This window comes from Saccoglossus kowalevskii, chromosome 12 (genome assembly GCF_978046115.1).
Source record: "Saccoglossus kowalevskii chromosome 12, keSacKowa6.1, whole genome shotgun sequence".
NCBI classification, from domain to species: domain Eukaryota; kingdom Metazoa; phylum Hemichordata; class Enteropneusta; family Harrimaniidae; genus Saccoglossus; species Saccoglossus kowalevskii.
The window spans coordinates 24436638-24569899 of NC_140652.1; the positions used below are offsets into that span (position 1 = coordinate 24436638).

At 35.1% G+C, this 133262-nt stretch overlaps 5 protein-coding genes and 1 long non-coding RNA gene across 8 annotated transcripts; 4 read left to right on the forward strand and 2 right to left on the reverse strand.

Moving 5' to 3' along the window:
* Positions 1–16585: 16585 nt before the first annotated feature.
* Positions 16586–33229, forward strand: LOC100378218 (26S proteasome non-ATPase regulatory subunit 13-like). Its single transcript, XM_002734469.4, has 11 exons — positions 16586–16749; positions 17909–17987; positions 18615–18705; positions 22577–22620; positions 23327–23413; positions 24902–25073; positions 29036–29115; positions 29401–29526; positions 30038–30181; positions 31036–31152; positions 32507–33229. The coding sequence occupies exons 1-11, from the start codon at positions 16652–16654 to the stop codon at positions 32600–32602; spliced, it is 1134 nt and encodes a 377-aa protein (XP_002734515.2). The 5' UTR covers positions 16586–16651; the 3' UTR covers positions 32603–33229.
* Positions 33230–35388: 2159 nt separating this feature from the next.
* LOC102804282 (uncharacterized) lies at positions 35389–38679 on the reverse strand. Its single transcript, XM_085506519.1, has 4 exons — positions 38202–38679; positions 36679–37024; positions 36289–36496; positions 35389–35697 (listed from the first exon to the last, which is right to left on the reverse strand). The coding sequence occupies exons 1-4, from the start codon at positions 38435–38437 to the stop codon at positions 35474–35476; spliced, it is 1014 nt and encodes a 337-aa protein (XP_085362645.1). The 5' UTR covers positions 38438–38679; the 3' UTR covers positions 35389–35473.
* A 266-nt stretch (positions 38680–38945) lies between these two features.
* Positions 38946–58858, forward strand: LOC102800752 (transmembrane protein 19-like). The gene is made up of 6 exons (XM_085506194.1): positions 38946–39199; positions 48950–49063; positions 53500–53637; positions 55872–56126; positions 56849–57064; positions 57731–58858. Exons 1-6 carry the CDS (start codon positions 39094–39096, stop codon positions 57889–57891), a joined length of 990 nt encoding a protein of 329 aa, XP_085362320.1. The 5' UTR covers positions 38946–39093; the 3' UTR covers positions 57892–58858.
* Positions 39373–40257, forward strand: LOC146735661 (uncharacterized). The gene is made up of 2 exons (XR_014931175.1): positions 39373–39730; positions 39982–40257. It is a non-coding gene; the product is annotated as an uncharacterized LOC146735661 (long non-coding RNA).
* A 3546-nt stretch (positions 58859–62404) lies between the features above and the next one.
* Positions 62405–87826, reverse strand: LOC100366454 (uncharacterized). Of its 2 annotated transcripts, none has more exons than XM_085506521.1 (6): positions 87612–87826; positions 86654–86922; positions 70578–70752; positions 69148–69483; positions 67753–67876; positions 62405–67507 (listed from the first exon to the last, which is right to left on the reverse strand). In XM_085506521.1, exons 2-6 carry the CDS (start codon positions 86900–86902, stop codon positions 66145–66147), a joined length of 2247 nt encoding a protein of 748 aa, XP_085362647.1. In that variant the 5' UTR covers positions 86903–86922; positions 87612–87826; the 3' UTR covers positions 62405–66144. The 2 variants fall into 2 exon arrangements, with proteins under 2 accessions (XP_085362647.1, XP_085362646.1); XM_085506520.1 differs by having other exon boundaries at positions 87393–87826.
* A 7426-nt stretch (positions 87827–95252) lies between these two features.
* On the forward strand, positions 95253–129905 carry LOC100366602 (YEATS domain-containing protein 2-like). 2 transcript variants are annotated; one of them, XM_085506522.1, is made up of 18 exons: positions 95253–95381; positions 101344–101441; positions 104597–104694; positions 106085–106177; positions 106392–106586; positions 107716–107831; positions 108627–108705; positions 113760–113842; positions 115420–115531; positions 116042–116086; positions 116502–118561; positions 119281–119357; positions 121896–122114; positions 122888–123112; positions 123941–124176; positions 124465–124539; positions 125161–125234; positions 129715–129905. In XM_085506522.1, exons 2-18 carry the CDS (start codon positions 101351–101353, stop codon positions 129842–129844), a joined length of 4008 nt encoding a protein of 1335 aa, XP_085362648.1. In that variant the 5' UTR covers positions 95253–95381; positions 101344–101350; the 3' UTR covers positions 129845–129905. The 2 variants fall into 2 exon arrangements, with proteins under 2 accessions (XP_085362648.1, XP_002734523.1); XM_002734477.4 differs by having other exon boundaries at positions 106395–106586.
* Positions 129906–133262: the final 3357 nt, after the last annotated feature.

The following is a 133262-nucleotide window of genomic DNA, read 5'->3' on the forward strand; positions in this document are numbered from 1 at the left end:
CCTTACAGATAAATCAAGACATTCAGTTTGTAATATTCAAATGTCAAATCTTAAATAGTTATGCCTGTGCTGCTTATTTATATTATATCTACCGTATTTGAAATGAGTATACTCACATGTTATCCTGAATTCAATCAAATTTATCTAAAAATGAGCGTATTCCTCAGAAATGACTCTATGATGTAATCTCGTCGTCTCGCGTATACACGTACAATCGCCTCACCATTTTGGCACCCCTAAGTTAGTGTAATGTTTTGGAGGGTATTTAAAGATTCGATATGGATGAAAACATACATTACGTATTATACCTCATAGCCTTATCAGCCAATCAGGTTCGCGCATTAGGCGTGCGATATTTTCGCATGTTGAATTCACAGTAAAATGCGGTGATATTCGTCTGTTCAGACGTTATGATACATCTAAGTCAAAGAAAGTTTAGAAAGAAATCCCATGGGCTAAGGGTATTTGATGCATAATGTACAAATACGGAATACTGTATTTACTATATTAGAAGCACATCATGAAGCAATAATTGTATTTATTTCATGCAAAATTATTGAAGTATGTCTTATCTTGACCACAGTCCTGCCTTTGTCATTTACATTTGAGTAGATGTGCTTCTAATAGAAAAAATACGGCTTTTAAAAATACAACTTCAAGCAATGATCAGGGTGGTTCAAGGTGGCTATTGTATAAGCAATTATAAATAATTAATGAAATCATTACTTTATATGATGACATGATAATTTTTTTATTTTGTCCAACAACACAATTATTGGTTATTAGGAGTACCACATTAATGCATACAGCGGTGGACTTACAGTTCTAGTGTATTATGAGCAGTGAGAATAACACTTATAATTGCAGTATATCAAATATATATACATACAACTTGATACGACTGAAACAACTGTAAACAAAGAAGCTGCTAATTAAATGGTCTGACTGTTACGTGTTATGTGTCAATCATGTATGATCTTTTAAGTAGTTCGGTAAGTAATCATCCTCGATTCAGAATATGTACACACAACAGAAACCTCATCTGTACAGGAGGACCAAGTCGTTACTGAGCTAGTTGATATGATGAAGCCATTCATCACAATAGTAATTTAGCGATCATGTTTAGATAACATCAGTTGCATGGTGCTTTGAAAGTCATAACCCACAATTGTATCGGCAATTGATGTGTCATGTGCAACTGTAAAATTTAGAAGAGAGCACGCCATATCATGCAATGTATTCACCGACAGCAACGCCAGTTATAGATGGTCATTTAACCAATATGTGAAATCAGCTAATTAATTGGGGTTACTGTTACCCAATCGACAATATCTTACTTTAAGTCATTAGTCAAAAGTAAACATAAATTTGGGTTTGCACATAATGAGTAGAACGCAGATCGCAATATACGAGACACAAGAATACCAATTAAATGTCATACAATGGTATAAATGAATTAATCAACAAAAATCTTTAGTCAAAGATAAGTAACTATCTCGCCTTCACAATACAATCAACGAATGTATAATATATTGTTATATTCTCACACAAAAAAATCAGTATTTTGATGTATTGCCTCTGTATATTCACAGCTATTGTATGTTATTATTCGTCCTTAAATATACACCAAACATAATGATTTGTGCACTTATGAATGTATCTCCACAAATTGAAACATGTTTTCATATCCAGATTACATTATTTTGTTTACTTGTTAGACAATTCAAAAAATACATGCAGACTTGTCTCTAGATTATGAGTATAAGTTCAATTATATACAACAAACTATTGTTGCAATCAGTATGAGTAATATGTATTGCAATGTCACGTGTTCAAATGATTACCTTTCTAAAAGGTTTCAAGATCAAGATTTAGTTTATAATAAAATACTAAAGCAGAACGCAATTCAAGAAATGACAAATATATGTCACATATGCAAGATATGTGTTCTCATGATTGAACACATACATCTTCCAATATTTCTCTGATATAAGATGCCAAGTGTTTCCCTCTCTCTCTAGTAATGGCATTGGTGTAGTATACAAGACTCCAAAATAGTTGGCCATTGAAGGTTACAATATTATTTCCAAAACACGGCCCTTTTATATATCCGGCACGAGCAGAATACAATTCTGCAATTCTGAAAACTTCTCCATTACAATTATCTAATGCCTTAGCATACCCTAAATTTGAAACATTAAAAATAGCGACTGGGCATTCACATTTGTTTTTAGGGTTGTCACTTTTTTTGTTTATTTCCATCACTTCATTAATCTTAACTGTATTTGTGATTGGTTCTTTATAATTAATTCGGTGGTGAATGTTACGTGTTAGCCGTGTTGCCAGTTGTTCCCAGAAGGCATTAGCACTAGATGTGTCTTCAGGAACAATAATAGAAAGAGTCAAAAATGAAATACGATTTCCAAAATGAGCTTCATCTTTTAACAAATCTTCTTGTTTGACAATATATCGCCGAAGGTTAACATCTAGAGTTGACATCACGGTCTGTGGCCTTCTGACTTTTCCTCTCTGTATAATTCTTGCAGCAGCTATAGCAGTAGCAGCAGTCACCGCTCCATGTACAGTGCAATGATTCTTTCGACACATGCTGATTAACCGAGATGTAAATGACTTAGAAAATGACATAGGAATAATACCTGTACGTGGCAATTCATCTACACCAAGGTTTGCTTCAGAGGCGAACCACTTTATCAGTTTATTTTCAGTTGTAAAAACCTTTACCAAATCGTTCTCATCTGTATATCTTTGTAGAAACTTATTAAGGATTGGTGTGAAGTAATTCATCCACCAACTTTGTTCTTTGAAAAGATGTCGCCGATCAGGTGGGAATGATATCAGTTTGGGTTCTCCTTCAAAACATCTCTCATCCACAACTAGCTGATTCAAAATATTCAGCAGCTGACTCGAAAATTTTATCATTGAGGTTCCATCCATAATACAATGATGATATGTAAAAATTATGCATGTTTCATAGTTATCCTGCTCACGCAAATATGTGCTTCTTAGCATCTTTATTCTCCACAAATATGTTTTGTGTGAATCAAAATTTATGTTGAGCTCTTTAGACACAATATCACCCCATTCAACTGTATCTATAAATACAACTTCAGGACAGCCTCCAATATCTTGGAAGGCCAATTGATTTCCCGTCAAGGAAGATACTACAATAATTTTAGATCTAAGAATGATGTGCCTTCGAGAAAGAACTGCCACTGCCTTCTGTAATAATGCCGTGGTGAGAATAACTCTGCAACGGAGAACCATAACCTTTGTTACCATGGATATACCAGCAATATTTGCTTTTTCAAATGAGACTTGCTGTTCATCCAGTATTTTATATTGATGCATTTCTTCTAATTGTGACTGGTAGCTGTTGATTCCATTCATTCTCATCCATCGTTTCAACAATGAGACCAGCACAATACAACTAACTATTGCTGCAATCAGTAAGACTTCATAATACGTATCCATATTGTCTTTCACGAACATGTAGTTCGACTAATGAGAAATGAAACGGGTATTATAATGTATTATAACTGTTTGACAATTTCTAAAAGAGTGTCCACATACTTCTCAAGTTTTACCTGCAATATATCATACTGGTTCATTCTGTGATTTTGTTCTGTCATTATATCTGCTTAAAACACCTTTTAAAAGTTGGCACTTTGCCTCCTGGATTTATTCTTTTCGGTACAGGTAGGTAAAATCCGATGTAGGTGTGGGCTCCAATTTGTATTGTTATTTTTTCAGATTTATATATTTTTATTATTTTTGTTTATTTCTAAATATTTGTTTGGTTTTTACTTGATGTTATCAGTTTCTAATATATTGTCCCTCAGTCGCTTTCACTGCCGAGATACATTATACAAAAAACTTAATAACAGCAGGTAAACCCAAACAAATATTCATAAATAAACAAAAATAAAATTGAAAAAATATACAGATTTGGAAAACAATTGTAGCCTATATCCCTACTTCGGATTGTAATCAGATTTGTCATAAACAAATTCATAGTCAGTGTGGACTAATAATGACAATATGTTTTTGAATACTTGTATTTGTAGAAGATGGGGATTGTATCTACCATAGACAGGATGTAGTGTGATTTTATTGTTGGAAATTTGATATTTAAATTCAAATATTTATAAATTTATGTATGAAACATACTGAAATAAAATTGAATATCCTGATCGTCTATCACGAGTTATTTTCATGTCTAAATGATAGTGGCAAAAATGTAGTGCATTTTTGTCACAGAAACCACATTCCATGTTTAAGACTAGGTAACAGATTAAGTGACACACTTTGTATCATAATGGCATTATAGTAATTTAATGTGAAATCTCGAGCCCATTACTTATTAAACGCATCAGCAGTTAATGTTATCCCATAATATGACCCTCGACGATAAATGTGATTTATTTGCAATACATTTCGTAATGGTCGCATGGCAACGATGCAGTAATTATTCACAATTCAGATTAGATCATCATGTATGGCAGTGTCAGTTTTGAGGGGGAATACAAAAAAAATCACAATTTTCAGGAAAAAATAAAAAAAAAAATAGGGATTTCAGGGTTACATTATCAACATAGGAATAATGGTTGCAGAATATATATATATATATATATATCAGTTCTTTTTATTTAGATCATGGCAATTTTTTGGTCAGAGCGCCCTCTAGTTTTGTGGAGAATCATGTTCATTTGGAATGCTCTGATTGGATGGAAGTTCAAGCCTAGCAAGGTGTGATAGAATTGGCCTGTTATGTTCAGATTCAAATAAGCATGAACCACTAATTTGACAGGGAAGTGATACTTATAATGCAGCAAGCTGTTCTAATTGCTGTTGTGGTAGAGTTTTTCTATTTTCCTGTCAAATGCATTTATTGGTCCACTGAAAAATGAAAATAATGTTCCCTGTAACTTAGACTCTTATTGATCAAGGCATTTTAAAAATCATGGGTGTTAACTCCCCTCAAGTTATGACCCGTTGTCCCCTACAGAATAATGGTTGCATCTAATATTAAAATAAAGATGGCGGAGTATAGCGTTGATTCATCTCGTTCTACTCTGGATTACTTGGAGTCAATAAAGATCCTAGAAAGTTAGTATTTATATGCCTGTGTGTTTTTTGTTTGTTTGTTTTTTCACTGTCTTTGACTTTCCCAGTATGTTTGTTGCTGTTGACAACAATTCAGTCCTCTGCCAGGCTTCAGTCAATGTTTTTCTTCACTACCTACCCAACTCCTCGTCGGGCACTATGTAGCTGGTGTGGTATATTTATCACAGACAGTAGGGCAATTGTCACATTTAGTGCTCCAAGAAAATATTCTCTGTCCATGTGTATTTATATAAATAGATGCAGTTTCTTTGGCTTGAATAACGATCACTGGCTTCGTACATACAGGTATACTGGTTTACCTGTTTCTAGTTGAAATATAGCCAATCTTATTAACCAAGACAGTTGGACATTTGCCACATGTCACAACACTCATTTCCAAGTGCCATAGCTTGAAACAAGTAGTCAAATCTGATATTGGCTGGAGCTTTAGTTTATATGGACATGGTAAATGGCAAACTAGATGGTCAGAAAGTAATAAAAATAATCACAGCTTTACTCCACCCACCCCACTATGAAGTAAAAGGCTGTTTATAAGGCCATGTATGATGGTTTCATTTTTCTTATGGAAAACAATTTTAATTAAAAACTTCTATGCTCCTGTACCCAACCGTGGGGGTTCATCACACTAAACAACAGGTGTCACTATTACTAAGATAAATGTACTTTTTTTTCATTAAAATTACTGATATATATATATATATATATATATATATATATATTACTGAACGCTCGTTGCATTCACCTTCTCTGCATGAAAGCATACAAGCCTTACAGATAAATCAAGACATTCAGTTTGTAATATTCAAATGTCAAATCTTAAATAGTTATGCCTGTGCTGCTTATTTATATTATATCTACCGTATTTGAAATGAGTATACTCACATGTTATCCTGAATTCAATCAAATTTATCTAAAAATGAGCGTATTCCTCAGAAATGACTCTATGATGTAATCTCGTCGTCTCGCGTATACACGTACAATCGCCTCACCATTTTGGCACCCCTAAGTTAGTGTAATGTTTTGGAGGGTATTTAAAGATTCGATATGCATGAAAACATACATTACGTATTATACCTCATAGCCTTATCAGCCAATCAGGTTCGCGCATTAGGCGTGCGATATTTTCGCATGTTGAATTCACAGTAAAATGCGGTGATATTCGTCTGTTCAGACGTTATGATACATCTAAGTCAAAGAAAGTTTAGAAAGAAATCCCATGGGCTAAGGGTATTTGATGCATAATGTACAAATACGGAATACTGTATTTACTATATTAGAAGCACATCATGAAGCAATAATTGTATTTATTTCATGCAAAATTATTGAAGTATGTCTTATCTTGACCACAGTCCTGCCTTTGTCATTTACATTTGAGTAGATGTGCTTCTAATAGAAAAAATACGGCTTTTAAAAATACAACTTCAAGCAATGATCAGGGTGGTTCAAGGTGGCTATTGTATAAGCAATTATAAATAATTAATGAAATCATTACTTTATATGATGACATGATAATTTTTTTATTTTGTCCAACAACACAATTATTGGTTATTAGGAGTACCACATTAATGCATACAGCAGTGGACTTACAGTTCTAGTGTATTATGAGCAGTGAGAATAACACTTATAATTGCAGTATATCAAATATATATACATACAACTTGATACGACTGAAACAACTGTAAACAAAGAAGCTGCTAATTAAATGGTCTGACTGTTACGTGTTATGTGTCAATCATGTATGATCTTTTAAGTAGTTCGGTAAGTAATCATCCTCGATTCAGAATATGTACACACAACAGAAACCTCATCTGTACAGGAGGACCAAGTCGTTACTGAGCTAGTTGATATGATGAAGCCATTCATCACAATAGTAATTTAGCGATCATGTTTAGATAACATCAGTTGCATGGTGCTTTGAAAGTCATAACCCACAATTGTATCGGCAATTGATGTGTCATGTGCAACTGTAAAATTTAGAAGAGAGCACGCCATATCATGCAATGTATTCACCGACAGCAACGCCAGTTATAGATGGTCATTTAACCAATATGTGAAATCAGCTAATTAATTGGGGTTACTGTTACCCAATCGACAATATCTTACTTTAAGTCATTAGTCAAAAGTAAACATAAATTTGGGTTTGCACATAATGAGTAGAACGCAGATCGCAATATACGAGACACAAGAATACCAATTAAATGTCATACAATGGTATAAATGAATTAATCAACAAAAATCTTTAGTCAAAGATAAGTAACTATCTCGCCTTCACAATACAATCAACGAATGTATAATATATTGTTATATTCTCACACAAAAAAATCAGTATTTTGATGTATTGCCTCTGTATATTCACAGCTATTGTATGTTATTATTCGTCCTTAAATATACACCAAACATAATGATTTGTGCACTTATGAATGTATCTCCACAAATTGAAACATGTTTTCATATCCAGATTACATTATTTTGTTTACTTGTTAGACAATTCAAAAAATACATGCAGACTTGTCTCTAGATTATGAGTATAAGTTCAATTATATACAACAAACTATTGTTGCAATCAGTATGAGTAATATGTATTGCAATGTCACGTGTTCAAATGATTACCTTTCTAAAAGGTTTCAAGATCAAGATTTAGTTTATAATAAAATACTAAAGCAGAACGCAATTCAAGAAATGACAAATATATGTCACATATGCAAGATATGTGTTCTCATGATTGAACACATACATCTTCCAATATTTCTCTGATATAAGATGCCAAGTGTTTCCCTCTCTCTCTAGTAATGGCATTGGTGTAGTATACAAGACTCCAAAATAGTTGGCCATTGAAGGTTACAATATTATTTCCAAAACACGGCCCTTTTATATATCCGGCACGAGCAGAATACAATTCTGCAATTCTGAAAACTTCTCCATTACAATTATCTAATGCCTTAGCATACCCTAAATTTGAAACATTAAAAATAGCGACTGGGCATTCACATTTGTTTTTAGGGTTGTCACTTTTTTTGTTTATTTCCATCACTTCATTAATCTTAACTGTATTTGTGATTGGTTCTTTATAATTAATTCGGTGGTGAATGTTACGTGTTAGCCGTGTTGCCAGTTGTTCCCAGAAGGCATTAGCACTAGATGTGTCTTCAGGAACAATAATAGAAAGAGTCAAAAATGAAATACGATTTCCAAAATGAGCTTCATCTTTTAACAAATCTTCTTGTTTGACAATATATCGCCGAAGGTTAACATCTAGAGTTGACATCACGGTCTGTGGCCTTCTGACTTTTCCTCTCTGTATAATTCTTGCAGCAGCTATAGCAGTAGCAGCAGTCACCGCTCCATGTACAGTGCAATGATTCTTTCGACACATGCTGATTAACCGAGATGTAAATGACTTAGAAAATGACATAGGAATAATACCTGTACGTGGCAATTCATCTACACCAAGGTTTGCTTCAGAGGCGAACCACTTTATCAGTTTATTTTCAGTTGTAAAAACCTTTACCAAATCGTTCTCATCTGTATATCTTTGTAGAAACTTATTAAGGATTGGTGTGAAGTAATTCATCCACCAACTTTGTTCTTTGAAAAGATGTCGCCGATCAGGTGGGAATGATATCAGTTTGGGTTCTCCTTCAAAACATCTCTCATCCACAACTAGCTGATTCAAAATATTCAGCAGCTGACTCGAAAATTTTATCATTGAGGTTCCATCCATAATACAATGATGATATGTAAAAATTATGCATGTTTCATAGTTATCCTGCTCACGCAAATATGTGCTTCTTAGCATCTTTATTCTCCACAAATATGTTTTGTGTGAATCAAAATTTATGTTGAGCTCTTTAGACACAATATCACCCCATTCAACTGTATCTATAAATACAACTTCAGGACAGCCTCCAATATCTTGGAAGGCCAATTGATTTCCCGTCAAGGAAGATACTACAATAATTTTAGATCTAAGAATGATGTGCCTTCGAGAAAGAACTGCCACTGCCTTCTGTAATAATGCCGTGGTGAGAATAACTCTGCAACGGAGAACCATAACCTTTGTTACCATGGATATACCAGCAATATTTGCTTTTTCAAATGAGACTTGCTGTTCATCCAGTATTTTATATTGATGCATTTCTTCTAATTGTGACTGGTAGCTGTTGATTCCATTCATTCTCATCCATCGTTTCAACAATGAGACCAGCACAATACAACTAACTATTGCTGCAATCAGTAAGACTTCATAATACGTATCCATATTGTCTTTCACGAACATGTAGTTCGACTAATGAGAAATGAAACGGGTATTATAATGTATTATAACTGTTTGACAATTTTCTAAAAGAGTGTCCACATACTTCTCAAGTTTTACCTGCAATATATCATACTGGTTCATTCTGTGATTTTGTTCTGTCATTATATCTGCTTAAAACACCTTTTAAAAGTTGGCACTTTGCCTCCTGGATTTATTCTTTTCGGTACAGGTAGGTAAAATCCGATGTAGGTGTGGGCTCCAATTTGTATTGTTATTTTTTCAGATTTATATATTTTTATTATTTTTGTTTATTTCTAAATATTTGTTTGGTTTTACTTGATGTTATCAGGTTTCTAATATATTGTCCCTCAGTCGCTTTCACTGCCGAGATACATTATACAAAAAACTTAATAACAGCAGGTAAACCCAAACAAATATTCATAAATAAACAAAAATAAAATTGAAAAAATATACAGATTTGGAAAACAATTGTAGCCTATATCCCTACTTCGGATTGTAATCAGATTTGTCATAAACAAATTCATAGTCAGTGTGGACTAATAATGACAATATGTTTTTGAATACTTGTATTTGTAGAAGATGGGGATTGTATCTACCATAGACAGGATGTAGTGTGATTTTATTGTTGGAAATTTGATATTTAAATTCAAATATTTATAAATTTATGTATGAAACATACTGAAATAAAATTGAATATCCTGATCGTCTGTCACGAGTTATTTTCATGTCTAAATGATAGTGGCAAAAATGTAGTGCATTTTTGTCACAGAAACCACATTCCATGTTTAAGACTAGGTAACAGATTAAGTGACACACTTTGTATCATAATGGCATTATAGTAATTTAATGCGAAATCTCGAGCCCATTACTTATTAAACGCATCAGCAGTTAATGTTATCCCATAATATGACCCTCGACGATAAATGTGATTTATTTGCAATACATTTCGTAATGGTCGCATGGCAACGATGCAGTAATTATTCACAATTCAGATTAGGTCATCATGTATGGCAGTGTCAGTTTTGAGGGGGAATACAAAAAAAATCACAATTTTCAGGAAAAAATAGAAAAAAAATAGGGATTTCAGGGTTACATTATCAACATAGGAATAATGGTTGCAGAATATATATATATTTTACTGAACGCTCATTGCATTCACCTTCTCTGCATGAAAGCATACAAGCCTTACAGATAAATCAAGACATTCAGTTTGTAATATTCAAATGTAAAATCTTAAATAGTTATGCCTGTGCTGCTTATTTATATTATATCTACCGTATTTGAAATGAGTATACTCACATGTTATCCTGAATTCAATCAAATTTATCTAAAAATTAGCGAATTCCTCAGAAATGACTCTATGATGTAATCTCGTCGTCGTATACACGTACAATCGCCTCGCCATTTTGGCACCCCTAAGTTAGTGTAATGTTTTGGAGGGTATTTAAAGATTCGATATGGATGAAAACATACATTACGTATTATACCTCATAGCCTTATCAGCCAATCAGGTTCGCGCATTAGGCGTGCGATATTTTCGCATGTTGAATTCTCAGTAAAATGCGGTGATATTCGTCTGTTCAGACGTTATGATACATCTAAGTCAAAGAAAGTTTAGAAAGAAATCCCATGGGCTAAGGGTATTTGATGCATAATGTACAAATACGGAATACTGTATTTACTATATTAGAAGCACATCATGAAGCAATAATTGTATTTATTTCATGCAAAATTATTGAAGTATGTCTTATCTTGACCACAGTCCTGCCTTTGTCATTTACATTTGAGTAGATGTGCTTCTAATAGAAAAAATACGGCTTTTAAAAATACAACTTCAAGCAATGATCAGGGTGGTTCAAGGTGGCTATTGTATAAGCAATTATAAATAATTAATGAAATCATTACTTTATATGATGACATGATAATTTTTTTATTTTGTCCAACAACACAATTATTGGTTATTAGGAGTACCACATTAATGCATACAGCGGTGGACTTACAGTTCTAGTGTATTATGAGCAGTGAGAATAACACTTATAATTGCAGTATATCAAATATATATACATACAACTTGATACGACTGAAACAACTGTAAACAAAGAAGCTGCTAATTAAATGGTCTGACTGTTACGTGTTATGTGTCAATCATGTATGATCTTTTAAGTAGTTCGGTAAGTAATCATCCTCGATTCAGAATATGTACACACAACAGAAACCTCATCTGTACAGGAGGACCAAGTCGTTACTGAGCTAGTTGATATGATGAAGCCATTCATCACAATAGTAATTTAGCGATCATGTTTAGATAACATCAGTTGCATGGCGCTTTGAAAGTCATAACCCACAATTGTATCGGCAATTGATGTGTCATGTGCAACTGTAAAATTTAGAAGAGAGCACGCCATATGATGCAATGTATTCACCGACAGCAACGCCAGTTATAGATGGTCATTTACCCAATATGTGAAATCAGCTAATTAATTGGGGTTACTGTTACCCAATCGACAATATCTTACTTTAAGTCATTAGTCAAAAGTAAACATAAATTTAGGTTTGCACATAATGAGTAGAACGCAGATCGCAATATACGAGACACAAGAATACCAATTAAATGTCATACAATGGTATGAATGAATTAATCAACAAAAATCTTTAGTCAAAGATAAGTAACTATCTCAACCTTCACAATACAATCAACGAATACATAATATATTGTTATATTCTCACACAAAAAAATCAGTATTTTGATGTATATATTTTAATTATGCCTCTGTATATTCACAGCTATTGTATGTTATTATTCGTCCTTAAATATACACCAAACATAATGATTTGGGCACTTATGAATGTATCTCCACAAATAGACCATTTTCCGTTCACTGCGAGAATCACGCGTTATGCGTGAAATCGAACGTAAAAACAGGACAAACAAAGGTCATAGCGTCGTAGTCGCGTCAAACATCGCGTGGGATTCGACAAACGCGAAGTACTTTGGGGGACATTTCCATGCTTAATAATGTGCTGTCCACATTTGATGATAGGTAATTTTGATTAAGTAAATCAAATCGTTCGATTTTTGCGGCAGACGTTCGACGCGCGTTTTTCATACATCTCGCGAGATCTCGCAATTGTACGGAAAATCCCCGATTGAAACATGTTTTCATATCCAGATTACATTATTTTGTTTACTTGTTAGACAATTCAAAAAATACATGCAGACTTGTCTCTAGATTATGAGTATAAGTTCAATTATATACAACAAACTATTGTTGCAATCAGTACGAGTAATATGTATTGCAATGTCACGTGTTCAAATGATTACCTTTCTAAAAGGTTTCAAGATCAAGATTTAGTTTATAATAAAATACTAAAGCAGAACGCAATTCAAGAAATGACAAATATATGTCACATATATAAGATATGTGTTCTCATGTTTGAACACATACATCCTCTAATATTTCTCTGATATAAGATGCCAAGTGTTTCCCTCTCTCTCTAGTAATGGCATTGGTGTAGTATACAAGACTCCAAAATAGTTGGCCATTGAAGTTACAATATTATTTCCAAAACACGGCCCTTTTATATATCTGGCACGAGCAGAATACAATTCTGCAATTCTGAAAACTTCTCCATTACAATTATCTAATGTCTTAGCGTACCCTAAATTTGAAACATTAAAAATAGCAACTGGGCATTCATATTTTTCTTTGGGGTTGTCACTTTTCTTGTTTATTTCCATCACCTCAATAATCTTAACTGCATTTGTGATTAGCCAATCTTTATAATTAATTCTGTGGTGAATGTTACGTGTTAGCCGTGTTGCCAGTTCCCAGAAAGCATTAGGACTAGATGACTCTCCAGGCACAATAATAGAAAGGGTCAAGAATGAAATACGATTTCCAAAATGAGCTTCATCTTTTAACAAGTCTTCTTGTTTGACAATATATCGCCGAAGGTTAACATCTAGAGTTGACATCACGGTCTGTAGCCTTCTGACTTTTCCTCCCTGTATGATTCTCTAGAGTTCTCAGTAAAATGCGGTGATATGCGTCTGTCCAGACGTTATTATAGATCCAAGTCAAAGAAAGTTTTGAGAGAAATCCCGTGTGCTAAGGGTATTTGAGCCATGAAGTACAAATAAGGCATACTGTATTTACTATTTTAGAAGCACACCAGCACACCATAAAGTAAAAATTGTATTTATTTCATGCAAAATTATTGAAGTATGTCTTATTTTGACCTCAGACCTGCCTTTGACATTTACATTTGAGCAGATGTGCTAAAAGAGCATTTAAAAATACAACTTCAACCAGTGATCAGGGTGGTTCAAGGTGACTATTATAAATAACCAATGAAATCATTTCCATATATCATGACGTGATATTTCATATATCTTGTCCGATCTGAAACAGTCACGTGACCAAGTATATCTGCTCGTATATCGTTTTTCTTGTGCCCTCATTATGGCACTGGTTTCAAGTCACTATTTGCAGCAGTGATTACAGTTTTGCATAATAATTAGGTCACATGACCACCAATGGTAATCTGATATGTTAGTAATATCTCTTTTATGATGGCTTCGATATAGCACCCCCGACTGTAACGGTGTCTGTGATATTACATTCATGCATATTAATTAAGTCGCATGACCATATATTGACATGTGGTATGTTATTCATATCTCTTGTCTTTCCTCTATTATAGCACTTGTTGCATGTTATTAACTAAAGCAATGCTAAATAAATTACAGTTATGCATATTAATTAGGTCGTATGACCATCTGGTATGTTAGTCGTATCTCTTGTTGCATGTCCTTATCTGCAAATGTGCTTGAGATATTACATTTATGCATAGTAACGAGGTCACATGAACCTATTAATATAAGGTAGATAATTAATACGCATGGTTTTCAACCTTGAAATAATCATATCTGTGGATTATCCGAATACATCTGTGTACTCAAGCTATTCCTGTTACACATAAATTGGATAATTTATGCAAATTAGGTAATTATTAGCACATAATTAAATCTTAAGCTAAACATCTATATGGCTTATCCAGAGCACGCATGTACCAAGTTTCATTGAATCCCATGAGTGATTGAGATATTGATGGAAAAGCTAAAAATTAGCTAATCATTGAAAACTAATAAGTTCTGCGCATTATTCCAGGGTGTATATGTACCAATTGTCATTGAAATATGTTAAATGCTACTTGAAAATCAAGTGAAAATGTTTAAAATTGGCTAACTAATATGCAAATTGGGTAATTAATATTCAAAAATTGCAACCAAAAACTAATCAGGTCTGTGCATTACCCCCAGCCCATCTGTGTAAGTTTCATTGAATTCTGTTGAATGGTACATGAGAAACAATTGAAAGAACTTAAAATTAAATAATGCTAAATAATTTGCATATTAGGTTATATTATGCATGGTTTCAATCAAAAACTAGTCAAGACTGCGCATTATCTCAATCATTGGTATACAGCAACCGAGGAGGGTGATGGCTTTTCGACAAGTGTCAAGACTTCGTGAACGTTGTCATATTAAAAAACATTTGATATGCCATTATTACAAATTTGCTCCATAAAACCTCATTACTGGCATTTATTGATCTATAAGATTAAAGCGGGAGAGTCGCCACATACGCATGCGTCAGGTGTCCATAACGTGTCATTGTTTACAAACAAGCATCTATCCATGAGACTTTTCGTTTTTTAGCGTGTGTTGTTGTCATCGCATGGGATTCCCGCGCATGCTCAGGTGACGACCCTCCCGCTTTAATGTTTACAGTGATTGATTCGATTTCTCATTAATCAAGTCGAATCGTTAAGCATGGATGTGAAGATGAAGACTTATCTGTGTATCACGTCGCAGCGGTAGGCATGCGTGAAGCCACAACCGACGATAACAACATATGCTAAAAAACGCAAAGGCGTATGGGTAGACGCTTGTTTGAAAACAACGACACGCTATGCGCGTGCGCAGGAGACGACCCTCCCGCTTCAATCGAAAATCATAAATCCAAATTTAATAGGACATTTGCACCTCTGACATTCTGACAAGATTTCCTGTTGTTTGACCGTACAAGACCATGAATATTCCGTTAGTTTCATGCAAACTAGATGTTTAGAGGATATTTTAGTCAAATGCAAAAATAATCCGTTATCCCATTGATCACCGTCTAGTCTAAAGCCCCAATTCCATGGTTTCTGAATCGCAAAACAATCGATAACATAAAATCGTCGTTTTGTTTTCGTTTATTATTCTCTTTATTTTAAAACGAAATTAACTCAAAGAAATCCTCATGGTCGAGTCACATGGATAGATAAAATGTACTTTTACATATATATAATTGTCTTGTGTTTTCGTGTTTCTATTGCAGGCATAAACCTTGAAAATCATCAACAAATTTTGTCTGATTCATAAAAAATGATGCCCAAAAAATTCAAACCCTTATTAATGTGCCGGAAAACGACTTGACTATCGTATTTTATATGCTGAAATATCCGTCTAACCATGGAGGTAATAAGATTAATAAGGTAATTATTACCCCCATGGTCTAACCATGGTCTAGTCTGAGGTCTAACATACTACAACCCCAAAAGCTTAGGGACGACGTCAAAAGATCGATGTCGGATAAAAAACCTAATTCCTTTAGTTTTTTTCCAAACCCCCTTAACCCCCACTGAAACTTAATTGATAAATATTGGTCATGGCGTCAGACTACATTCACCATTAAATACAAATTGATAATCGGACAGTAGTATTGCATAGCAGTTGGTTGTCGGGTGGGTGTAAACAGATTTTACAAATGCACCTCATTTGACGCACAGATTTACACTTGAACCAAACCATTTTTTTGTTTTTTTTCCTTTTCGGTTATTTCTGTCCATGATCTGATAGAAAAAAAACGAACTACAAATACTCCAAGATTTTTTTGACTTCATTAAAAAATAAAATCGTTTTTGTAGGATGGAAACTTTTTGAGGTCAAAACCCCCCACCCCCAAACTAAAGGAAATAAGTTTTTTATCCGACATCGATCTTTTGACGTCGTCCCTTACCGAGACCATCTTAGCGTAACCAGTAACAACAGCGCCACCAACAACTGAATTCATCAAAAGCTCAAACCTTTTGTTTATTTCTCGCAAACCCACACCAATTGCGAGACTTCGACGTGATTTCATCCGCCATTTTGAAAAAATATTCACAACGTGAGTTGCCAAAATGAAAGACGTCTCCGGTTTTTTAAGCGAACAGCAAAGTAGTTCGAGTCCGGAGGTAGCCGCCGAATGGGCTAAGCTTGAAGAACTGTATAACAAAAAGTGAGTGGTATTTAAGAATGTTTATGCATAAGTTCTCGATTCTCTATTTTACGTTGTCTGGCCCAAACACAATCTCCATAGAGAATATGTTAGTCTTGGTACATCACTGTTTTGAAAACAGAATCTCCAAAAAGCCGACTGGTAAGTAATTACTTTTTTGTGAGGATATCCAATTGTTTTAGGCAAATATGAGAGTTAAAACTTAGACTAAAATAATCTATTCTGTTCGTGTAAGTAGTTTCTATTTATATTTATCATTGATTCATTATTCAATTGAATTTTGAATTCTTTTTAAATCAATTTTTACATTTCATGTACTTTTATTATTTACTTTATTAATCTGAAAACCTAAATAGAAATGTTAACTCTTTTTCTTGACGGTATTAGTAAAGCATTATTCTATTTTATTCAATTACATTATCAAAATTAAATGGGTGAGTATGACTTCTGTTTATGACTCAATACTGAAAAAGATATTTGTGGTAAAGTTAAAGAAATACGTGTTTTGCTCTTATCAACCATAATCCTAATGCCAAGAAAGTGGAAACACAAAATTTCAAATATTATTTTTGGAATTGCCAGTTTAGATCGCTTTGATGAAAGCTAAAATAAACATTTCAGAATTTTTGCACAATAATTTTTTGAATAAATAATCCAAAACCTGCTACCATGGAAATGTTAGATTGTTCTGTATTATAACCAGTAAATAACTTTCAGAATACTAAAATTTATATAAAATTTATATTAATAAATATAAATTTATATTAATATATTATTTGTGAATTTGATGTCAGTAATGTCATCGAGTATATCGGTAATTTTCAAATGACCTGAACATCTTCCAATCGGCAACCAGATTAGCACTTAAGGAGCAGTACAAAAAAGAATTCCAATAAACAATCTCAATCTCTCGTTTGAATTTGAATCTACACTAATAAATTTAATATTCTCTGAAAAGACTTTTTGAGTGTTTTGTATGAAATTTGTTTTTCATTGATTTTTGATGTGTTGGATATGAAGTACAGGATAAAAAGGTATATTCGCTGGATTTTATTTTCAGTGATTCATCCCTTTTAATAGCCAAAATAAGTTCCAACTAAAAAAAAAGTATTTTAGAGTATAGTGAACTTGGTGAATTATTTTTGTTTTTTCTTTGCAGACTTTGGCATCAGCTGACATTACATCTTCTCGTCTTTGTCAAAAATCCATGTTTTGATCAAGGTGATGGATTATTACAGGTATGGTACCGTAGTTGTCAGAGTATAACCCCAAAATTATAGCATTTTACAAGTCATTTATCTGATTATAACAATTGTGAAACACAGCATGACTAGATTGCGCATCGGGATCATTTGCTGCTACGCAATGAAGTTGTGTTTGTTTTTATTTAAAACTTCGTTTAGAATTTACTTTTGTTACCCCAAAACGTACAGACCAATATTCATGTGAAACGCAGGGTCGAATGCTGTTCCACTTAGTAAACACACACCCAAGAGTGATTAGTGACCCCGGGGCCTAACAACCGATCCTCAAGTTAATTTGGACGGCGCTAATCGATGAAGACACTTGTGTACACACGCTGAGTTGTTGAATTAGCATAAATTATTGCTCAGGAGAAGTTTTAACTTTTATCAGTTTTTAAGCTCCCCCCCCCTAATTTCAGTCAATTTGCCCTTTTATTGGGGTTTATACTTGGACAACTATGGTACATTGTATTTGCAGAATGGAATCAGGGAATGAAGGTTGTCCACCATACTTGAACTGCACTGGTGCAAACACTGGATAATATAGACTCAGTAAATACAATAATATCATATTTTATACCACTAACAAACACTCTTGTGTATGTACTTGTTATTTCACAGTTGTATGAACATTTCCTTTCCGACTTTGAACATCGGATAAATGCTCTATCGCTTACAGAGTTGGTAGTTATCATCATCAAACAAATTAAAGGTGGGTGTGACATTAAATTGAAAAGTAGATAGCATCGTCGTCATAATCTTATTATTATACAAGAGTTGATACAATCGGGATACCAGAAATAAAAACAAATGGGATCATTGGATGATTTTAAGGTAGAGATGCAGTTTATTTGGCTTGCTTTTTAATTGAGTAATTAGACAATGAAGATGGTATTATATATCCAACATGTTATATATTTTCTGAAAGCTTATTATACAAACTTTGTAAAACTTGTCTTTATTTTAAATATCCAGAATGCGTTTTTGATTTTGGGTCAAAAATATGCTTTTTTGGACAAAAGTGGTTTAAAAAAAATTAGCTTAAAAACTTCAAGTCCGTTTGTGGGTAAAATTACATCACTGGATACCTTGGTATACTACTAATTCAAATGCGTCCACTCATCTCTCTAACGACTTTCAAAGTCGCACAGCATGACCTCAAAGTTCACTCTTTTCTATTTTTGCATAATTTATATATCCATGTTAATTGCGGACTTGTTATTTTTGTTCCACTCGCCGTAATAAACTGTCCGGACGCATTTTGAAGGGGGAACACCTTGTCAATAATGTGTGAAAATTTCGAGGCAAATGGTCAAAGCGTCTATCAGCTATTTTAATTTAAAACCCAAGAATTCACCAAAAATAGAAGACGAGAAAAAGGCTAATTTGCATATTTGCGCGTTAAACCGGGAATTACTGCTTTGTCATACTTTGTCATACTTTCTAGACTATTGAAATTGAAAGTTAACGTATAGACATAGACATTTTATGTAAAATCGTTGGAACAGAACAACTGCTCTTGAATATATAAATCAGAAACACGTCATTCATACCAGTGTTTTGATGGGGTCGGTAAAAACACGTGGCAATGCCCAGTAAATATGACGTCATCTCATGAATTATTAAACAGGGGGCGGTCCCAGGAAGGTGACCTTTTATCATGATCAAAACATCATGGCTTCTCTTCGGTGTATTTTCAATAAAAAATCTACGAGTATTTCAGAGCCTATGGTTTACCGTGAAGAGTACAAAGTGGGATATTAAATTATTTATCCTTGATGATTTTTATGTAGTATTGAGAACCAACTCCAGGAAGCGAACGCACAATAATGAATAATCGCGTAATCCTAGAATCGAAACGCGAGGCACAGAAGTTTTGTTTATCGTTTCCAATCCATTTTCCCCACTGCAACATATTTGTTAAAAGAAATATTTGAATTCTGGTCGTTTTTAAGGAGGCATTTTTTTATTTTTTCCGATTTTGGCAACGCCTTATTCAGGGATTTTCTAAGACAGTCGCAGACAATCAGCGCACGGATGTACGTACAAAACATGCTGTTGTACTACCGGCGACGGTCGCCTGCAAGAAGAGAGCTCCAGCTCCTAACGTAAAAGTTTTAAAATTTCGACCGGTTTTAAATAATTAGTGTTGGAAATCTGACATGTTTTAAGAGTGCAAAATTAAGGTGCATTTTCGAGCGGTCGAAATTTTTCTGAATAGAAATCGGCAAATGAAAAAAATTGGAGTGCTAAACAGTGTGCTTCGTTAGTTTAAAAAAATGGAATGTCCGTCAAATTGACGTAAACTTCCCCATTTTTCACGGAAAAAGCAAAGGTCGTGGCCGAGTTGCAGGCTAAAAAACTCAAAAATCAAAACAAAATCATCAATCAGTAAGTATTATGACAAGGAAAACAAAACATCAGACGCGGAGAAGCAGTCAGCGCATCAAAAGAGTTGTTACCGTAATGTATCAAGTTACCTTTTCATTGAAATTATTTGGTTGTTTTCAATTAATTTTAGCGTACATCTGCAATTTATTTTAGCATTGTCAGTTGTTTGCTTCATTGAATTAAACGGAGTTCGTCCGGTTGCAAACAAAGCTGTCTCGCACCACCTAGCAAAACTTGCGAATGATCGAAGTACAGGTACCCATTGGACAAAAGATACACAAAAGTTTGTATCTCCCCGACCCAGTGCAATATATCCGGTTAGAATCAAAGCTCACGTGTCCCTTATTTGAGGGACCAGATTCTGCCGTAAATTCGGGATGGGATTTCGAAAAAAAATAAAATGGGACTTTTAAGGTGTATTTTGGCGTCATTTTCGAACATTTCAATCATTCCTGATGCCTAAAATAGAGTATAAGTTTTACCGTAGTCATTGACGCCTATTCAAGAGTATGATGTTTATTGTGACTAGCGTGAATGGGTTAGCTTCGTTTCGACAATGAGCTGTTATCACTGTAAACAATGTTAAATTATTCCTCACATGCTCAGTTTATTTTTTGAGAACAATTATTTAAAAATAAAATCTCTCAGTCAATCAGAAACTCAGATTCATGCCTTCAGGGAAAGTCATTTTTGGACGCTCACATCGATTTTGTTTTTCGTTCGGTGGGCTGATGCCTTCAGTGTAGCTTTTGCCTCTTCCGACATAGAAATCATTTGAATCTTCTTTCTACCTCTCTTTCTTTTCACACCACGCATAATGTAATGATAAAAATTAGGAAAAAACGCTGAGGAAATATAATGTTTGGTTTGCTAGCGAGCGAGAACTGATTTGAGAATAATTGCACATGCGCGTGAATTAAATGAACTATGACCCGTACAATCTCGATTTGCATATTGTCAATCAAAGATCCGGTTATTTGGTTACTCATGCAAATTAGGCAATTGGACATAAACATTGCCACGTGTGAGTGTTTTTTATTTTTAACCAGAAAATAAACAGCAATTTTAACGGTGTTCCAATAAGAATTCATTGGTCAAATTTTCACAGAATGTTCTTTAGATAAAAATCTATATAAAAAACGAAAAAAAATATTTTTGATTGAAATTCACAAATAAACTGCATCTCTACCTTAACAAGATATAAGAGTTCAAATGTCATAGAAAATGGTGAGAGTTTGCATTTTACACTAATTTTAATGGATTATTTATTCATATCTCAAAATTTATGTGGTAGTTGCTTCATCTGTTTTACATAAATTTTAAAAATTCCCCATAAATGTAATATATAAGCTAAATTTACATGAACACTGAAAAGAAGGACAATACTAGTAGTGGTGAACACCTTTGCCAGCAATCACCACTGTCTTTATTTGTCTCTGCAAGGGTGGCACTTCAATTCATTTATTGTGAAGTATATCATCTATTTATAAATAAAGTAATTTCATAATAACAGTTCGTCTTCATTCAGTAGGTAGAAAAGTACTCCCATAAAAAAAAACCTTGTTTGTGTTTTAGAGATTTTAGGTATACCAAACTTGCCTTGATTTTTAGCACATCGTTTCTGATGCTGTTATATAATATTATTATACATCTGTCACCGTTACGCTATAGATTGCCATAATTTTGCAGTATTTCGGGTGTATTTTCATCCTACCATATTAGGAAATGCGAATTTCAAATATGGAATGATTACACACGTAAGCGTCCTCTAATAATAAAAACAAATGTGGCTGCCACCAGGGTTTGACTGGACTCCACACAAAGGAGTTCGCTGATACGTTATGGATTTCGGTATTCCCATGATGTATCGTTTGAAAGGAAAAGATGTATAATAATACGGTTATTACAAGGATACCTCAAAGTATGCACTAAGACAGTACACCGTCACGCCGACCTCTGCTGCTCGTCGGTCAATGCTTCCGTTGTACTCTCTTCGTGCAAACTTTGAGGTATTCTCGTAATAACCTCATATTATTGTAACTATCCATGGAGGCCTATATCAGGCGATGTGTTACTGTTTTACATAGTCACATGTACTCTGGTTTCTCGTCTGAAGATTAGTGTGGTGAGAACACTTCTGATATTTTTCTCGATATGTCAGTTCACTGAATTTTGTATTGTATTACTTACAGATCCTGATGAATCAGTTGCATTCCTTGAAAAAATAAAAGAGAAGGTAAATGATTGCTAAATTGCACTCTGAGATCATTCCTGTAGTTTTATTAGGGTCTTATACGTATATGTAATATTTGATGATCGGAACTTGAATTATTGACTAATTTTTAGCGATTTTCAGTGCATAAAAATGTTGGCAATCATTTGATGTACAATTTTGATTGATTGTTCAAAATCCATTTGCTAAATTTTGTTTATATTATTCCAAATCTGGCCTGCAGTAATTTGAAATATTGGCAAATATTTTCAGCAATTTGTGCATATTCATCGCATCTAATACTTCACCTAATTACACCCCAATAAAACAAATCTTTATTGTAAACTCTCTTGTTTAACTTCAAAATGCATTCAAGTGAAAAATGTCTTTTTAGCGAATTTAGCGAGAGAACTAATTCGCTAATTTAAGATGTCGCTAATGACTTCATTATAAATTCAAAATGGCGGACCAACGTCTTTTTCTCCACATACACACTTTGTAAACAACACAGAAAACATAATCTGGAGGGCTTCCTCATTACACTTGACATTTTTTTTTTGCGCATTTGTTTTGGCAGGCGACAGACAAGTATTATGAAAACAGGAAATCAACAAAGAGAGATTCGCTAAATCAACATTTCGCTATTGTGCCATTTTACCACTATTTGCTAAAATAGTATGTCGCTTTTTCAACATGTTTTCCAGTATTTACTTTGATTTGAATTTTATAGGTCAAGGCAAATGAAGAAGCAGTTATATTATGCATGACAGCCATGGCTATTATTAAGCTGCGGACTGGGAAATTAGAGGAATGCAAGGTCAGTGTTACATGTGTGTAGGTCTTGCATTTGTACAGTATATACAACTGAGATGGTGACCGCTTTTATAGGACCACATTGCCATAGTGACCACATTGCCATAGTGACCACATTGCCATAGTGACCACATTCAGAGATGACTAGCATTTGATGGTGACAGAATGACAATCTTATTCAAATTGTTGATCATCTACTTATATTCAAAACTAAAGTTGTCAGCGAATTAGAGATGATACGGAGATGGGTAGCTGAAGTATTTTCTTGGATGTAAATTCTTATAGGATTCACATGTGATTACAAACATTTATGTTGTGTTATGTTTGAATATTACTAGTAATATAATGTTAAAATGTCTGTGTAATAAATTATGAGTGCTCTATAAACTAGTAAATTGTGAATAAATTTGACACATCTTTGCATCTCAGTCCACTATAACTGATATCTTTATCAGTCCCCGTTCGTACGAAGTCCGAAAACAGGGACTTATAATTCGGTCTCCGTCCGGAGTCATATTTCAGAATCCTTTGGACCGATTCCGTTCATTCTTTGCATGTGCATGTGCCTAGTACTTTATGTGGGACATATGCACATGCAGTGGTTTAGCGATTCGATTTAAAATGGCCGACTGGCAGCCATCTTGTTTTTTTGAAAATGTTGTTTTTTGGACATGCTTTGTCAGTTTTCATTCAAACTTGGTACATAAATTATACCATGTCCATGACAATTTCTTTCACAATTGGATCAAAGATGGCCGACTGGCAGGCATCTGACCCTTTGGCCTTACTACTATATTTTTAGGATTTATGTACAATTTTCATTCGTATTTGGTACATACATCATACATGTCACTTTGTTTCATAATCAGATCAAAGATGGCCGAATAATGGCTGTTTTTATTTGTGGCCATATTACTATATCTCTGTCACCCATGTATCATTTTCTTTGATATTTAGTATGTCATAAATGGATACATGTACATGTCAATTCAATTTGCAATTTTTATCAAATTTTGCCGACTGGCGTCCATCTTTTTTGTTTAAAATGTGATAACTTGGACATGATTTCATGTGCGATCTATGTTTTTCTTTGCTATGTCCCAAACCGGAGGGGTCGTCACGCAACACATGTTCGAACTTGATGTAAATAATCTGTTGTATACGCCACTTGGGACTCAAGTTTCAAGGATATGTTTGGACAACCCCTCCACTTTAATATGACGAGCACAAAGAGAACTTTCAAAAATTTAATGGGGACTGTGTCATTTTCAATGCCTTGTTTATTCATATTTCAAACAAAAATCCAAATATAAAATTGATCACATTTCAAACAAAAACTCAAATATAAATGATACATCTTTTTTTATTAATAACATTTTAAACAAGCACATGTCTATGCATTTGTGTATTTAATTAACAGTAGTACCTAAACTAATTGGTAGTGAACATATGTGTTTTTCATAACATGTTATTTAATTTTCTATACCTCTAGGTAATTGTATTAGAAGCAGGTAAATTACTTGAGAACATTGATGGCGTAACAACTGTACACAGTAGATATTATGATGTCACTAGTAATTGTCATAAACTAATGGGTTCCCATGCAGACTACTATCGTGAAGCTTTACGATATCTAGGATGTATAAAAGTTGAGGATATACCTTGTAAGTAGATGATGTGATAATGTCTGTCTATGATTGTATTGATTACTAATGATATAATGATTACTGTAAAATCTGTATTAGAAACTGCGGCTTCTATTAAAATGGTACAATCCAATAGAGGGGGTGCAGCTTCTATTAGAGCATCTACACATATGAGAAATGATGATTTTTTGGTTCCCAATTGTTTAAAAAGAATGGGTGCGACTTCTATTAGGGATGCGGCTTCTAATACAGATTTTACGGTATATCTTGTAAAATATTAATGTTTTGCTGCTAGATTAATTCACAATTTTGAGAACACTCTGACAACATTTTGTTCTGAAGAACACCAGTGATAAGTAAACTGCAGTTCCCATCCTTGTGGACAGTGTTTCCCCTAGAAGTATGAGAATAATAGCCAAGTGGCTATTGCAACCTCCAAAACATTAGCCAAAAATAATTTTCTATAGCCAGTTCCTGTCACATAGAAGCTGACAAATGAAAACCAGGCTTTTCCACACAAAAAAACTAATTTAACTATAAAAAAAAAAGTGGGACCCTAGAAAGGAGTAAAATTTAAGCATGAAATATAATGCTTATATGAAACACACAACTTTGTGATGTAACTGACTTTTATTAACATGTTCAAGTAATAAAAGTGAACATTAGTATAACAATGTAGTATAACAATATTCTGCAATACAGAAAAAACAAACATTCATTTTCACAATGCAATGTTTAATTAACACCATATAATTCTGATTCACTTAACTTTCAGTGTCTGACACTTGGTCTAGACAATCAGAACTATAGTCTAGTTGCTCATTAATTTCACTTAGAGTGTGTTGTAATTGTCTTACATTGGTGGCCATACTCTGCACATTATTGAACACCTCAGTTGTTGGGACACTACTATGAATTCTTCTTTGTTTCTGACTGTACCAAACAGCATAAGCAGAATGGAAATCAAAATTTGTAAGTGCTGGACCATTTAGTCTAATGTTCATTAAAACACTTACATTTTCCACATTGAGCCTATTTCTAAGCTTAGTTATGCACATATTATATGCACTGTAGCCCTGTTCACATTCAGCAGTTGACTTTGGAATGGTTAGACAATCTGCACCAATTTTGCAAGGTTTGGATAAATTTTTTTATAATATATGAGCAAATACTTTCCAAATTGTTCAAAGTTCATGCCTTTACAGCCAGGTAATAAAGTCCTTAGATTGATCCAATCATTCCTTGTATCTACTGGATGAATTAGTGGGGCAAAAACAGTACCAGATTGCAATACCTTCTCAGTACCATAATGCTCTACTAATATATCAATTTCAGAAAAACCAAAATCTAAAAGTTTCTCCTTATTGTTAGGGAGAGTATCTGGTTCAAAAATACTGAATGCTTTAAGAAAAACCAGTATCTGGAAACCTAGTGGCAATATTATCTGCCAATTTCACAATAAATTGGGTTCGTACTGAATTAAAATCATTTCTCTGTTTCTTACTGTCTTGAATTGTACGACTCTTATAAAGAAATGAATCACCCTCACTTGTTGTTGGAATTGCCTCAAATAAAGTTTTCAAATTACTTCCATCAATAGACTTCATTGCAACAACAGAATCTATAGTTGACTGTATATCGCTTGAAACTGATGAAAATGTAACATTTCTGCTCTGAGATAAAAGCTTGATAAAATACAGTGCATCGGAAAGAAAACAAGATGTGGCTAGAAATTTGCAGTTAGACACTGACTTTAAAAGACCTGATGCACATGGATCACCCTTTTCACTCTGTTCTATAAAGCATGTTATCAGTGAATCAAAACATCACTATAGCATCAACAGCCCCACTAAATAAACGCCAACGTGTATCAAATACTTGCTTAAACCTTCTTTTGGCATCACCCAGTATGTGCTGTATTTTCTTTAGTTTGCTATGTGGTTAGGCATTTATTATTTCTTGGTATTTTTTAAGGTATGGTATAGATTTTGTAGCTTGGGATGCAGCCAAGGCTAAGTGATGGGCTACACAATGTACAGACACTATAAAAGGATTTTGCTCTTTTACTCGTGCAGCAACTCCAGACTTTTTGCCTGTAAACACTGATGCACCATCACTACCTAGTGAAGTAAAATGTTCAAATCCTTTCATTTTAATGATTTCCAAAAGTTTCTCTGTTATTGTTTCAGCATCACCACTGTCTAACTCAACAACTGTTAAAAAGTTAGTTATCAACAAAACGTATATAAACAATCAGGGTTTTATCAACAGAAACATCTGTAGACTCATCAGACAAAATAGCATAAAACTCAGCCTCCTTAACATCTTCTCCCATCTTGTTATTTATTACATCAGCAATAGATGCTTGAAAACCTTCTATACTGCTGGAGTGCTCATATGTTGTTCGATCATCACACTTCAAATTCTGGATGGATTCAAATCCCTAAAAAATTCAAGTTTAATAAAAAAAATCATTTTAGTTTTGTTTTAAAATTGACAAATTATCAACAAAAAATTACTAAATAAACTAGGTAATGGCAAGTGAAGAGATAAAACATTCTTAGTAATATATTACGTACCTGTTCCTTCAAAAACTGATTCATAGATGTCAATTTTACATTGGCGATATTTTCCTTGGCGAACCAGTACACGCTGCGTAGAGCTGCCAATACAGCAGGCTCCGCTTTGGCAAACAAATTTTTCATTGCATGCTTCATATCTCGTGATGAAAATTTATCTTGCATTGCTTGTTTATGATCCCTTGTCGATGCATGTTTCTTCATTGTCAAGTTTCAGTTTATCACATCCATTAGTAAAGATATTTCGTTTACTTGTTTCTTTACAAAATTTACAAAACATCAAGTTCTTCGTGTAATCAAGTTCTAGCCACGGGTATGATTTAACCCAGTCATCACGCATACCTCGGTTGACGCGACTTCCCATTTTCCTGCTACTTTCAGGACCTTGATTTTTCTTAGGTTTATCGTCCGTTGCGACATTTATTTGAACTTTGTTATCAGACTTGTCTTTTTTTGAAGGAGGTGGTTTTACTTGTCCTTCTACGAAAGTGTCAAGCGTACCCTGATAAATTCATTTGCTACAAGCGGAGCCTTGCATATTGGCAGCCATTTTAAAAGAATGTTATGATGACGTCATTCATATAATACAGCGCACGCTATTGAATAACAAACGGAATGAAGTCACAGGATACCCAATTGGAAACAGCCTTACAAAATAGAGTTGTTTTATGATAATTAGTGTTTACGTGTTTCGTTTTTTTTCACGTGGAAATCTTTCTGGGCAGGCAAACAGAAAAAGTTCACACATTTTTGTTATAATTTTAGCAATCGCCAAATGACGAATTGGGGAAACTTTTCATTAGCCATTCTGATTTTTTTTTCGCCACTTGGCGATCGGTAGCAGAAACACTGCTTGTGGACAGGATTTATACAATGCAGTGTCATTGACGGGAATCCTCGTCAGAAAATTATTTCAGAGGTTGAAGCCAGAGATTGCGCATATACTGCTTCCCTTACCCTCCAATATTAAAAAAGTACCTTCACCAGAGTACAAAAAGGGGTCCCATTTGTACACAGAATACATTGCGAGTTCCAGGTCATTTTCTCATCTGGACTTACTACAATGCTAGCACAATTCCTGCTGGGAGCCCTATGCTCCGTGTCTAGGTCCCTAGTTTTACTTGTAATTGAACTCACTTTACTTCCTACACACTTCATTACTGCAACATTTGCTTTTGAAAGCTCATCTTCGTGCTTCTGTTTACAAGATCCATTTACATCCTCAGTGTCATCACAACTGTACTCCCATCTGAATTGTATTCTCCATATTCCATTCTGATTTCTCCTGTCTTGACTTCCTTGTTAAATTGTCGCAGCCAGGGGGCTTTTCTGGCTTCCGGATTTCACACCTCATTTCTATGCTTTTAGATACTGTAATAACACTGTTGTTTTGTTTTTCAGCTGATGAACAGAAAGATAGAGCTTTCAATCTTGGGCTAGCAGCATTATTAGGAGATGGTGTATATAATTTTGGAGAACTTGTGAGTTTTTAATTTATGCATGCCTAGTTGTCTTGTGTTGTACCAAATAGAAATTAACAATACCTCTATAAAGCACAAGCTCTAACCTTGTCTTAGTATCAAAGTATGAAAACGGAAACTTATAACTAAACTTCTAATCATCCACATCTATATCTCAGCAAAACTAAAAACTTATCAGCTACATTTAAATTATAATTAATATTAGTACTTTAACAGTGTATCTATAATAATATAAACACTAAACTCAAATGAACTCTCTATATATTTATTTTCTGTTATTTTCAGTTGGCTCATCCTGTCTTGGACTCGTTGAAAGAGACTGACAAAATCTGGCTGGTTGACTTGCTGTTTGCTTTTAATAGTGGTAACTTAGAAAGATACGAGTCTCTCAAACCACAGTGGAAACAACAGGTAAGTGCCCTAATAGCCATACATGCATCTTTTATATTTCACTATCAATGTCTTTATTCATGCCTTGTACATGTATACTGGGACTGATACGTAGCCCTGGAAAATAGTGTTTAAGAATAATTTAATTAAGAAATATAATTTATTTTGCTTTCCAAATATCCAACTGTCCATAGTGGCTACATGTGATATGCTATGTAAAGAACTCCTGGACGAATAGAGCCACAGAGCATTCTATCCAAACAAGCTACAGGGTATAGCCCCCTCTAGTGGTATATAAGGCCTCATTTGTTCCACTGTATTTTTTGGTTGTATACAAATAATATAGAATTAAGAAATTTGAGTGAATGGAAAGAAAATTTTCACTTCCAAGTTGTCAAAAAGGTAACTTTACCTACTGGATTACATGTATGTGACAAGTTGCAACTGTGTTCCCCTCTCAAAATAGGAGTCATATTACTCCATTCTGTTATGGTGACCAATGTATTTACCACTTGCTCTATTTTCTTCCAAGCCTGATCTTGCAGCTAGTGAGATGAATCTACGGCAAAAAATCTCCCTACTTTGCTTAATGGAGATGACTTTTACAAGACCAGCCAATCACAGAAATCTTGCTTTTGATGAAATTGCAAAGGAAGCTAGGTTGCCTGTTGGTGAGGTGAGTTTTCATAGGAAGTTAGGTTGCCTGTTAGTGAGGTGAGTTTTCATAGGAACTTAGGTAGCCTGTTAGTGAGGTGAGTTTTCATAAGAAGCTAGGTGGCCTGTTAGTAAGGTGAGTTTTTATAGCAAGTTAGGTTGCCTGTGTGTGAGGTGAGTTTTCATAAGAAGCTAGGTAGCCTGTTAGTGAGGTGAGTTTTCCTAGAACGCTAGGTTGCATCAATTGGGATGAGTTTTCCTAGGAAGTTAGGTTGTCTGTGTGTGAGGTGAGTTTTTATAGCAAGTTAGGTTGCCTGTGTGTGAGGTGAGTTTTCATAAGAAGCTAGGTAGCCTGTTAGTGAGGTGAGTTTTCCTAGAACGCTAGGTTGCATCAATTGGGATGAGTTTTCCTAGGAAGTTAGGTTGTCTGTGTGTGAGGTGAGTTTTTATAGCAAGTTAGGTTGCCTGTGTGTGAGGTGAGTTTTCATAAGAAGCTAGGTAGCCTGTTAGTGAGGTGAGTTTTCCTAGAACGCTAGGTTGCATCAATTGGGATGAGTTTTCCTAGGAAGTTAGGTTGTCTGTGTGTGAGGTGAGTTTTTATAGCAAGTTAGGTTGCCTGTGTGTGAGGTGAGTTTTCATAAGAAGCTAGGTACCCTGTTAGTGAGGTGAGTTTTCCTAGAAAGCTAGATTGCATCAATTGAGATGAGTTTTCCTAGTAAAGTTAATTTTGATAAGAAGCTAGGTAGCCTCAATTATTCAAGTGATTTTATTTTTGTAAAAAGCAACGTACAGCATACCATTGGATTTGACCAGAATATTTCTCATAATATACACAAGATCAGTGACTGTAAAAAGTTTTCTTCTTCATTTCCACAGGTTGAACATTTAGTCATGAAAGCGCTATCATTAGGTTTGGTTAAAGGTTCCATTGATGAGGTTGATAAAAAAGTGCACATGACATGGGTCCAGCCACGAGTACTAGATCTGCAACAGGTAAATATACTCTCCATTAGAAGTGAACCTTCAGTAGACATGTAGAAATATAGAAATCTTCTGCTAGATTGCTTGAATTTATGAACAACAATGATAAAGTACTTGAGTAATCGTTAGTTATTTAATACCCCCAAAACTGAACACTAGTATATCATTTAGCACATCCAATAAAAATGCTCCTGTTTAACACCAGAAAGTTTAAACACCAGAGGGTTGAATGAAATGTCTGTGGCATTTCTTTTGAATACCAACTCAACTACTGTAAAATACTTTATTTTCGCTTGGAATTAATCTTCGCTATTTTCGCTGAAGGGATGATTCAGTGAAAATAATATCCAGCGAATATATCTTTTTTCCTATACTGTAAAGTTACTAATTTTCACTGGGTTTAAATTTCACTGATTTACCATTTCAGGCATATTCAATGGGTTTTAAATTCACAGTTTTATCATTTAGATAATGTGTTCTATGCAAAATTTTACATATTCACTGGGTTTTAATTTAGCGCATTTTCCAGTCAGCGAAATAAGCTAAATTAAAACCCAGTGAATAATTAACCCCTTTACTAGTATTTTACATTTAACACGTCAAAAATCAGTGAAAATAAATTCCATACAATACACCTAAAGTCTTTTCAGCGAAAATTAATTCCAGCTAAAATAAAGTATTTTACAGTATTATATTTTGCTTTATCACTTACTGTAGAAGACTTCACATATCGATGAATGTGGCTAAATCCATGGTTTTAGGGAACGCATAAAATGCCATCAATTTTTGTTATTAGAATATACTTTTTGATATATTAACTATGTGAAAAATAACATATTTACTCTATTAGAAGTGTATATAGTGTATATAGAGTGCAAAATCTCATTTGTTGTATATTGATAAGATTCACTAAAATTTACTTATTTTAACACATTAATAATAGTATTGCTATTTTTAGATTAAATTTTACGATCACAGTAACTTATGATATAATGATAGATGTATAATAAATATGAGGTTATTATGAAAATATACCAAAACATTTTGCACAAGGGCATTTGGGTGATTGTATTAGCAGCTTTTCAAAGCCTGCACAATTTATATACTCAATTAAATTTCAGTATATTTTAATTTAAATATTTTCATACTGAATTCGTAAAACAAAAAATTCGGTGAAAATAAATTCCACACAAGACACCCAAAAAGTCTTTTTCAGCGACAATTAATTCCAGCTAAAATAAAGTATTTTACAGTAAATATATTCTAAATAGGGTAGACATTCAAACATGTCTGTACAGTGTTTTACGAACTAATGAATTATGTTTTTACTGCTATATGTATAATAATATTTAATAATTTATTATAGATTGCAGGTATGCAGCAGCGATTGCAGCATTGGTGTACAGACGTACAAAATATGGAAATGATGGTAGAGGTCAAAGCGCAAGATATACTTACGTAGTTTTTAACAACACTCTTCGTTCATTTAAAATAGTTCTATTTTGGTCCTAAGATTCTGTAACTTTATTGTGAGTTACAAATTGTGGAATTTATTGCATAAATTATGTTAACACACAATTGAAATAGGAAGACTGTCTGGGTTCTTGTTTTGGCAATGTTGTCATCATTGTTGTGTATCGCTTGTTTGTATTCCAGAGTAAACGTGTATTTTCTTCACGCAGATTATCCAAGACTGTTCATGTAACTATTACGTTCCTTTGACCCCTAATAACATACATTTAAATTGAATATTCTCGCCTGTGTATTATTACTCTGTTTATATTTAAATTGTTCTGATTGGTCTAAGGAATGTCAAGCCAGACCCAAGATAACAGCCTCACTCTGATTGGCCAAGATAAAACTAGACAGTAGCCATGTTTCAATTGGTCAGAAAGAATGCAAAGCTCTGCACTAGGTAGTAGTCCCATTCTGATTGGCTAAGAGAATTGACAAGACGTAGATAGTAATAAAACTGTTAACAGAAATATTTAAGTCATTTTTCTCTCCCATATACGTTTTTGTATTGTCACTTGGCATGATATTGATGTAATTCTTACAAAGTTCAATAAACTGTTATTTCTATTGCCTAGATTGCCTTGCTGTGAAATGAACGAGAAAGTAAGATTTTTTGTTGTCCTTATGCATCATGTGTGAATACATTGTTTAAAATTTGAAAAAGTCAGTTGGTATAAAGTTAATGGATTAATAAACATTGAAGTACACACAAACCCAATATGGAAATACACATCAGTCATTGCATCCCTGTACTACCTGATAACATACTTTGACAGTCACTAAAAACTGAATGGGAACTGCCATTTGTCATTGACAATGACTTGTTCATGTGTTGATTGCAGTCAATTTTGCCTTCATACATTGTTATAAAACTCCCAAGAATACAATTCACTTATCACTGTGTATGAAGTAAATGTCCATGCAAAGAATCTTGTAAATAACTCACTTTACCAAGGATCATTTGCAAAAATGCAACACAGTCTAATTCCTTCAACTATGTATTAATGAGTTTTTCCACTTGCATTGGGTAAACCTTTCACGGTCACCAACAAGTAATGTCAAAGAGTAGTTTGCTCGTTGACACCCCACCCCATTCAAGAGTCTCCATGGACACGATTATTCAGAAAAATAAAACTATGGTCAATGACCAGGCTTCACGATTTGACGATTAAGTTTTTGGTGTTTCAAAAACTTTTACTTGTAAGAAATATGAATTACTTCAGTATTGCAACACTGGGGTTCATCCTGAGTAAATAAAAGAATAGAAAAGATATAAACCACGTTCGCCCGTCATGCACTCTCTGAAATTGTTTTCTCGTAAAAGCAGGAACGAAACTACCGTACCAATCACAATTATTATGCAATGAAATACACTTTTTACCTGCATGCATTGTATTTTAATAAATGTCGTCGACACTCAGAAAAACACCCTGGGCCTATACTCGTTAAATGTCCAAAAACAGAGGGGTGATCCGGGCATGCTAAGATGGAAGTGTAAATGACCACACAACCACATAAATCTTGCCTGTTTCTTCCTTTGAAAAGACAAAATTAACACTAAAAAATAATTATGCATTCTTAATTTATTAAATATATAAACTGTATCAGAAAGAAAATAAAATCACTGGCACAATTTTGCAAAGATTTCTCCCCACTCAAATATTTTCTTAGAATATAAAAATATTGCCCTGATTATGTACACCATGGAAGACAAGAATGTGACTTGCATCTTCACTGTTTTAAGAACTGCTGTCAATGAACAGCATGCATGGGACTTATACCATGACATTGCAACAAGTGCCAACAAAAACAGTGTTTGAATTTACACTTAAAATCATTTTTAAATTTCAAGTTGCAATATTGGGGGGAGGGCTGTGTACAAATGTAGTTAAATTGGCAATTAAATATGTGAACATGTGTACAACTCCCTATGACCCCACTAAAAGTCATCGTAACTCCCTGCATCTCCAAAATAATATCAATAGTTGCTTCTGGTGATGATCATATACTCTAAAATGTTTGTGAAATATCACAACATAAAAATATTTTTCATTCATGATGAATAATTATAATTGATATTTATAAGTACATTGTAGCATATGAGGGACAAAGTCCAAAGATGTCTTTTAAATTTGTGAAAGTCTATGCAAAGCTACTTGCAAGATTATGTCACCTGACAGTCAGACCAATCAGAAAACAGCTTGTTTGTTGATAGGTATCAAATTTTGCAAAGCTACTTACAAGATTGTGTCTGATTGGCTATTCCACCCCATTACCTAACTGTCGAACCAATCAGAGAGCAGCTTGTTTGTTGATAGGTTTAAAATTTTCCGATGATCTGTGTTTTACAACCCCAGAATTTTGATAAGTTATCTGAATTGAATTGAAGCAGCACCAGTCATCGAAACATGTCTAATGTGTAAAAAAAGTGTTCACACAAAATTCACATATTACTGTTGTGTTTTAATATGGAGACTACTAGTATAGTAGCAAGCCTGAATTACAGAATGAATCTGAAATATAATTTTATGGTTTTAAAACATTTTGAAAACAATAGTAATAATTTTATAATAAATTATCATAACTACAATGAATACCATTGGAATTCATTGCACTCATGTAGATTGGCTAAAATTTACTACCCAATCAACAATCGGTCATTTTACTAATTCCATTATCTTGTTGGTAAAAAGTGATCTGAATGGCGAGAATTGAAATTCTATTCAGTAGCAGTTTTATACTGTTCATTGCACTGATGGTAAAAAGTAAGCTGGATTGGTGGAGAGCAAGCTACATTGCTCCAATCAGAAGGATTGTCTCATTTGTGCTTTCCCCAAATTGTAAGGTTATCTTGAAGTGCCTTTGTCTTGTATTTGACCTGTGACTGCGGCTCAGAAACAACAGAGTTCTTCTTGGATTTAGCTGATCTTGGCTTTCTACTTGTTTTGACACGACTAGATTTAGATTTCGGGACTTCAGTTGGTTGCCATGGTACTGGATTATAATAACTTGGTATTGGGTAAGCACCAGCATCATAGTAACCTGATGAGAAAGTATGATGAGATATTTCTTGTAAGATTTGGTCAGCTGACCTAAACACAGAGTTGGGTCAATCCATTAAAGAACTTTTATTATAGTGCCTTGCTTCAACAAACTGGAGTAAATGGTACAGGTAACTACCAGGAAAAAAAAATCTGTCTTATTTGCGCATGTTTGCCAAATAAGCATGGCATAATATCCAACAAAAATCTCTAATTTCAATCAAAATTAGTGTTTGTTTACAAATTCATCACATCCAACAACTCTGCCAAAGCCATGTGAGAAAAATAAAGGCCACCTCCTTGCATAATTTTCAAATTCCAAAGAACAAAAGAAAAACCTTAGTTTCTTTTTCGTAAAACAAAATCTTGCAATTAATTATGCTAATGTTTTTCTTGTTATTGAAAAATGTGTTTAAAAACCGTGTTAAAGAAGATTTCAAACATTTGTTTGGTTACATGTTTGTATCCAGTGAGCTGATATTTATATTCATGCCTGATGAATGAAGGAGAGCCCCACAAATGTCACCAGAGAGGGCATTATAGAACGAAAATGAGCAAATTAAAACTTCCAAACCTTGCTGGAACTAATTACCTGTTAATGTACCCATGGTGTAACCAAAACTACTCCTCTGTGGTTTTGGACGATTCTTTGCCTGATCTTTCCATTCATTGTATTTCTCCTCTGCTTTCAGTCTTCTTTCCTTCTCTTCCTCTTCTTTCTTTGCCTGTTTTTCCTTTTCCTTGCGCTTTCTTTCTTTTTCGGCCTCTTTCTTTTTCTCAGTCCACTCCTGGAATTTCTCCTGGAATATAAAATATACATCTTATATATTACTTAGTTGCCATGGTAAACTACTGCTCACAGTGTGACAGCAATTACTAGTACCGTAATACAAACTTTCCCAGACTGCCAAGTAGCATAGATGTTCCTATTTTCTGAATAATGCATCATATTTGCATGGGAGAGCAAAGACATCCAACTTACCGTAGCCTTTTCTTCAATTTTTCTTTTCTCTTCTTTCTGCATCTCCTCCTCAATTCGTTTTTTTCTCAGCTCATTCTTAGTCCGCACTTTCTGCTGAATAGTTTTCTGTTCCGACCACTCTTTATATTTTCCACTTGCTTTTTTTAATAATTCCTCTTTTTCTTTCTTTTTTTCCTCCTCCTGTCTTTGTTTCTCTTCCTCAATTTTCATTGCTTTCTTAACCTTTAGGCGATCTTCCTTCTCTTTTCTAACTAACCACTGTTCCCACGGTGATAACGTGTTTCCATGGTCACTGGATGAGATTGAGCTCTCTGGTGTCTGGATGTTTCTGGTTAAATTGGCTGGTCTGTTATTCAAAGTAAGAAAGATATACCTAGCTTATTAGATTGTTTTTCAGAGTGTACAAGTTGAAAGAACAGATTATACTGTACAACCAATTGATCTCCCTGGTTAACATTGCTTCTTTGCAATTTTCGAGTGCCCCTTGTGGTACTAAATAGAATAATATTTTTTTTTCGTTCTGCTGTTCAATTTACAACTTGGCAAAATTATTCGAGTAGTGCTGAAACTGAAATAAAACTAGGAAAGAACAATTGTTACACTTTCTAAACAAAACCCTGGAGAAAATATTACAACCACTGTCATTTTCAAGTGCGCATACTCATTTTCAGCCAATCAGGCGTGCCGTAACAGCGAGTATTTCCTTGATTTACCCAGAACTCTATGCGAATCCCCCTTGATTCTGGCTGCTGGCCATTTTTGTTCATGAAATCATCGGATATCATCAGAAAACGCGGGATTTGTGCAGTTTTGAATAAAACCAAGTTAGCAATTATGAACAATGGTTATTAACGTAACACCTGATCCTGTCTAAAATTTTTGTTTCGCATTTTAAGGTAAGAAATCGACATTTGAAACCGACAGGGTGTCGATTTACTCGGTGCCGTGTTTCACAACTTGTTTATTTCTATACGTATAGCGGATGATTTTTATTGAAAATTAGTATTTATTGATTTTCAGCCCCCAAGTGACTGTGGTGTGAACCTGTTCAAATTGTACACTGTTTAAAGCCACATTATGGGATCTTCCTGACCAGAAATTTTTTGTTGGAATATTGGCAAAAAATCAGTGCCGTATTCTTCTAGCAGGAATCCACTCATGCAGAATTATTTGTTGATTGGTGTTGATTGATAGAGTACCAATAATTTACACAGATATGGCAGTTACTCCAAAACTGGAAGCTTGCCAGATAACAATTGTGCTTCAGCGCAGCTTATGCTATCTCACATTGAATATTTCTGAAACATACCTCTACTCAACAAAAGTGGTTAATCAATATTTCTTAATTTTTTTTATTATTATTTTGAAAGCTCACTTCGAATCACCTTGACTTCAAGAGATGTTCTACTCACTGTCAGTTCAATGTGGCTTCTGGCTGGGCGAAGTCTAAATGTACAGATTATTATCGATGTTACACTTTTCAGTTTATAGGTATACACGGCGCATGTAGAATATATACATACCTGTCCGATTCGTTTTCATCATCCGTGATACTTCCTGTTGACAGACTTCCGACACTGCTGTGTGATAACACAGACAGTAACGATCTCGTCGAATCCCCTGTAGAATCAAGCGAATACGATCTGCGTGTAGATCTCCTCGATCCACCGCTTCTTTTCGGTGATTCGTCGGTTCGCATAAACCTTCGTGGGTTGGGAGTTGAGTGTGGACGAGTTTCGATATCCAAGCTTTCATCCATAATTTCTCGTTGTAGTGTAACGTCCGTTAGCAACGGTTAGCGTCCCTCGTTGCTCGATCAACGGTTTTGTCAATGAGGCAATTCTTCGACTAGGAGAGAAAGTTGGACGAATATGCAATAAAATCGACACCAAGCGATAAAATACGCTAGTAGGTTCGATAAAAATCTACGGTATCGCAATAGAATGTCGAAATTATGAAGTAAACAGTTTCTGTTTTTTTCCGGAACGTACGCCCATTTGGATCTTGGATCGAAATGTTTCAAAATGGCGCCTAAACCAAGATCTCACGAGAGATAGACGTGAGCGTGATTTCTTCCCACCAAATACTTGGCAGAGAGATAAAACGAATGTATTTAAAAATAAAAACACGTCCCTCGAACGTACAAGAATCAGAAAATGTTGGTATGCATCACATTTACTGCATTCTCTGGAAAGTATCGTCAGTTGAGATCATTTAATCAATCACGTGAGTATTTGACCTTTGACCCTCCAGGTGATTTCAAAACAACTTCCGCACTTTTCGTGGGACAGTGTGGCTGCTATCAGTGACAAACCAGGTGACCAGCACCAGAAAGATCAAACACAGTCACAAAACCGGTGACTGTGGTCCAAGTTACTTTTAGACCAAAACTGTGTTGAGTCGAGCCATGTGTTTATGATCAACTTAACAGAAACTATGATTTGGATAGTTCTACTGACGTTCCTTATTCCAGTATCTCTGACGTTTTGGGCGTTCAGTCTTCGTCTCAATACTTATTATGGTAAAGTGTTATTCTGTTTGTTATAGAAGTTCCGAGTTTAATAATAATATCACGAAACGTGCTCGCTGATTAATACAGCAATTCCACGCTGAAGTAGTGCTAGATGTTGATAACTTACTACAATAGGTTACACAGTTTGTTTTCAGAAGTTGTTACAAATAATGCAGACGGTAACAAGAGAAGTCGGCCAGCAGGAGAAGTCGGCCAGCAAAACAACGGAGAAGTCGGCCAGTGCGAGAAGTCGGCCAGTGAGCATCGGAGAAGTCGGCCAGTGAAACATCGGAGAAGTCGGTCATTACGTACATACTACGTTCACACATATTTACATTTTTTTTCTCGAAAAGTCGATCATTACTGGACATGGTACTTACTACGCTCGTACATATTGACTACAAATATGTTTTCGTGCGTCAAGTACAAAAGTGAGGAGTCGGCCATTTCGGTACAGACTTCGTTCGTACATAATGACTACAAACATTGTTTTTCATGTGTCAAGTACGAAAGTGAGAAGTTGGCCAGTACAGTATAGACGTAAGTCAGAAGTCGGTTTTTACAGTACAGATTGCGTTCGTACACTTTGATTACGGAAAATGTGTTTTCGTGCGTCACGTACTATTAAAAAAATGTGAGTAAGTGAGAAGTCAGCTATTACATTACAGACTAGGAATTCAATGTATTTAATTGTTATTTTAACCATATCCGTCTCCCAGGAGACGCGATTGTGTCTTGAATAAACTAAACTTAATTGACAGTTAGTGAATAATATGTCTTTCTATTTACAGAGTACTGAAGGGATTTCAGAGTGAATGCATCGGACTGAAAATGTTTTTCTTGTTTGTGTTTAATAAAGATTCAGTTGTGTTGTGTTTTTGACGAGCTTTAGCGGCAGTCCACTCTGACAGTAACCTGCGTCGTACCGCAAAGCACATTGTTCAACCATGGAGCTAAATAAATGAACATCCAATGTACATTGTATTGTAAAACCAAAGTCCGGTTCATACCCGTCTGATTTAGTCTGTTATTCTATTTAATAAAGATTGAGCAACATTTGAGCGCTATTATTTTGTGTATGCCAAGTACATGACCCCACAGGATGTATGTCAGCAAGCATCACACCGACCCGATTAACATCTATTGTCCAAGGTGATAACTGCCGATGTTTTTACAGACAAATTGCGTTTCTTTTATTATAAAAACACCGACAAAGATTACACTGCTATTGAAGGTGTACAAAGGCCACGGATAGTCGGACTATGCTTCGTATTTATTAACCACGGGGAAATCCATTTTTTGTATTTGATTGACTAATCGGTCTTTAAGGTACAGACTACATTCGTAGGCGTTGAGTATATACAAAATATTTATTGAACGTCAAGTATGGATTTCAAAATATAAATCTCCATGGTATATCTCTGTTCACCGCACATACATTTTTTCCCTAAATTGCCGACATTTCGTCGTACCATGGAGGTAGAAAAGAGAAGGACTCCTTCTCTTTTCTACCTCCATGGTCGTACATAAACTAAAATTATCAAGTGCGCTAAATTATAATTACCATGTTAGTACCGTAAGCACAGTTTATTTTGTCCTTTATGTAATGTTTATTTGAAGGCTTCATATTGAACGTCGATCAACCATACCTGATACATTCCCTGTGTAACTTACATATAGAACACTTTTCGAGATGTTTACAGCGTCTGCAGCGCAATGGTATACAGTCAAACCATGGAGGTAGAAAAGAGATACCTCCATGGTCAAACACAATAAAATGACAGGTTCAAATCCAGGTCTGTATGACGTCAGAGACGTGAATATTTATTCTAAGTGCCGGTGGTGGCGTAAAATCTGGACGTAAAATATATCTTATCCATAGGACTGGTTCGATCCTCCATTAACAGATCAAACAATAGTTGGATGTGTTTAAGTGTTTCATTATACCTCCAGAATTGTTGTAATTGTGACACCACTTAACCATTTTTCCATTGTACTAGCTGTTAATATTTGAACTTGCCGACTTGATAATGCGTTGCTCTTACGGCCATATCGTTTATCATCGCAACTCGATTACCTTTATGTTATGTACTTTTCATGTTTTAAAATAAACTTAAATGCTGACTAATAAATTTCTCTAGTGTTTTTTTTTTCAGCGCCGTTTACTTTCGTTTATCATCGCAACTCGATTACCTTTATGTTATGTACTTTTCATGTTTTAAAATAAACTTAAATGCTGACTAATAAATTTCTCTAGTGTTTTTTTTTTCAGCGCCGTTTACTTTCGTTTATCATCGCAACTCGATTACCTTTATGTTATGTACTTTTCATGTTTTAAAATAAACTTAAATGCTGACTAATAAATTTCTCTAGTGTTTTTTTTTTTCAGCGCCGTTTACTTTCGTTTATCATCGCGACTAATAAATTTCTCTACGTCTATGGTCTATGTTATATATCTTATCGAAATTCCATTAGCATTTATAATATGTAATGTGTATTTCAGGTTTTGACTATTTAGATTTTTGTTGTAATATCAGTTACGTTTACGTTATATATTTTTCGTTGTTCTAAATAAACTATTTTGAATAATTCTATCACTTTGAAACGTCTCTAGTTTTTTTATTGGCATTTTCTGGCAACGGAACTAGGCTACTTTTATGTGATGTATTTTTACTGTTTGGAAATAAACTATGGAATGCTTGACTTTAAAATGTTTCCAGTTTGATTTTATAAATAATTGTCATCCGACATCCGTAAAAAACAGAAATAAATAAGTATCTGTGATCCGTAGTCTAGACTCAAGCCAACGTCTCTCCATTTCCACATGATGTGTCAGTTGGCGGCGAGATGACTGTAAGTTCATATCACTTGTTTGGATGTAGTACCTAAGACAAAGCATTGTAATCCAGCAATAATCGCTTAACATTTTGGAAGAAAAATACATCTATTTTATGAAACACCGTACATGTACTTAGAAAATGTTGTTAGTTGCCATTTATTAAACCATGGATCTAAAAAATAGTTCCATGATTAAACGTACATTATACGTAACGAAGACGGCAAATACATTTTTTTGTTCACGTTAAAATGAATATAATTGATGTGTATAATAAATGGCAACAAATGACGTTTTCTAATGTACATCATTTCATAAAATCATACGGCAGTTCAAACAGTTGAGTTGACGTGAACTTACATAACAACTATGAAAGTAGCGCACATCACGGGTAGCAGTTCAAATACGCAGTTCAAGCACTTCCATTGTGATGCATAACTTCACACTTTCGCACCCTCGGCAAGTTCAAATATTAACAGTTTAGACAATGAGTATAGTTGTGATTAAACACGACATTATTTGTTCCTTTTAGATAAATCATTGTCATTGTTATGTATTCTGTGCAAAACGAAAAGACTTATATTTTATGCACAAAACATAATTAGTTCTTTCTGGCTAAATAACTATGACCTTACAGGTAATCTTCCCTCACTGAACTTCCGTTTTGCCATAAGGTTTTACTGAAAGAGAAAATCAAACATTGTTCTAGTAATCACCATGCACCGACACATTGCCACCCCCGTGAAAAGGGTGGTAAAGCCAGGCTATCCACGTAACAATATGGCCGCCGGCACGTTCTCTCAACTACAGGTTCGCATTGTTTATTATTCATGGCACACATGTGTGTCACTGCAAGATTTCGTTTTAAAAAAATGAAGATCCAATGATAACGTATGAGTAACAAATATCTGTCAAAAGTTTCTAATAAGTATTTCAATGCGATCACCATGAATGAGTCCCAAAACTGCCATGTATCGGCGAATGGTCAATATTTTTGCTTGTCGAATGCTGTGATGTAGGGGTCGCCTGGTACCCAACAGCCCTACATGCAGTGGTTGTACTATTATAGTAGGTAGCCTATATGAACTCAGCAATTTGCTCTGTAGCTTACGAACATAGATTTGTACAGTCTCCCTGCCTATTAGTAGAGTTGAAGTGGCCGACTTCTCCGCCCGGCCGACTTGGTGACTGGCCGACTTCTCCTGCAGGCCGACTTGGCGATTGGCCGACTTCTCTCGTATTCATGCAGACAGCATGTCTGCAATTTGAAGCGGTATCAGGACGATCCGGCTCTGGTCGGTTGCGGCCCTGGTGAAAAAAAAGACGATCCGGCCCTGGTTTGTACGTTCCGGCCCCAAAACAGTTTGGTCGATCCGGCCCTGGTATAAATTATATTCGATACGTGTTCATATCTAATGTTAATATATTAAATGCACAACAAATGATTGACTATCTTGTTTAACAACTTATTTTTCGCTTTGCAGGGAAGTTTTACGGTTTAACACCATATTTACACTGTGCAAGTGGACATTTGTGGCCCGCAGACAGATAACTAGAATACACATCTAATACAATCCGTTTCAGTCAGGGTTCAAATACACATTTGTGGTTTGTGCTTCTGGGTCTGCATTTTTGTTGTTCATTTGAATGTGTTTCCAAGGGGAATTACGTGAATGAATTAAAAACAGAAGTCGGAAAGTAACAATGTAGCAAGATGCCTCACTTTGTGGCCATGTTAAATGCACGACTTCTCGTACTTTATACGCAAAATTACAAACAATGACCTGTTGGTTGGCGGCAGATCATTGTTTAAAGAAAAAAATTCAAGGATAAAAGAAGGTGTTAACAACTTGAATGGAAGTGAGTACGTGACTGATGATACCGCCTGTACGTAAGTGGTCAATATTATGAACAATGAATATGTCGTTCACTCACACACTCATACCAGGGAGCAAAGCACAGTTCAGTCATTCTGATTCAGTCTAGCTATCAGTTAACTGCTAAGAATTCTATATCGCCTGCTCTCTGAGAATTTTATATTTCTACATCACGTTAAAATCGCTATATCAGTAACCACTTATAATAAAAAAAATCGTCACATGTTACGGTACGTAGCATTATATAAGTCCCACTGATAATACAAAAAATTGTTACTGTACGTCGCTTTATATAAGTCCCACTGATAATAAAACAATCACCCCATGTTACGGTACGTCGTGTTATATCAGTCCCATTGATAATTAAAAAAAATACAGCCAAAACAAGGTCAGCTTGGACGTTCAGTTGCGTGACATAACAAAAAAAACGCAGCCAGTGATACATTTTGAAAATAAAAATACAAAACAAATGCAATCAGAGGCGCCGACCACGTGTGTTGAAAATAAATAGAACGCGTTATGACACAGTCTCACCAGCCTCTTTCACTCACGCAATATAATTATGCTATTTCCCAACGCACTTATATTTAATACATTGACGAAAAAAACTACAAGAAAAATGTGAATCAGGCTTGTAATTACTAGTAACTCAACTTGAACGCAAAAATCGTCCCATGTTACAGTACTTCGCATTATACTAGTCCCACTGATAATAAAAAAAATCGTCCCATGTTACGGTACGTCGCGTTATATCAGTCCCGCTGATTATAAAAATAACTCAAACTAGGCAAGGAAATGTTACAAATGAATGCAATTGAAAACAACAGATTTAATGCTACATTGCATTTGCTGGATACTAATTACGTTGATTAGAAAAATGGTTCACTGCACTTGTTACTATTTAAATATTCGTGTGTGCTTTGACACCTTGTCGCTAGAGTCGAGTGACCTGTTTGCTACACTCCTCATTACCATTTTTAAATGATTGTGTGTACTTTGACACCATGCCCGAACGGAAGATGTGTATGGATGGCCCTTGCCTTGTGCTAAAATGTAAGTGTTAATTGGCTGCATTCTTTCCATGAACTCTGATAAGTGCTACAAAAGACGAAAAATAAGTTGTGAATAAGATAGTCATACATTCGTTGTTCATTTAATGTATTAATGTTCATTACGCGACAAACCACGAATGTGCATTCGAACCCTGACAAAAACAGATAGTATTAGATGTGATTCTAATGTCTGCGGTTCACGCAGGCTGCGGCGAATAAATGAACATACTTCTGTTGCTCTGTCAAACACGGTGTTAAATCGTGAAAAATGCCCTGCAAAAGACGAAAAATAAGTTGTTAAACAAGATAGTCAAACATTCATGCATTTAATATATTAACATTAGATACGAACACGTATCGAATATAATTTATACCATGGCCGGATCGACGAAACTGTTTTGCGGCCGGAACGTCCAAACCAGGGCCGGAGCGTCTTTTTTTTTTACCAGGGCCGGATCGTCTAGAAATCTTTGAAGCGCACCGAAAGAAAGCTCCGCCCATAAAAGTAGCGGTACATTAGTTTTGAATTTCTCCTCCAATAAACGATCGAGGCTCTCAACTTAGTTTCATACTTCATTTTGCGTCACATGTTATTTCAGTGAGAGGGGTGCATAATGTAAAGAACGTTATTTTACAGAACCAGCTGATCATGACAGAACTGTTGATCAAAGTGCATTATTCGTACTATGGAAATATCCGTATAACGCCGATGTATATAATTGAAAGTTGCCTGCAACAAATGTCCTATGAAGACTTCATCCAGTATATCAATAATGAAATTGAATACATAAGTAGAATGGATGTTATTCGATTATTAGTTCTCGACGATGAGAACCAAAAGATTGATATGCCACCAAATAATCGCTTTAAAAGCTTATCACTGGCAACACACACATCTGGGGAGGGTTGCCACCGTACATACACAAGTAGTTTTTGTCGAATTTCCCATCCATAAATGCGTGGTCGCAATGTTTTATAATATTAAACATAGTCTTTAACATTGTCAGTCGCTCTTACGCTTTCATGGCAGGATACTCTCGGTGGTAACAAACTGTTTGACAATATTATAAGCCGTCTGCTTTAAAACACCATTTTGATCTCTAATCTCAGCAAATGACAGTCCACAAAAATACAAATCGACAACTCTTGTTCTCACTTCAACTGGTGTTTCGACTCCTTGCTTCTCCATCGTGCTGTTTAAACAACTTGACGAATGCCGATTTGTAGACACGCAATCAACACGATGACTGACCAAAAGTGAATAAAAGACAGACGCGCCTCAGAGTCTAGGTGTACCTGACTTTGTAGCAAAAATAGAAAACATTATGCGCAATATCTGTCAATCATTTCTCTGATTTGCAGCCGATGTTTATATTTCTAGTTACAACTTCTGTAAATGTGAAAGTAAAGTGTGTAACCTATTGTAGTAAGTTATCAACATCTAGCACTACTTCAGTGTCAAATCAGTGCCTGGAATTAATACATACATCAATTCACCAGTATGCGTGTACTAAAATCGCTTGTGGTTTTAGCACAAAAGCAAAAATATTGTCATTTTATTTTTATTTCTACGTATTTGATATTATATTAATACAAATATGAAAATAATAAATTGAAAATATGAACTGTACTCAATTTGGGGAAATCGATCAATACAGTGAAAATAACATTTGTTGTATGGTGCAGGGCATTTTACCATTGTTTCTCTTTGGCAAGGATATATACCTATACAAAGTAATAATAATAATAATTTCATTTATTACACCATAATGAACAAATCATTTTAGGCTATTATGTAATACATAATATCAACATTTTGCCCTGTGAAATTAGAATATATAGTGTTCTACAGGGCAATTTTTGATGGCTAAATAGAACTAAAAAATTCACAATATTTTTGTAGGGTTTTTTATCAACAAGTGTATTTTTATTGAGTTCTATGAAAACTGCTTATTACTTGTCCATTTCACAGATAGACAGTGAACCAAAACAGTTCACATAATGTTGACTGGTACGAATAATTGTAGACAGAATTAGACACAAAATATTGTCACTGCAAAGAATCATGGGACCAATTATACAACTTCCTGTAATTGAAAAATATCATTTTGTGTATACTGTAGCTAATTTTCTCAAAATACACTTAGAAGCCGCATCCCCTCTGTTGCATTGTACCATTTTAATAGAAGCCGCTGCTTCTAATACAGATTTTACAGTAGTGTGTTACAGTAACTTTGATTTCTTATACACAAGAATTGCACCAAATTTCGCCGAGTTAGAAATTTAATTGAGATTTCTACATATAAATTACAGTATATTACTGGTATAGATAAGTTGTTGATTTATTTGCTTGGTTGAAACTGCACAATTACTCCTTTGTTCCACTCCTTGATATCCGATTCCATGGCAGTGTTTGAGTGGACAACTGAAGATAGATTGTAACTAGTGTCATAGGTCAAGGGTTATTACTTATTAAATTACAAGATTAGTTGTAAACCAGTGTTACGGTATACAAAGTTTCACAGCAAATTCACAAGGAAACAACAATTCAGTTTTTAACAACAGTGGTTATAATGTCATTGTCACACGCAAAGTAATATTACCGTAATTGGTATAGTACAGGTGTGATGGTTCAAATACCAAAATGGCAACAGTAACAGAAAGACTTCCCTGGCGGCGATGATAAAATACGAACACGGAGCCAACAGATGAGGTTTCAACTGGTACTGGTATTATTATACTCTGCAAACATCAAGTACAATAACGTGGTTAAACTCCACTACTCCAATAACTAGATACTTAAACTTCAATACAATTCAACGAGATCCCCGATCTGATCTCAGTGCTGAACAACTCCCCTATATATACCCACACTGTCTATAAATAGACCATTACATCAGCATACATAATGAGTCTGGAATTTACTATAAATTTCTAGAATGTTCCATTATCTTCTATTGCCTCCTACAGTGTTCTATTACCTATTCAACCAGTTTCTAAACAAAATCTAGAATATTCCACCCAGACACAGTACGGTTTTAGAACATTCTCAGTGACACGGGAGTGGTAAATAAGTCGTATGCAACAGTCATATAATGTCATACTGATGTCATTACCCACAATTCTTTGCTGGAGAATCAACATGCTGGACTACATAATAGTGATGAAGGTCTCATGCCACTAATCAACCAATGCCTTGCAAGAACCAATGAAATTTTTTAAATATTTTTTTTCTCAGGTGCTCCTTGTTTGAGTGCGTAATCACCTGGGTCAAAGGTGAGACCAACATGTGGTCTTTTGTTTACTACTTAGTGGCTGTGTACCTGTGGGTTTACTCTGTGTGTATTTGGATGTTCCAATCTTGGTATTTTTCCAGTGATTTCTCTAGGTGCAATCCAAATACAGTAGGTGTGTCTTGTTTACCTAAGATTTGTAAGAGTTTGAGCTAGCCAACATGTTAGTTTTTTTCATATGGTTGATTACTGGCATGTTGATTTCCCATTTTTGAGCCATGTTATCAACTTTCTTCATCATTTTCATATAGCAATCTCGTCATATGTTAAGATTGTCGTCTATGGAAATTTAATTAGTGGTATGAGCCCTGAAGAGTTGAATCTCCAGAGAATGCAAAATGATAATTGCATTCTCCTACCTTTGTGGAGCTCTTTCTTTTTGGATCATTATCTTGTTTCCTGGATTTGTCCTTTCAAAGGCGACAGTCGTCACACCACGTCCTGTTCGATATGGAACTCATAGCGATGTGTACAATGCGTGTAAAATACATTGTTTCTTTACATGAAATTCGAACACGCGCTGCACGACGACCACCACGCTTTAAACTAACCACAGTGGCCCGGTATCTGTGTGTGACTCTCCAGTAGCAGAAAAACATGCTTTACAAAACTATTTTGCATAATAATATGGTTAAAAAAAGGTCTAGGGATTGGATAATATTAATAATTTTGTAACAATCTTTTTTTTTTTTTTTTCACAGCATCGGTGCATCCTGTATCACCATGGCGATTTCTCTTTGCATTTCTATTACCAATTTACTTCACAAGAACTGGTCTGAACAAGAAAAGTTTAGATGTCAGTGGTGCCGTTGCCGGTAAGATTACGTAATTTGTATAATAACAGTGTTTAAAATTACTGCCCTCCGGAGGTATGTATGGGGGTCTAAAAACTAACTCTGCGACGCGATTGTGAGACTCGCCGAATGTTGATTATTGCACTCTGCGACAGGAATGCAGTGTCACTCTGCGAAGAGCACGATTCCCATTGGTTGGTTGGTCGAAAAGTGCGAATCTCAATGATTGATCGATGTAAGGGTACACAGCATGCCTTATAAAAATGTTCAGTTTTAAATGGTTATTTCGCCGACTGCTTGCGAACTACGGTAAACAAGTATTTGAAAGGGGATGAAAGGGGTTACAAAACACATGCACGTTGGTGTTGGCTGCCTTATTACGGTGTAACATCAGGGAGCTGGTAACATTAACGCCATCTTGAAGTTGTAAGGCCTCATCCGCAACTATGCTCATTAGCATAGGCGGCAGCTTTAAAGCGAGTAGAGCGCGAAGTATGTTTCACACGATGTTACGTTCTTTTTTTTTCATTAGGAAGTATAATTTGTCATGACTATATTCATCACTTTGAATTCCCAAATAAAGCGTGTAGCGGGTCAAACTGTTTCTAGGCAATCAATATCGTTTTATTAAGAATATTAAGAGAGAAAAAACGTAAAACTGTGTGAATGGATTGAAACTACTGCTGAAGATAGAAAACTAAAACGGCAGTGTCAATGGAAAATTAGATGGGTGCACGCTCTCTGCATAAACGGAAACGATGGCTTTGTTTATTTGGCCGATGTCGACGAGTAACATAGAAAACTAAAACGGCAGTGTCAACGGAAAATTAGATGGGTGCACGCTCTCTGCATAAACGGAAACGATGGCTTTGTTTAATTGGCCGATGTCGACGAGTAACATAGAAAACTAAAACGGCAGTGTCAACGGAAAATTAGATGGGTGCACGCTCTCTGCATAAACGGAAACGATGGCTTTGTTTATTTGGCCGATGTCAACACCCAACAGATTTCCTGTACTCACTACCTCGCCTGATCACTGGCCCTCAACGGTCTCGCGTATCGGTGTCGTCATCGGTTAAGTAGTTGAAACTCTTTCACGTTGATGCGAATATTTCAGCCTAATCGTCCCTTTCAAACCACTCGCGAGGTTGGTCATAATATGACCTAGACGTGCTTGCAGTCTGTTGCGATTCCGATGAAAAATTTTTGAAAAATAAATATAAATTGCGTAAACGAGGGGTGAACGCGAAAAGTCCTGTAATTTTTCATCGGAATCACAATAGGCTGCAGGCAAGTCTAAATTAGTAAATATGACCCTGAGTTGCAAATTTTTCTTTGCCTCATCTGTCATTGGCGTCTTTGCTTTCTTTTCATCGTCATTGCGTTAGTAAGATGGTGTTATTAAAATAGAATATAGACTTTAGAAAATAAAACTATTTCTCAGACGAAATCTTGACTGATAATAATACTGACAATGGGCGTTAGATAAATATGCATTGTTTGTGACTGGAAGCTTGTCACCCGTTCTATCAGAATCGTCAACAACATTGTATTAGTATTACCGGTAGTATACATATACATGTTATAAACATTATGCAAATATCAACGAAATGGTAGCAGTGTTAGCGTTTGAGCACTGGTCTTTCCAAAATTTTGAAAAGCTGGGTTGATGAATCAAAGTACAAAGTAACTGTTTTATCACTTATTAAAAAATCAAGAAAAAAAATAGAAAATTTCCCTTTCCGCTACATTAAGACCAATATGGACCACCGAAATTTGGCGTTCATTTAAAAAAATAAATCATAATTTTCAGTAATACTGACTTCGAAAATTATGATACAAAAATTATTACATTCATACTACAAACCAACACTGTTTTTGTTTACTTTTCACAACTGTTACAACTGTATTTCATTTCTGGTAGTTAAAATACCAGCTAATCGATCGTAGACCACAAGTTTGGAGTCTGTTTATGATCTAAAGGAAGGAAGACGATTGCAAACAACTGCTGTCATGACAAAACGTTGCACATCGTGAATGATTTTTTTTCACTGCATGCAAATTATTTTCCTTGATGCACTCAACAAAATCAGAGCAGACGTACAACATTCGTTGCAGAACGTGTGAAAAGTACTTCGCGTTCCACTCGCTTTGAAGCTGCCGCCTATGCTAATGAGCATAGTCGTCGGGACGAAGTCTTACAACTCCAAGATGGCGATAACATTACACCGTAAATAGGCAGTCAAAACCAATGTGCATGTTACACTACCGGGTATTTAATTTTTCTAGCCAGCGGTGTGATGTGTCTAATCACCGTTAACCTTGTGTCATTTGTTTGGTCCCAGAATTTGTCTTCCATGTGCTTGCCGATCACCGAACACTTTTTTTTACCGTACCATTTTCACCATTTAAAACTTTTTTTTCATAAAGCAGGCGGTGAACATCGACCATTGGGATTTGTGCTGTTCGAGCCACCAACCAATACGAATCGTGCTCTTCGCAGAGTGACACTGCGATCCTGTCGTAGAGTGCAATAATCGACATTTGGCAAGTAGCACAATCGCGTCGCAGAGTTAGTTTTTAGACCCCCATACATACATGCCCTCCCATACACTTGAGACAGGTAACTTATCTGTTGGGCTGGTAAAAATTAAAACGTGCTTGCATCGAAAATAGAAAAATAAAAACCCAGTGAATAATTAATGCATTCAAAGTATATAAAGTAATTTGGAATGGGAAGTTTTTGAAAATGATCTTTAATGCAGGATGGGTAATTTTCTGGCAGGGTTGGTAAAGTTTAAGGTTACCTGCCTTGGTATCTGGTACATAATTTTGAGAAATTTCAAACACTGATAAAAAACTCTGCTGCTCTGCTGTTGTAAAATAGTAGTATTCAGTAGTCTCATCAGAATGCCATTTTTAAACTACTATATTTATTTTTTCTGATCTGTTAGTGTCTCTTCTGGCTGGTTTACACACATCACAAACACTACGCAATTCGTTCACCCACAATATGGCAGCCACCCCTTGACCCAAAGCGTAGTTATAGTGGGTGATATATTCACATTTGATTGTTGGCACTTTTCGTCAATACCTAAGTACTATAAAGTGCGCCCTCTAGTGACAGGTTGCTTCTGGCACTTCATTGTAATACCGTACTCGACCGCGTTAGCGTCCAGGGGCTTCAACTCAGAAAAATATGATTTTGTTAGGGGTGGGCGCTTACCCGAGCATCCCCCATGAAAAACTGTGCAAATGAAAAATTTGATTCATCAAGTGACAGATTACCTCTTTGAGGGAAAATCAAATTACGAAATTAGTTGAGTCGTCATTGATTTTCACAATGAAGAAACAGAAATGATCACAAAAAATATGCACATTTTATTACAATATTAATTACGTACCACCAGAATTTACGAAATTAAAAACATTTGAGTCTGTTGGAACACAGTCAAAGTCAAAATTGTTGGATCGTACGCAAACTCTCGATGAAAATCACTTTCCGCCATGATGCATTTGCATTTGACCTGCAGCAGCGTCCTTTGACCTACTGAGTCAAGTTGGTTATTTACCAATCAGAATGCTGTGTTGTACTGACGCAATTCTTCGGAAATTCCCAAAGACTTTCCGGTAACGCAATGCGGAAGTGAATTATCGATGTCAAAGTACGTTCTGTTGGAATTGATTTATACGAATAAATGACATTGTTTTTCAAAAAAACTAGTAACTAGCCATTTTTGAGAGGTAAACTGGAATATGTCATGAAATATTTACGGCATTTTACTTGTATTAACAGGTCATTGTCGAAGCGTAGTTTATGCACCGTTACCGTGTTCCACGCATTCACAACATGTTCACAGCGGTCGATATCCACGCTGTATCATATAAAAACAATTACCAAGATTCGTTACGCAAGACCAAGTTTTAAATTAGTTTCATTTTGAAGGGGTGGGCGCTTTGCCGAATGTGACCCCAAATATAAAAATTGCGAAAAGTGGGGGGTGGGCGCTTGCCCGTGCATGGGCGCTAATGCGGTCGAGTACTGGTACATCATTCAAATCATCGACTATGTTCGGTTATATAGTGGTTCATCATTAAAAAATTTAGTAAACCTCTCAAAAACTTTAAGCGGGGAGTCATCACCTGCGCAAGCGTCAGATGGTTATAGCTAATCATTGTTTAAAAACGAGTGTCTACCCATGAGCCTTTGCATTTTTAGCGCGTTTTGTTATCGTCACTTGGGATTCAATTCCTGCATATGCGCAGATGACAACCTTTCCGCTTTTATTTTCATTGATGAACATAATACCAACACTTTGATCACCATCATTTACCTCACAGAAGCATGTCATAACTAGAGGGTGCAAGTTATAAGAAACGTGTATTGTTCAAGCTTACTGTTTCTGTTTTATCCATTTCAGGTCTGTTCATTTCTTATAATTGTGTTTTTTCCACAGCCTTGGTAGTGGGATTCGTGATGACTATAAGTAACTATTGTTTTTGTGCTGCTTTGATTGTCTTCTTTATAACTGGATCAAAGGTTACTAAGTTTAAAGCAGAGAGGAAAAGACAAATAGATCCTCAATACCAGGAAGGTAAGTTTTCCTTGTATATTATTAGCTTCATGGGAAGCACATATGGTTTAAATCCAGGTCCGAGCAGGTTAATATGGTTAACATCAAAGTAATACAGAGGGTATTATGGTAATTCTAGATCCTGGCAGGGTAATATGGTTAACATTCAGACTCTGGAAGGGTAATATGGTTAACATACATGATTTGGAATGGTAATATAGTTAACATACAGGTCCTAGGGGGGGGGGGGGGGGGGGTAATATGGTTAATATCTAAGTCCTGAGAAAATGATATGGTTAACATCCTGGTCCTGGGAGGGTAATTTGGTAAACATCCAGATCCTGGCAGGGTAATATGGTTAATAACATCCAGGTCCTGAGCGGGTTATAAAGTTAGGTTCTGAGAGGGTAATATGGTTAACATCCAGGTCCTTGGCAGTTAATATGGTTAATATCCATGCTTATGAAAATTGTTAGCTTACTGGTCCAACATAGTAAATTTGATAATGACTTCAAACAAATTTGAAGCCCAACTCGTTTATCGCTCGTGGTACGTACCATCTTGACGGGTGGCTTTAGAGGATGCACACATTTTTCTGTTGGATGATTTGCTCTTTGTCTCGTGTTCTTATGTAGCCAACCTGTTTGTAACTTGATGTCCCTTGCACTGTTGAAGATCTCACACAAAGACTCATGTATTAAAAGTTGATTCCAAAATCTTGCGACAAATCAGTGTTCCTAGAAATTCTCACGCTAATTATCAAATCTAAAAGAACTGATTAGTTCAGATTTCAGATTTTTAGCTCCGCTGTCGACTTTGTCAAGCGGAGCTTATCATATGAGTGATTGTCAGTCGTCGTCCGTCGTCGTCGTCCGTCGTCGTCGTCCGTGTCAATGTTTTACTTTTTCGACTTCTTCTTGAAAACTACAAGCCTGAATGCTTTGATACTTGGTGTATATGTACCTTGGGTAGACCTCTCTCAGATTTGTTCATTTCATGTTGATATCTTCAATTCTCTAATTTTGGTGAATATTTTTGTCATTTTTGGTAAAAAGTGATATTTTCGACTTCTTGTTAAAAACCGCAAGTGCAATTGCTTTGATATTGCATATATAGGTACTACATGTGGACCTCTCTCAGATTTGTTCATTTTGTAATGATATCTTTAATTCTCTAATTTTGGTGAATATTTTTGTCATTTTTGGTAAAAAGTGATATTTTCGACTTCTTGTTAAAAACCGCAAGTCCAATCGCTTTGATACTACATATATAGGTACTACATGTGGACCTCTCGCAGATTTGTTCATTTCGTGATGATATCTTCAATTCTCTAATTTTGGTGAATATTTTTGTCATTTTTGGTAAAAAGTGATATTTTCGACTTCTTGTTAAAAACCGCAAGTGCAATTGCTTTGATATTAGATATATAGGTACTACATGTGGACCTCTCTCAGATTTGTTCATTTTGTAATGATATCTTTAATTCTCTAATTTTGGTGAATATTTTTGTCATTTTTGGTAAAAAGTGATATTTTCGACTTCTTGTTAAAAACCGCAAGTCCAATTGCTTTGATACTACATATATAGGTACTACAAGTGGACCTCTCTCAGATTTGTTCATTTTGTAATGATATCTTTAATTCTCTAATTTTGGTGAATATTTTTGTCATTTTTGGTAAAAAGTGATATTTTCCACTTCTTGTTAAAAACCGCAAGTCCAATTGCTTTGATACTACATATATAGGTACTACAAGTGGACCTCTCTCAGATTTATTCATTTTGTAATGATATCTTTAATTCTCTAATTTTGGTGAATATTTTTGTAATTTTCGGTAAAAAGTAATATTTTCGACTTCTTGTTAAAAACTGTAAGTCCGATTGCTTTGATACTATACATATTGTTCATTTTCTAATGATGTCTCCAGTTCTTTAATTGAAATGTGCATTGCTAACAGCGGAGCTATCTCAGCCGATAGGCTGCTTGTTTTGATAATATCCTTGTTTATTTGCAAGGCAAATTTATACATGCATTTTGCATTTTTTAATCCAACAAAAAGCTCACTCATTTCAAAGTATCTACTGCATTCTGTAACTTTATTAATTACAATTTTTTTCAATTGAAATAGGATTTCTCTCATTTGCTTGCAAAGTGCAAAAGTTTAGTTTTCATGATGTCGCATACATGGTACGAGAGTTGCATACCTTTGTCTTATAAATCATTGACTTTAAAAATAACGTTTCTCTTCTCTACGTAGGTGGACAACGTAACTGGCAACAAGTAGTATGTAATGGTGGAATAGCCACTGAACTGGCAGTGATTTTCATGTTAGACAATGGAAGTCGTGAGCAGCTATTAGACTTCTCTCGACATTATAACAGTACATGGCTATGTCTATCGGTATTATCTGTTATTGCATGTAACTGCGGTGATACCTGGGCATCAGAAATTGGTAGTGTTATCGGGAATTCACAACCAAGGCATATATTAACTTTCAATAAAGTACCCATTGGTAAGACAACTACATCGTAATCTTCATTAATAATTTTCAAGATATGGTAATTAGTCAGGAAAATCACTATGAATTCTTTTCTGAAGATCACAACAAAATTTTGCAGTTTTCTGTGATTCATAAAATTTTTGTCTCCCACAAAAATTAATCTGTTTACAGTATATACTGTAAAACATGTTGAAAAAGCGACGTGCAATTTTAGCGAATTGTGGTAATGACGTAATAGCGAAATGTTGATTTAGCAAATCTCTCTTGTCATTGTTGATTTCTAGTTTTCACAATACTTGTCTGTCGCGTGCCAAAACATATGCGCAGTTATCACCTCCATAAAAACAAAGAAAAACTGTCAAGTGTAATTAGGAAGCGCCCCAGATTTTATGTTCCGGATTACTGTATACAAATCCCCCAAGCCATGGCCATTTTTAACTTATAATAAAAATCATTAGCGACATCTTGAATTAGCGAATCGGTTCTCTCGCTAAATTCGCTAAAAAGACATGCTCGCGAAAAAGACATGTTTTACAGTATGCCTCGTATATATCCATAAATTACTGCATGCTGTAATTTATCGGTAGTGGTATTGCATGCGATTTCTGCATCCTACCATATTAAAAAATGCAAAAATCCCAAACATGGAAGATGCCTGAAGTTTTTGAAAAGTTTGTGGCTAGAAAGTTCCTGTTCCTGCGCCATTTACAGAATTTGTTCTGATTTGCTTGCAGGCACTAATGGTGGCATCTCATTGGCTGGTACTGTGTCTAGTTTTCTAGGTGGACTGATTGTTGGAGTTGCATATTACATAACACAACTTATGACCCATTCTGGGAGGGAGCTTGGATACGCACCGCCACAGTGGCCGATTGTCTTTGCTGGAGGGGTTGCTGGATTGGTCGGTAGTATGATTGATTCCTTATTAGGAGCTACTCTACAATACTCGGGTGAGTTGATTGCTATTGGTAGTAGTCATGACAACAGACGACATCATTATGATGATGACATAATCAATCACAATAATCATCATGATTCACTTGTAGTAGGATCTAATAAGTGGATGACCTCAATACGTCAACACGATTTATAATCTGTTTAAATAGCAAGCCCACGGTTCTATATGTACTTGTGTGTACGAATATTAAAGTATATGATAAAATTATGAATGTTTTGTGTTAAAATACCATAAATGTAGCATGATTTCATATCACTCATTAATTGCAAGCCGATCTTTCATCAAAATGAAATTCAGAACAACTGTGTGAAGAAAATGTTGTACACAAGATTTGTTCATTTTGTTTTTTTTCATGTCCATTTCTTTTGTCTGTGTTATACATTGACCCCTCGCTGATTCACGCCTCAGTCGCGAGTAACTGGATGAAAGAAAATATCTAATGATTTTGTGCTTCATGAGTTTAATCAGCTGTTAAAGAGCCAATGTGAAACATTGTTGCTGTTGTCGTTTTTTTCAAATCGTGTCATCGGCATTTAACACCAAATGCCCCTTGAATTACTTCCAACAGAAACGTGCACAAAACATGTTGACTCGATTCAAGGTGTCAACTCATGATTTAACTTGTTTCTCAAACTAATTTGCATAATTTTGTTTATAGGTATTATAGAGGACCGGGGTATGGTGACAGATGTTCCATCGTCAAGGACAACAAAAATAAGTGGAATACCTCTCCTGGATAATAATGGTGTTAATTTATTTTCTGCATTAATTACTGGACTAATTTTGCCAGATGTACTATTTTATTATTGGCCCCATTAGCGAATGCAAAATTGGAAGGAACCTGTAGTCTTCAATGGCAGTCCACTTTCGATTTCCATGGCGATAGGTTCATTTGATCAACTACATGTATGATCAGCAGGAAAGGCTGCCATATTATTATGAGCATTCAACATTTGTTGGATAAGTTGAGGATGCTCAATATGCAAATACTGTAATTACATCTACACTCTCCGATGAGCCTAGGGAGTTATGTACATTTGCATACATTTGTTTTACTGTCAAACTACGGTAGTCATTTTGAGCACATTCACCAAGCACACGTATATATCTGAACGTCAGAATAGATATTTATACATCTAATTTAATAATCAGTTGTTACAAAAGCTGTAAATAATCATATACAGTTAAAATCACAGATCCATGTTGTCACAGTTCACCCATCAAGCCCCTAAACAAGGAATTAAATAATTTTTTCTTATAATATTCAGGGAAATTACACTTGTAATAAAATCAAAATTATTTTTTTTACTGGTAATTAACAGTAACAATATGAATAATATTTTATATACGAATGATGTTTAACCATTATTGTTTCATAAAACTGATTATATGTCATCTTTTTCATGATTACAATATTATGGGTTATAATACAATTAGGTTACTTATAATGAATTACCCCCGGTAGTTGGAATCATTGGACACTTTTTTGGGGAAACTGAAATGCCATGGAAAATGGTCCAAATTAGAATTTTTGCACTGGGGTCTATGGTGAAATTAATTCTTTGTATCTGTGCTGGGTGACAAAGGGATGAAGAAGTCATTTATTATTGATATGAATCCTAATATTCGCTTCAATTGCCTTAACAACAAATAAGTTGTGGATGCCCTTTCAATATAAAATGAACATTTGCTGTTCAGTGGGTTTTTTAGTATTTCGTGAATTGTAATTTGAAGAACTTGATGTATATTTCAATATATTCTGAATTAAACTTCAATATACTATCAACACTACAAATCCATTCCCTTCATTTCATGAATATTCATATGGGAGGTTTAAATCAACTGTACCCCTTCTCAGGCTATACCCCGGTAGTTCTTGTTTTACATGGGAGATGAATTATATTTTTCTGCTACAATTAATAATTTTTTTAGTCATATAGAGATAGTAAACTCACACTTCTGTTCATATGGAGATTGTAAACCACTTACTTCTGTTCATGTGGAGATTGTAAACCACACACTTCTGTTCATATGGAGATTGTAAACCACACACTTCTGTTCATATGGAGATTGTAAACCACACACTTCTGTTGATGTGGAGATTGTAAAACACACACTTCTATGCATATGGAAATTGCAAACCACACACTTCTATTCATATGGAGATTGTAAACCACACACTTCTGTTCATGTGGAGATTGTAAACCACACACTTTTGTTCATGTGGAGATTGTAAACCACACACTTCTGTTCATGTGGAGATTGTAAACCACACACTTCTGTTCATATGGAGATTGTAAACCACACACTTCTGTTCATATGGAGATTGTAAACCACACACTTCTGTTCATAGGGAGATTGTAAACCACACACTTCTGTTCGTGTGGAGATTGTAAACCACACTTCTGTTCGTGTGGAGATTGTAAACCACACACTTCTGTTCATATGGAGATTGTAAACCACACACTTCTGTTCATATGAAGATTGTAAACCACACACTTTTGTTCGTGTGGAGATTGTAAACCACACACTTCTGTTCATATGGAGATTGTAAACCACACACTTCTGTTCATATGGAGATTGTAAACCACACGCTTCTGTTCATATGGAAATTGTGAACCACACACTTCTGTTCATATGGAGATTGTAAACCACACACACCTGTGTTCATATGGAGATTGTAAACCACACATACCTGTGTTCATATGGAGATTGTAAACCACACACACACACACCTGTGTTCATATGGAGATTGTAAACCACACACTTCTGTTCATATGGAGATTGTAAACCACACACTTCTGTTGATGTGGTGATTGTAAACCAAACACTTCTGTTCATATGGAGAATGTAAACCACACACTTCTGTTCGTATGGAGATTGTAAACCACACACTTCTGTTCATATGGAGATTGTAAACCACACACACCTGTGTTCATATGGAGATTGTAAACCACACACACCTGTGTTCATATGGAGATTGTAAACCACACACTTCCGTTCATATGGAGATTGTAAACCACACACTTCTGTTCATGTGGAGATTGTAAACCACACACTTCTGTTCATATGGAAATTGTAAACCACACACTTCTGTTCATATGGAGATTGTAAACCACACACTTCTGTTCATATGGAGATTGTAAACCACACACTTCTGTTCATGTGGAGATTGTAAACCACACACACCTGTGTTCATATGGAGATTGTAAACCACACACTTCTGTTCATGTGGAGATTGTAAACCACACACACCTGTGTTCATGTGGAGATTGTAAACCACATACACACACACCTATGTTCATGTGGAAATTGTAAACCACACACACATCTGTGTTCATGTGGAAATTGCAAACCACACACTTCTGTTCGTGTGGAGATTGTAAACCACACACACCTGTATTCATGTGGAGATTGTAAACCACACACACCTGTATTCATGTGGAGATTGTAAACTACACACACATGTGTTCATGTGGAAATTGCACACACTTCTTTTCATATGGAGATTATAAACCATCCACTTCTGTTCATGTGGAGATTGTAAACCACACACACACCTGTGTTCATGTGGAGATTGTAAAACACACACACACCCATGTGTTCATGTGGAAATTGCAAACCACACACTTCTGTTCATATGGAGATTGTAAACCACACACACACCTGTGTTCATATGGACATTGCAAACCATGCACATCTATTCATGTGGAGATTGCAAACCATGCACTTGCATGTATGTGGAGGCCGTAAACCACATGCTTGTATACGTGTGGGAATTGTAAACCACATACTTGTATTCATATGGAGATTGTAATCCACACACTTAGATTGTGAACGCAAAACTACTTTTATATTCATATGATGAATGCAAACCCAAACAATTTTATTCATACAGATAGTAAACCAGATACTTGTATATATGTGGAGCTAGTATTCGTCACACTTATACTCAGGTATAGATTGTAAACCACATACTTGCATTCACATATAGATTTTTAACCACACACTTGTATCTCAAACCCTACACTAGAATTCGTACAGGAATTTTAATTACCAAATTTGGATTCATAAGCATATTGCAAACTTTCACACTTGTACTGATATGAAGAGCATAAACCATACACTTGTATTCATATGGAGTTTGCAAACTACATGTTACTTGTATAAGAGATTGTCAGCAGGCACTTATTATTTCACAGGTGAACCTTACACTTGCATTGAATTTGTAAACCACACACTTATTTGTATGGGGATTGTGAACTTCACACTAGTCTTCATATGGCAATTGTCTTCATATGGCGATTGAGAACTTCACACTAGTTTTCATATGGCAATTGTCTTCATATGGCGATTGAGAACTTCACACTAGTTTTCATATGGCGATTGTCTTCATATGGCGATTGAGAACTTCACACTAGTTTTCATATGGCAATTGTCTTCATATGGCGATTGTGAACCTCACACTAGTCTTCATATGGCAATTGTCTTCATATGGTGATTGTGAACTTCACACTAGTCTTCATATGGCAATTGTCTTTATATGGCGATTGTGAACTTCACACTAGTCTTCATATGGCGATTGTGAAGTGCCACATTTGTATTAATGTGTATATTGTGAATGGCCACTCTTCTATTCTTATCAAAGACCCATATTCATAGAGTGCTCATAAACCCACTTTTATTGTAATACCCACTGCCATACTGGAGATGGGTGAACCTTTCCCTCATTACCTGTATTCACACATATACATATTCCATGTCATAAGGGATTACCCAATCACAATCTGGGGGCTGGAGGGATTTGTTGCTGGCAAACATTTTACCAAATTTTCATATACTTCACATTATGATAATACAAGGTTATTACGAAGATACCTCAAAGTATGCTCGAAGACAGTACAGTGGCAGTAACGACCTCCGCTGCACGTCGGTCGATGCAACAGTGTACTGTTAGAGTGCATACATTGAGGTATCTTTGTAACAAACTCATTATAAATCTTTTCCTACCAAGGATACATCATGGAAATACCATTATTATAACAGAATTATAGAACAGATTATAACAGAATCTGCGAACTTCTTTGCATGGAGTCTGGTCAAACCGTAGTGGCAGCGATGTTTGTTTTTATTATTAGAGGTTAGAGGACGCTTATGCACGTAATCATTCTATATTTGGAATTCGCATTTCCTAATATGGTAGGATGAAAATTCCCCTCTAAAATACCGCGAAATTATGGCATGCTGTAACTTATGCCGTTACAGTGACAGATATATAATAATGCCATGTGACAACATTTTCTAAAACAAAAACAAAAAACTCTACACTGTATTCAGGGTATAATTATTTATTGCTTTGTAAACAAATGATGTACATCAACGACAAGCAACAAACAAACTCTTATAGACAACGCACATCACATAAAGATTCTCTGGCATGAAAAAGAACACTGTCAGTATTTGAGGCACTGAAGGAGTAATCCGAAGCAAATAACACAAAATATTAACAAAATAACTCCTGATACAATGCATACAAAACTCAAAAAAACTAGTTCTAAATTACTACAGATAACTCAAATGTGTTTGTTATTCACAGAAATAAACGAGTAATCAGTCATTTTAAAACTAGCAATAAATGGTAAACATGAATGTGCATATTCACGGTAAAGTTCAATCTTTGAACAAGATTTGTCATAACACTCTGAGTGACATGCATGGTGTTGTAACTCAAATAGACATTCACCCCCTCCCCCAATGTATGCACTTTTGGTATTTACATTGCAAGAAAGTTAGCCTAATTTGTCTCACAACTAACCAAATATAGTCACCTGACGTGGGTCAATCAATGAGATCTATTGTTTATAAACAGCAACCAATAAGAAGTTGGTTTAAATCAACCAATGAGAAGCTGGCTTAAATCAACCAATGAGAAGCTGGCTATGTATTGTTCTTTACAGTGCATCAGATTGCTAATGGGGTAAATAAAATATAACCGCTAGCAATAATTACTACAACTATGAAGAAAATCAACTACATACAAAAGAAACCTAATACTGATTATTAATGCATTGGAACAAGTAAATTTGTAAAATATAAAGAATTTATAAATAACACATAAATTAGCCCCAGAGAGGCAGGTCCCACTAGGGTTACCCCTTTTCACCACCAAACTTTCTCACCCAAAATTTGTCTGCACTTTTTGAGTCAATTTTTATTCAAAAAATTGGCTACTTTTGTCTCAATCTTCTGAAGGAAAAAAAAGCAAGACTATTTTGTGATAAAAAAGGAGTTTGTAATGTAAAGGTTAAAGGTGATTGTCAGATAACAAATCTGACAGTATGTGGACAAACTTTAGAAAATGACATTTTAACTGCAATCATATCGTTGGAACACAGATTAGTGGTTACCAACCTAAATGAACTAATGCTTATGAGGCACCCTAGGATGGTCAAAACAAAGAATAAAAAAAACTTTACTCCAAAAATATTTTTTACAAAAAGATGCCAATGCATACTATGCTGATGAAGGGGAATAACACAAACTCATTTAAATATACAAGAACATTTTATTGTATTTGATAACAAGGGGTGTTAACTAATCACCAATATGACTGAACTTGTGGAGTCTTAATAAGACCACCTAGTTAAGCCAACATTTCAATCTTCTTGGCTTAAAAAGCAAGGCACAGCAAAGTACAATGACCTGAAAATGTGTAAACTCAGTCCCTGCCAGCCCCCTCAGTTTGGTTCAACTCAAACATTTCCAGATATGGATTATTCCATTATAGGAGGAGGTGGGTAACAATAAAGCAAATGTTTAATAAATTAAGTGATGCCACGCAAGTAACAATCGTTTAAAATAGTAATGTCACCAACCAATTGGTTTAGTGTAACCATGTTATTTATTTTGAAAAATACATGCACTGACCAACCACCAAGACAACCTTGTAAAGTTTACGCAAAATGGTTGCTTATTCTGTTTATATTTTGTGGCAATTTGGAATGTTGTACAATAAATTCATTCATTGTCATATACCACAGTTAGTATGCGGAGAAAATTACCAGTAATTTTGGGAAGATTTAATTATTATCTCGCTAGTAAGCATCAGAAATACCCAGATGCGACCAATTCAGATTTTAATCGCCATCAGATCAGGGTAGTTTTATGAATATTTACAAGCCTTCTCCTTCCCTCCACACACAGTGTTTGTTAGTGTTCAAAATTACAATATCCTATTACATAACAATTCATGTTGTCATGCGTTTAAGATCGTAAAAGTGTAATACGTTAATTTCCATGGAAACGTTTTTCGCCAATACAAAAATTTGCTCCAACATGAATAATTTTTTATTATTCAATTTTGTTTTTATATCACAGTAAGACGAGGTAAACAAGCTAGTCACCAATCATAATTGTTATTGTAAACATCAACATACATTGATAAGAAATATTAAACACATCACTGACTTAGAAAAATCAGGACTCTGTCAACTAATATTTATAATTTCAGACAAAATCACAAAAAAAAAAATCTTCCAGCCAAAATTTCTGATGAAAGATTTTCTTAATCATTCCAGCTAAGAAAAGCAAGAATTGTGATTGAGGTGAAAGAATCGCTAATAAGAAAAGATTAACTTTATTAATTGAGTAGGACCTGTAATAATTTTATGAGTTATACTATTAAACAACACAGGGACGGTAGGATTCATAATTACGACATCAAACCTCACAACATACCTAAAACAGATACAGAACATCTCAACTGATATTTTTTTTTAAGTTTCTTTGTCATGTTTCCTTGACGCAGGAATACTAAGCTTGGCTGCAACCCTAACAAGGCACATTAAGTTCAACAAGACCCTGAGATTTTCTCAATTGAGGGATGCTCGACACTCATACATTCAAACACAATCAATCTGGTAAGCCTTCCCAGCCCAAACATACTTGCAGACCAAAATAGGAATATTAACAAGTCCCTGATAAAAATTCACAATCTTACTCTAACCACCTCCATTTAGAGAATAGAATGAGCAATAGTTGACCTATTTAGATTTATCAAATAAATCAATTCATTAACATTCCGCTGCAGAAGATCCCTCGACATACCCCTAATATTTCCACTACATTGGATGGTCACCATATACTGTAAATACATTATTCCGTGGTTTTTAATTTTGCTATTTTCGTAGATGAGTAAACTGTTCCAAGTGAACATGTAAAAGAACAGAATAGAACTTATTGTTTCCCTGCGAAGTTTGTGAACTCAAAAACTCAGTGAAATTCAAAATCAAAACAGTGAAACTAAATACCACTGAAATTAAAGGGTTTTACAGTGTATGTAGGTAGAAAAACATGGATGCATTTATTGTTAACAGAGGGAACACTGCAGAATGGTCAGGCGGTTAGTTTCTTAGTACTGATTGTAAGATTAAGATTTTGGCTCTATGTACTTTTTTTTGCAATCTGTTGACAACTTGCTCACTTACGTAGGAAAAGTAGTTTTTTTATTTCTTTTTAAAATGGACTATACCATTTTGGTATAAAAGAGGGGGAATAGGTCAACAGATCAGGACACAATATATTAAAATGGTTTCACTTTCATTTGAAAAAAAGTTTTCACTTTATAGTTTGGATGTAGGTAAGAAAATTACAAATATCTGAGTAATTGAAATGATAAAACAAGGGTAATAAATAAATAGACCGAGAATATCTCGTTTCTTACAAATTAGGCATATTAAATGGGGTCTATTTTACAAAATGTCTGGCAGTTCTATTTGTAAATTCAGCATTTTTTTTTTGTACCATCATTGTATATTGCACAAAAAATGCTGGGTTTTTGAATAACCATTGCTGTAGACTTCGGCCACTGTTTGGAACTGAAATAGTGAAAAAAACACACAAACTTATTGCACTTAAACATAACATAATATATAGAATATTTTTTTTTAAATAATAAAAAAAAAATTGTTTTTCTGTTGCCTCCCTCGTCTCATTGGTTATACCATTTCTCAACGAGTAGGTTATGTTGCATGTTTTTAGGATGTACCGGTACTATATTTATCAAGGAGTATTTTACGATACTTCTATCATTTCACAGCTCCCGCACATTGATCTCTGGCTACCTAAAGTTGCGCCTGTATCATCGATATCCATAATCTCCTGGTAATGGCAGTCTAAGGACTCCACAGACCCAGACGATCGCTGTAGTTTAGCGGCATGTCCATCTATTCTCATGAAATCACACTGAGTTGACATTGCAGAAGTCCATGCAGAAGTCTCCGAAAAGGAAAAACTTTCCCTAACTGAATGTTTTGTGCTTTTAGTTTGTGAGTCTTTGTGAACCACTGTGTCCACAGTGGATTTGTGGACTTTCACATTGTTCGCTTTTCTCGGCTTCTTCTTTTCTGTCACAGTGATGGCCTCAGCAGATCTGTCCATCTGCTGAGACCCTTTAGAGTTTTTTGACGCTTGACTACAATTGGTATTTGCAACGGTTTTCAAGAAGGCATTCTCAGAGTTGCTACAATCAGTATCTGCAACGGTTTTCAAAAAGTCATTCTCAGAGTTGCTACAAACAGTATCTGCAACGGTTTTAAAGAAGGCATTCTCAGAGTTGCTACTTCCACAATTTTCGTCAGGTTTAGTAGCAGGTTTGTGGGTCACAGAGTCGGCAACGTTTCCACACAACACCACTCCTGATTGGTCCCCTGTCAGTAACAGACTATTGCGGCCTGCGACAGAAATACTGCTGTCAGGTTTGTCCACGTCAATGTTTTTTACAGAAGCAGCATTCTTTTTCCTCAAGACAGCGTGAAAAGGATTATCATACTTAATTCCTGGGGAATTAACACTTAGGGATCCAGTCAAATCATGGACTTGCTGTAAAGAAACAGGACTCACAGGCTTACCGCTTGGTTTAGAGCAAATAGACACAGGTGGAGAGTCCTGCATGGGCGAGGACATTATACTATCAGGCGTGCTTGGACTTGGCAAATTGGGAACCGTCATACAGGTAAACTGTGGAGGTGGTGAAGAGTTCAAAAAAATTGGTCCCAATTGTGAAACAACATCTAATCCAGTTGGACGTTCTGGTGTTTTATGGAATGGGGAGGAAACAACATATGGGATCGCCGGAATGTCTCGTATTTTAACTCCGGGTGACACTTTTGAACGTTTCCGCTCCGTTGGATCATCATCAGTTTCAGATTGGTGTACTTTATCATGGAATAAGTAAGGTTTAGTTTCTCGGTAAGGACTTGGTGAACGTGGTTTTGGTGTGATGACGTCACCACACCCTGACGGGCGTGAATGTGGTTGGTCAGTGATGACATAATCAGGGCCTTGTTTGTCTTTTCTTAGTAACTTCTCATATTCCAGAAGCTGTCCCAAGAAATTGAAATTTGGCGATATTGTTGGCCTCTTATCTTTCACATACCTGTTGATAACAAAAATATGAAATAATTTTCAAAAACATCCTTTATTGTAATTTTTGTTAATTCTTTGCAAAAAAAATATACAAAATAAACAAATCAAATCTATTAGAATATATCAGCCAATAGAATTTTAAGAATCTCAACATGTGACTTCAATAAACCAAGCAAATCTATTAGAATATATCAGCCAATAGAATTTTTAAGAATCTCAACATGTGACTTCAATAAACCAATCAAATCTTCTTACCTGTAAGCATCATCTGATGACATATGAAGATACCTCATGACGTAAGCTATTGCCACAGTAGCTGATCTAGATACTCCAGCCAAACAATGAACAATGACTTTACCATTAGATGATTGAACTTTTTCTGTAGAAAAAAAATTAATTGGTTCGTTTGATTTTGGAAAGTGAGAATTGATCAAAACACTGACAGTTATCAGATACAAACAACCAGAGAATTTAGCACTATTTGGTGAACATGTAACAAGCCTAGTTTGCCGCCCTCTATGGTGTACCAGCAACAAGTTTGGTTTGCTGCCCTCTATGGTGTACCAGCAACAAGCTTGGTTTGCTGCCCTCTGTGGTGTACATAAGCAGTTTGGCTTGCTACCCTCTGTGTGCACTACTAACCAGACTTACTTGCTGTCCATTTATCCAAGAATTGACATATAAAATGGTGCTGGTATGTGTTTCACAGCTAAGTGACTGACAGTCATTGATAGCCAATTCTTAAAATAGTTATGCAGTATCAATTACTGAAATCAGGTGGACAGATCAATTCCACTCAGTTCTATATCGATTAACGGAAGTAAATAGGTGATAACATCGGAAGTGTTGGTTGGGAGTATGAGAGACCCACCATCTGTGTGTCTAGGAGGTGTGATATGGTCTACTATGTTACAATCTAGACACGGCCATATATTAGTACTGTCAAGAATTCCACAGAATTTGCTAGAATACATGACAGTTTGCAAAGTTTGCAGATTCAATAATTTATCAACAGAGGGTGCTGTGCAGTGATGAAACAAGTGGGGGGGGGGGGGTTTTGGCTTGAGTTATTTTTTTTTTTGGTGGTGCATTTTTTGTAATGTCTAAATAGTATGCATTCTGATTATAAAACATCACAACTATGTCGGTATGCCCTGCAACAGGACTAATTTTGTGGGTATCTCGATTCACAATGGAATTCCACAAATCAAGTTTGGTCACCTTGGAGACTGCTGATGGAGAAAAAAAAGATGTATGTGGACGTAGGGAGCTTCTGAAGTCACAAACTAAGCTGCCGTAGCATCTAATTTTCTTGGTTTTTATACCTATTTTGCTGAATTTCATTTTACCAAATTGCATATCTATAGTAAGTTGTTTTTGATAATCAATGTATGATATTCTGTACCATTAGGGCAAAAGAGAATGAGCATATATAACTATATGCGTCATGAAAAACTTTAGTGCGCAGTAATGCATTATATCGGCTTGAGGGATGTAATTCCCTATGTCAGGTCAGAATGGTGAAATGCTGGAAACATCACAGAACGTAAAAGGTTTCTCGCTGGCAGCTTTATGATACTGAGGTTATGTTGGTTGTTACGTTCATGCATACTAGGCAATATTCCCGTAATAATATCACATGATACGCACCTATAAATTCCATAGCTTGATCCATATATGGGATAATTTTTTCGGTATAATTGTCATTAACAGGTATCCGGCAGAAGTGTGCATCTGGTAGAAAGTCAGGCTGTGGGCATGTCTTGCTAATGTTCAGTACATACTCAATCCCACTCGTGTGCATGACTTCCTGATTCAGAACGTCTTTTTGCGAGCCGAGATAAAGAAACGCCAGTATTTTCGTTGGTCCCACATTGTTGATTGACATACATGGTTGGGATAACGGCGCCAAAGCTGAACATTTGGTGAAATTCCCCTGAGTTTCACATAGACTTGGAAAGCAAGACTGAAAAGCAGCAAAGCCACCTGTTGATAGAAACACATAAATACATTATATTATCTTCTTTACTGAACAAGTTTAACTTCTTTAAAAGCACAAAAGTCTACTTTTGTCATGTATTATGCAAATATACCCCCATAATTGTATCCAATTGTTCAAAAAAATGTAATCAAAAACCTGTTAGAAATGGTAAGTTACGCTGGTCAAAAAATAATGATTAAATTTTTGGAAAATGCATGCAACTTTGCAAAATGTGCGAGGAAAAATTATGGCACTCAAAGCTATATAAAGTAAAGTGGAGAAGTCAATACTGCAGTTGCATTAGTAGCTCTCGTATGTGGGTTTATTGCACCACTACAATGAAATACATGGTATCTTAAGTAGGCTCTTCTTCTAATACAGCAAATAATTTACGTATAAAATTATCCTATGCGTTTTTAATTAATTATTGATCAGTTTTATGCCCAGGATACAAACAGTATGATGGTTGGTGGTACCACAAGTGTTTTTTATTCATCAACACAGACATTATTATGACTACCACGGTGGTTTATTTCCACTGTGCCAATGCTGACTTTTTTAAATCATAACAATTGCTGAAAACTGAAAAACTCGTGCATAGTTGTGTCACTTGTGAGGCTGTAACAGTTTTACAAGTAAATAATTGTGTAAATTTGTGCAATTTCGTATTTTAATCAGTATGTTAATTATTGCAACCGCTCACTGGGAGCATAGTGGTTTTCGCTTCATACTCATGATCGGTAGACCCAAGTTCAAATCCTACCTTAGGCTGAACATCAAAGGGTCGACCCCTACCCTGGGTGAGTGTGCCACAGATGAAGGAAAGGCCAATTCCACTGGCCAAGATTCATTCACTAATGAATGCGACTTTGGGGGAACCTTGGTTAAGGTCCGCAGGTGCTTGTGTTCAACTGAGCCTGGTTGACGCCAGGATAGCGCATTAAAATTGCCATGTGACAGAGAGATGGCCACACATGAATACAACTTCTGTGGCAAAATTGACTATATGTCAGCACTAGCATTACAATTATGGTTTGACATTATTATGCAAATATCATGCAAATTAGTATATAAATTTCTACCACCACAATTCACTCACCTGTAAGAAGAGAAACACGCTGAAAAGTTCCTGATAATTTACCAAGTAAGACAGAGAGAAAATTTTCTGATTGGATTCCTGAGGCATCATGGGTACATTGATCATAAACTACCACTTCGCAATTATCATCGGTATCAACCTTACAAGAATTAGACAATAATTCACGAATAGTTACCTGCAATCAGAAAATAAAATATCGTACATTAATTCCCATAAAACAATAGATGAATTATTAATACCAATAACATTGCACTGAATTACTGTAAAAGGATTAATTATTCACTGGGTTTTAATTTTGCTTATTTCGCTGACTGGGAAATGCGCTAAATTAAAACCCAGTGAATATGTAAAATTTAGCATAGAACACATTATCTAAATGATAAAACCGGGGATTTACAACCCACTGAATGTGCCTGAAATGGTAAATCAGTGAAATTTAAACCCAGTAAAAATTAGTCATTTTACAGTATGTACAAAACAATTAATAAATTTATAAACATGTATCATGTCATATTATTTTCTATATTTATATATTTATTATAGGTAATAACCAAGTTGATATAGTCATCACCTTCGTATCTTTAAAACTCTTTAAAATGTTAGTAATTTAACATTAACTTTATTAGTCATCCATTTCCTGCTTCCAAGGCTAATAGTTATTTTCTTTGAAGCAGTATTTTAACTTCACTCTCTCAAATTCATGTTTATAAAAAAAAAAAGTGGTAACCACTCCTCTAGGTACATTTGATGCGATAACAAAATGGTCGATATTCTTCTTCATTAGGGTTGTACATCAAGTTTTCAATATTTGGTGGTACCGGTATTTATAATTGAAATAATTCAGATTGAGATGGCGACTTAACCTTTTAAGCGACAAAGTAAACTTCAGTCACCATCCACAAAAAACGTCTTTTTTATAGTCTGCCATGTTCCACAAAAAATGTTTTTGATCAAAAAGTAGAAGTAATGTCAAATTTTGTTTCTTTGGTTCAAAATTAAAATTGAATTTAGTGAAATTTTACAAAATGTGAACAAATTTACCCCAATTTGAACAAAAAAACAATTTTGCGCACAAAGGGTTAAATAATTGGCTATATTAAGCGAAACTGTCTTGCATTGAATGAGCACAGTGTTTATATGCTGACTCAATAAGATGCGTCAGAATGGACAAAGATTTTTTGGTTACGCTCATTCTCAGACACGTCATTGACAAAAAAGAAAATTCTACATTGAAAAATGTTACAGACATGTACAATCTTGTTTTCTTTATTGAATACCTCTCAGTAATCAACAACTGTGGAATACTTTTTTTTCGCTGGAATTAATTTTCGCTGAAAAGGCTTTTTGGGCATTTTGTATGGAATTTATTTTCATAAACTGATTTTTGATGAGTTTAAATGTGAAATATGAGGAAAAAAGTATATTCGCTGGATTTTATTTTCACAGAATCATCCCTTCAGCGAAAATAAGTTCCAAGCGAAAAAAAAGTATTCTACAGTACCCAAATTAAACCCTACCAATTCAGTCCTGCTACAGGGGCGTGCTTTGACTGAGACAAAGCTAACAAGGCATTGACACAAAAATTTCAACACTTAAAATAAATGATTAATGCAGAAAATATGTATTAATGTCATTATAAACATTTAATAACAACTATTATATCAGCCATACAATATTAATGCATATATACATGAATAAAACGTAATTGGTTTCAAAAACGAACCATAATGTAATGTCGTTAATTAACACCATGGAACATATAGTGAATATACTGTAAAATGATTAATTTTCACTGGGTTTTAATTTCGCTAATTTACCATTTCAGGCATATTCAGTGGGTTTGAAATTCACGGTTTTATCATTTAGATAATGTGTCCTATGCTAAATTTTACATATTCACTGGGTTTTAATTTAGCGCATTTTCCAGTCAGCGAAATAAGCAAAATCCAGGGCATAATTAAGCCCTTTTACAGTATAGAAGAAATATACACTAGATACTGTAAGTTTTTCATATTCACTGGTTTGTAAAGGAAACGGATACATTCTATTGTCAATTATGTATATTCACTGGGTTTTAATTTAACCAAACATCTAAGTATAAAACACTAATAAGTAAGCCCTTTACTCCACTTGACTTCACTTCACTTAAACACTGGAGGACGATTCTATAAACTGAACTACTTGTACAAGAAGAAAATGGAGACCACCAAACTGTGACAAAGAAATACAAAATTACTAAATGTTGCACCAAAATCCTGGCATTGAAGATTTAATGAATAATGGAATCAGCTTATTCAAGTTATTTACGTTTTTTGGGAGGTAGACAATTATTTTCATATAAAGTTATTACTTTTACATGTATTACAGTCTTTTTCCCTGCATCAAAGAACTAAACGAAACTCTTTCAGCTCAGATTTCTGTACATTTGACATCTTTTGACATCATAGAAATCAGAGTTCATAACCTTGGTTATTACTGTAGAATACTTTATTTTCGCTTGGAATTTATTTTCGCTATTTTCGCAAAAGGGATGATTCCGTGAAAATAAAATCCAGCGAATATACTTTTTTTCCTATATTTCACATTCAACTCATCAAAAATCAGTGAAAATAAATTCCATACAGAACGCCCAAAAAGTCTTTTCAGCGAAAATTAATTCCAGCGAAAATAAAGTATTCCACAGTATATCCTTCTACTGCATAAACCTAAACCACTTGGGTTATCAAGATATACATCATTTTTTTTTGAAAAATGACTTTTTTCTCAGCAGCTGCAAGTAAATTATGAAATATGACCTTGACCTTCAAAAGTCACATGATCATGAGTCACAGCCTCCTTAGCTTGGTAGAAAAGTTACATTTGGGATGGAAAAAAATCGCTACTTATAACTGTATGGGAGTTATGAGCACCCCGGTGGAGTTAATTTGCATATCAAGAATGAGATATGACTCATATTAGGCTATTGTTATTCAAATTAGCTACCTCAGAATGACTTGACAACAATGAACAAAGTATCTGATCATCATTACAATTGAAACATTCATTAATTTTATTTGACATGATGTCATCATTTCCTTGAGAGTTTATGCCCCGATTATTAATGGTTTCAACTTGCCACAGGCGTCATTATATTTCTCTGCCTTCTAAAAACCATAAAAATAGCTTTTACAGGAATATCACAGATTTTAGTTTCAATGTCATGATTAGTGAGCTTGCAGCTTTTTATTTCTGAAATCCAGATTAATTTCGTGCCAAACTAACTCATCCTTCATGTCATGGATACAAAGACTTGAAAGCTGAGAACGACAAGAACATTTTTAGTCTACCTACACTTTTTTATTCAAAAAAAAACCCGGAACTTTTAGTTTACTGTGATCTTTAAAGTCACAACGACTTTTATGGTGATTTCATCTTCACAAATTTCTTTAAATTATCCGATTGTAAAAATGAATAACTGGAAAATAAAATAATTTACAATATACCCCAAGACCTTATGGCAATAATTAACATGTTAGAAAATGCATTTACGAGAACAACACATTACATGATATTTCGGGCTGTGATCGCTCAGATTTTTCTAATTGAATTTTATTAGAATATAAATTATAACAATCTTTTGTATCTATTGAGTAATCGTTCTTGAACAATTAAACAGACAGGTTAAAAACTGCATTTTTCTAAAGTGAGATAATTTCTCAGGATGTATACAAAAATTCCTTTCAAAAATTCTTTTTAAAAATTAGATACACTTCAAAATTAGGTGAACTCAGAAGCAGAAGAAAACAGAATTTTTTCTTTTGATCTCGTCACGTAGGAAAGATGTGAATGCTATTGCAAGGAGCTATGCATTTCTAAGAGCTTTCATTTCTCCATGGGAACCCCTAACATATCCAGTCTCTTATTATTACAAGGAAACAGAGAGACACAAACATGGTTTGTAATTTCAAAAGCAGAAGTATTTTTTTTAAACATAAGCAAACATGCTTTTGTTGAATTTGTATTTGTACATTTTTTTTTTGCCATCATACATTTGAATGGCTTCGTTTTTAAAAAAACAAACACAGACACATTTCATCCCCAAAAATAGTTGTATTGAAATTATGTTTTTTGCAAGATTTTTTTAATGAGCACGAAATACAATTTTTATTGTGGGCCCATTATATTTACAAAAGTATGAATAAAACAAGATTTTCTTTTCAATTCTATCTGAACCTCTTTATTAATTAAAGCAAAGATAAGAATTTACATAAATTTGTGAAATTGCAACAAAAGTCATTCGTGTTCAAAGAGAACTTTTGACTTTTATTCAAATCGACAGATGTCAAGAAATTGTTCCAATTCTCAGGATACATCAATTGTGTAAACTACTGCAATCACTCACAAAACCATATTTTTTCTTATACAATGCATATTTTTCGCATTTCATTGTATAATTTGATTAAAATTCTGCATCAATGTAGTCCCAATTTGGATGAACACAATCAATTTAAAGAAAACTACTTAAGTTATCAAATTATAGGCACTCTGTGCTGTGCTCCGTAAATAGAAACATAGTATTATTACTATGTTGGTGATGTCATTGTTAACATATGCAAATTAGGAATGATGTCATTCTTTAGAGCCCCCTAACTTATCAACAATAGAATGTTCTGGTTAATGCTGGATCTGGGCAGAAATGTTGTTGTCAAAAATTATTCCTGATAAAAATTATTCAATTGTTTTGATGTTTTATAAGAAAGATATTTTTCATTTCGACTTGTAGTTGAAAATAATATATTTTATAATTTCTGAATGAGGTCACTACTCTACTACCAGCAAAAAATGTAAAATTGTACATTATTTTTACCATTTTATAGATGTTTATAGTAAGTACGTTAGCAATCTGAGCTAAAAATAGTTTTTAATGATTGTTCGATTTTTATAAATGTAACGTTTATGAGGATAAAATTTGTTATTAATAAGAAGACTATTTTTTCTATAAACCTTGCTCATCTTTATAAAATATACACAAATAAAAGTGAGAAAAAAAGTTCCAGGTTTGTGGTGGATACAGAAGGTCAACCTGTTTATTATTTCTGTCAAATTTCATCACAAAAATAGCACAGACTGCTTCAATTAATAGGGAAAATTAATGGTAACAATTTCTGAAAGCAAGGCGAGAACAGAAAAAGTTTCATGATTTTTTTTTTTTTCATGCAACTCTTTAAAATAATCAAATTGGGAATGCTTTTAGTGGCGAAAATTTGACAGCTTTTAACAATCCGATGAAATTTTTGATGAAAATTTGTTGAATTGAATGCCAATACTATTAAATATTTGCTGTGTGGTAGAATACAAAAATAGAAATAGACGACAACTGCAGTATCACAACTAAAGCCATCGCTATCTAGCAACTGTTGAACCATGTACAACATTTAGATATACTCATGATGATTGGTGAATATGTAAACAAATGACGTCATAGTATGCTGACCTATTGGCATTCAGTGTGGTATAGAACCACAATCTTTACATAACACATTCTAATTTTGAGTTAGCAACTCGTGAATTTGACATGTATTGAATACAGCACAGCACATAAGGTCGTTGTTGAACATGGTGCAACAATAAGCACTTTTAGAGTAGTCCAACATGGTAATACTGTAAAGGGTTAATTATTCACTGGGTTTTAATTTTGCTTATTTCGCTGACTGAAAAATGCGCTAAATTAAAACCCAGTGAATATGTAAAATTTTGCATAGAACACATTATCTAAATGATAAAACTTTGAATATAAAACCCACTGAATATGCCTGAAATGGTAAATCAGTGAAATTTAAACCCAGCGAAAATTAGTCATTTTACAGTACTATAAGTATCGATATCAGAGCCATATTAGACACATGAAACTTAATCTAATCGCAATAAAACTTTTCAAGTAAATAGAGTTACAAGACTTAAAAGTATAACATGTAGATGGAATTCTTATATACTTTCCATTTCATTACAGGCAAGGCAATAAACCACTAAATTATTTAAACTATATTTCCGTGATTCAATCACTCAAGCATGTTCACTGCTATTACTGTTTTTTTCATTCATTTTAGTTATCCACGATAGCTTTTAGCAAATGATGAGTTAGCAACAGTCAGCGAAATTACTAAGTGTAATGTTACAAATGAAATGTTACGAAACCTCATGAAATTAAACAGTCTACTATATATCATATCTTGAGCAAAGTTACAAGAAAAAATATGATTTTCCTACTAATTACAGACAAATATTTTTAAGCCCTATTTTGTTAGGTTATGTTCATACAGTCTATAATTGAACAAGTCAATGTTTTCTTTGTCAGCTAAGATCGGTTTATGAGGCCATTGCCTGGCCGCTAGAATCTGCCATATTCTAGTTAGTGAGCCGTATTTACTCGTGACAATTTGTCATTCAGTCATTATGTTTTATATCTTCCCCCATATGCTTGTAAGGCCACATTAATTGGATATCTGTTATTATTGGAGCTTTCCAACAGATATAAGTATTTCACCAAGGACAATTATGCAACCTCTTGGTAGAACAATGCAAGAGTTTGTTTACATCAGCAAGTCCACAAAACCATGAGATTCGGTCTTACACAAAGCATGTAGTGAAAGTTATTTACACAAGACTTGTATATTGTTATCCGTTGTGAATTTCAACAATCTATTTACAAATGAGTCATTGCAAAGACATGTATTGAACGCTGAGAATGTTTTTTTTACATTTTACTTCCAAAATAAACCAACAAGTATTCTATACAACGTTTCTCATCGAATATTTCAGGGAAACCAAATCGAGTTTTGAAAAGAAACCCTCAAAGCGCACACTCGCTACACTCATCCACTAATTTGTACAAGGAGTTTATCTTTTAGGACCAATATCGAATATCGAAATTGAAGTCTCGTTAATCAGTTAAACTTTATCACAGCATTCATGGTGAGGTCATCATCATTATAGTATTAGTGAATATAATTTATAAGAGCACCATTCTTTCGTTATTGCTCCATGCAGGGAGATGTCAATTTATATGAAATATATTCTTTAGAAATGTAAATGATTAATAGTTTTCATTGTAATTTTTAGACGATTATAGATGAAACGTTCAATACAATCATTTATCTTCAACCATATTTATTTCATATAAAGGCCATTTTTACACAAGGTAATTCACGAGGCAACACACCAAGCAATGCTTTAGGCAATGCTGGTCTCATTGTAAGATATAATCACATTGCCATTTTTTTCGGGCAGGTAGTCCCCATAGTAGCCTCATCTACATGTTATCGTTGTTCGTAAATGACGCATTGCCTCATGATTTTTTCGGTGCATTGCTTCATACATCACCTTTGTATAAAGACAGAGAATGTTGGCTTCTGGATGAATGCGAGATAATTGTCGGTTACATTAACCTTTTCACCACAAGACTTTTTTTCTCATATTCTTCAATATTACTGGGAATGAACCTTAATTTTGAAGCCAACAGACAAGATTTGAGTCAGTTTTTCAGTTTTTACTCCAAAAATTTGACTATTTTTGTCCCAATCTTCTGAAGGAAAGTGCAGACTATAAACAAGACTATTTTGTGAATTTGTGATGAAAAGAGGAAACTGGTGGTGAAAAAGTTAAGAACCATTGTAAGATGTACATGTATAGTTCTCCAGATATTTTTGATTCACTAAAAAAAAATGACGTAAAAAGCTAAAAAAGTTGTTATTCTAGTTATTTGTGTAAAAAAAAAACCACACTTTAAAATGTAAAGCTTTGCGAACTACGCTTTGAGGGCATTAAGCGAGACAAAATTCAGACAAAAATTGTAAAATCGCTTCTGCCTAAACAGTAAATGACTTATTATTGGTCTGATTAACTCCAATATACGGTACAGTGCTTGTACAAACTAAAGCGAAAATTGATCAAATTGGCGAATCATTTATTTATCTTGAACTGGATTAAGGAACAATTTCAACTATGCTGCCATGTGACTAATTGATATCCATGACTTGCAATATCAAGGCTGCTCTATTACCATAACTGTTTTTATAATATCTGGGGGGATAAGAAGCTGAATTTAGAATCAGACAGGAAGCAAGAGCATTTGAAGGTTAGTATTAGAATAGCTACATGGGTATTTCCCAGCCTTGTGTGCTGGGAAAAACCCGAACTCACACGCTGTACTATTATGCACTGAACCGTTTCAGCTTGAAGCACGGTACACATTATCAATCATGTTGACGATGATGATACTTCCATCTAAAACAAACAAATCTCCCTAACTGAGCGAGAAGTGCACCAAATATTAGATATATTAATATACATTTATATATACGTAAGACTTTTGATACTGTATAAACTTGTTACATGCAACCCTGTCTTCCCCGACTGAGAAATGGAACAATCCGGTAGCTCTTTGGAGACAAAGCCCAGCTATGAGTCATAGCAAGCTTAGCCTGACTGAAAAGACGCTATGCAAGACTTTTGTGAACGGAGGAGGGTAATATGAATGCTGTTATTTTAAGTACACATAAAGATACGTCTACAGAGACAAAGGAGAAAATACTGTGAGAAACAGATCACATGTGTATGAGAACAAGCTATATAAGAGACAGACATGGTTCAGAACTACTATTATACCAAGCTTGAATTTACAGTGTTCGTTGTTATTTCCCTAAAAAGAAATACTGAGAAAACGTACAGATAGCTTCGTTTTTTGAAGTTTAATTTTAAGAACACCTTAACTCAGCAGGCATCCAAATTCATAAAGGCGTCAGTCAGTCAAGGCAACTCAACTCTACCTGACTGCCTTGGTGCCCGTAACTTTTCACTACTCAAATTCAATGAGATCAATGTATTTTCAAAATGTTTTTTTTTTTCAAAAATGGTGTCCTCTTGATTCTGAAGTTTAAGCCCTGTATTAATCTGTATTCCAATAAACATAGATTCAAGCCTGTTTCGTTCAAATTACTCACGTTTATATTGATATTATTCACAGGTCAAACACTGGGTTAGTTTGGACAAAGGTTTACAACACATTTTATAAGGCAATTCTTCAAGATGGGAAGCCTGTAAAATAGATATAAAACTGAACTATAAATGTAAAATATCAACTCTCCATGACAACCTCATGACCAAAACATGTCTAACGTCTGATAAAAAAACTAATTTGTTTTATGTATTTTACCAATACGTGGCTTTTTGTAAGAAATAAACAATTAAGATCAAGTCAGTATTCTTTTCATGCGATGCCAAGCCAACATAAAAGGGTACTAAGAGTGTTTTATACCGGTGTCAAGAGTCTCGCATTCCTCACGAATGTATCACACACTATAATTATATACTGTAACTTACTCCTACATTTCACCTTCAAGTCACCAAAAATCAGAGTTATATCAGCCGAAATGTTTTTTTTTCAGTTTTTTTTACTTAAATTACTAAAATAATATATTTTGTAGTACCAGGTATGCTCACTTGACGTCTTTCCATGCCATACAAACTTTTATTTCCTTAAAAAATTCAAGCCAGGGTCCAACAAAATCAACCAAAATTATTTTCCACAAAGTTGAAAGGGAGAAGGTCTTGCAAAATTATATGAGAAGCTGGTCAGCTCTTTCTTACAGTAAATTTGACCTAAGGCACATATACTGTAAAATGACTGTAAATTTCGCTGATTTCAGGCATATTCAGTGGGTTTTAAATTCACAGTTTTATCATTTAGATAATATGTTCCATGCTAAATTTGACATATTCCCTGGGTCTTAATTTAGCGCATTTTCCAGTCAGCGAAATAAGCAAAATTAAAACCCAGTGAATAATTAACCCTTTTACAGTAGTAAAGTACTGAAAGCTCTTTTCTTTTTACCAGTGGCTGCAACAGCAAACTGTACCTTTTTGGAGTGTTGAAATGAGCCACTAACACGATATTGGTCATAGTGATGTTTAAATTACACACATAGAATTATGTGAAAAGATGCATGTATTATTCATCTACATATCGACTGAGTTGAATTTTCTACACGTGTAAAAGACAGATCAGAAACTCTTTACCACATGTATATGGTAACAAAGGTGATAATGAAATTTAAATTGAACAGAGAGAGAGAATACAAAATTTTAACTCGGCAGAAAGCTTTTTCTTACACTATGAACAAAGCAGTGAACAAGACTGAATACAATTCAAAAGGAAATCACGTCAGTTTCTGCTTATAGACAAAATACATGCAAGCTCGTGAATCGAAATGCCAACCTGTTGGAACAGGTATAAAACAGACAGTTAAATTACTGGAGAAAAGAAACATCAAACATTGCTTTTCCGCATGTCAAAAAGCTCCATTTCAGCCATTTTTTTTTTCATTTCTACTAAAATATGAATCATATCCACCTGACTTCATAACAAAGACAGTGTATTTATCACTATTATTCCAAAAGAACACATTTCAAAAGGCCACAAAATGGAGTTCAATTCCAAGCACAACTGATAATCACTAATTGCCATATACTATATACTCTTTTTCTTGAAAGCTTTTGGACCAAACCACTATAGAGAAAAGGGTGAAAAAAGGAGGGGCAGGAGCGCCATTTGTGGATGCTATTTTCATGAATATTTATTTTCATGAAATTCCATTTAGTCTTAAGCAAAGTCCCTAGATCTAGATTTCCACATCAGGTTCCATCGGTAACTTTGAAAATAAATATTCATTATTTTACGAAAAGCTTGTTTCAGTAAATTGAACACATCCTGCATTAGCGTGCGCCTCACATCAGTATATATTAACAACCTTTTTCAATTGGTCTATTCTACCTAATGATCGTAAAATAGGCACTTCAAACGAACTCCATATTCCTACAGGGCGACCAAAATTGAAAAGAAAGCATCAGGCGAACACCATCGTTACATTATTCAAACCACAACACCTCAGGGTCTCGTTTCACGAGCTCACTAATAAGTTATTATTTGTCAAAAACAAATCGGTATCATCAATCAATGAGATTATGATGTCATTTATACAAGGCGTAGTAGCGTTACAGTCGATTTTTCAGGTTTTTTTTTCACGAATCAACTAACACCAGGCTCATTAAACGTATAGTTAACAAAATCTTACTTTTATAAAATACGGAACACAGTTAAAACTAAATGGAAATATGCCAAAGCATTAGTTTGTTTTCCTATTGGTTTAAATAAAGCACTAGACATGAATAAATTTAAATGTGGTCAGACATTGAAAGATTTGATACAACATGAATTTGATAAACTACCCGGGCAGTATGAACGATTGGTTGATAAGTTTTAAACTTCTGTGCAAATAAATGTTGCCATTTTCAGTAAAACTAAGTAGTACCTTAGTAACAAATGTTTCTGGTTATCGTGTTTGTTGGTTAATTAGAAAAAAAAATCAGTTTTCATGAAAATTATTATAAAAACACAATAATGATGATTTGAAAAATGGAAATACAAAATCCACCCACACATGTTGAATTTTTTTTTTAGCCTTAGAAAAAAAAACATTTTAATTTAATTTAGTATTGAATTACAATTTCTATAGATCATCAATTGAAACATAGAATAAATAGTGTTATATTGTAATTTTCAACAATTATTGTGATTGTATACATGACCATACAGTGAAAGATGCAATCCAGATTTATAAGATAATTTTTTTTTTTTTTTCAGGAAAAGCTGTTCAATTGTCATTAATATAAAAAAAAGTCAGTACCTACAATCAACTCAACAAACCCATTCATCTTTTTTTATAAATATTTTATAAATTTCAAATGCAGTTAAATCCAACCAACCAATCACCGAGTGCTGTGTGCAATGACATAATTTAAAAATGTTTTATTCATCGACTACCCCGGTAATAGAAACCTCGCATTTCAGTTTGAATAATGAAATTTAACAAATATTTATCAATGGATTTCTTGTGTCGACAGTACTATCTGTATTTTTTTTTCTACAAGTTGAATGCCGATCACAAGTAAGTAATTTTAAAGACACATGTACATAAATACAATACAAGTTTTTTTTAATACCAACTAGCATAGATTGAGTTTCTAGGGGGTGGGGCTATTGTATCCCACAAAAATATTTGTGGTTGTTTGGCGAGTCACCCAAATTGCCTTAATGTACTGGTTAAAACATTAAAATTTGCATAATTTCTGTCAACTAGATGATTAATTATGGAGAGATGGCGCCCTAGGAATTTCTGATTATGAACTTTTGACGACATACACTGCAGTGTCTCGCAACATTGGAGTAATCACGAGAACCAGTCTGGATTCTGAACAATTTGTTGACCGAGGGGCTTTAACAATGATGACCGCAAACTAGTTCGACTTTACCCTCTCCATCACAAAATAAATACATACCGGTAACTTGTAGTATCTTATCAGATGAAGTTTGACCTGTTGAAGACTTGGTTAATATATATTATTTTTACCTTTTTATCTGATCTAATCTAGGCTCAGAGGTTTTGTTATTGTTATTCTATAGGACAAAGTGTGTTCCCCTTGCCATGGACACAGGTCGCAGTGTTGTCAGTCACCAAAAAATCAAATAGTCGTAGTGCTGTTATTACAAAAACATTTTTGTGTCCTACACACTAAAATTGACATACTAGTATACTGTTTTTTTAACAAATATACAGTTTTATTGATAAATAATATTATAAATCATGTTCAGACTGTTTGTTTTTCTTGTTTTTTGGATATATATTTATATAAATATCATTTTTTCCATTTTTTTCCATTTATTTACACTTTATTGTCCACTCACATCAATGTTCCAAAGTGGATTCGGTCGCAATAAACATATTATTATCGTACACAACAGTAAACAACACATCAGAGGGAGGATCAGTTCTGCCATTATATTTTGCATAATGTGATGACATCATTATTAAAAATAAAATTTGCATAACAATAACATTATTGTTATGCAAAATAACACATATTTGAGGGAGTTCCATTGCCATATGTCGGCACACTCCAGTTGGTTTATTTACCATATGTTGGATCACCAGCACTTGGGAGCTGTAAGTGTTTTTATAAATTTGGTTTCCAGTTCGCATAACACTTTGACGCACATTTACGCTTCCTAGAAGTTGCATGCGTCACATGGGACCCATGTCAAATACAATGCAAAGCGAAGACTGAAACTAAGTTTAATTGAGCATCAAAATTCCTGTTATATTGCTAGTCATTCAATAAAACTTACAGAATTTATTAATGTCCAGAATTAAAAATTAATTTACAAGTGCTAATTAATATTTTACATTTTACTGAAAGATCCTTTCATATTTCTCAACACTACAGCTGATTGGTGTATTCAGATATCGCAGAGAGTGTTGCAGCGTCGTCGAGAGCAAAAAAATGTTTACAGCAAAATTCTTTAAAATTCAAAAGCTAAAACCATGGCAACTCCACCTAGAAACATAATATACAAGCCCAAAGATGGAAAGACAAAGTTACGTCTTTTTGATGTTTGCCACCAATATCGTTGATTACAGGATCTTACTGAAAATAGAATTGACGTAGCAACAGAACATTGTACTGCTGCATGAATGCAAAGTGCAACGTAAGTCCCAAGAAGTTTATTGCATAAACTTAAGACTATATATGTTAAATTATTTCAACGCCACAACGATTAAATACCTAACGTCTACATGAATAATTTATCACATTACCTAATTACTAAGTCACTTGTGAATTATGATATTGGCAATAATTGACTTTATCACTCGCATGCGAATTAGCCACCAAATTGACACAAGAAAAGTACATGCAACAGCCTTGATATTAGACTGACAGATTGAATACCATTACTATGACTCATATGTAACACAAACCAGCTAGTTTTTTTGGTCACTGGAGAGGCTTTAGTTACGGAATTTCCTTCATTTAAAAGTTTAAAACGCCTAATTAGTTAAAAAGTCTGTTTTAAACAATTGAATACGCCAGGTATAAGGGGAGTCAATAACGGGGGTAGCTCTCATATATGCATGAAAGGTTTTATTCAATAATAAAATTTAAAAAAAAAATGAAAAAGACCTTTGTGTAACTTGGTTTTCAAATTCAATTTTTATTTTATTGAGCAAGGTCTAATTAGCAAAATTGCAGTTTTCACAGAAAACAGCAATTCTAAACAATGAAAAGAATCGTCTAAAGAGTATGCTAAACTGGTGGGAGGAGCAAAATAATATTAAGTAATTGTTCCCACAAATCCTTAGAAATCTATTGCATATAATGTCTTTATTTTCAGTGCGACACTAGTGACAAAGCAACGATAAATGTTAACTATACGATTACACAGCATTGACTGAAATGAAACGCAAGCGGAGATCAATTGTTAATAATTAGCTATCAAATTTATATGACAATAAATTATTTTAAAAAATATTGAAACAAATATGATGTCATACAGCATTACTCATTAGATCTACAAGTGTGATTCCTGTATGCCAGGTTAAGACGGAATATGAATGGGACGACGAAAGGAAATGGCTCATAAGGGGAGTTGACCCACCAATAATTGGATACAATGATTCAGCAAACCTGAGCAGTCGGTCAGGTGTAACTACACTGTGAATTGCACAAATTCTATTTTAAGGCATTCCCTTGTAGTGTAAACTTGATTACACATCACAAAGAAATCACCAGTAATTGTATTTGGTTAAGTTTACGTTGATGATTCAGACACACAAAAACTGCCACATCATAAGAATGACACCACATATCACAGTCAACATCAGGATTTCTCCCAAATGAACAGAATCTATTCATTTTACTTGACGAGAATTAGGGGAAGTAATATACAAGATATTTACAAGAACCAAGTTGGGGATCTAGACCAAGTTAACAAAACTCTTGCATGCACAAAATCTTATATGTAATGTTTCAGAGCTGCTTTAAAATACCATGAACCCCCACCCCACCTCAAAGAATAATAGCCAAACCCCGTTCAAAGTTTCGCAACATCTATTTTAGGGTATGAGCGTGAATCAAAATTATCGACTCATTATGATTTGAATTATTTTAAGCAACTGATTCATTTTCAACATTTAGGAATGAGCTTTGTTGGCTTTGTTGTTTGAGATGTTGAAGATTAGTGGTAGCTTTTGTGCTTTACATTGAGAAAATTGAACAGACAGTTGGGTAAATCTTGCCAAAAATGAGTTTTCAAATCCAACGCAAATTTCTTGACGACCTTCGAAATATAAAAAGCTCCAGTTGGTTCCCCTTATTTGATTCATACAAACACCCAAATCCTTGGCCGTTTCAGGGAGAAAAATTACCATCTGAATACAGTTGAGTAATGCTATACACAGATTCCACCTAGCAACAATGCCAGACTTCATACACAACTGGACAAAGGAACAAGGACGGAAATACAACTAAAAGATTCAAAAATACATGAAACAAATTACAATTATTGTTTTTCATAGTATCTATTCAGATAAATTAATTAATACGTAATTTTCTTTCCAAGAACAGTTCTTTTGTGAACATAAATAAAATGTATATAGATCCACGAGAAGCCAGAATTTGAGCAGAAATATAAACAAAATGTTGACCATGATTGCACTGAATACAGTACATAGAAGAAGATAGCTTCTGCTGGGGGTAACCTTCTCAGTGATGACATCATTGCTTTCAGTTCATTTAAATATTAATCCAAGGACAAACTTTTCAACTTTTGCATTTATATAATTCTGATAATGCATTCATGTATTATATATTTCTTAGATAATATCAGTAGTTTTCAAAATGTGAAAACGAAAAAAGGCAGAAATGATTAAAAGTCATCAATAGTATATACATAATCAACAAGTTTTTAACAAAAACAAATATTTCTTTTTCAATTATTATTCAGCACTATTTTTTTTAGTAAATTATAAACAAAAGAGGTTCGTCTTAAATTGAAATTTTGTTTAATCAAACACATTTATATTATTAGCATGAATTTCTTTTTAGGTAAAAATCAATGAAAACAGTTGTTTGTACTGTTTTCAATTGAATTTAAATAGATACATCAGACATAATAAATATAAATATTAAAAATATTTTATACATACCTTATCTTGTTGCAGTCTCCGCTTCACCAATTTTGAACACACAATATTCACTGAGTTTAGCACATGAGAAGTGTTATATTCGACAAACGATCTACTGTCGATCACCAATAACCTGTCCACGCTAGTACCGATCATCTCGGCTAGTTTCTCGGTGTCCAACATTCGTAGGTTCGGTGGCAGGTGCTTAGCCATTTTTCGCTTCAAGCTGAACAAACGTTCTGGCAAAGTAAACTGCAGCACTGCTTGCATCACTTCGAAGGCAGAATAATCTAAAGTGAACAGTTTATATAATAATACAATTATAAACTGGTACGAACGAATATCATAGGTCTGGTTACTTTGAGAATTTTTAACTTCTTGTTTTTTCTGGTCCACGAGTTATTTATTCCATCAAGATAAACACTATCAGTTTACTGGTTGGCGTTTTTCTGGAATGATGTATTGCTGAAAATATGTTCATGCGATAGAGTTACACGCAGATGTAAGCTTACTGATGCAGTGGGAGATCCAAGTTTGGAAACGTGTGCAGCGATATGATAGCTGACCTAGCAGCAAACAGGCTAAATAAAGCGTTCGGTCACTCAAAATATGCCAAAATTAAATATTGCGAATTTTAACACAGCACCGTGTAATAAAGCAGACCGTTGCACACCACCAATTTCATACGACCAAATAGTTTGGGGTTTTGTCCAAGAAACGTGGACCAGTTGGCTGTAATAAATAAGGATTCACGACGTACGCTGTGTGTAGCGCTGACACAACTCCAAAAATAAACTCCACAAGTTAGAGGGTACTCGTTGAAAAGCGACAAAAAATGACGATTTGTTGTAACGCTTGGTAATAAGTTCTGCAAGTCCTGGGTGTCCTTTGCGCTTGTGAGTACAGGTGAGACAGCCTGGCAACCTCGATATTCCGAAAATATGAAAATTAAAGCGTTTATAAAAATAAAGATCAATACCAACGGTTCTTCAAATGTGTGCGAGCTGGTAGTATTCGTAACTTCTCCGTCGAAATCTGGTCGTTTATCGATGTGTTAGACAGTCTCTGCATCCAAATTCGGGTCACAAGGCACCACATTCGTCTCACAAGTTCAGAAATATCAAAACAATACACGTAAAAGCGATTTTGGAGGCAAAAACAGGGACGACATAGTCAAACTCCAATCGGCCAGGCAGGTTTCATCTCGTAAAATATAGTGATGAGATCACTTTCCATTAATAGCAAACTACGTCATTTGTAACCAATCAGTAGCGAGGAAGCTGAAGAATCCATGACGTCATTATTAACCAATCACTGGTTCCCATGCAACCTGACTATTTCATGAATGGCGCCAGCTTCTCTTGCGTTCATTTTTCTGTCCCGACAAATTGAGGGACACTATACAAAATGCAAAATCAAAAATGAAAATTATTCCCTTTGTTTACAAAAACACACAATTTTGCAATGATTGCAGTTCTAGTATGTACATGGACCCTCTACATACAGCAAATTTATTTTATACCACCCCCTCATGTACAAGTTGAACACCCCTACAAATCGTCATTGTTTGGTTAAACCATGAACGTTGGACTTTTCGTGGTGATTTCTTGATGGGGCCGTCGGGGTGATTCAGTCTGCAAGGGTGAATCACAAATCGATCATGGCCTTGTGATCATGACCGCCGACAAACCGCCCTCATGTCCGTCTAAGCACATGCATTGTCGTGGCAGGTGCCTTAGTCACTGGATGACTCTTTTTTAATATGCCTTTAAAGTGCGGTGTCACCCATAGACTGTCACCAATTCTTCATTTGAAAAGTCACGCGTAATTGCTTGGTTCGTTTTTGTTATCTTTTCGGAAAAGAAATAAATGTTCATGTCAGAATTCATGATATCAGTAAGAGCGAACCGTAAAATGACTCATCATCGTGAAAATCGCAAGTTTCGACAAGTCGGCGCTAGTTTTATTGCTACTGCGCCACAGTAATAAACAACGGAGACAGAAATGAAGACGAATCGGCCTTGAAGCTATAGTCCTAGTTTCGGCTAAAACAACGAACAGTGTGTCTCGTGTTTCAGTTCGTTATCCCAATTAATTTTAGTAAAAGCGGACGGTACACATGGATTCTGTATCAGTTCATCTCTAAGCACACGGGGTTAGCCATTAGCACACGAAATCACATGAGAAGTGACAGAAACAACTTTAAAATAAAATAAAAAAATATTAATTTGAAGGGAAAATTATGTTGGCTTACAGTGACAATACATCATCCTAAAAATACATCTTTACCAAAACTGAATAAAGAAAAAGAGTTTCTAATTGTCATTAAAACAACCATCGCATCATCATGCTCCACATGGCGCTTGCCTGGTCAGATCGCAATAGTACCGAGCAACAAGGGAATGCTTTAATCTTACCGGGTGTAAAGGCATTAATGGGTTGTGTAAGATTATGATAGCAAAACAGTAAGTACGTACTGTAAAATGATAATTTTCACTGGGTTTAAATTTCGCTGATTTACCATTTCAGGTATATTCAGTGGATTTTACATTCACGGTTTTATCATTTAGATAATATGTTCTATGCTCAATTTTACATATTTACTGGGTTTTAATTTAGCGCATTTTCCAGTCAGCGAAATAAGCAACATTAAAACCCAGTCAATAATCAATCCTTTTACAGTATTTGTAATTGTAAATACTGAGTAACGTGCAACACCTTGGTCGATTTGAAATTCAAGGAGCCGCTATGTGTCACGTATTTATTATTTCAGGGATATACTGTTAATTTAATTAAATTCTAAATTTACTTTATTTTTTATTTTCTTCCGAATGCGAATAATGTTCTTTCTGAACGGATGTGAATAAGAGTTTCTATTTTATATGACGATATTAGAAATGTACGTACATTAATATAGAAACAAGAATGATTATGTACGTACATTAATAGTGAAACAAGAATTTATATTAATGATTTATGACGTCATATTGAAACTTGGCAAATATGTTTAGACTCAGATGTAATAATTGAATGAAATAAACAAGCATATATATATATATTGATTTCCACTTGTTGGTTTAATGCCATTCTTGTCAACACATTATAAATATATTTTTGCCTCCCCTTTCTTTATAAAGATGTCCAACTACGGCAAAATGTCAACGTTGATAGACTCAGTGATATCCATCATTTTTAAAGTACGTACTTCGTTATACAGTGTTTGTACCCAGCATATGTCAATTGAATCGTATAATGGACCCAGCGCAAATAAAGAGAAGAAGAAAATGCACCCATTCACTGACCAAAATGGAACTTTTCGAAGGTGTCTGTTTTTTCATCACACGAATGACAGAAAACTACTGAACTCAGAATATCGACTCATGTTTCATATGCGCCTCACTTTTGTTGAAAATCGTTTTGTTTTTGTTTTTATTCCGATCGCGATTGCGCTAAACTTTGTAATTTCCGGCGCTTTCAGTTAATCATTTTGAACGCGGCAAAAACCAGTGAGAAATCGAGACATTTCTAAATTAATTGGATCCAGGACCCAGATGACGAAAGCGCCGTCAGAAAGAAACATACATCACCCGGACTTCAACTAGTGTAATATGGCATGATGAGTATACAGGTTTCCTGATTGGCTATCAATATATCAGGTGTTCGGTTGCTACCATCTTATTTTATTTTTAATAATAATTTGACAATGACTGTGAATAAAATTCAGTAATTCAATCATTCGATCCCACATTTCACACAAAAATAATCCTAAAATTTGAATCAAAATCTGTAGCCAATTGCGACTATTTGGTTGAAAATCATCAACGAAATTATTATAAACAATTAAAATGTACAAAATTATAGAACAATTGTGGTTGCGACTAGTACTCAATGTACAAAATGTACTCAAATAACACGTAAAACACCGATTATGACAGTTTTGTCGTTCTCGTGATGTAAATCAATCATTTATTCGAATTGCTATTTTTAGAACATACACAATATTTCCGCCATTATTCTACAGATGTTATTCATTGCGACTAAATGAAATCATTCACCGTTATGATGTCATCCGTATATATTCAATGACTTGAGCTGATTTATGAAGATATCGAGGTTGCGGTGTGCTATGCAACAAGGAATGACCATTTGAGAGATACAGTGTCACGTTTTATTCTTGTCCCAGTACGTCATCAGGCCCACCATTTTGTTCATCGTTGTCACCGTGCGCCAAGTAACTTATAATACTGAATCTGGGTGAAACTTTTTTTTTGAATAATACATAGTGGATGTCAAGTAAAATCACAACTATATTTTATTGTTAGTAATAACCTTCAAAAAATATCAGTAAAATTAATATAAAATATAAAAATTGCCACTCCTATTCTGAATCGTAACCTTGAATTTTGAGGGACGAAGGAAAATATCAGTATACAAATTTCTATAAAATGTCCCCGTTATAGCTGTGGTTTCACAGACTGTAATACTGGACAACATATGCCCACTTCATCTTGGTGGGTACTAGTATCCATTTTCTCCGAAGTACCAAACCCGTGTATGACAGATCACAAAGTCAATTACAAGGAATAAGCTTGAGTTTGGGATTAGTGCCACGGAGAGGCGACCAAAGCTATTTTATTAATCTCTCGGGGTATCGTTGCCTATACAGCATATTTATATTATTATATTTTCGTCTGCGCACATTATTATTTTTTTCCACATTTGCCGGTAATATAACACAAAGGGCAGACGATATTCCGAATTTTGATACAAGTCGTATTTATATTTATGGTACAAGCGACTCTGACTGTGGTTTTAAACATGTTTCCGTCAGAGCTTTTGAGTCAATGCGAAGAAACTTACAATACTGTACCTGATTGGCTACCCTAATATCTAACAATCTGACCAATCAGAGAGTAGCTTTTTGTTTACAGTTTTTTTTTTTTCAACATGTGAAATTCTGCCTTGTATTCGAGTACGTGTGCTTCGACTCAGCTGCAGTGGAGCTGAAGACGCGCTCGATACTGAACTACTGTGAAATACTTTATTTTAGCTGGAATTAATTTTCGCTGAAAAGGCATTTTGGGTGTTTTATATGGAATTTATTTTCACTATTTTTTGACGAGTTGAATGTGAAATATAGGGAAAAAAGTATATTCGCTGGAATTTATTTTCACGGAATCATCCTTTCAGCGAAAATAGCGAAAATAAATTCCAAGCGAAAATAAAGTATTCCACAGTATACATTATTCAGGTATTATCATTTGTAAAGTACCAAAATGTCAAGGGTCATTGAGCTTAGAAACCTAATACACATGTCTGCTTTAAAAAAATCATCCAATTATCAAGAAGACGTGATATCATTACTGTAGAAAATGTCAAAACGAAGCGGTCGTCGTATTTATCAAGTGTAGCGTAAAACAAATCTATCTGGTATCTGCATCAATGTAATTGTATACCACAAACTAATTATCGAAAATAACTGTTGTCTATAAAGTTTGGCTAAAGACCAACAGTAATCTTGAATAAATATTGTAATAATCCTCGGAATCACCGTGTTTTGTTATTATTGTAATTATGAGTGTATGATCGATTATATAACATGCACCTATCGTAATGAGTCTGAACGTTGATGGCGTAGTGATTTATGGTCGTCAGTAAAACTTGAGTGAAAAGTAAATACTAAAAATGGTCACGTGTTATGCATAGTTACAACAAATTAAAATCAAATGTCAAGTAGTATAGCCCCTTTCCGGTCCCCTAGCAGCAACGCCACGATGCCCCGATACATATGTATCTCCGAAAAACGTCCGTTTTTTGCGCCACAGTCAGAATCTGAATATAGGTCTACCACAGTCAGCTGGCGCACGCGTGATAATAAAATAAATGCGATATTTACTATATGGGGCCGCCATCTTGAATGCAGCATAAAACTAAATAAGAGACAAGTTGTGAAACGCGTTTTTCAGATTCCTACAAATCAGGAATAAAATGCCAATCTTGAATACGAACACCTAATTACACGAAGAACATAGAACACTTTCCTGGGGGTATTTGAAACCAAAAAATTGTCATTCCAGCTCAGCAGCCAATCAGCGACGGCCTTACAGTTAGATGATAATTTCGGTGGGGCTCATACTATGAGTATATAAAACACCAAATAAAAACTATTGGATGACACCACGGAAAATCGTAAAAAAGTTGTTCGTTTCCGTATTTGTGCTGTGCGAAGCGGGGTATTTGGGGTCGGGGAAGATGTATACGTATACCTGCGTAGCATATCTACCGCCAACCACAATCCCTATATCATGCAGATAGAGGGACTGTGCGCTAACCCAGAAAAGTACATATACTCCACGAGAGACGGTGGTATACCACACTGGGAGGGCTCACTTGCAGTCCACTCATTCCTCTTTCCGTAATGACAACTACGCAACGTAGACTGGTTACTAAGGCGGGTGTTTGTTTATAGTGACTTCGACTGGGGGTAACGTAGTTTATGAAAGACCTGATTGTATACGTGTGAATTTTATAGTGACTCAGGCTCATTATCGTTCACCGTGCAATGAGAAATAGCTCGCACACGCATCGAATGGTATTAAAGGGCGGTGGTCGTCGCGCCTCGTCTTGTTCGACGTTTATAACGCGTGTAAAATACATTGTTTGTTCACATGAAATTCTAACACGCGCAGCGCGACGACCGCCGTCCTTTGAGTAAATTACTTCTATCACGATAAAGGGGATATGCGTCACAGTTTCGGATTATTGAAGTTTTCAACCGGGAATTAATATAAATAACAACGGCGAATGCCACGAGGACTGAATTCTCGACTGCACAGCTAGATTTCGTGGAACAGATGAACACTACCTTCGTTTTAGCATGTCAATACTTATATATATTTTTTTCTTTTATTAATTTGAACTATGATCTTCAGAGAGAAAGAGATAATTAAATATTATCACTGCTTACTGTGTTCTATACTGGTCGTGATCTATTCGGGGGTGATCAAGTTGTTTAGAATATAAATAAGTAAAAATATGATTTTTTTGGTTTTGGTGATGCTGTGACTATTTTCGACTTGGATATTTTTATTTTGACATTATCTAAATGATAAAACTGTGAATTTAAAACCTACTGAATATGCCTGAAATGCTACTAAATCAGTGAAATTTAACCCAGTGAAAATTAGTCATTTTACAGTATTATGGAAGATTAACGTTCATGGTGGGATTGCGCATACAGACTGACTGGATGAACTTGAATGAATGAATTAATCATTAATTAAAAATGTTGCGTTCGCAGGCCGAACAGTAGTACAATGTATTTGTTAGGTAAACAAATCAAAACCACCGATTATTATTGTACGTTTGACAATGTTATTGTTTCATAGAACAAACACTCAAATGTATGCTACAAAAAAGCGTATCATGATAAACCATAGACTAGTCAAGTATTTGTCAATATATACATCAAAAACATATTCTCATTAATTTTGAATTATTAAGAATTTTGATTAAGTTCAAGTGAAACCAATCATATCAACACAATTAAAAAATAAAACAAAACTATAAAAATCAAAATAAGGATCAAATAAAGGATTGAATATGAATAATGAGTATGTAAATTAGTTGCATGAGTATAAGTAAATACTGTAAATGCATTAATAAATCCACTGTTTTTAAGTTAACTATTTGTACTCATATGTAAATCCGCTAATTTAAAATAGATCCACATGAATATGTGAATATTAGAACTAGTTGTTTTCCTACCAAGTTCATCTCGAAATTACTTAAAGCATGAATAGAGTGAAATTAATTAAATGCCAATACGATGGTCTTACAGTATTGCATGGAAGGTACTGTATTCTCAAGATTACAGCTATTCTATGTGAAGTCGGAGTGAAAAATTGTAATTGTAAGTTATTTGAATTTTAGCCTGTAACGAGTTACCCAGACGCACCAATTGGGTCCATGCTTTGTTGCACTACAATTTTATCCCGTGTTGAAATGTCAAGGTCGGGAAACCATGCAAGTATACGGCGGTGTTTAATTAACCCTCGGTTACTAGTAACCGTGATTAACCTCGAAATAACGAAACTGGAGATGCAATATGGTCGAGAAAATGTATGTTTTTATTTTGTCGTTGGATATTGTATATCGATTACTACATTGGACTATGATTTATCATGACCTGAAAACACTGTTCTTGTGTCGATCGGAGGTTTCGTTAGATGATAGAACTGACGAAATATTAGCCAATATTCATAATACCGACAATAACTATCATTGCGCATGCGCATTAGTGGTTTTGATTTTCATCTAACGAATACTGTGCAATGTGTGTCCTGCAAACGCAATATAATTTGGTCTACAGTATGAAGTACTGAACAGCAATTTCAAAAATACGTTTTCATTCACGTAGTACATTTAAATTGATCGTACACAATTTCCCCGGTTCATTCCAAACACGGTTTATTGAAGCCATTCCATATAACCTTAGATAACTAATGTTACTAGTCTGAGGCATAACCCGAGACGAATGAAGGTTCCCAATGTATCGGTGGGTTGAATGGCCGATACGACGACAGTTTGCTCATACAGGAAGGCATGGCATTATTCACTTAGCTAGGGGGTTCGTAACCAATATGGCGACGTCCATAGAGTAGGTGTATTTCGTCTGAACGATTTGTTTATCATGACGATTTTAAAAGAATACTAAACGTTTTTAATCTATCGCAGCTGACCCTACTTGGTAAGTAACCCATGAAATTGCAAATTTTGGTTTTAATGCGTCAAGTTTGACTGCGTGCCAAGTGAAAACCGCACAAAATCAATGCATTCTTAAAAGTCTGCGTGCATGCTCATTTCGTCACAGAATTCAGTCGCTTTTGCGCATCCTTGGACTGGACTATGACTCATTCGTCGTCTGTTCCGGATAGCTGGTTTCATTTCCCGGATCCACGTAATTCCTTGCGGATTTCATTGCTTATAATTTGAGTGTAAAAAGTATTTATTGCTTCTTTTGTGTGGCGTGATCAAATTGCTTCCGCAGTGTTAATTTTGGTAGACTGAGATAAAACATACAATAAACACTTTCAAGCAGACTGCTGCGTCGTCTGCATACACACAGTCTTTCGAACACTATAACTCACCGAGTTAATAACATGTCCCTTTAAAATTTAAACTTATTCAAAATGTGATTTTGTTCTGTTTTTGTATGCTTTTTTTTCTTTTCTTTTCTTCTGTATAATATTTTTAAAAACGAAAGAAATTAAAATATGTTATTCACTTGTGTTTAAAAAAAAGGAAAAGAAAAAATGAATGTTTATTATAATGATCAGTGATTGCATGTGATATTATCTTCTCTGAACTTTCTCAGTGTTCAGTATTTGAATTATAAAATTAATACTAGTCTACATAAAAAAGCCAACCTCCACTAATATGGAAAAATACAATATAGCATTTTGTGAGGTAAACAAAACGTTCAGTAGCTATAAGCATTCCGGGATAGAGAAATTAATTCAATTATTGTCATTCTGAACACAGAATTGAACTTGAGAACTAACTCAATATATCAATACAGCACTTTTATTCAGAAAAACAATTTTTGCTTAATTTGATATCTTCATGGCATTTTTGAAAATAAAATTTTGCATGGAAATGGAAATTTGTCTCGCTCAAAATAAAAGCAGTTTACAATAAATCCTATTATCAGACAAGTAAATATACATGTACATGTAAAACTTTCCACAATCGTTGAAAATTGACCAATTGCTGTGTATGGAATCATAACCCTCTTTCAACCGTAATCCTGTGCAATTTCAATGTGAAATTTTCCATAAAATACAGATTAAAGATTCATGAATCAAAGTGACTATCTGAATTATAGTATTTATAGTTGGCCTTCCCACTAATTATTGTTATCACAATGAAATTAATAAAATTAGTTGGTATTGCAAGAAATCCTGAAATATTAGTGGCGTTCACATTACAGATCTTGACACGGGTTGAGAGTAGGGGCCGCGTGGGGACGTGCTGAAACATGTGTGTGGGGGTTGGGACCAAGTTGGCATATGCTGAAAAAAGCTTGATCTCTTTCCCAGTAGAGGGCCGGGCCGAAACTCGGCATGTGCCAAGATTTGCTGCGTAAAATTTGGAACAAACTGAAATGATGCCTTTGGTAGTGAACCAAAGAGAAAATATACTGATTCATATGACATGGCGGCAGAAGGAAGTGCAGCTATCTTGCTGAAAAAGATTTGATCCCTCTACAGGGAATGTGGTCTGATGCTGAAGTAATAAATGATTGAATGTCGAACTTTGTTGGTAACACATATTTATGGGCTGGTACTACCATTTTTTTTGCAATGCTACATCAACATGAAAAATGACTGTTCTTTGAATCCTTCTTTGCTGTTCATGTGCATGATGACTCATAACAAAAACCATTAAAGCAAATAGCATACAGACACACACATCCATATGCGTATCATCTGCCATGTTTGGATCAACTAACAGATTGACGAATAAGGGTGTGATTTTGGCACAAGCCTAGTGGGTTCTAAGTGGGTCCTGATGCAAGTCCCTACTAATGTGAATGCAACTGCTGTAATCTGTTTGCAAAGATCCTCTGACATGAACATAGCTAGGAAAGCAGTGAAGCTAGCCTGCACTGAAGGTCGTTGAGTCTAATCATCGAATCAAACAATAGCTCTTGTGTGTGTGTGTGTGTGTGTGTGTGTGTGTGTGTGTGTGTGAAGCACACAAGGGAGTTATTGAGTCTGTTATTTCTGTATGTGCAAGTGTGTATGTGTAAACAAACCCTCAAAAGGCAGATTGACCGGATTTTGAGCCAGTTTGTACCTAGATACTTTTGGGCAATGTACAAATATGATTAGTTGTGAGGCTAGGTATTTGTGTTTAAGTAGCTAATTTGCATATACATCACATTTCAGGCTGTGTAAACAAGATCAGTTTTTGATCAAATTTGGAATCTAGATACATTGGGGTAATGTGCAAATATGTGATTAGATTTAGGGCCACATTCGTGTCACCTTTTCTGACTGTTAAGTTCTCTGATTTTAACTATGATTTTTAATATTATAATCTTGCAAGGCCATTTGCTTGCATCTTTTCGATTTCAGGAATCTATTAGATACGATTTCTCATAAACTGTACAACATTAAGGTTTTCTATAGATCCTAACAAATAGGGAACATGTTGCATACAAACTGAACATGGGGATAAAAATGAAATTCATATATCACTCTGACTGTATCAAATTATACTAAACAAACTAAAGATTAGTTAAGGTTATTCACAGCTAATACTGGAGATAATTTTTACGAGAAGCAGTATATATTTTCCCGAGCATGTAGCATGCTTTAAGGTCTGAAGGGTGCTTGACTTGCTCAGAAAAGTTCAAGGTTAAAGGGTTACTTGACATTCTCATATAGGTTCAAGGGTTACTGGACATGCTCAGAAAGGGTCATGAGGTACTGGAACTGCTCAGATAGGTTGAAGGGTTACAGGACATGCTCAGAAAGGGTCAAGGGGGTATTGGAACTGCCCAGATAGGTTCAAGGGTTACTGGACATGCTCAGATAGGTTCAAGGGTTACTGGACATGCTCAGAAAGGGTCAAGGGGGTATTGGAACTGCCCAGATAGGTTCAAGGGTTACTGGACATGCTCAGTACTGGACATGCTTGACATGGACATGCTCAGATAGGTTCAAGGGTAACTTGACATTCTCATATAGATTCAAGGGTTACTGGACATGCCCAGAAAGGGTCAAGGGGGTATTGGAACTGCCCAGATAGGTTCAAGGATTACTGGACATGCTCAGTACTGGACATGCTTGACATGGACATGCTCAGATAGATTCAAGGGCTACTGGACATGCTCAGATAGGTTCAAGGGTTACTGGACATGCTCAGAAAGGGTTAATGGGTACTGGAACTGCTCAGATAGGTTCAAGGGTTACTGCTCTGATAGGTTCAAGGGTTACTGGACATGCTCAGTACTGGACATGCTTGAAATCGACATGTTCAGATAGGTTCAAGGGTTACTGGACATGCTCAGAAAGGGTCAAGAGATACTGCTCTGATAGGTTCAAGGGTTACTGGACATACTCAGAAAGCTTTAGGGGTAATGCACGTGCTCATAAAGGTTCAAGGTATACTAAATAGAGACATTATGTGTATTTGGAGAAAAATTAATACAGAAATTATCAAAAAAACATCAAATTGTGCGAAATGTTGCATCAAAATGTTGGCAGAGAATACGTCTTTCAAAGTGTTAATTTTAAGGAGTGTGTTGACAATTGTATTCTCCTTCAAGGTAGAAGCCCTTTTCATCATTTTTGAGAAAGTTGGTCATAAATCACATGACAATGTTCATTGGTTTATTATGTAAAATCATGAAGCTATTTTCCTATGTTACCATAAAATAGCATTCTTTTGTGAGTTACTAGTACTATGATGTATTTTGAGAAACTTTCCTAAAATTAAAAAAAAAATCGCTATCTCTAGAACAATTCATAGAACACAAAAATTGTGTATTTTGCCACATTTTGAATTTTGAAATAATTGAAAAAACAAAAAGTACCACATAACTCATATTATATAGTTTTTTCAGCTTATGTCACCAGCCTACAATTTAAGATATGACATTATTTTTGCATAGGAACCTATGGTAAAAGTGTTATAATAGTGACAAAATGGCCACTATCCACTAAAATGCAACCATCATTTCCTCAAAAATTAAGCTGGTGACCCCTAACTTGTTTTAAGTCAATATAGTTTCAATGCTCAGAAGTACAATTTATTGGAAAATGAATAAATTCTGCGTATTTGTAATCATGAGTAAGCTTCTACCTTGAGTCTGTTACAATGTAAACTAATCCCACAGCTGTGTTTCTTGTATATTACCACCCATTGCCAGATAATTACTTCCTCCCATCCTGGCTGGTATCCCTGTGGTTCCCCCAGCTAATTGCCCAAGTTTAAAGGCATCCATTGTTCTTGCTACACATTTTTTTCTCTTGGAAGCTGAATTCTATAATTCACAAGAATTTTAGCTCGGGAAAAAGTTTAAATATATATATTCTTTTCTGTATGTGTTTGTAAATTTCTGAAAAATTAAAAAGGTTAGACAAGCCACCCTTTTATTTTTCTGAAAAAGTTGGACTTGTTGACTCATTGTATAAAAGAGCCTGGCTTTTAAATGGTGCTTTGGCAACTGTACAGACATGTGACTGGCTTGCATCTGGCATGTGACTGACTTGCATCTGACATGTGACTGACTTGCATCTGGCATGTGACTGACTTGCATCTGACATGTGACTGACTTGCATCTGACATGCGACTGACTTGCATCTGGCATGCGACTGACTTGCATCTGACATGTGACTGACTTGCATCTGACATGTGACTGACTTGCATTTGACATGCGACTGACTTGCATCTGGCATGTGACTGACTTGCATCTGACATGTGACTTGACTTGCATCTGGCATGCGACTGACTTGCATCTGACATGTGACTAGAATAGTGAATCACATGCTATTTTAGTCACAAATACATATGGAGTAACATTCACTCACATATTTGCATTACTGATACGGGATACATACTGTAAACCGTTTTATTTTCGTTGCTAGTTTTTGCAACCAGAGAACTTATTTCACTGACATTTAATTTCACTATTTTGTGGCTTTGATCAATTTCACTGGGTTCATAAACCTGGCAGAAAAACAATGATTTCTATTTTTACATTTTCGCATGGATTTGATTTTACTTGTTTGCGAAAATAGCCAAAATTAAAAGGCAGTGGTCATCACACAGCATATAATCGAATTTCATGTAAATAAGCAATGTATTTTACACGCGTTGGCCATGAGTCCTATATTCAACACAACGCGGCGTGACGACCACCGCCTTTTGAAAACGAGCAAATAATTAATGCGTTTATAATATTTGTAAGGATGAGATTTTAAGAATTATTTCTTAACAACTTGTAAATGCCAAATTTGTCATATTTCACAATAATTATATGAACCTTCTGTGCATATTATTCTTATTAATGCCGTTTTGTTACCTTTCATAAAATACTTCTGTGTATAATAATTAAGCAATTTGCATACCATTTATACCTTTTGAATGCCAAAGTCAAATTTTGCCTCCTTTCACAAAATACTTTTGTAAACCTTCTGTACATATTAGTTAGGTAATTTGCATATCATTCCTATCAATGCCAAGTCAAATTTTGTTACCTTTCATAAAATACTTCTGTGTACATTAATTAGCTAATTTGTATATGCCAAGTCAAATTTTGCCATTTTTCACAAAAAGAAACATGTAAAATTTTGTCCTTATTTTTTTGACAAATTTGATCAAGGGTTTAACAAATTTGATCAATAAATAGTCCCATATTGTGCATTGTCAATATATTTAGGGGCTTTAACATAAGTATTCTCAGGTCACTCAATTTCGTGACCAACATTTCTTAAAATGTATTTAGTAGATTTTTCACTATTTTGAATGGCTTTGTAGAATTCTAAAAAATCTCCTCCATCTTGTTTCTATGTGAATTTCCTTCTTCCTCTTCCATATCCTGTTAATAGGAGGAGGGGTGGGGCCTCAACCCAGCTTCCAAAGATATACATGTACCCTCCATCCTCAAGTTCAATAACCATTTTCTTTTATCCCTATAGTACAATCATGGCGTCAAAACGTGGACACCAAGACCAAGACCCAGATTACCTTGATGATGCCGAACCCAGGAAGTTACAACGCAGGCTTGAGGAAGGAGGTATGAACTCACACACCCCTCTATTGAAATGGACTAGCCCACCCTAGGAGATTGATCTTTTGGTGTGTCAGCATGGCATGTCTCAGGAGTATATATTAGTCATACTAACTCATCTTGCTATTGTCTTATTCCAAGGTTACCTCATAACAGTAAACACTGTTTAGTTTGATCATTCAGTAAACGTACATTGTACAGAGAACAGCAACATGTATGGTTCACTGTGGAATAGTTGGGTGAAAATGTCAAACTTGAGATATGAAACATTAATTCCTTCCATAACATGCTATTTCGCTATTATCTACAATATTTACTTATATTTAATTCAATGAGATAAATAATTATACTGAAACACATATTAAATTGAGACAAGTCTATACTCCAAATGTCTTTTGTTGTATATATATTGTATATTTAGACTTTTTCATAAATTTATAAAAACTAGAAAGAGAATATCCATTGGGGATAATTTCAGCAAAACTGTGGTTAATTTTGCATATTGATAAAAACCCAGGAAATAATTAAGTTTTGAATAGAGAAAATGTGTATTCACTGTGTTTTTATTTTAACGCATTTATATATCTGATGTATAAGCGAAAAATAAAACCTAGTTAAAAATTAAGTCTTGTACAGTTAACCAAACAATTTGTTTGAGTTTAGACAGGTTTCATGGTCACCTGTCAACCTTTGTTTTGCATGGTAGCTTGTATTTTTCATTAAGTTTTCAGTTTTTTACCACTAGAGGGTGTACTTTAATTTTTACGTGGCAGCCTGAAATGTTTACAGTGTTTCTCATTTTAACCACTAGAGGGCGCACTATTATAAGGTTAAACCTATCAACATTTTGTATCCTCGGGGGGCGGAGCTACGTCACGGACGTTCTACGTTGCTAAGACGCGCACCACTGTACCACGTATTTCTATGGGCTTTGTGCGCGCTGCTGTGGAACGCCGGTGGAACCGGTGAAAATTCGAGAAAACAACACAAACTCAACTTTGAAGTAATCCTGAACAACCAAATTTATATATGTTACACACGTAAGGCTAATCTTGTTGCACTGTTCAGAGGAGTCTCAACAATCATCCCAAAGTACCGTTTTCTGCGAGTTTTGGGCCTTTGTTTTCACCGTCGCGGGTTGCCAGGCGGTGAAAATGCCCGGATGTCCGCCCGAGGATAGTTGCCTGAAATGTTTATTGTTTCTAGTCGAAGCAACTAGAGAGTGCAATAATAGCAGTTTGAACCCGTCAACTTTTTTTTATGGTAATCTGAAATGCTGGTGTTTCTAATTGTTCCATTAGAGGGTTCATTATTACCGGTATATAAGCTTGAAGTTGAAAAGTTTTTTCTATGAAGTCATTACTCTTTCATTGAAAAATAATGTAGTGAAAATAAGTCTTCCACAGTAATGTGGAGGATAGATAAGTAATTATAATTATCCACAAGTGAAAATAAGTCTTCAACAGTAATGTGGAGGATAGATAAGTGATTATAATTATCCACAAGTGATAATAAGTCTTCTACAGTAACGTGGAGGATAGATGAGTGATTATAATTATCCACAAGTGAAAATAAGTCTTCTACAGTAATGTGGAGGATAGATGAGTGATTATAATTGTTCACAAGTGAAAATAAGTCTTCTACAGTAATGTTGAGGATAGATGAGTAATTATAATTGTCCACAAGTGAAAATAAGTCTTCTACAGTAATGTTGAGGATAGATGAGTGATTATAGTTATCCACAAGTGAAAATAAGTCTTCTACAGTAACGTGGAGGATAGATGAGTGATTATAATTATCCACAAGTGAAAATAAGTCTTCTACAGTAACGTGGAGGATAGATAAGTGATTATAATTGTCCACAAGAGAAAATAAGTCTTCTACAGTAATGTTGAGGATAGATGAGTGATTATAATTATCCACAAGTGAAAATAAGTCTTCTACAGTAACGTGGAGGATAGATGAGTGATTATAATTATCCACAAGTGAAAATAAGTCTTCTACAGTAACGTGGAGGATAGATAAGTGATTATAATTGTCCACAAGAGAAAATAAGTCTTCTACAGTAATGTTGAGGATAGATGAGTGATTATAATTATCCACAAGTGAAAATAAGTCTTCTACAGTAACGTGGAGGATAGATGAGTGATTATAATTATCCACAAGTGAAAATAAGTCTTCTACAGTAATGTGGAGGATAGATGAGTGATTATAATTATCCACAAGTGAAAATAAGTCTTCTACAGTAAAGTGGAGGATAGATGAGTGATTATAATTATCCGCAAGTGAAAATAAGTCTTCTACAGTAACGTGGAGGATAGATAAGTGATTATAATTGTCCACAAGAGAAAATAAGTCTTCTACAGTAATGTTGAGGATAGATGAGTGATTATAATTATCCACAAGTGAAAATAAGTCTTCTACAGTAATGTGGAGAATAGATGAGTAATTATAATTGTTCACAAGTGAAAATAAGTCTTCGACAGTAATGTTGAGGATAGATGAGTAATTATAATTGTTCGCAAGTGAAAATAAGTCTTCTACAGTAATGTGGAGGATAGATGAGTGATTATAATTATCCACAAGTGAAAATAAGTCTTCTACAGTAATGTGGAGGATAGATGAGTGATTATAATTATCCACAAGTGAAAATAAGTCTTGTACAGTAATGTTGAGGATAGATGAGTGATTATAATTATCCACAAGTGAAAATAAGTCTTCTACAGTAATGTGGGGAATAGATAGTGATTATAATTATCCACAAGTGAAAATAAGTCTTCTACAGTAATGTTGAGGATAGATGAGTTATTATACTTATCCACAAGTGAAAATAAGTTTTCTACAGTAATGTGGGGAATAGATAGTGATTATAATTATCCACAAGTGAAAATAAGTCTTCTACAGTAATGTTGAGGATAGATGAGTTATTATACTTATCCACAAGTGAAAATAAGTCTTCTACAGTAATGTTGAGGATAGATGAGTTATTATACTTATCCACAAGTGAAAATAAGTCTTCTATAGAAATGTGGATGATAGATGAGTAGGTATAATTACCAGCAAGTGCTTTTCTGATGCGCTTGTTTGTAGTTTATAGGAGCGCAGTCGTGAAAATATTAAAAAAGTGGTTTGAAAGTAATTTGACTTTCTTTTTTTTTCAGCCAAGGAAGCAACTGTGAAGAGAATGGAAAGCATAATAAAACAACAATTTAATATTGAGATGAAAAACAAGGAGAAAGAGATTGATTTAATTGATCAGGTATGAATCCTGGGGGAGAAAAAAATAACTTTCATTTCAGTGTTTAAATATGATAACAATTCTTAGTATGTTAAATACAAATTATGTGACTTTTGAACGTTTTTGAACGCTTGTAGTTGTATGTTGCATCATGAGAATCAAGCAATGGCTTCTCCTTCTGTCTGTAAATTTAATGTATACTCCCAAAACAACAAGTTTCCTGTTTTTTAAAACTTAATATTTACACGCTTACAGCCGATTGGGCAAAGACCAAAGTGTTTTGCAATGTTGCAAGTCATCTTGCTAACTGACTGTTCGAATAATTCTCAGAACGGCTGTAAGAAAGTGAACACATAACCAATTTCCTGTTAAATATTGATGTTTTTTTGTTGTTCATAGTCCAAAATCAAGGACCTACTGTTTCACCCCAAGGCATCTGTTCGCACCAGTATCTCCAATATGAGATATGCATAAACCGATTACATTAATACTTCATGCACATATTATATAATACATACATGTATGCACATGCATTTGTTTCTTGATCCAATTCAGGATGGCCGAATGGTGGCCATTTTAAAGTAATCATCACAATCAGACATTTTTAATATTAAGGAATAGGATCTCGGTTCCAGGGCCGTATCTCTGACATGCTTTGACCAATCACATTAAAACTTTACACATATATCACACATCATATCATACATATGCACATGCATTTGTTTCAAATTTTTCCCCGATCAGATTAAAAAAGGCCAACTGGTGGCCATTTTTTTTTTCAAATTTTTCTGTTCTTGGACTGTATCTCTAACATACCTACACGAATAAACTGGCTGTCATATGAGTGTCCATCATAATAGATTTTAAACACATAAATTTTTCATATATTCTGACATATGTATTACCAGCAAAAATTGTAACACCACTCTACAATCATTCATCATAGTAACCACAATAACTTCAATTGATACATTTAAAATAGGTCATTGATTTCTTCTGCAATTGCATAAGTTTCACACTTTTTTTTTTGAAATTGTTACTACCTTATACTAAAATATGTTTGGATATTTAGATTACTAACAAATTCCCACTTTTGGTAAGGTTAGACTTAAAATACTTTAATTCTCAACAACGATGAAAGGACCAGTTACTGCGACAAAGCCTTACTTCGATACAAAACCCACTTACGGCGAAAGCTACTTATGGCGAAAGCCACTTCCCACAAAGCTACAAGTTGGTATTAAAAAAAATATTATAAAAGGTCACTGTATCATTGTCAAAAACTTGCTTTTTATGATTTCCAGTGTGATTTTTTTTACTGGATCCAATTATAGCAAAAACACACACAAAACTGATTACAACAGTATTGTTTCCTCACTTTCAATTGCATGAATTTGTTTGTTACTTTCAGCGGATCCATCAAGTCCGTTCGATGCTGGATCGTCTCAGAGCGTGTGTTGTAGCAACATATTATGGGATGGCAGGACAGAATTCAAATGGAGAGGTACTGAAAAATAACATACGTAGTGATAATCTGATAACTGCCATGGTTATTATATTTGGGGATGCAGGAAGTGATTTGCTCTGAAATAAAATTAATTAAAAAATTTCGAAATATATGACCCACTCAAATCAATGATTTTTTTTCCCAAAATTTTATTTCCAGCCAATTTGCTTCCCAGCTCTTTTTGCGATATCCTAATAAGTGTATCTATCAGCAGATTGATCCTGTCAGTGAAAAAAACGGTCTCCATCCAACTGTCCAGAAAGTTATTGAAAAATCATCATCAACTGTTGCCTTGGAAACTAGCACTGAGGATGGAGAGAGTCGTGAGATTGAGAAAGAGCATGATGAAATGGAGATTGATGACATCAAACCAACTGGAGCAAAAGGACCAAGAAACATTGGACAGGTAAAGATTGTGCATTCATAAGTCTCACAGGTGACATTAAAGCGCGGTGATCGTTGCGCAGCGCGTGTTCGAATTTCATGTAAACAAACAATGTATTTTACATGCGTTGTATACGTTGCTATGAGTCCCATATCGAACAGGACGCGGCACGACGACCACCGCCCTTTAATACATGCAGCAGGTCAGTTTCATCAAATAATCATACTCCTTAACCCTTTTAGCACCGAGGTCAACTTTTGCTTCCTCTCAAATGTTAAACTACATAATTTTTCAAAATTTTGATCAAACATGTAGCCAGTAGAAAATTATGTCCATTTGATACAAAATAATAAAAATAAATATAGAAAAATTCATAAAAACTGACATTGCATCAAAATTTTGTCTGAAAAAATTATGACGCTCAATAGCTTAATAGAGACATCTCAAAGTACCGGGTACTATAGGGTTATTTATTTGCACAATAAATTGTATTGAATTGAGATACCAGCAAAAGTATACTTTTTCAATATTTCCTTTTATTTTTTTTTTACATACATTGTATTGAACATCTCAAAGCAAAGAAACATATAACACACTGAATAACTTTAATGAAGTTTGAATAAATTACCTTTTAATAAATTAAATGTAAATTATTTTACCATACCACTACTAGTACTTTATAGCAACATGTATATAAATCATGCTACTACAAATAGACCAGTAGAAAATACTGAAAAATGAGCTGTTTTTTTCATTGTGTTTCATTTTTCCCAAGAAAACACAGCTGACATTTTCACCTTGTAGTTGTGTGTTCAACAAAATTCAAAAACTTTCTCATGTCTGCCATCATAACTTGCGTTTGAACCAAATTTGAGCAAAATCGTCCCAGGCATGTCTGAGAAATGACATTAATGCTTAGACAGATGCACAAGACATATAGATGCATGGAACCTAAATTATACCCTTTTTTCATTCCTGTGTAATTCAGAGAAAATACTATACAATCACATATAAGTCATTCCATAATGCCTCAGGTACATCAACAATTATACTCAGAAATAACTAACTCACTGCAGTAAAACTGATGAGATTCCAGCAAACACTACATCACCTAGATTTCATTGTTACACTATTATTTCTTTGTTTTCAGGATACATTTGGTGTACCATCACCACTACCAAGGAGTAAAACTGATGAGATTCCGACAAACACTGAATCATCCAGATTTCATGTCAAGAAAAGAATTGTGGTTGGTAATATTTCAAAGTAAGTATAAGTAAAATCTTGTTCAGGTAATTAGGTACTCTACAGGTTTTCCTAGGTTTACAATTGTAAATCTCACGGTTGTGGGTGGAAAGTTGTTAACCTCACAAAGCTGAAAGCGGAGCTGGGTTTATAACTTTCTATCGACAGCCACAAGGTTCAGAATTGTGGATCTAAGAGAACTTGCACAATAATTAACTCACACCCGGAAAAACATTAAAATTGAAAATTTTGCATTCAGTTGTATTGCCCCAGGCACTGCTGTTTTGGGGGGCTGCTGATATGTCTGTGCAGTATACTTAAAATTAATTGTATCCCTAATGAATTCATCTCGAGTTGTGGAAGAATTGTGGAAATTGAATGTGTTACTGTGACATGCACACGACATTGCCTTCTGCAATACACTGAATATGACAATTATAAATGTTAAATTACTTCCTAAAAATAAGATCTGTGACACATGATAATGACACACAAAATGTATAATGACTAAAAGTCAGGCGAAATCACTTAAAAACATAGTTTTCTTTCCAATAAGATAGTCAAACAATGAAAGCAAGCATGGTAAACTAGTTATTTAATGAATATTGCCATTTCCCCATGGGTAAATCAGGTAAATTCAGGAGGAAGAGACCCAGATGGAGGTCGACATACGAATATGTCACCAGGTAAATACAGGAATATGTCTACCTGTAAAAGTGTGTGAATCTGATTGGCTGTCGTGGTCTTGAGGAATAACTAATGTTTATGATGTCACCACTGTTTTACATAATTCAATATGTTGTTCCTTGCCACCAGGTATATACCACCAGATAAACGAGAAGAAAATGATCCTTCTACACATAAATGGATGGCATATGTGCGTGGACCTTTGGAGGTAAGTAATTACAAACAAAGTGGTTTGTTTAGGTTTTGTTTCCTCCAATTTTGTCTCTTATTGTCTTCAGCAAACAACATTTTAATTAAAATTTACCTCCTTGAAAACTGTACTTTGATAATTGAAAGATTAGTTTTAATTATGAGGGTAATAAATTTTTGGGGGGGGGGTCGGTGGTGGTCTTGCGGTAGCCACAGCATTTTCTATTGGCTTGTGGGTACCCCAATGAAATTAGTCAGACTTCTTTATCACTTGAGTCGCATGCACATCAGATTTTAAAACAGCAAATAAATTCATTGAATTTGTATCTTAATTATGTTCAGCTCTATTCTATCCGGTATCCACAAGTTTATTTTAATTTACTGTACTACATGCTGTGGATTTTGACCAGCTCTATGTAAACATGCAATAATTGCAATAATGACTAGAGCTTAGTCATGTATGAATAGATTTCATTCAAACTTTGAAACATACCTCGGTCAGAATGAGACCTTAATGCATGTTATTTTTAGTTCCTGTAAAAATGCAGGTAGAAAAACTTCCATGCCGTAGTCTGTCTGTCAGTTCATTCATTCATCTGGACTTGTGTATCGGACATGTCTCAGTCGATCACATTTAAATTTCACACACACAATCATATATCTTGGGATATAAAGCATGCCTATTCATTTCATGATCTGATTCAAGATGGTTGTATTTTGTATGCAGTTCAAAATTGTTAATTATTCATTTGCATACTTGTCATTTGCATAACTTCGTTTGTTTGTTTAATTTCTCCACTGCGCATGTTTCTTGTAGCCATTCGCTTCGTTCTGTGTACATGCACTGTTTACATCGCACGCTGTTCGTGCCCAGTCATTTCTGTTCGGGTTATTTTTAATTTACTTTCTTGCTATGCCAAGAAGTAAGCGGCGCTCAACATGCTCTGGCTGCAAGCTCGATGTGGAAGCTCACACCTGGGGCAAGCACGGAAAATTCTGCACCGGTCCACCGCCGGAGGAAGAGAATTGCCGTTCACCGAACAGCTCAACTGCCGTCTCTAAGTTGTCTCCTTCCACCTCAAAGCACCGACGTCACTCGCCCACAGTCTCACACGCGGAACCACATGGATATTTTGACGAGTTTTCAGACGGGGATGAAGACGACCAAGCCGAGTTAGCTATTTTGCAGCGCCGGAAACAATCCTTGTTGGCGAGAATCGCGAAGCAAAAATTACAGGCGGAAATCTCCCAGCTTGAAATGGAATTCAAAAGTTGTTCCTTGAACGCACATCCACCAACCACAGGCCTATCATCCACGCGCCAACAGGGCACATCGTCTTCTGATCACCAAATCTCTGACATTTCACTTGCGGATCTTCGCAAAATGACTAATCTCCGATCGCAGGTTGATCACGATTCGTCACCATACTTCGACGCCATTGGAGCGAACAAAGGACACGAGGCTGAGAACAAAGGACCAGCCGGTGAGTACATTATTCGCGACAGTCTCGTTAACTCCCCCGGGCGCCACGCCGGGAAAAAGTTGCCTGGTTTGAAATCTCCAGAACAGTTTGTTCCATCATTCTTTTCTTCACATGAACTGAAATACGACGACTTATCACTTGAACAATTTCTACAGGGCTACACGCTCTTACTGCAGGACCCATCCATGCCCAAAGCAGAACAAAAGGGCCGGTTACGTCTCCTGCACGATTTGTTTGTTAAACTACCATTGTACAAATGGCCCATTGTCCGGAGCTATCACGCGGCAGTGGCTCGTTTAATCGATGATAACAGACGTACATGGGACAGCGATTACTCAGACGTGAAAGATCTGTTTTTCGATTTCTCAGCCGACAAGTTGAAATCAGTCACCCAGAAACGGACGACAAACAACGGCAACAGAAATACCTCCAACCCGGATGATTCTCCCGTATTAGTGTGCACAGCTTTCAACGAGAAAGGTTCTTGCTCATTTGATCCATGCAAATTTAAACACATTTGCAATCATTGCTATGTCACCCGCAATCGTTTTAATAATCACAGCGAAAAGGACTGCAAACAGAAGTCAGGCACGTCCATGTCACCTCTGCACCGCGACAAACCAAGCTCCTCGTGACTCCATGCGCAGCCCTCAGACATCACGTCAACGACCTGTGACCTCCCCGTTAGATCAACGCCTTTACACGTATCTCCGGACGATAGTGTTATCTCACTCGATTCGGTTAGCAACAACATCACTGGATCTGACCCAACACTTTCAGTCATCACAAGTGTGTCAGGGGGCTCCACATCTACACCACCCGCAGCTACATCACCGTTGTCACTTACGCACACGGCATTACCCAAGCTCAGCACCACAGTCTTCATCGATAATAACAAGTTCGAATCCCTCGCTCTCGCCGGTCATTCAACAACCACACTGACATCAAGCATGATCAAAGCGCCAACATCGCAGGCGGTCCTCAGCGACATCAACTTCGACCCCACACCTCATCACAACACAAGCAGGTCGAGGGCTACACACTCGTCATTGACATCATCATCAACTACAACAACATCAACAACAACTTCTCCATCATCAGCTGATCATTCGTCACCGTCGCCCAGAAACTCTGCGCCGCCAGATCACATTATTTCTAACATTGATGGCAGTATTGCACAACATTACATTGATTTACATCGCAGAATCCCCGCTTCAGGTCTTTATAACATTCAAGGTTGTCGCATCCCGGTCTCTTCCAGTCTGAACATTCAGTCTTGGCGCCATCTTCTACGCAATTACGTCGATGACATCTGCGACTTCTTAGAATTCGGTTGGCCCATCAACTACTCGCGCGACTTTCTTCCTACTTCGCACGCAACGAATCACACCTCTGCTATACATTTTGCTGAGCACGCGGACAGTTTTCTGGAATCAGGGCTATCTCTCGGCGCATCTGTTGGACCGTTCGACACTCCGCCATTGTCACGCCCGCTCATTACCTCACCATTATCGATCGTGGCTAAGAAGGGCTCATCTTCCCGTTGCGTGGTCGTGGACTTAAGTTTTCCAGAAGGCTACTCGGTCAACGACGGCAACCCAGGGGACAGTTACATCAGGGATGATTACAAGCTCAGATATCCTACAGTTGACTTCATGTTAGATCGCATCCGTACACTTGGTTCCGGTTGCCTCCTTTACAAACGAGACCTCAGCAGGGCATACCGTCAACTTCGCGCGGATCTGAGAGACTACCACCTTCTCGGCTATTCTTGGAAAGGGAAATACTACTTTGACGTTTCACCACCTTTCGGGTTACGCACAGCGGCCTTAATGTGTGAACGGTCAACCAATGCAGGGCATCACATCCTACGCAACCAAGGGCACGAGGTGATCAATTATATCGACGATTTCGGCGGAGCCCGCTCACTCCACTCAGATTTTGCTTCTGGTTCATTGCGCAACGTTACAACTCGATGGCGTGCATTTTTCCTCTTCTGCCGTTTCTTTTGCATCCAGCCAGTTCCGGCCACAACACGAACGATTATTCGCTACACACAGTTCCTCGCCCGCTCGTTTACAAGCACGGCATCTATCCGCAACTATCTCAACGGTGTTCGGCTGCTGCATCTTTTCGTCACAGAGACCCCAGCTTCACTCGACTCATTCAAACTGCGCCTTGTCCTCCGGGGAAAACAGCGTATAACAGCGCACCAGCCTCGCTGCAAGTTGTCTATCACATCAGATATCCTTCTTCGAATTCATCGTCTCTTGGACTTTACACGCCCGCTGCACGTTACGCTGTGGTCCGCTTTCCTCATCGCATTTTTTTCGTTCCTGCGCAAGTCCAACCTGGTGCCCCCTTCAGATACAGCTTATGATGCCCGCATTCATCTCTCGCGGGGCAGCGTCGAATACAACACCACAGGTTTGAAAGTCGGGTTCGTTCTTTGCCAGTGAATAATTGTTGTATTTTGTACGCAGTTCAAAATTGTTAATTATTCATTTGCATACTTTTCATTTGCATAACTTCGTTTGTTTGTTTAATTGCTCCACTGCGCATGTTTCTTGTAGCCAATTCGCTTCGTTCTGTTTACATGCACTGTTTACATCGCACGCTGTTCGTGCCCAGTCATTTCTGTTCGGGTTATTTTCACCCACCCACCCACCCACCCATAATGTTACAGCAAGTCTCAGAAGTATTGGGGCAGCCAATTTGCAAACTTTGGCTTTCGAATCTCGCTGGCGTCATCTTGCCCACTTAAGGCAAATTTATATAACGGTAGGGGACGATCCTCATACTTTAGGAGCTAATCAGCGTCGGTCTTACAGTTGGATGGCGATTTCGCTTTCAAATATACCAGGAAAAGTGTTCTATGCTCTTCGTGTCCACCCAAAAACAGTGGTTTTTCCATCGGTTATCTTTATGTTACCCCAACGGATCGTTTGAGTGTGAAAGTTTGTTATTTTCTCCCTGATATGTAGGAAACTGTTTTCTCAACTTATCTAAAGTCAAACTTTACTACATGACAAGAAAAGAAGCAGAAACTTCTATTTTCCCTTCCCTGGAAAAGAAAATTCTTCCTCTCTGACTTCCTTACTTTCATGTAATTTGCTTCATGTTCTGATTCAAAATTGTGAATGGCTTTTTTTGTGTCCCTGTGTAATTTGTGAAATCAAACGTAAAAACAGGACACACAAATGTTATAGCATCGTAATGGTGTCAAAGCATCACATGGGATGCAACACACAAAAGTATTTTTGAGTAATTTCACACCTAATAAATGTACACATTTGATGATGGTCAATTTTGATGACATAGGAGTTTCTCAACATCATCTTTTTCCTTCTGAAAAAAATTTTCATTTTGACATGAGCTATAAAAAGCTATTCAATTTCAAAGTCAATTTCAATGTTCGGCCCACGCCTATCGGCATCACGTGAGAAAATTGACTTATTCTATTTGGGATTTTATGTCTACATGTTTGGCTGTCTGAGCAAGATAATAAAAATTGTAAAGTCTTTACAGTCATATTATGCTTACTTTGTTTAACAAGTTTTAGAAATGTTTTTTTTTGACGTTATTTCAGGAACCTCGTATTGATCATTTTGTGAAGAAAGTTTGGTTCTTTCTGCATCCAAGTTATCGACCCAATGACTTAGTTGAAGTCAGGTAAAGTTGCTAATTATATATCATGTTATGACATTTTATCTCTGCTTCAAAGCGTGTGATTCAAAGGTTTTATTCTGGGTCATAAAACATTGCCTAATTCCTAGCCATCCCCATCTTCATCAAAAATCCTAATATAACTATCAAAACACTCTCCACTCATGATTCTTAGCCCAGGGAATTATTTTGACTTTTACAAGTGAACATACATTTGGTAATTCCTAACTAGGAATGCATTTCATTCAATGTCTGTGTCACTGGCCGTGTATTTCATCTGAAACCCTTAAATCTTAAAGTGTCTGTTGATGTATCTCGGTCAATTACCTGTTTACTTCGAGCTTAGTTACTAATGACCTAAATTACGCTTTCATTTCTTCCAACCATTTATATTAACTCACTTGTCCTATATGACATATAACAAATTTATTGACCTGTGATGTAATGTAACAATCTGTTCGTCTGTCCATCCATCTGTCTGTTCGTATAGACTGATATCAGAAGCGCTATTCACACAATTTTGAAGATACAACACGCAATGTTAAAGACATTGCATACTTATTCATTCAACATATTCAATGACCATATATGGGCATGTGACCTCATTAAAAATGCGTAACTATCATATCTGGAGCACTATTGCAGATATAAGTGTTCAATCTGTGCTTTTGACAGTGATGCCAGAGATCGTCTATTTCTGATGGTTTTCTTTGTAACCAATCTGTGAATTTATTAGTCCCCGTTCGGACGAAGTCGGGGACTTATAATTTGGTCTCTGTCCGTCCGTGCGTCCGTGCGTCCGTCCGGAGTCATATCTCAGAATCCCTTGGACCGATTCCGTTCATTCTTTGCATGTGCCTAGTACCTTACATGTATGTGGGACATATGCACATGCAGTGATTTAGCGATTCGATTCAAAATGGCCGACTGGCAGCCATCTTGTTTTTTGAAAATGTTGTATTTTGAACATGCTTTGTCAGTTTTCATTCAAACTTGGTACATAGATTATACATGTTAGGATACATGTCCATGACGATTTATTTCGCAATTGGATCAAAGATGGTCGACTGGCAGGCATCTTGTTTTTGTTTTTTTATGCGGTATCTTGGACGTGCTCTGTCAGTTTTCATTCAAATTAGGCACATACATGTACTTTATACATGTTAGGATGCATGTCCATGACAATTTGTTTAAAATTCTGGTCAAGGATGGCCGTTTGACAGCCATCTGACTTTTTGGCCTTACTACATTTCCACAATTTATGTACCATTTTCATTCGTATTTGGCACATTCATCATACATATCTCTGTGTTTCATAATCAGATCAAAGATGGCTGAATAACGGCTATTTTTATTTTGGCCATATTACTATGACACGAAACACGTGTTTTCATGTAAATAAACAATCTGTTGTATACGCCACTTGGAACTCAAGTTTCAAGGACACGCTTGTGACAACCCCTCCGCTTTAATATGACAAGCACAAAGAGAACTTAACGGGGACTGTGTCATTTTCAATGACTTGTTATTTGTAAATTCATTCTAATCAATTCTTTTCTTTGACTTTATCTCCATTCCTGCAGTGAACCACCATTCCATTTGACAAGAAGAGGATGGGGAGAGTTTCCAGTGCGTGTTCAGTTACATTTTGTTGACCCAAGAAATAAGAAAGTGGACATAATTCACAATTTGAAGGTACATTGTAACATTCTCACTGCATTAATGCAGCTACTATTATAAAATACCTGTGAAGACTTGGGCTCAGTTCCGACCTAGCAGTTGAATATTAAACATCTCAGTTCAAGTGCTCCTCTCCAGTATGTTATTTTCCTCTCAGCGTGGGAGACCAATACTCACTTGGCTTTACTTTGAGAAATCAGGTCTCAGTTTACATTCACTCATAAAATGTGTACTAAATGTGATTTCTACAATATGAGAGTAAAAGGGGAAGGTGAGCTTGTTTTGGGAAGAAAATTTCTGTAGCAACATTTTTTTTATTTTTTTATGATAAAAAGAAGAAAAAGTTAAGTTTAAATACATCTGAGAAATGTGTTTTGAATTTATTTAAACTAACAATTCTCTGTATTGTCGTAATATTTCATGAAATCAAAAATGATGAAACAAAATAGAAAGTTTAACTAGAAACTAGATCCTAAATTACAGTTCAAGGTCATTTGCAATGATATTTTATTTCACTCTTGACAGCTTGACCGGACATATACTGGTTTACAGACACTTGGAGCTGAAACGGTGAGTTCAAGTCTAAAGAGTATGATAAACAAAATGGTGGATTTGACAACCTACTCAAAAATAAATATAACATGAAATAGAATCTCACAACTCGGGTCAATATTTTCCATATTCATATATAATGTATTTTTTATAAAAAACCTCTCTTTCATCTCTTTATTTATCCAAACCAGTTTATACATAATAATAATAATAATATTAATAATAATAATAATAATAATAAACTTTATTGATATCGTATCCTTTATAGGATCTTGAATTAAGTTAAATTACAATAAAGTGTGGATGGATACAATAACTTTTATCTGCAAGTACTTGGTTGTACAGCATGTTCTCAGAAATAAACACGCATATTTCAATGAAACTTGTGTTATTCTCATATTATGTTATTTTATCACAAGTTATTCTCTTTCAGGTTGTTGATGTAGAACTGGATAGGTACTCAATTGATGAGATCCAAAACACAACACATATAACCAAACAAGCAAACCATGACATCTCTGAACCAATTGGCACGCTTGCAATTTCTGAAGGCAGTACAGTCGCACATACTGAAGACATCAAACCCAATATCAATGTTGCAATGTTAGATCAAGATACGACAGCTCCTCCGTTAAACGCCGCCCAAATTGCAGCTAGGATTTCAGCAGCACAGCAGCTATGTACCCCTAGGAGCGGTAAATCACAGTATTCGAAAAAGAATGGACAGGAAGTAATGGCAACTACTGGTAACACAGTGCAGGATGGGTCAAAACTGGTTTCCAAGGCATCCACATCTGTCTTATCCATAGCAACGGGCACATTGTCCATGCCTCCGTTAGGTCCGATCGGCAGCGCTAAAAATCCAGCTGCAGTCACGGTTGTTACAAATACTGTAACGTCTACTGTGAAACCGAACGTGAATGTCAGTGCAAACGTTCAGCATGTACAAGCAAATGTTCAACAGGTGCATGCGCAAAAACAGCTCTCTTTGAAAAATGCATCCTCCGGCAACTTTGTTATGTTAACTACAGCACCCCAAGTAGCTGGTAGTGCCACTGTCAGTACCCCATCATCTAATACCATGGCAACAAAAGTTTGGATCAACCAGGGTAAAGTTCAGATGTCAAGTCCAGGTGTAGTCGCTGTTGGAAATGTTGGTGTCAAGTCTAAACCAACGTCTTCTTTGCAGATAACATCACAACAAAGCATAGGTGGTGGAAAAGTCATGCAAGGGAAAACAATTACCAAAATGGCCACCCCAAGTCGACCAGCTCCAAAAGCAGAAATAGTATCGCCAACTGTTATACAGACACAGCCTGGTATCATAGCAACAGCTCCGGCTAGACCCACTGGACAAGCAGCTGTTGCTATGCCAACTGCTATTGCGGTGCCAACTGGTGTTACCATGACAGGACCTGGTGTTGCTATGGGAACACAATATTTCATTGCTGCTAAATCAACTGACCCTAGTTTGCAAGGCAAGATGATACTGATACCCCACCAAGCTCTTATTCAGGCAACTGGACAGCGATTAGTTGCATCGGTCACTCAACAGATTCCTGGTCAGAATGTCCAGAATGTACGTCTCCGGGGAGCGACAGGTCAGGGACCAAGAATGACATCTCCAGGTCAAGTCATTGCCGGGAAGAATGCCCCAGGAATGCAAAGAGTTTCTACACCGCAAATACAGGGGAAAGTTCCGAGTGCTCAAATAAGAGGTCAAAGTGCACAGGTCAGAGGTCAAACTGTGCAGGTGAGGGGAGCATTCCCTATTCCTCCAGGAAATGTGATTTTAATCCCTCAAGGTGCTAACATTCCTGGCATCCAACCAGGAAGCATTGTGCAAATCCAGCAGACACTTCCCGTCTCTAAGGCACCTACAGTAAGTGGGAAGCCGGGAATGGTGAAAGCTACGACCACAGGCGCCCCAATGAAAACGGCAGTGCAGATAACACCAGCATCTAGTACAACAATCCTCCCCATTTCCGGAGCTCAACAGAATACTACATTAAAAGTGACCTCAACTGGGATTACAGCTCAGCAACCAATACCAACACCATCGCGGACTGTCTTGATGCCGCAGAATGCACCAGCCAAAGTTTTACCTGGTACAAGACTAGTGTTGTCACAACCAGCAATATCAAACCTATCCCAGCCTGCTGGAGTTTTACAAACTTCCAGCATCATCGGCAACAGAGTCTCCTCCCAGGCAATTAAAGTGGAGACACCCGCCCCTGACCATGATACTGATACCGTTCTGCACAATAAAGGTACTGCGCCAGTCAAATTAAGAAGAGTGATACCTGTAATCAAACCAGAATTTGCCATTCCATCTACAAGGTCCATTGCAACAACTAAAATTGCCCTGACAGAAAAGCCACCTGCTGTTAATATAACAAAGCCCACCACCACCTTCATTGGCCCAAGACTCCCTGTCAGTACTGTCAGACAGAAACTAAAAGATGGTTGCCTAGCAATGAGTAAAACAATCAGGTATGTCTACATTTGCTGTTCAGTGATTTTCAGTCCCTGTTTTGGATGAAGTCAATGTCGATACCGTCCATTCATACGTTCATGCATGCAAGTATCCGTCTGGCTAGATCCATTTCTCAGACATGTTTTGACCAGTATCATTCAAATTTAACATAAAGATACAAGGCAAGAACAACTTATATATGAACATTGATTTCATTTACCATTTGAATAATTATGGCTGACTGGCAGTCATTTTGGTTCTAAAATCGTCTATAATCTAATACACAAATGTGTCGATAGACTCAATTTCAAAATCAAAGGAGTGCCTATGTCATTTTTGGTCAACAAAATAGGGTGAATATTAAATTTGCTTGTTCTCGGCAATCTATTGACCATTTTTATTTGCACATTACATATAGTTAATACACATTACATTACATATATATTTGATAAGACAATTTTATAATCATAGTGTTTTTGGGGGTCATTATTGGTCCAAAAATTCAAGCGAAAATGATACTTTTTGAATCAAAAACCCATACTTAACATGCATAGATCTAAAAACAATATTTATGTACACCTATGTGTTTTAGTGATTTTACCTGTAGTGAATTTTGTAAAAATTGATCAAAGTATTACAGAGTTATGATGCCACATGCATTTTTTTTTTGAGCAAAAATTACATTTGCATGCACAGATCCAAAAACTAAATTGACTTGATGACTTGTTTATTCTAGTCTTGATAAAGTACAGTCTATTGAAGATATTGTTCATACTCTTATCAAGCGTAATCCACTTATCAATAAGCACAGGGGTAGGTTTGAATTCAATTATTTTTTTAACATTACGGTATATATTCAATCTTGGGTAGATTCCATGTTGAAGAAAATATTTTTAACTTCAAAAAAAATTATTTTTTGAATTTTGTAATTCTGGAAAAATCATTGAATGTTGTAGAAGTGCAGTGCACTTCTCGAACACACTCCTACATTGATGTCATCTATTGATTGACGTCGGGGACTTCATTAAGAGTGGGTTGCTGGCTGTATGGCCGGCTACAAGCCCAAATTGGTCGTCTACTTTCTTGTCTCTCAACAACCATCCCCCTTTGCACTGCAGAGAGCCTTTTTATTTATTTGTTTATTTTTTGGCCTGTTGTTACAGAATGAAGGCCTGCTATTAAATACATTTGTGAAAACCCTGTGACATTATATGCAGTATGTGATATCTAGTTGAGTGCAGATGGGTTTATAAGGTTTCTCCTAAAATAATACAAGATTCCAATTCAACTACTGTGGAATACTTTATTTTCGCTGGAATTAATTTTCGCTGAAAAGGGTTTTTGGGAGTTTTGCTTGGAATTTATTTTCACTGATTTTTGATGAGATTAATGTAAAATATAGGAAAAAATGTATATTCGCTGGTTTTTATTTTCACGGAATCATCCCTTCAGCGAAAATAGCGAAAATAAATTCCAATCGAAAATAAAGTATTCCACAGTATTAAGCTTCAACTCTTAACAAATACATCATATAAAAAGAAATTGAGATGGGACTGCACAATAATGTGCAGTTGGAACAGGTTTTTAATTTACACATGGTTAGGTTTTACTGCATGTATTTACTGTGAGCTATAGTAGTCGTGTGTGCACTTACATAAATGACAGTAGTGTGCCAGTGTTCATATGAAGTAATCTAGTGTAAAATCAACTTTTTAGCTCCGCTGTCGACTTTGTTGAGCGGAGCTTATCATATGAGTGATTGTCCGTCGTCGCCTGTGTCCATTTTTTACTTTTTCGACTTCTTCTTGAAAACTACATGCCTGAATGCTTTGATACTTGGTGTATGTGTACCTTGGGTAGACCTCTCTCAGATTTGTTCATTTCATGATCATATCTTCAATTCTCTAGTTTTGGTGAATATTTTTGTCATTTTTGGTAAAAAGTGATATTTTCGACTTCTTGTTAAAAACCGCAAGTCCAATTGCTTTGATATTACATATATAGGTACTAAATGTGGATCTCTCTCAGATTTGTTCATTTTGTAATGATATCTTCAATTCTCTAATTTTGGTGAATATTTTTGTCATTTTTGGTAAAAAGTGTTATTTTCGACTTCTTGTTAAAAACCGCAAGTCCAATTGCTTTGATATTACATATATAGGTACTAAATGTGGATCTCTCTCATATTTGTTCATTTTGTAATGATATCTTTAATTCTCTAGTTTTAGTGAATATTTTTGTCATTTTTGGTAAAAAGTGATATTTTCGACTTCTTGTTAAAAACCGCAAGTCCAATTGCTTTGATATTACATATATAGGTACTACATGTGGACCACTCTCAAATTTGTTCATTTCATGATGATATCTTGAATTTTCTAATTTTGATGAATATTTTTGTCATTTTTGGTAAAAAGTGATATTTTCAACTTCTTGTTAAAAATCACAATCATTTATGGTGAAAAATGATATTTTTGAAGTCCCATTGCATTGATACTATGCATATTGTTCATTTTCTAATGATATCTTCTGTTCTTTAATTGAAATGTGCATTGCTAACAGCGGAGCTATCTCAGCCGAGAGGCTGCTTGTTTTTTGTATTTGTGCACTTCTGTGGAATTCCTGATTCCCGTATTAACAGCGTTTGCGAATTTATCATTTGTGCGCTTGCACATAATGTGTGACCTGATATCAACAAACAAACAAGACAGATTTTGAATTTTCCAAATGTGCAGTATACCACTCATCTGTGTTTCCAGCTCGCAGCTTAAAAAAATCACTTTATATCAGCCTCTGAAAGTTTGCTCACTGGTCTGCCTAAGCTAGAAATATGAACATGCAAATTAACAAAATTAAAAAAACCATGTCATGATCGTATTTACACCTGTACCATATCTTTTTCACTTCATTTTCTAAAAAAAAAATGATCTTTTTAAATTGGTAATCCACTTTTCTCAGCTGTATTATATAGTTCTTCTAGCTACCCCTTTTTTACCCATTCATGCTCACTTCGCTACCTTATTTTAATAACTGTTTTGAGTATGCCACTGACTTCTTCAAGGGTTGTTCTTTTTTCACTTTTTATATTTCTGTCCTACCGTCGCCTTATTGCCTGGTAGGTTACGTATACGCAAATAGAATTACATTGAATCTATCGATAATTCGGGAATCAAGAATCGAATGCATTTAAGTTAGCGTATCTTCATTATTAGTGAGAATAGAAAAATTATAGCCTGGTGAATAACTAATACAATTAGAGTAGATAGTATAGAAATCTCATCCAGGAGTTTATTAGTTTGACAGTCCAAACTTTTGTTTTACTCTTTTCTATTATTTCTATTCACTGCGATTTAGTTCAACATGAACATCCGTTCTGTGCCTTATCCTATGACGAATACAAGTCATGGCCACTCGGGAAACAAAGAGGTGCTGAGTGGAAGAGAGCTGCTAAAGTCAGGAAAATCCTTCTACAAATTATTAAAAACTCGGAAAAATTCACGGAAAAAGATGTATGGAGTACAAAAAGGATTCTTACATGGAGTAGAAAACATGGTTATGCAGTCTCAGACATAGGTGAGTAATACCATTGAGTGAATGGTCGATGTAAAAATAAACATTATAAATAATACCTATGTCGCAGTTATTTCCATCACTAATGCCTGCACTCGAACCGAATGAGCAAACATTCTGAATTAATGCTGATAAAAACAATTATTATACATCTGTAACGCCATAAGTTATTTTCATCCTACCATATTAGGAAATGCGAATTCCAAATATGGAATGATTACGCGCATAGGTATCCTCTAATAATTAAAACATATGCGCATAGGTGTCCTCTAATAATAAAAACAAACATGGCAGTTTGACCGGAGCCCATATAAAGAAGTTCGCTCAATCTGTTCTAAACTTTTTGTTTTTCGGCATTCCCATGATGTATCCTTGGGAGGAAAAGATGTATAATAACGAGGATACCGAAAAGTAAGCACTCGGGCAGTAATAACCTCATATTATACTGGAGTTTTAGCTGAATTCAAATTTTTAACCACTGAGCATGCACTGCAATGCATTGTGGGTGAAAACATCTCGTCCACTAAAAGATGTGCCTGTGGGATAAACCCACAGATGTGTGTGTTCATATGGGCCTGGTTGACACTGGGATACAGCACAATAAATTTCCGTAATGTTGTTATGACCTAGGAAAGATGGTTACAAAGTCCAAACATGGAATATAGAATCTGTGGCTTAATGCACTGTATGTCAGCACTTGCACATACAAAAGTCAGAAAAAGTTCTCTGCCCAAAACTATCACTAGGCATAAAAAAAATGTTTGTTTTTTTCATAGTTGACAGAGATGCAGTTATGTGTGAAATTTGTGGTTATGTGAAGATTGCAAGGAATGTCTCCAGGGAAACAAAATATAACAATGGAAAGAGAACAATAAGAAACAATGAAGAGAAAGATGAAAGTGATGAGGATATGGAAGATGATGGAGAGGAGGAGGAAGAAGAGAAGGAGGAAGAAGAAATTGAAAACCATGAATGTAAAATAACCTGGCTCAATGAATCAGGTAAGGAGCCTTATAGTTGTTGCTGTAACCTATCTGTCACAAAGCTCTTCCAATAACAACAGCTCTTGTTATTTGTCAAGGATGAAAAAGATATATCTGTTTTATTTTATCAGCGTTTTGAGATGTTGATGTCATTTTAAAAATCCATGTATCGTATTTGCCCTATTTAAAAGTGCATATAAACCATAAATTGCATGTGTTTTATACTAAATCAACCCATAATTAGTTCTTTTGACTGTGGAAACATCTCTAATGTACGTAAGCATATACGATAATTCACTTAATCACATGTGCTAATTTATTTAAATATATGCACTATTAATTGAGCAAATATGATATATACATGTATAAATTGATATACTGTAAAATACTTTATTTTAGCTGGAATTAATTTTCACTGAAAAGACATTTTGGGTGTTTTGTATGGAATTAGTTTTCACTGATTTTTGTAGAGTTGAATGTAAAATATTGGAAAAAAGGTATATTCGCTGGATTTTATTTTCACTGAATCATTCCTACAGCGAAAATCAATTCCAAGTGAAAAAAAAGTATTTTACAGTTCTTATATCAACACATCTCCTGATAAAAGGCACCACGGTTTGCTGAAAGGATTGGTAGAATAATGGCATCAGAAATCTATGTGTTAGAAGAGAAGACGCAGTTTCCAACAAAACATAAACACAATGCCTATTGATATGAATGTATGAATAGAATATAACTCAAAATTTACCAGCAGGTAATTTTTTTCCAATGAACCTGTCATCATGCATTTTTAGTAAGATGCAATCCACGTAACCTACTGTATAATCCGGTTTTCCAATGTTTCAGGTTACCTAGCCAATCCGTCCCTCAGCACTTGTGACGATCTCTGTCAAAATATCCAAAAACAACAATCAGAACTAAAAGTCTTGGATTCTGACTCTGATGTGGAGGTTGACGTTCTGAGTATCACCGACAACCGAAAATTGCAAATTAAAAAAGAATTATCAGATACTGAGGGCACAGTTCAGATGTATCTACCTTCCACTCTTCATACAGAGTATGTACAGAATGCTGTACAAGAGGTGAGTGTGACCCTCTCACATGTAACCTTTGAACCTCACCCTACCTCCAGTCATATCAGTCTTCATCAATATTTACATCATCTGCCAAAAAACAGATTCAACATTTTATATATTTTTGTCAGTTTATTCAGAACTGTAACTTACTTTGTCCGATTGGCGGCCATTTTGGGTCTTAAAAATCTGAATACGTCATTCACAATTTATCAGATATGTCAATTCTGTCATTAACAATGGTTTTTTATTTTTGTTTTTACATTTGGTTGATTTTGATTTGTTAATTATTTTTAGATTGGTGTCAAGTTACCTCCCGTTGAAGTTTCTAAAGATACCTTTGCACCAGTAATGGAAGAAATGTTATTAACTGTAAGATCATGATCATGTTTCTCTTGAAGTGGACATTACAGGATGGCTGTATCTGTTCTCTGTATACATACAAAATCTTCTTGTCACACTTTGTATCAAATGATTGAAGGTTTAGGTGGAACTTTTCTTTTATGAGATCCTGGATAAAGTTGACAGTTTAACCTGTGTCTTTGGACAGACTAGCTGGGTAAAAAGGGTAAAAAGACCTGTCTCACGACGGTCTAATCCCAGCTCACGTTCTCTGTTGGTGGGTGAACAATCCAACGCTTGGCGAATTCTGCTGTTTTTTTTTTCCATATTTGGCCTATAATAGAGACCTTTTTTTAAGCCATGTTTGGCTCCTATGGAGACATTAACATCCATAGTTGGCTTAAATGGAGACATTGTCATCCATACTTGGCTTGTATGGATACCATATTTCCCATATATAAAGACAATATCATCCATATTTGGCTTATATAGAGACTGTATTGCCCATATTCGACTTGTATGGAGACATTATCTATATTAGGCTTGTATGGTGTCCTTATCTATATTTGGCTTATACTAGAGTATGTTGACCTTACCTTATCATTATCATTTTGAATGGCGTTTCATTTGTAATTTTATTTTGCATTGCAGGCTATGATTGATTTCATGAATGATCTTTTGAGAGATTCTCTATCAGTTGCACATGGGAACAAAACTGACAACAGGTGAAGTATATTTAATTAATTGTAAAATTATGAATATTAGTTAACTAGTGGTATAGTTACAACAAATTAAATCCATATCAACACAGTGTATTACATTTGTATGCAGTCTGAAAATGAGAATTTGTGGACTGACCTCTGATTGTTCATTGGTGGGTGTGTCCACACATTTTCACCTGGTCAAATCACATTCAAACTTTACACATACATCAATTGATCCAAATGCCAATTTGAAAGTTCTTTGTAAAAATGTAAGTTTATTTCATTTTCACCGTAAGCAGGTTCATACAGTGGGGTCACCACTATTCCAGTTTGTCACAATGTGTGAGACGTGATAAGGAGAATTTTACTTGACATGCATGTATTATTTATTCCATACTGAATGTTGATATCCCAAAAATACTTGATAAGTAATTCATGATAAATTACTATATTTTTTCATTTCTAATTCTGGAAACGTTGACTTATGTATCTCGGACATGCCTGGACAGATCTCTTTCAAACCTCACATATGCATTATGCATATTGGGATAATTATGCACCTCCATTTGTTTTTTGATTTGATTTCAAAATGCCTAAATGGCAAATATTTTTGTGTAAAAAGCATTTCTACCATCCTGGAAACGGGTCTCGGTTGTGTATGAACGGATTTTGTTCAAACTCCATACAAACATCAGACATTATGGGACATTGATGTTCGTCATTTTGTTTTACAGTTTTAAATATATATTTACTGCTAACAACTGATAGAAATGTTCTTTTTCTAAAGATGCAATAAAGTATTACTATTACTAATAGCTGGCAGGTGGCCATTTTATTTTAAGTATTCAAGAGCTATATCTTTGAAATGTCCTGACTGTTTATGTTCAAACTTTATATATATATCATGCATCATGTCACACATATGCACATATATTCATTTGATAGTATTCAATATGGCTGTAAGGTGGCCATTTTATTTTAAGTATTCAAGAGCTATATCTTCAAAATGCCATTACCGTTTATGTTCAAACTTTATATATATATCATGCATCATGTCACACATATGCACATACATTCATTTGTTGGTATTCAATATGGCCGTAAAGTGGCCATTTTATTTTAAGTATTCAAGAGCTACGGTATATCTTTGAAATGTCCCGACTGTTTATGTTCAAACTTTATATATATATATATCATGCATCATGTCACACATATGCACATATATTCATTTGATAGTATTCAATATGGCTGTAAGGTGGCCATTTTATTTTAAGTATTCAAGAGCTATATCTTCAAAATGCCATTACCGTTTATGTTCAAACTTTATATATATATCATGCATCATGCCACACATATGCACATATATTCATTTGATGGTATTCAATATGGCCGTAAAGTGGCCATTTTATTTTAAGTATTCAAGAGCTACGGTATATCTTTGAAATGTCCCGACTGTTTATGTTCAAACTTTATATATATATATATCATGCATCATGTCACACATATGCACATATATTCATTTGATAGTATTCAATATGGCTGTAAGGTGGCCATTTTATTTTAAGTATTCAAGAGCTATATCTTCAAAATGCCATTACCGTTTATGTTCAAACTTTATATATATATCATGCATCATGTCACACATATGCACATATATTCATTTGATGGTATTCAATATGGCCGTAAGGTGGCCATTTTTTAGTTAAACGTTCTTCAAAATCATAATTCTAAATCTTGATCTCTGACCAATGACATGTTGAATTTTGATAAATGCAGGGACTGCGTAATTTTATTGTACACATAATATATGAAGAGAAGCAAAATTCATAATTACTATGATGTTAGTGTTCATTAACACTACAATTCTTGTTTTGATGGAAAATCATTGCAACTCATGTCGCTTACACATTTACTTTTTGACAGTTTTTCAAGGTCAATTGAAGATTGCTGAGTAGTAGCCATTTTAAAGCTAAACATGCGTCAAAATTAAACATGTTATCCATTCAATAGTTGGTGCATACATTGAACATATTGGGATCTTAATGCACATAATTTTGTTTTTCAGATCAGGTTCAGAGTGGCCTCTTGTGGTCATTTTGTTTTAATGAATGGGTACACATCTCCGACATTCCCAGACTATCAAGTTCAAACTTTACACATATGCACCTGTGTTATTTTCAGGTCAACGTTGATCATTTTGATATTTCTTTTGTCATTCCAGAGTAAATTTCTGGTTGTGCATCAAAGAATTTTGTTCAAACTTTGATTTCGTTTCAAAAATAAAATTACACCCATATTTGAAACGACCAAGGGTGTTAGGCAGGGTTGTGTCATTAGCCCAATGCTTTTTAATTTGTTTATTAATGACTTAAATAAATCACTAGAAGATGAATCATTAGATCCGGTTACATTGAATAACTGTAAAATTAGTTCCCTACTCTATGCAGATGATCTAGTGTTAATATCTGAAACAAAAAACGGTCTACAAAATGCACTAAATAGTTTAGAAGTTTATTGTCATAAATGGAAACTTCAGGTAAATCTGACAAAAACAAAATGTGTTATTTTCAGACGAGGAACACTGAAAAAGACAGAAAAATTCTATTATAATGAACAAAATATTACCTGTATAGATATGTACAACTACCTGGGTATAAATTTAAAGTCAAATGGCTGCTACACTGAAGCCAAACAAAATTTAGCAGATAAAGCAGCCAGAGCAATGTATGCATTGAAACAGTTCCTACCACCAGAAACAAATTGTAGAACTTTCATCCATCTTTTTAAAAGGTGTATTCAACCAATATTATTGTACGGGTCTGAAATCTGGGGCCATGAAATTCAAGATTACAACAAATGGGACAAAACAATAACAGAAAAAACACCATTGAATTTTTACAAACAACTACTAGGACTGAACAAATTTGTGGCAAACATTGCATGCAGAGCCGAAGTAGGAGAATTCCCACTCTTAGTAGATATTCAGATCAATTTAATAATATACTGGACTCGTATCAGTAAATTACCAGACAATAATATCACAAAACAAGCATACCTTGAACAAAACAAATGCAATTTACAATGGTACTCTTCAATACAAAAAATGATGAACAACATGAACTTTTCACGAGAACGACAGAATGATTTGTTAACAAAACATATACAGCAAATTGGCAAAGTTGTCAAACAAAAATACATAAATTTCTTAAGAAAAAATATAACTGAAAAAACAAAGCTGAGAACTTATGAAAAATTCAAAGACTCTTATAATTTTGAAAAATACTTAGATGTGCTAAATTTGAAACAAAGAATTTCAATGACAAAATTTCGAACTAGTAATCACAATTTAGCAATAGAAAAACCAAAAATACCTACTGAAAATAGAATTTGCAAACAATGTTCACAGAATGAAATAGAAGATGAACTGCACTTTGTTATGAAATGTCCACAATATAAAGTAATACGCCAACAAATCATACAAAACATATTTCCACAAGAAACCCAGGATGATCTCCAGAAATTTAATTTCTTGATGACTTCAAAAGATGATGTAATAATAAAAAAGATTGGCAATTATATTCATAATGCATTTCAATCAAGAAATAAAAATGCCATTTGATATGTAACACTTGCTTTATCTTTTTTTTTAACAACTAACTTTCTTTTTGTAGTAGTAGTTATCACAACTAATTTTTATTGCTATTAACTGATAGAAACATTGTATTTCTAAGGATGCAATAAAGTTATTATTATTATACATACATTGAACATAATAGCACTTTGATGTTCATCATTTTAATATTTCAGATTGGGTGCAAAATAACTTTTTTTGTGGTTATTTTGTTTTAGCGAATGTTGTTCCCGAAATATAAGATCAGCAACCAATCATACCTCATGGTAGAAGTAAATGAGAAATGGCTGAATACAATTAATTGCTGGTCACTAGCAGTTTGAGGCAGTGTACCACAACCTTTACTTCCATTAGATTTTTGCAATAGATAGCACTCAGTTTGGCAAATTTGTTACTGTGAAGCAAAGATAAAACATTTGGAACTCATTATAAACCCATTACCGCCCTTTTCCCCATACATCATGCATGACCTCCAAAAGGCCACTTGTGCCTGACTCTGAAAAGGTCACACATCCTGGTACTTATGCATGATTCTCTAAAGGTCACACATCCTGGTACTTCTGCATGACTTCCTAAAGGTCACACATCCTGGTACTTATGCATGACCCCCCAAAAAATGACACATCCTGATAATTCATGATCAATAGGAATTTCTTCCCCTAAAAATATAAGCATTTGCCATTGTAGTCCCAGAAACAGTTTAACATGACATAAATTTACATATAATATTTAAAAAATAACGTTATTATATAAATATTCCGGTGAGCACCAGGAAGTATGACTTTTAAATTATAGATTATGCCATATTTACGTTTAGTTTTATTTCATATAGCCCTCTTGTGACAATTTATTTTGTTTACTTTTTTTCAGATGTCCGGGTCAGGTATTACCAGTCCATGTCTACCAAGCAGTTCTCAACCAATCAAAATACAGCTTTCTCACAAATAAACACTTAGGAGTTGTTCCATTGGACAAAGACAATGCAGGAACGAAGAGATAATTTATGCATACGTCTAAATTGTGTATAAAATAATCTAATTAAAATATCATATTATCTAGTATTCTCTGTATCATTTCTTGCTTATCTGCAAAACAATCATGATCAAATCTCTATTGAACAACAACCAATCATCACCTGTGAAGACTAATCTAATTCATTTACAAGACTCCTTTTGATTGGTTCACCAATTGCATCATGTTAATGAAAAGGCTAAATCAAACTATCCCAAACTGGGCTCTGAGGGCGCTGTCTATGGTGTAAAGGGATTCAGTAGGACCTATACTAATTTGAAAAAAAATGTCATCACTAGTCAATTACTATCACTATTTGATATATTAGACTTGTTTAACAATGAGTCTCTGGCTCACCAATCAACCCTCTGAATGGAATAATGGTATAACCCACCAGGTGTGCAGCATCAAAGGGGGCTCATCAGTACGTAAGTAGAAAACACACATGCTAGAGAAAACTCCATCAATCAAGTTTTCATTGGTCACATTTTCAGTCATCCACCCTGATTTTAGTTATAGGTACGATACCTACATATTGCTGTGCCCATGTCCCTGTGCAAGCATTATTAAGCAGAATATTCATCTTCAAGATGGCCAATACATCTATTTCTTTTCATGGAGACTTATTACACCAATCCCAGTGTATAGGAAGCCCTGTATGCTTCTGACCTGTACATCATGACATGGCTATTCTTGTTTAGTTGATCTACCAAGAGTGTAATGTCTGCATTGGTGTGGCTCTGTTTTAAATGTTATCAGTTTCTGTTCCTGATTGCTCTGATTACCAGATGGTGCATTGATAGTTTATCTACAGTAAGAAAGGAAGTCTTGAGTCTGCAGAGACTTCAGAGCAATTTCTAGTACCAGGTAGTGATTTTTGACTCTGTACCAACCAGGTCTCTTCCTGTTTGTTCAGTGTCATTGCTCAGATCTTGGGTATCTACTATCTATCTACCTGTTCACTCACTTGAAGCATCTAGTTCAGTTCAAGGCATTGTTGATTTTGTTGAACAGTGTTGTTACTGCAAAGTCATATCTGTTTCATGCTCTGTGCAGTTTCTCATTCTAATGTAAAATACTTTTTGGAATTAATTTTCACTATTTACCCTACCAGTAGGACACTCGTATAAATACACATACAAGGTACATTATCATAGTACAAGTACTGTTATATATCAATAGAACACCCATATAAACACACATACAGGGTACATTATCATAGTACTGTTATATATATCAATAGAACACTCATATAAACACACATACAGGGTACATTACTCGTAGTACTGTTATATATCAATAGAACACTCATATAAACACACATACATGGTACATTATCATAGTACTGTTATACATCAATAGAACACTCATATAAACACACATACAGGGTACATTATAGTACTGTTGTATATCAATAGAACACTCATAAACACACATACATGGTACATTATCATAGTACTGTTATATATCAATAGAACACTCATATAAACACACATACAGGGTACATTATCATAGTACTGTTATATATCAATAGAACACTCATATAAACACACATACATGGTACATTACTCATAGTACTGTTATATATCAATAGAACACTCATATAAACACACATACAGGGTACATTATCATTGTACTGTTATATATCAATAGAACACCCATATAAACACACATACAGGGTACATTACTCATAGTACTGTTATATATCAATAGAACACTCATATAAACACACATACAGGGTACATTATCATAGTACTGTTATATATCAATAGAACACTCATATAAACACACATACAAGGTACATTACTCATAGTACTGTTATATATCAATAGAACACTCATATAAACACACATACAAGGTACATTATCATAGTACTGTTGTATATCAATAGAACACTCATATAAACACACATACAAGGTACATTACTTGTAGTACTGTTATAAATCACTTGTCATGGGAATGCCAAAATCCAAAAAGTTTAGTACAGAATCAGCAAACTTATTTGTGTGAAATCCGGTCAAACCCTGGTGGCATGTTTGTTTTTGACTCCCATGTGCGAAGCACAAAATGGGAGTCTTTGCAGTTAGTGTGTCTGTATGTGTGTGTGTGTGTCCGACTGTTCCACTGCTATCTCAAGAACCATACATCGGTTTTTGATGAAACTTGGTGCATAGATGCTCTGGGCCAATGCGCAGATTTGATTAGGTTTTGGTAAAATTCCATGCTCGTTAATTACCTAATTTGCATGATAATTAGCTAATTTTTAGCTGTTCTATGACTATTCCACTGATATCTAAAGAACCACTCATTGGATTTTGATGAAACTTGGTAAATAGATGCTCTGAACATATGCGCAGATTTGATTAGTTTTTGTTAAAAATCCGTGCATATTAATTAACTAATTTGCATGATAATTAGCTATTTTTTAGTGGTTCCATGACTGTTCCACTGATATCTAAACAACCACTCATTGGATTTTGATGAAACTTGGTACATAGATGCTCTGAACTAATGCTAGGTTTTGATTAGGTTTTGGTAAAAATCCATGCTCGTTAATTACCTAATTTGCATGATAATTAGCTAATTTTTAGCTGCTCTATGACTGTTCCACTGATATCTAAAGAACCACTCATTGGATTTTGATGAAACTTGGTACATAGATGCTCTGAACATATGCGCAGATTTGATTAGTTTTTGGTAAAAATCCGTGCATATTAATTAACTAATTTGCATGATAATTAGCTATTTTTTAGTGGTTCCATGACTGTTCCACTGATATCTAAACAACCACTCATTGGATTTTGATGAAACTTGGTACATAGATGCTCTGAACTAATGCTAGGTTTTGATTAGTTTTTGGTAATAATCCGTGGATACTAATTACCTAATTTGCATAATGATTAGTCAATTTTCGGTTTTTCCACTGATATCTCAAGTACTAATCATCACATTTCAATGAAACTTGGTACATAGATGTCATATGACACTACACAGACCTGATAATTTTTATGGTAATATCAGTACATATAATTACCTAATTTACATAATTAATTAATTTTCAGCTCTTGATATAAGTAGTGAGCATTACATTTCAATGAAACTTGGTACTTACATACTCAAGGACTATGCAAAGATTGATTGTTTCGGATAAATATTTGTGCATATTAATCACCTAATTTGCATAATTAGTTAATTTTCAGCTTTTCCACGGGTATCTCAAGTACTAATCATCGCATTTCAATGAAACTTGGTATATAGATCCTTTAGGACTATGCAGAGACCTGATTAGTTTCAGGGTAAATAATTGTGCATATTAATTACCTAATTTGCATAATTAATTTTCAGCTTTTCCACTGATTTCTAAAGTACTAATCATCACATTTCAATGAATCTAGAATTATGCAGAG

Coding starts and splice junctions, on each gene's coding strand:
- LOC100378218 (XM_002734469.4), top strand. CDS start 16,652: ATGAAAGACGTCTCCGGTTTTTTAAGCGAACAGCAAAGTAGTTCGAGT. Junction 16,750..17,908: donor GAAGAACTGTATAACAAAAA/GTGAGTGGTATT, acceptor TTTTCTTTGCAG/ACTTTGGCATCAGCTGACAT. Junction 17,988..18,614: donor AAGGTGATGGATTATTACAG/GTATGGTACCGT, acceptor GTTATTTCACAG/TTGTATGAACATTTCCTTTC.
- LOC102804282 (XM_085506519.1), bottom strand. CDS start 38,437: ATGGATGAAAGCTTGGATATCGAAACTCGTCCACACTCAACTCCCAAC. Junction 37,025..38,201: donor GATGAAAACGAATCGGACAG/GTATGTATATAT, acceptor TTTGAATAACAG/ACCAGCCAATTTAACCAGAA. Junction 35,698..36,288: donor CACCATGGGTACATTAACAG/GTAATTAGTTCC, acceptor CTTTCTCATCAG/GTTACTATGATGCTGGTGCT.
- LOC102800752 (XM_085506194.1), top strand. CDS start 39,094: ATGATCAACTTAACAGAAACTATGATTTGGATAGTTCTACTGACGTTC. Junction 53,638..55,871: donor AGATCCTCAATACCAGGAAG/GTAAGTTTTCCT, acceptor TTCTCTACGTAG/GTGGACAACGTAACTGGCAA. Junction 57,065..57,730: donor AGCTACTCTACAATACTCGG/GTGAGTTGATTG, acceptor TTTTGTTTATAG/GTATTATAGAGGACCGGGGT.
- LOC100366454 (XM_085506521.1), bottom strand. CDS start 86,902: ATGCAAGCAGTGCTGCAGTTTACTTTGCCAGAACGTTTGTTCAGCTTG. Junction 67,877..69,147: donor TCAAGCTATGGAATTTATAG/GTGCGTATCATG, acceptor TTTTTTCTACAG/AAAAAGTTCAATCATCTAAT. Junction 67,508..67,752: donor TCATCAGATGATGCTTACAG/GTAAGAAGATTT, acceptor TGTTATCAACAG/GTATGTGAAAGATAAGAGGC.
- LOC100366602 (XM_085506522.1), top strand. CDS start 101,351: ATGGCGTCAAAACGTGGACACCAAGACCAAGACCCAGATTACCTTGAT. Junction 107,832..108,626: donor GTGGTTGGTAATATTTCAAA/GTAAGTATAAGT, acceptor CCTTGCCACCAG/GTATATACCACCAGATAAAC. Junction 124,177..124,464: donor TACAGAATGCTGTACAAGAG/GTGAGTGTGACC, acceptor AATTATTTTTAG/ATTGGTGTCAAGTTACCTCC.